This window comes from Hemiscyllium ocellatum, chromosome 12 (assembly GCF_020745735.1).
Source record: "Hemiscyllium ocellatum isolate sHemOce1 chromosome 12, sHemOce1.pat.X.cur, whole genome shotgun sequence".
NCBI lineage: Eukaryota > Metazoa > Chordata > Chondrichthyes > Orectolobiformes > Hemiscylliidae > Hemiscyllium > Hemiscyllium ocellatum.
Genome location: NC_083412.1, coordinates 19,766,169 through 19,892,010, shown reverse-complemented (window position 1 = coordinate 19,892,010; position 125,842 = coordinate 19,766,169). Strand labels below are relative to the sequence as shown.

Sequence of the window (125,842 nt, the reverse complement as noted above, 5' to 3'; positions counted from 1 at the left end):
GTCAAATGGCCTAATTGTGCACCTATATCTTAAAAAATTATACTAGAACATTTTCTACTCCCAATGTTGGTATGATGTCACAATACATGCTTACAGTTATTGTACAATGTTACTCTGCTGCACTTGTAAGTGGCTTTGTATGCTGAAAACAGAAATCAGGGTATCGAACCTCATTATATCAACTGCTTGCCATGATTCAACTATTCATCTATTTTGGCAATATGTATGCCACTGACATGAGGTAGAGTTAAGTTTGTGCCATCAAAATTTTCCAAAGCAAAGTACGTCCTATTTCATATCATTTTGAGTGTAAGCATTTAGACATGGGTCTGTTATCCTTTCAACTGATTCTAAACTGGCATTGTGTTTTCTATGCTACAGCATTCAATAAAACATTGGTGCCACGTGTTTATTTCAGGAGAAGTAAAAGAATGAAAGATTGCAAGACATGTTATCAAATTTAGATTGGTGAATTAATTTTAGGATGTTTGGGGAGTGGATTTGGGGTGTTCATGCTCTGATCTTCATTATGTTTGTTGTCTCTGTGCCCAGCTAGTTCCATTTCTTTTTATACTGGGGAGTGTAAGGTATACTGAACACCTGCTGCCTGGGAACTATCCTAGACAGACTACATCAAACCATTTTACTGTCGTCGCTTGCTCTTGACTGGCAGAGCAGAACAGCTAGCTACTAATTGTTGCTGCCGTGTTACACCCGTGCATGCTTCTGCCAGAGGTTGTTTTATTCTACTGCCTATTGATTTCTGACCATGAACGGGAGTTTTCAGTTTCTTTCCTTCAATATTTCCTGTAGCCAGTCATCCAAGCAAGTTGAAGGGTTTTGACCAAGATTTTGCACAGTTACAGTGCAAATATTATTTTGAGGAGCATAGAAAATAGGAGCTGGGGTAGGCCATTCAGCCCTTCGAGCCTGCACCACCATTCAATATGATCATGGCTGATCATGCAATTGCAGTATCCCACTCTCAATTTCTCTCCATAACCTCTTGATCCTTTTAGCCACAAGGGCCAAGTTCAGCTCCTCTTGAATGTCATAGAGTCATAGAGATGTACAGCATGGAAACAGACCCTATGATCCAACCCGGGCCATATCCCTCCAAACCCTTCCCATTCATATACCTATCCAAATGCCTCTTAAATGTTGCAATTGTACCAGCCCCCACCACTTCCTCTGGCAGCTCATTCTATACATGTACCACCCTCTGCATGAAACAGTTGACTCTTAGGTCACTTTTTTAATATCTTTCCCCTCTCACCCTCAACCTATGCCCTCTAGTTCTGGACTCTTGACCCCAGGGAAAAGACTTTGCCTATTTACCCTATCCATGCCCCTCATAATTTTGTAAACCTCTATAAGGTCACACCTCGGCCTCCGACTCTCCAGGGAAAACAGCCCCAGCCTGTTCAGCCTCTCCCTAAATCTCAATTCCTCCAACCCCGGCAACATCCTTGTAAATATTTTCTGAACCCTTTCAAGTTTCACAACATCTTTCCGATAGGAAGGAGGTGCAGAATTGCATGCAATATTCAAACAGTGGCCTAATCAATGTCATGTACAGCCACAACATGACCTCCCAACTTCAGTACTCAATACTCTGACCAATAAAAGAAAGCATACCAAACACCTTCACTATCCTATCTACCTGCGACTCCACTTTCAAGAAGCTATGAACCTGCATTCCAAGGTCTCTTTGTTCAGCAATAGTCCCTAGAACTTTACCATTAAGTGTATAAGACCTGCTAAGGTTTGCTTTCCCAAAATGCAGCACCTCTCATTTATCTGAATTAAATTCCATCTGCCACTTCACAGCCCATTGGCCCATCTGGTCCAGGTCCTGTTGTAATCCGAGGTAACCCTCTTCGCTGTCCACTACACCTCCAATTTTGGTGTCATCTGCAAACTTACTAACTGTACCTCTTATGCTCACATCCAAATCATTTATGTAAATGACAAAAAGTAGAGGACCCAGCACCGATCCTTGTGGCACTCCACTAACAGGCCCCAAAAACTTACTGTGGGAGAGATTTCCAGATTTTCACAATTGAAACAGAGACCTAAAATGGCTGCACTGGTCACCTGATTACAAATTGAGGCAAACTATGAGAAAACCATGTAGAATAAGCCAAACTGTAAAAAAAAATTATTATTTTTATTTAAAGGCATTGAATTCCGCAAGCAAGTTAGCACCAAGAAAATGTAATCTCCTGTTTTGATTGCAGCTGTATTTTCACATATTGGGAGATGAAAGGTTAGTCAGCTTGGAAAGACAGTGGAGCCAGACCCGGGAATATACATGGAGCTGTATTTTAGCAGCTGTTTTTGAGCAATAGGAAGAAGAGATGAATTTATAAGCAAGAACTAGAAGAGTTGCTTACTTTGTTTCTCTCCATCCTGGAAAGCAGCAGAAGTAAATTGGGGAATAACCGTTTTCTGAAAACTCAACATATCTATAAGCTTTACCAATGTAGAATATCCAAGTCAAACACTTTAAATATTTGTAGCCCCAAGTTAAAAATCATACACCTCAATAAATGCTGAGGATTTTTTAACTCCCTGTCTGTATCAGATAGTTTCCCTTTTAAACCTGTTACGAGTGTTTATGTCTCTCCATTTTGATGTCATGTTTTTTGTGTTTTCAAGTAAGACTTTTCTTTCTTTTCACTCAGGAAATCTTTGTAATTGGCTCTTTATTTAGATCAAGCTAATTGCATCTTTAGTTGACAAGTGATAGATGCCTGTTAAAGAGAAAAATATATTTTTTTATATAGATCCACAATGATTTCCCTGGAGATCAAAGTAGGTGTGACAAATGTGACATTTAAACCCCAAGTAGAGGGCTGTTAGAGAGAGAGGACATTACGACAGAGAAATGGATGGGACCATGTCTGGAAACTTTGATTCCTCTCCCCCTGCCCCAACACCCCAGCCTCCTCTATTAACGAGTTAAACATCATTCTGTGAGGAATGTTGTTTCCCATTTTTGTTCTATGTGTGATATCTGCATTGAATTTCATTTGCTGGAATTCTGTGACTGCCCCTCTTTTAGGGTGGTGGGGGGGCAATGGTAGTGTTCCTACCTTTTGGGTTTATGTCCCATCTGCTCCAGGTATGTGACATAACGTGTCTGAAAAGATTGATTAGAAGTAAGTATTTTTCTTGATTTAATTGTACCTGTTCTCCATTGTAAATCAGTTGTACATGCATTCAGTTGTGAATACAGGTCCATTTCATGAGTTAATTAACTGTAATCAAACAAGAACTTGACTGGGACGGCATGCCAGGGTCAGTAATTAGCACTGCTGTCTTACAGTGCCAGGGACCCAGGTTCGATTCCAACCTTGAGTGGAGTTTGCATGTTCTCCCCGTGTCTGCTTGGGTTTCCTCTGGGTGCTCCGGTTTCCTCCCACAGTCCAAAGATGTGCAGGTTGGGTGGATTGGCAATACTAAATTGTCCGTAATGTCTAGGATGTTGCAGTCGGGGCTTGGGAGGGATGCTTGTCAGAGGGACAGTGTGGACTGGATGGGCTGAATAGCTTCCTTCTGCACACTCAGGATTCCACGATGTATAGTACTGGACATATTTCCCCAGTGAAAATGAATACCTACTGTTCCCTCTGTCTTAACTAATTGAGTGTCTACCTTAATGTTTTAACAAGCATTCATGTGTCCAGTGTTTGCAGAGAATTCTTTTCACGTGGAACTTTAGATTAGATTAGACTTACAGTGTGGAAACAGGCCCTTCGGCCCAACAAGTCCACACCGACCCGCCGAAGCGAAACCCACCCATACCCCTACATTACCCCTTACCTAACACTACGGGCAATTTAGCATGGCCAATTCACCTAACCCGCACATCTTTGGACTGTGGGAGGAAACCGGAGCACCCGGAGGAAACCCACGCAGACACGGGGAGAACGTGCAAACTCCACACAGTCAGTCGCCTGAGTCGGGAATTGAACCCGGGTCTTCAGGTGCTGTGAGGCAGCAGTGCTAACCACTGTGCCACCGTGCCGCCCACCGACATATTTTTGAAGAACTACTGTAAAGTACCTAATTCTCAGGGCAGAAGGTGGCTTGACAACTCTGGTTAGTACCGTTGCATCACAGCACAAGGGACCCAGGTTTGATTCCAGCCTCGAGTGACTGTCTGTATGGAGTTAGCATGTTCTCTCTGGGGATTTCACTGGGTGTTCCAGTTTTTTTCCCTACTGTCCAGAGATTTGCAGGTTGATGCATTAGCCATGGTAAATGCAGAATTATAGGGATGGAGGGGGTGGGGAGTTGCTGTGTCTGCTCTTCGGAGAGTTGTGTGCATCTGAATGGCCTCTTTGCACACTGTAAGGATTCTTCGATTCAATTATTTAAGTCCTGGTTGTCTTCAGCTGCTTTATCAGTGATGTCTCTTCCAACATTTGGGTCAAACATGAAGTAGTTTGTACCCATGTGCAGCAAAGCCTGAGCTGATAAATTGCAAGTAATATTTGCATCTGCTGTTTCCAACAAGAGAGCCTAACCACTTCCCAATGACATGCAATCACATTACAATTCTCAACGTGATGGGGTCAGCATTGAGGAAGAGCTCAGCTGTAACAGATTCATGAAAGTTGTGGTTGCTAGAGCAGCTGGGAGGCTGTATATTCTGTAGCTCATTTTTCACCTTCAACAGGTCCCATCATACCAAGTCAACATTGTGGTGCAATACTGTCCACTTGCTTGAATGAATGGAGCTCCAGCAACATACAAACAATTTGATATAATCCATTTGAATAGCTTCCCACTTTAAACATCTCCCCTTCTTGCCTATGTAGTGGCATTTCTATGGTTTCATTGCAGCTGGATGGCCCAAATTTTATTTTCTGTGGGCTGTGGCAAGTTGCCATGGCTTCTTTGGAAGTCCAGCTTAAACCTGAAACCACCACCACTTAAAAGCAGTAGATCTACCAGGAGAATGGAAATGGCACAGTCACCAAGAGGCACCTTGGTATGACTTGGCGATATGTCTGCAGTCACTCACGGCTGGCTCAGATCCTAGAACTCCATTCCTAACCTCTGCGGTCTTCAATGTATGGGTTGATACACCTCAAGAACAATCTCCCCTCCAAGTCCCTCGCACACCATCCTGTCTTGGAAGTATACCATTGACCCAGCAACAATGAAGGGATAAAGTCCTGGAACTTCCTGCCTAACAGTGAGGGACCTCCAAGGATTGCAGCAGTTCAAGAGAGCAGCTCACCGCCACTTTCTCAGTCAGTTAGGGCTGGGCAGTGAATGCTAACTTCAAGTGATATCCGTGTCCGATGAACATGCCATCTGATCAGTTGGAAACAGGAGTAAACAATTTAACTCCCAAACCTGCCATGTCCTGTAGCAAGTTCATGGCTGATCTGATGTATAATTTCCAATCCTGCCCACCACTTCCAACCCTTGCTTACGAAGAAACTATCCCATTCTGTCTTAAAAATATTCAAAAATCTTTGAGTTAGAGAGGTCCAAAGACTTCCCATCCTCTGAAAGAAAACCATGCCTCATCTGACTAAAATTGGCTACCCCATATATTTAAACAGTGACTCTACTTGTAGATGCACTCCCAAGAGGAAACATCCTCTCCATTATTACCATTTCAAGATGACTCGTCTTTCAATCAAATCTTCTAAATTCCTATCACAACTTATTACATTCTACAGCTTTCCTAATTACTTGAACCTGCACATTAACCTTTTTCTCTTGTTTTTGTTTCATGTGCAAGGTCACCTAGCTCCTGCTGCACCTTGGAGCTTTGTAATCTCTCACCATTTATGGAATACACTTCTCCCTGCCAAAATTGATAGTTTCACATCTTGCCAATCTATAATCCACTTGCGAGATCTTTGTCCATTCATCTACATATCATTTTTTTTTGTAACCACCTATGTTCACTTCAAAACTTACTTTTCTATCTATCTTTGTCATCAGCAAATGTCATGATTTGGAGATGCCGGTTTTGGACTGGGGTGTACAAATTTAAAAATCACATAACACCAGGTCATCGTCCAACAGGTTTATTTGGAAGCACTAGCTTTCGAAGCGCTGCTCCTTCACAACCACCTGATGAAGGAGCAGCGCTTGGAAGCTAGTGCTTCCAATTAAACCTGTTGGACTATAACCTGATGTTGTGATTTCTTTAAAATCAGCAAATGTAGCTTTGGTCCCTTCTCTCAGTTCACTGAGAAATTGTACATATGTGAGGTGCCAGCACTGATCTCTTTCCAACCAGAGAAAATTATAAATTTATACTTACTGTGTTTCTTGGTAGCTAGCCAATCTTCTCTCCATGTCAGTATGTTACTCCCTACATCATGAGCCTTTATTTTTCCACATTATCCCTTTGTGACATCTTCTGAGATGCCTTATAGAAATCTAAATATGTACATTTACCAGCTCACCTGTATCCAAAGCTCATTTTTATTTAATTGAATTCAAATAAATTTGGCCTGCCTGATCACTTTGAAACTTCTGTAAGTGTAAAACTATAACTTTAAAAATACCTTAACGTCTTCCCTATGACAGATGTAAAGCTGACTGGGCGGTAGTTTCCTTCTCTGTGTCTCCTGTTTTGGATTAAGAGTTACATTTGCTATCTTCCAATTTAATGGACTATTGAACTATCTTCCCTGAGTCTAGGTAATGTTTGACAACTAAAACCAATGCATCTCATGTACCTCACTAGCCACGTCTTTTCAAACCCGAGGAGGAAGACTATCAAGACCTTCAACAATTTGCTGAGTACCACTTCACTGGTCATTATAATTGTCCTGCCTTCATCTCTCCCTTCCACTTCCTGATTAACAGCTATTTCTGGGATATTACTTGCATCTTCAATAGTGAAGACTGGTGCAAAGTACCTGTTCAATTTGCATACAATCCTTTTATTTTCCATTATTAGCTCCCCAGACTCATTTTCTACAGGACCAACAATGAGATATTAACTTGTTTCTTTTTATAGAAATTCTTCGTACCTGCTTTTATATTGCTAGATAGCTATCACTCTCTCATACTCTGAAATTTTCCCTCCTTACTAATTTCTTAGTCATTCTTTGCTGTTCTTTATATTATGTCCAATCTTTTGATGAGCCACCTACCTTTGTGCAATGATATGTTTTTTCTTTTAAGTTTGATGATATCTAACTACAGATACCCTTGAAGTTTTTTTAATGAAAAGCACCTATGTAAACTTGTCACAGTATAGCAGCACATTTATATGTCAGTGGTTCAAATGTAGTAGCTCCAATGTGGCACAGTGTGATTGCAGATTACATGGGCAATTTCTGAAATAAATGCACATGAATTTATAATGGGAAAAATTGACAGTAAGATTCGCACTTATAATGATTAGAGATCTAACTACTAAGGATCTCATTTTAATGCATATAAATTGTATATTGGTTTGCTTGAATGCTTGACTTCCTTTATAACTAAAATAAACTAAAAACTATTTCAATTGCAGAAAAGGGTTGTAGGGCTTAACCAGTATGTATGGAGCACATATTCATTGAAACAAAAAGCACATCATGTGGAACTGCCTGCTTTAACTTGTCCTAAACTATTGAGGCTGCTAATGATTTGGTCCTGGTGATTATATTTCCAAATCAGTACAGCAAAGGTCTTTTCTTTTCCTTGTCCATTTTGAGTTAGTGAAGGAACAATTTGCTCAAGTTTATTTGATGCTCTAGGTTGAAGTTGTTAAAAATCTAAGAAATTATAGCATAAACCCTTTTTCAAAGATTAAGCAGGTGGAACCAATAAAACTGCTCATGACAACCATACCTACTATTCAATTGCCTTATAAAGGCAAATCTCGCAAATTTAGGATGACATGTTACCGCCACTCAAGTCACTTCCTTCCTGTTAATGCAATCTTTGACATACTCTGCATATGTTCTCTTCTGACAGAAGAAAGTGAGGACTCTTTAAGACAGCCACAGAGGTTAAAAGAAACCACCCTACTTCGCTAAGGTAACAGTGAGAGTCGGACCTGTGTGTCTTGCTGTAAGAAATTTGCTTTTCTGTGCAAAAGAGTCAGAGTTGAGCTTTCACGTGCTGAAATTAAGCGGTCAATTTGATTTGAACATTTCAATGCCATAAGCATGTGATTATATATTGAAACGCAGGAAGCGTGTGGTGGGACTGTGGCAGTCAGGCTGTGCAAATGTAGTTTGCCGACTTAACAATGTCACTTTGAAATTCTTGAAAGGGGATCATTGAAAGTAGTAGGATGCAGTATTTGTTAACTAGTTTGCTCTTTCTGCAGTACAAATTTGGCATGTTCTGGCCACATTATGCACCTTTGTTAATATTTAGCAAAGTTACTCAGTATAGTATTGGATTACAGAATGTAACATGCAATTAATGCAGAGTTACATTCTGTTAATGCGCCTTCTTTTGCTTTTGGGTCTTTTATTAGATTTAAAAATAGTACTTTCTGATTGAAATAGTGTTATTTGAAAGTCAGTTTTGCTCACGTCTGTTTTAGGCCCAGGCTATCTAAATCACTGGGAATCCGCCAACTTATTTATTAGCAAAAATAAAAATTGTTACATGGAATCTGCCAGTAGCTGAAAGCTCATTTTGATGATTTTTAAAATTGTATTTTAAAGATTCTAGAAAGGGAAGTCTACATGCGATCTTTAAAATGCTGCAGAACCATTGTGATGCAATTCAAAATTTGTCTTCGAATTCTGTCATTAAGCTAAGGGTGGGTATTGGACCCCAGTGGGTTTTCTAAGATTTACCGGGATACAACTATTCCAACCCAGCCAATAATCAATTTTAACCCAATTGGGAATTCAGGTTTTAGCAATGAAATCACAGAAACAATCAAAGCTACAGATTGCACAGACAAGCTAAGCAAGGTACTTTATTAAATATCTCCTGTGTATTGTTTGAGTGATAGTTAGCATCATCATGAACTGATTCAGCAAGCAGAAGTAATGCTATTCTAGGGGAAGTTGGGAAACCGGGAAACCAAATATTAAGGAACTAAAAGTTACATGTTGCAAAATGTATGTCATACTATTTGAAGTTTGCTTCTGAGGAAAGTCTTGTAGATACATTATGAAAATATGGTCTGCCAGCTTCTCCCCTATTACTGTTGACAAATGTATAGAATGAGAGTAAAGGCAGAAAGTACCAGGGAATACTCAGCAGGTCTGGCACTGTCTGTGGATTTCAGATCTCCAGGATTTTGTTAAGGTGAGTAGCTACTGAGAATTGTAAATGGTATTGTGAGCAATTAGAAGTTTAGGTAGAGGACAGTGAATTGAAAATGTACAGATCCTGTTGGAAGTACAAGTTGGTTTAGGTAGCAACGTAGATAATGTAGTGAAGACAGCATTGCATGAGTATTTTTCACTTTCTCTGAAATCGTCTGAAGTGAATAGTCATTTCTAATTCTGTGGCTGCAATATAGTCAGGCGGGAATTGGGTGGGAATCGCTCATAAGCTTTGAAGGCCTTAATTAGCAGCCAGTGAGAAATGTATTTGAATGGCATAGATGGCTGATCCTCTGATATTTCCGACTTGGGATTTCCCCACAGCCTTATTATTGAAATTTGATATCAGAAATACGGGTCGAAACTCAAGTCCAACATTTCTTTGTCACTTGCTTCATAAATTGTGCCACTGTGCTGTTTTCACAATTATTGCTTGTGTTTCTGTAGTGCTTCTTGTAGCCTCCAAGTACTTTGAGCTGAGGAAGACAACATAGTGAATTACTGAGCAGTGAGGAAAAGGGAAAACTGAATGGGGTTGGGGCAGTGGATCAATGAGTACGGTTTTCTGGTTGTTTAAAGCCCTCGGCGTTTTTTTAAAAAAAAAGTTGCTGAGGGTGATTGTTGACGAACAGAAGCCAGTGTTCTACAATTCTAAACGGCAGGAGAGGATACTAGAACAGGGTGGGGCGTGGCGATGGAGGAAGAGCAAAAACTTCAACATCGACAGTACTGGTTAAGAAAGGCAGTGGAACATGGGTCCAGTAGGTATTATAGTGTGCTGGATTTGGTGTGGTCTTGATAGTGTGTGGGTGTGTGGGTGTGTGTGTGTGTAAGCCAGATTAAAAGTTCCTATATGAAGGGAGAGCACTGGGTAAGGTGGGAGCTAACTTTTAAAGCCAAGATGCATTTCAGAGGATATATAAAACAAGAAAAGCTTAATCAGTTAGTCCTTTTGAGAATCAAGAGGATTGAAGGTGGGATTCTTGAAGTGGGTGGCTGAAGGTGGTCTTAAAGACATGGAGACTGTTAATATGTCTGCACCCTTCAAAACCATGTCCACCCATCTGGGGCTGAGGAAATGACATGTCTGTGATAAGACAGTGTTAAGTGGGAGGCCTCATTCATGAGGCTGATGTTTAAAGGGCTCAAGGGAGGAAGTGGGGTAGATACAGGAGAAATATTGGTGAAAGTTCCATTGAGTAGATAACGTGAGGTTGAAGGGAAAGTTGAGAGAGCCAGACGAACGAGCAGCAGATATTTGAATGTCCGGTTTTTGATATGAGGTTCAACGCTCTTGCATATAGAGGGTGTGGTGAGAAGGGGAATGAGTGGGAGAGCTGAGGCAGGGGTCCAGTGAAGATGAGTTTGTGGTTATTTCTATTGCCCACAATATTTGAGGTATAGGAAATTGTTTCAACTAAAGGTAAAAAAGAGGGACTCACTTCAAAGTGCATCTGCCAGATGCTTTTGAGAATCGCATAATCGTGTAACTTGCACAGCAATAATTCATTTTTAACATTTAACTGCAATAAAACTTCATCACGTTTTTTTTGCTACTTTCCAATTTGGTATAACAAGTGGGAGTGAAATCTACTTGAAGTCCATGTCCTGTTTGTCAATATGAGTAGGTCTGAACTGTTTCTAAATTAGCCAGAATTGCCCCCAGCATGATGTTTCACCCAAAACTGGCTTGATTTCCCATCGTTCCCATTGATTCAAATTAAGTGTAAATGTAGTGTACAACTAATATGTGCAGATGCAAATTTGGAATTTAAAAACAGAATCATTTCTGTTCAACTTTCATACTTTGAAAACAGAAGCAGTGGTTGGGTTAAGGTGTGGGAGAATGACTGACTGCAAAAGATATTTGAACAGAAGGTGAAGCAGTGATTTTTTTCTTTCCCCTTTTTTGTCTCTCTCTCTCTCTCTCCTCTGTCACTCACTCTCCTTTAAACAGAGTTGTTTCGATTAGACAAAAACACCTTTGCGTTGTTGAATATTCATTTTTTGTTTAACACCGATTCCATTTTTGCACGTGATCAGCTTCCTTCTATGTGGTTTGCTTTCAAATACAGTGTAGGCTTATAAACTTTTACCTTCCTCCATACCCTGCAAAATTTTGCTTCCCATAAAATGAGAACCATTTTGTAATTTCTACAATGCATGACTGTGAATTGGTGTGATTAAAAGCTCAGCCATTCTATCTTGCTTTCTTAGGTTATCATATACTCAATATCACAAAATGAATCTTGAGACAAAATGGAACCTGTGCATTAGTCACTTCCTGTTCCTGCTTTGCTCTTAAGTGCTGACTTGAGAGAAACATCTTTTAACAACTCGTCAATTGAAATATAATCCAATAAATTATTTATAGTTCAATTTCAGACCAGTCTTTGGACTTGTTTAACAGCATGTATTGTATTTGCAAAAATGAATTTTAACAAGTGCTTTCCACCTTGTCGGAAATGCCTAAATCTGGAAATAACAAAACATCTTCCAAATAAGTATTGAACACTGAGTTTAGTTTCTGTATTGATACTAAATCTTTATTTTAAACTCTCACTTGGGCAGGAGTGGGGTAAGAATTGTCGGTTTGGGCTGACATTCAATGGTGAGAATAGCAATTTATCTAGTCCGTAACCCCTCAGGAAACTCCAAGATCATACACTAAGATATATAATTTAAAATGCAGTGTTTGAATAATGCCTGAGACACCCTCGATCTCTAAGTGCTTTTCTATGATAACTTTTTTCAATAAAAATATATTACTTTTACTTTACAAAAAAATTATAAAAATACAAAGTTACAGGAAAATAGAAATAATACAACATTATTATATTACAATAATATTAACAATAAACTACCTACTATTCTACAGGATACAATTGCCTCATACTTAGTTAACTCAAGTTAAATTAAAATGAAATGAAATGAAATTACGTTAAATTACAAACAAATTAAACTAAATTACATTACTCCACTCGCCGCACCTCCACTGAAGCTCCCGTCCATGCAAGCAACAGTAATTATACTGTATTTACTAGGCACCACCCCCCCACTGATCTCTAAGTGCTTTCCATAAATTGGATTACTTTCTGAAGTATAGTCCCTATCCTGACCTAGGAATTAGGTGTCAATCAGCATTGCCATTGACTTCTGGAGCAGTTTCAGTGTCAATCTGCGCCATCGTTGCTACTTCTGTGTGTGGCCCAGGTTTCTCACACCTTCTGTCATTTGGGAATTTTGTGCCTATTGGGTTTCCATACAATTATTTCCTTTCTGCTGAGAGTACACACAGAATTATCCAGTTGCTTAAATCTGTTGCTGTGTTCTGTACTTTGCCCTGACTAAATATAATTCCTTGGGTATGCTACCACTTTAAAAATACATCTTCAGGATATGCACATGACTGGCAATGCCCAAGTTCCTGAACATGGCTGCTTGTTGAACCAATTAGCGGTCATTATTGTTGGTACAGAATCAATGGACCGAAGGGGCTTTTCCATACTCTTTAACTGTTAGGATTTCAGATAAGAGCCAACCAGATTACTGAGAGTCTGGAGTTACATAAAGACCAACTGGGTAAGGACCGTAAACTTTTATCCTGCAAAGAGGTTAGAGAATGAAATGTGTTTTCTACAGTAGTTGTTATGACCACCATTCCTGAGAGCAGCTTTCTATTGCAAATTTTATTAATTGGATTAAATTCCACCAGCCGTTATGGCTGCAGTGAAATAAGTACAATGTCTTACTTCTCCCTGTGTAAGTTTCTCACTGTCTTCAACACAGCTGCTGCCTCGAAGCAGTTTACCTGTTCAAATTAATGGGGCCTGTTAATATCATACTGGCTTGTAGTCTATCTTTTTGTTCCTATTCAATCTGTTCTGGCATGATATTACATACCTCAGAAGCTGATGGAACTTGAACCTGGGGCTCCCAGTCCAGGGCTAGCGACATAACCACTGTGCCACAAGAGGACCTCTGGACTGTAGCCTAACATGTTCAGTAATTGATGCTGATCTGTTGTTAGAGTTTAAATATCTGAACCTCGTCATCTAATTATATTAGAGTGCAGTGATTGAAGAACCTTCGCCTTTATTAATAAGTTTGAAATATATGCAAAGACATCAGCTACACATTTGTTGATGGGCTGAAGCCTTATTCATGAGAGATGAGAACATAAATCAGGCTGACAGCATGGAGGGAACACTACGTATTGAAGGTGTCACCTTTTGGATAAGGCATTAGACAAAGGACCTACCTGCCCTCTTGAGTGCATCCAAGAGAGCCTACTGCCATTATTTTGAAGTAAAGAGGAATTTTCCTGAGCCAGCATTTTTTCCCTTGCCCAGCATGACAAAGCAGAAACAGATAACCTGGACAATCTGGCTTGTGGGTGCTTGCTGTGTATATTGATTGCCGCAGTCCCAACATCCCGTCACTACATTTCAGTACACCCCCAAGTATTTTGTCAGTTTTAAAGTGGCTTCGGACTTCGTGAGGTTGTGAAAAGTGCTTTGCAAATACAAACCCTTCCTTTTTATTGGTTTCTTAACTTGACTTAAAAGCTTTTTTGCCTTTTGAAAGCCCCTAAGTTGTTCAATAGTGCAATTTTGAGCTTTTAAAGTAAAAGAACACAAGGGGATTTTTACACTTTCAATTTGAGTAATGCTTATAATTTTAACTAAGCTTTATGGTTGATAAGAATGAATAGTATTTTCTGTGTACTATACGGATCATTGCAACCAAGTCAATATTATCTGCCAGTACTATGGAACTTTAATAACTTTTGAGTTATCATATTTGTCTACCCTTTAAAAGTATGTTATTTCATTCAAAAGATTGCTTTTTTTTTTGAAAACCTGACCAATGAATACATCCAATTTTATAGATGTGCGCTTCTCATTCAATACGTCTGGGTCTATATTCTGTACAGTGGAATCTGACAAATTATCTATTTAAATTTTAATAAATTGCTTTGAGTCTAATAGCAAGCAGCTGGGAGAAATAACTTCTGGCATCAATCTTTATGCAATTTCTGAACTCTGGAACAAAGCACCGATATGTAGCCAATTCATCTTTGTAACACCACTCACAGCTGATCAGGATTGCACCAAAGTGTGAAGGAGATGATGATTATGAATTGGTTCTGGATAATGTTGGCATCAGCCTCGTTTATGGGTTTAGAAATAGGATTGATATAATTTGTAATGCCTCATTATTCATTATGTACTCAACATGTCATTGAAAATTAAAGATAGACCTCCTCAAATAGTTTAAGAATAGTTTTGTTCAATTGCTAAGTCATGAGGGTTTTCTAACTACAGACTAAGGAGAGGGGATTACATAAAGCATTTTAATACTAACAGACCACAGGTAGGCATCATTGTCCCCTACATTTTGCAGGTTGGTCTTGTGAAAATATTCCTGAAGAAGGCTTATGTCCGAAACATTGAATCTCCTTGGATGCTGCCTGACCTGCTGCGTTTTTTCAGCAACACATTTTCAGCTTTGATCTCCAGCATCTATAGACCTCACTTTCTCCTTGTGAAAAAATTGTTCAACTGCACAAAATACACGGCCACTAGAGGAGAGGAAAGAAAAAATGATTAATTACAGTCAGAAATGCTGAGTGTACTTTGAAGTACTCGGCAACTTAAAGGCGCACAGAGATAGCCAGCTACTGTTAAAGCAGCAGCCGGTAATTTAAAAAGGCCACAGAAGCAATAGCCGCAACTAAGCCTTCAGTCGAAGTCAATACCACTAGGAGTAGTGAACAATACTGAAAATGCTTCTGAAGACCGTAGAGAATCTTAAAAGCCACAAGGGGATAAATCTGAATCATCAACCCAGAATAAATCAAGATATCAGACACCCAAAATAAGTTAAGTCCCTAAGAAGATGGATGAAGAGTCTTGCGTTAAAGAAATACTAGACCGAGAAGCTAAAAGCAGGTTTAAATTACTATATATTTTTCATATATGATCACTACATTCCAGCAAATCATGTTCTTTCCATTGTACGATTGATCCCCAAAGTGAAGTAATTGTCAAATGCTCTTATGATGTTCTCAAAAGATATCCATCTCTTCTCTTAACATCCTGTTGTTTTAAAACGTGGTGTGCAACAAGTCCTACAGAATAAAGAAAGGTGTTCACTTTTTTTACTTTTTGGATATTGTAAGTTTTTTTTAATTGCAGGGTAATGGAAATGATTGGTAGTAAAGCTTTTTTATTAGGCTGGTTGTTTTTTTTTAACACCAACCAGCCTAATGGGATAAAGTTTTTTTTCATTACCAATCATTTCCATTACCCTGCAATTTTTAAAAAAACTTACATTTGAAAATTACACTGTACTTCACTTTTGGGGATCAATCATACAATGGAGAGAACGTGATTTGCTGGAATAATATAGTTGTCATATGAGTCTGTTAATAACTTTATCAAAAATTTCTGTTTAATTTTCCCAGAACTAATTTGAGACAAAGTTGTTGAAATTTTTAATGTATTTTTTAAGATATGCTACAATTAGGAAAGGATCTCATCGGAGAAAGAGCCATGGTAGAAGCAGAAATCCAAAAATGGAAGCCAGACTAGCTCAAAAAGATCATCAGGCTTTGTCAACTTCCTACGGTACAAAAACAGTGCCTGAGTGACACTGTCTCCCTGCAGGTCAGTCTTAGTGGTAATGGCAGTGGCCAAGTAATTCTGAAATAAAAGCAAAATACTGCAACTGCTGGAAATCTGAAATAAAAACAGAAAGTGCTGGAGAAAGTCCAACAGGTCTATCTGTATCTGTCGAGAGAGAGTGAGTTTCAAGTCCACTGTTTGGGAAATGGGTTTTTTACGCTGTTGACAAGGGGGAAGGAAGAGTGATTGGAACAGATTGTTCAGTCTCCTCCCACTTACATTAGTAATTTTTCTGGTGCTTGACTTTGATTTCATGTTTTCCAGTTTTTTGACTCTAGCTGCCTCCTCTTCACTGTGGAATATACAATCCCTCCACATGTGCATCCCCCATCAGGAGTCTTTGAAGCCTTTCCATTTCCTTCTTGGATAAAGTGGCCTGAACAGTCCCAGACCTTTACCTGGCTGAGCATGTTCTCATTCTGACTCATTTTCTCCAAATCAAAGGTGTGAGTCCAGTTGTGCCTGTCTCTTTTGTAGGGTATGTGGAAATTCTTTGTTCCAGTCCTATTCAGGGCCCCCACCCACAACTCTTTCTCTGATATATTGATGGCATGATTGGTATTGCTTCCTGCTCTCATCCAGAATTAGAAAAATTAATCAGTTTTACTTCCAATTTCCATCCTTCTCTCTCCAACGCCAGGATCGTCTCTCCTCTTTCCCCTCATTGACTTCACTGCTCACGCTTCTGGCGATTACCCCATTACAAACCCATCAACTCCCACACTGCATTGCCTCACACCATACTTCCTGCAAGGATTCTATTCTGTTCTGTTTCTCAGTCTCTGCTGCATCTGTTTGGTGATGCCACCTTCCACTGGGGAGAGTCCAACATGCTTTTCTTTATCCTCCGCTTCGAGTTCAGTCCCCCACATAGATAGTCAGTACCCTCAACCGTGACCAATACATTTCCTACATTTCTATCCTAACCCACTCCCTGCTCTCCATAATGAGTTTTCCCAGATCCTCATATTTTCCATCCACCAGTCTCCACATTTAAAAGATCATCTTCTGTCATATCTAACATCTCCAGTAGGGTGCCACCAGCAAATGCAATGGTTGAATGGCTGAGCAGACCTGATGGACTGAATGGCCTAACTCTGGTCCTATGTTTTATGGTCTTTATGCATCTTCTCTTCCCCTACCCTGTCAGCATTCTGTCCCTCAGTGACAACTGAGTCAACTTCTCCAGCACACCTAATACAATCATGGCATCTTCCCACGCAGTCACTGAAGGTGTAGCACTTGCCTATTCACCTCCTCACTGCCCAAGTCCCATACACACCTTACAGATGAAGCAGTATTACTTGTATTTTTGATCTAGTCGAGGCTCTATTTACCAACGGCACTTCTGATTCTTGCCCAGTTGATGCCAGAATCATCATCCCTTTTTCATTCCTTTGAGACTTGTTCGTAGTTTGATGCAACTGAGTAGCTTGCTGGACCATTTCAGAGAGCAGTTGCAAGTCAACCACATTTGCTGTGGGTCTAGAGTCGCATGTAGGCCAGATGAGGTAAAGACAGCAGATGCCTTTCTTTAAAGGGCATCAGTGAACCAGACTGGTTTTTTTGACAGTCAACAATAGTTCCAGGACATCTTTTAATTTCAGAATTTTATTTTTGATGTCAAATTTCATTCATGTGTTGGGATTCGAACCTAGGTCTCCAGAACATTACCAGGGTTTCTGAATTATAAGTCCAGCGACAATAACACAACACCATCGCTAAGAATCGTCAGCATACTAAGTATGTTGTACTTGAGTTATGCAATAAAAAATTAAAGTAATTCTTCCAAGGAAAGCTTTCTAAGTTTGAACTTTGTTGCTCTATGGCATTACCTGATGCAGAAACAAAGTTTCTTCAATGTTGGACACTATTCCAAATATGATACGAATTCCTGTAGACTTCAAATTCTGAGCACGCTTCAAAATCCCTCACAACCTTCGGTTTGTCTGAGCTGAATCATAAAACAGCCGCTGGACTTTTTCAATTTGACTCATGGGCTGAGGACTTGTTAAAATAGGATGCAAAGTAGAAATTGCAGGCTTTTGTGAAACTCGTCTGCATTTGATAGGGTTTGCAATTTTCCGAGTCTCTGTCTTCGCACTGAACCAAAATCTGAGGTATTATCTCCCATCTATCAGTATGATGTAAATTCTAAGTAAGCCCTTTGCTAAAATAACTGGTTTCCACATTGGAGGTTACAACTGCATTTACAGCAGCTTTGAAGCTAAATGCTTAATGATTTAATGCTGCTGCCTCTAATCAAGTGAAAGATGCAATCCCTTGTTCCTCATCTCCAAAGCCCTGGAAGCTAAGCCTTTGACAACTCAGCAGTAATTTCATTAATATTGTGCCATTCCATTACTTTTTCTTTACAGCTGTTTTGAGGCATGCAGTTTCAGTTACATCTGAGTGAATTAAATGTGTTTCGAGAGTAACATATACAATGTGGCACTGGGATCTTTTCATCCCTCAAGTGTTTTGCTTGAATTCCAATAAACTGATTTTTTTAAAAAAAATACGGTTAATTATTTCTTACTCCAAGTAGTGGTTACATTTTAAGAATAATTTTATTATTTGCATATTCCACAACTCCTGAAATAGGGTGTTGATTTCACTGCAGTTACATCGTCTTGTCTTTGAATTAATTCATGTTATTTTGGTGGCAGTGATTAGGCCAGCATTTATTGACTGTCCTGAGCAGCCTTTGAGAAAATGGTGATGGACTGCTTTCTTGAACTTTTCTGATCATGTAGGGAAGGTGTTATTTACGCAGCTATTGGGGAAGGGCAACCAGGACTTTGACCCTGCAAGTGTGAAGAAATGACAATATGTTTCCAACTTGGGATGGTGTGTGCCTTGATATGGACTGTGCAGGTGGTGGTGTTCTACAAGACATTGCCTTTGTCCTTCTAGTTGGTAGCATTTGTAGATTTAGAAGGTGCTGCAAATCATATTGAAGGTAAATACACATTGCAACTAGAGCAGTGAAGGGTTTAGATCTTTAGACTAAGGGTGGTATTGTCAATGAAATGGACTGCTATGCCCCAGACAGTGGTGAGAGTCTTGAGTGCATCCACTGGACAATTGGAGGTTGTCCCATTTATAATTCTGTTTGTGGGTGGTGGAAAGTCTTGCTGCAGAATACCTGTTCTGGTAGCCCTGACATGTAGCTGGCTGGTCCAATTCATGTTCTGATTGGTAATGCCCTTGAATGGCAAAGGGAGATGGTTTGTTTCTCTATTCTTTAAAGAAACACTGGTTGGTGCTTGTGGCATTAATGCTATGTTTAAACACATGTATAGATGTTGGCTAGATATTTTTGCACATGGGTATGAATTTCTTCATCACCTGAGAATTATTGAACCAGGTGCAGTGAATGTGTTTAGGCTACAGTATTGCTCTGAGGAGTTCCTGCCGTAAGGTTGTAGGACTGTGATGGCTTCTCTTGCCCCTGATCATTATCAACTTGAATTTTACTAGAGTTCCTTGGCACCACAGTTGATCACGAGCTGTCATTAAGTCAAGGCGAGTCGAGTGTCTGTAATTTTCAAACAAACACAGTTGATTCAGGACAACAGATATTTACTTCAGCCAATGTAAGAGTGTCATAGAGTCATACAGCCGAGAAACAGACCTTTTAGTCTAACTCATCCATGCTGACCAGACATCCCAATCTGACCTCGTCCCATTTGCCACGCCGATATCCCTCTTAAACCCTTCCTATTCATATACCCATCCAGATGCCTTTTAAAATGTTATAATTATACCAACCTCCCCCACTTCCTGTGGCAGTTTGTTCCATGCGTTCGCCACCCTCTGTATGGAAAAGTTTACCCCTCTGGACCTTTTTCAATCTTTCCACACTCACCTTTTAAACTTATGCCCTCTGGTTTTGGACTTCCCCAACTGAAGAAAAAACCTTGGCTATTCATCTTACCAATGCTCCTCATGATTTTATAAACCTGTATAAGTTCACCCCTCAGCCTTCCGACACTCCAGGGAAAGAATCCCCAACCTATTCAGCATCTCTCTCAAACTCAAATCCTGAAATCTCAGCAACATCCTTGGAAATCTTTTCTCCGCAGTCTCAAATTGAACAATACTCTTCCAATAGGGCAACCAGAATTGTATACAGTATTCTAAAAGTGGCCTCACCAATGTCCTATACAGCCATATCATGTTCTAACGAATGAAGGCATGTGTGCCAAACGCCACCTTCACCACCCTGTCCACCTATGATACCACTTTCAAGGAACTATGAACCTACACCCGTTGGTCTCTTTGTTCGAAAACACTTTCCTTGACTGTGTGCAAGACCTGCCCAATTTGCCTTCCCAAAATGCAATACCTCACTTCTATCTAAGTTAAACTCTATTTGCCACTCCTCAGCCTATCGGCCCATTTGATCAAGGTCCCATTGTAGTCTGAGATAATCTTCTTCACTGACCACTACATCACCTATTTTGGTGTCATCTGCAAACTTACTAACCATACCTCCTATATTCACATCCAAATCACTTATGTAAATGATGAAAAGCAATGGTTATAATGACGCCTCAGGAGAGCCTTGTTACTATGGATGAATGTGTCATTATTAACTAATGACGTGTCTCCCTCGTGTGCATGATATGCTTAATGAAAAAAATACTCTTTATTTGGAGAGATTATCTCAGAATGGTTTCAGTGGGAGAGAGATTCAGTAGCAGTGAAGTGTAAAGAGGTCTGATGGATGCCAAGTATGTTTAGTGAGTATGTCTTAAAGGGGCACGTCTTTGAGTTCCTTCTGTGTTGCTGTTTCAGATTAGAAAGATTCAGATAGCTGCAGAGTGCTTAAAGAGAATTTAAACAAAGTTGTGTTTTTCTTCACTATTGGAAGGTGAGCATTAATGGCAGGGCTGGTCTCATTATTCATTTGTTGCCTGCTGTGGTGTGGAGTGAAGGATCTGTCTGTGCTGTGGTGAATTTCCCACCCCAGGGCAGAGAAGGAATCATGATATATTTCCAAGTCCAAATAGTGTGTGACCTGGTAAGGGAATTTTCCACGCAGTAGCATTCCTGACAGCCTGCTACTCTTGTCCTGATCAGTGATTGAGATGCTCCCAAATAAGACTGGGTGAATGTCTGCAGTGAATTGTGTAGTTGGTATACACTGCTGCAACTATACATCAGTGATGGGAAGGGAGTGAATGTTGAAGGCCGTTGATGGGGTGCTAATTAAACAGGCTACTTTGTGCTGGAAGATGCCAAGTTTCTGGAGCACTAGAGCTACGTTTATCCACAACACTCCAGACCTGTAAGTGACAGAAATTCTTTAGGAAATCAGGAGCTCATCCAGTCGCAGAATTCTTATTCTCTTGATCAGTGTCTGGTCCAGTTATGTGTCCAGCCATATGCGGTCCCCAAGACGTTGGCGGCCATGCTTTTACATGTGACTGTCATGGGGAGGTGGTTCAATTCTCTGTTGTTGGAACGGTCTTTGCCTGGTGTCTGTGTGGCACCAATGTTACTTGGCACATATCCTTTTTACCTCTAAATGCATACAGGAATGTTTTTGCATCTGAAGATGTAGAAATGGGACTGAATACTGCATAATCAGCAGGCGTCCCTACTTATGGCCCAATTGTGGAGGGAAGCTCATTGATGTAGCTACGTTAGTTAGCCGCACACTTCCCTGAGGAACTCCTGTAGTGCTATCCTAGTGCTGCAGCCATAACAGTCTTTCTTTGTGCTAGGTATAACTCCCAACTGGTAAAGAGTTTCTCCTGGATTCCCATTGACTTCAGGTTTACTCAGGTCTCTTGATGGCATGCTCTGTCAAACACTGTCTTGATATCAAAGGCAGTCCCCCTCACCTCACCCCTGAATTTAAAAAAAAAGCAATTGACTGGATAGGATTTGTCATGCTCTCAAAGGCACGACATAATCTTAACATTGGCATCTGTTCAGCAGTATTATCGCCGCACTGAAACAACTTGGCTAGGTATGTAACTGTCCGAGTAAAAAGTGAGGTCCGCAGATGGTGGAGATCAGAGCTGAAAATGTGTTGCTGGTTAAAGCACAGCAGGTTAGGCAGCATCCAAGGACAGGAAATTCGACGTTTCGGGCCAGAGCCTGATGAAGGGCTCTGGCCCGAAACGTCGAATTTCCTGTTCCTTGGATGCTGCCTAACCTGCTGTGCTTTAACCAGCAACACATTTTCAGCTAGGTATGTAACTGAGTCAGAAGCTGCAGTGTTGGTCCTCATAATCTGTGCTTTATCCAGTGTGCACAGCCATTTCTCGATATCCGGAGTGAACGGAGTTAGCTAAAGGCTGGTATCTGTGTGGCTGGGAATCTCTCACTATGTAAAAGTTGAGTCATCCATTGAGCTGTTCTGGCTGGAAATGGTTTCACCTTTGAATTTGGCACTCCCCATCACTGAGGTATTTCTTTTACTCTTGAGTCTCCTATTTACCCAAGCTGTATTGTGACTAAAACTGGCAAGGCTTTGATCTGATTTTGTGGCTTTGGAAACAATTTAGCTGTTTCTAAAGCATGTACCCTCGGTCGTTTCAACACATTGTTTTACAGCATTGGTACATTATCTTTAGGCGTACCTGCTGCTGATCCTGGCCTGCTCTTCTGTGCTCCATGTAGAACCAGGGTTGGCCCCCTGGTTTGATGATGATCATAGAATGAGGGCTTTGCCAGGCCGGATTGTGGTGGAATACAATTCTACTTCTGATGACCAATAGGGCTCTCATCCGTATCCAGTTTTGAGCTGCTTGGTCTTTTCTAAATCTATCCCATTTAAGACCGTGGTAGTATCACGCAACCTACTGTCTCTTCCTTCAGTGTGACTATAGGAACTGCTCTCCATAAAGACTGTACGGTTATCACTGCTACCAACCCAGTCATCATAAGTTTCATGAGTGACTGACAGTTAGGTCAGACAATCAGTTCCATTAAGGGTTTTCTGTCATGTTGCTTCTGTCACTACCTACTGTAAGCTTGGTGCGCCTTTGTCACATTTACTGCTTAGATTGATACTCGGTCTGTCTGTTTTGCTTTCCTTGCAATGCTGTTTCAACCACAGCTGTGGGTCTGTAGGTCAAACCAGAGGGGAAAGCAGATTGATTTCCAAAAAGGCATGAGGTAACTCAATGAGTTTTGACAATAATCCAGTGACTGTTACAAAGTAGCTTTTCTTTCTTATTCCAGGTTTATTTATTGAACTTACTTTAAATTTCCCAGGTGCTGTGGTAGGATTTGAACTCCCACCTTTGGATTAGCAATCCAATGACCAAGACACAAGATTCAGTAATGTAACTGTTGCTTTTGTATACGAATGCATGCATGTACACCCACGCACCTCTACAATTTAAGCTAAAGAAAGGGATCAGCAAGTTGGATATTAAAGAAGCATGTTCATTAGAGTAATTTGGATAAATTGCTCAAGTAGTAAAATGTATTAATAGGAAGACTAACAAGAATCTAAACATGTTGAAAAAAGAACACTAAGCTCATTTATCTTTGTGTGTTTCTATGTTTTATTTAAGGCTATCAGGTTAGCTCATTCAGTGCCTCTCATTATTCTTTTCATGGGATTGGATGTTGCTGGCAAGTCCAGCATTTGTTGTCCTTCCTGAATTGAACAAGTTCTCTGTCAACTTCAGCTCCCAATGCTGCCTGGCTCGCTGTGCTCTTCCACCTCCTGCCGGTCTGCCTTGGATTCCAGCATCTGCACTTTTATGTCTCCTCGCCAAGTTTGTACCACTCAGAAGTCTCTTCAAAGGAAGCCCACTTTGAAGAAGTTCTCTACCAGTCCTGAAGAAGGGTTACGCCCAAAATGTCGACTTCTCTACCTCCCAGTGCTGCCTGGCTTGCAGTGTTCTTCCAGCCTCCTGCCTGTTTTCCTTAGATTCCAGTATCTGCAGGTTTTTTTTGTCTCTATCCTGAATTGAGTGACTTACTAAGTCAGTTCAGATGGCAGTTAAGAGTCAACCACATTTCTGAGAGTCCAGAGTCAAGTTTAGGCCAGATCGGATAAGGACGGCAGATTTTCTTTCCTTGTCGTGGCTCTATTATCAGAGGTCATGACATCGAGTTCCTCTCTGGGATGTCAGCACATAATCTAGGTTGGCATTTTTAGTTCCACTGAGTGTGGTAGTTTTTGAGATGTAGTCTTGGAGGTGCAGAGCCAATAACTCTGCTGCCTGGTCAAGTGGATGTGAAAGAAGGAGAAACTGCAGTATCCAGGTCAATATTTATCCCCAACCAACAGCAGCTAAAACAGATGAACTAATCATTACCCTATAAACCTCAGATGGGGTGGAAGGTGTGTGCAAATTGTTACTATAGTGTCTTGGGGTGGCTGAGTTGTGTGGAGGGGGAACAGTTATAACATTCTTTTTACATCTGGATGGGTACATGAATAGGAAGGGTTTAGAGGGATATGGGCCAAATGCACGCAAATGACACTAGGTCAGATTGAGATGTCTGGTTGGCACAGATGAGTTGGACTGAAGGGTGTGTTTCCATGCAGTATGCCTGTATGACTAAGTGCTTTACTAGGTTCCTTGGTGCTGCTGTTACAGCCACCATGTTTTCTTTTGTGCTTTCAAATCACTGGTTAAAAGATTATGATACAGACTTACAGTAACATTAGCTAGCAGAAAGGGAAGCTTTGAATTTGTGTCAAATGCATCAGGATGATTGAACATAAAAGAAGTAGGAATGAGGATTGTTGAGGGTCGTTACATTTCTTTGACTGAGTATGAAGTTAATCCTGTCTCTTTGGTTACGTAGAACAGTCCATCTTACGTAGTTACACCAGCACCACTCTCCACCTTTTCCTCCTCTACATTGATGACTGCATTGGCGCCACCTTATGCTCCCGCGAGGGGGTTGAGCAATTCATCAACTTCACCAACACATTCCACCCTGACCTTAAATTTACCTGGACCATCTCTGACACCTCCCTCCCCTTCCTGGACCCCTCCATTTCCATTACTGACGTCTGACATTTTTTACAACCCACCAACTCCCTTAGCTACCTGGATTACACCTCTTCCCACCCTACCTCCTGCAAAAATGCCATCCCGTATTCCCAATTCCTCCGCCTCTGCTGTATCTGCCTCCAGGAGGACCAGTTCCACCACAGAACACATCAGATGGCCTCCTCCTTTAGAGACCGCAATTTCCCTTCCCACGTGGTTAAAGATGCCCTCCAACACATCTCGTCCACATCCCGCACCTCCGCCCTCAGACCCCACCCCTCCAACCGTAACAAGGACAGAAACCCCCTGGTGCTCACCTTCCACCCTACCAACCTTTGCGTAAACCAAATCATCCGACGACATTTCTGCCACCTCCAAACAGACCCCACCACCAGGGATATATTTCCCTCCCCACCCCTTTCCGCCTTCCGCAAAGACCATTCCCTCCGTGACTACCTGGTCAGGTCCATGCCCCCCAACAACCCACCCTCCCCTGCCACCGCAGGAATTGCAAAACCTGCGCCCACACCTCCTCCCTCGCGTCCATCCAAGACTCCAAAGGAGCTTCCACATCCATCAATGTTTTACCTGCACATCCACCAATATCCTTTATTGTATCCATTGCTCACGATGCGGTCTCCTCTACATTGAGGAGACTGGGCGCCTCCTAGCAGAGCACTTTAGGGAACATCTCTGGGACACCTGCACCAATCAACCCCACTGCGCTGTGGCCCAACATTTCAACTCCCCCTCCCACTCAGCTGAGGACGTGGAGGTCCTGGCCCTCCTTCGCTGCCACTCCCTCACCACCTGATGCCTGGAGGAAGAACGCCTCATTTTCCACCACGGAACACTTCAACCCCAGGGCATCAATGTGGACTTCACCAGTTTCCTTATTTCCCCTTCCCCACCTCACCCCAGTTCCAAACTTCCAGCTCAGCACTGTCCCCATGACTTGTCCTACCTGCCAATCTTCCTTTCCACCTATCCACTCCACCCTCCTCTCTGACCTATCACATTCATCCCCACCCCCATTCACCCATTGTACTCTATGCTACTTTCTCCGCACCCACCCTCCTCTCCTTTATCTCTCCACCCTACAGGCACTCTGCCTGTATTCCTGATGAAGGGCTTTTGCCTGAAATGTTGATTTTCCTGCTCCTCGGATGCTGCCTGAACTGCTGTGCTTTTTGAGCACTACTCTAACCCCCTATAAAGTTAATCAGTCAGGTTTTATTTTTGTTTGCAGGTTTGTGTGCTTCCATCTGACATTAAAAGAACATGGCAGAAACAGCACAGATCTCCACTGAAGAGTTGGAAGAACTTCAGGCAGCATTTTCAAAAATTGGTAAGTAACCATATTACCAAACCTTAGCAATAGTTACCCAGTGGAGGGGACAGTGGGAAAAACTGACAAACTGGCTAGAATGTACATCGATTGTACCTCCGGTTAAACCATATATGGTGGGAACAGGTCACTGGTATTCTCACTTTCAGTCTGAAACTGAGGCCCCCCTCTTGCTGCCACTGCCACTCCAATGTTAGAGTCATAGAGATGTACAGCACAGAAACAGACCCTTTGGTCAGCTTGGATGAGTTGGTCTAGATATCCCAACCCAATCTAGTCCTATTTGCCAACACTTGGCCCATATCCCTCTAAACCCTTCTTCCTATTCATATGCCCATCCAGATGACTTTTAAATGCTGTAATTGTGTCAGCCTCCACCACTTCCGCTGGCAGCTCATTCCATACTCTCACTACCCTCTGTGTGAAAAGGTTGTCCCTTAGGTCCCTTTTAAATCTTTTCCCTCTCACCCTAAACCTATGCCCCTTTGTTCTGGACTCCCCAGAATAGGCAGGGAAAAGACCTTACCTATTTATCCTCCTGCTAATTAAACTTCAGCTCTTGGAAGATTTGGCTGCTGTACAAATGTTACTCAGTGGGTCACTGAACAGTCTGCTGACCCTGTATTATTATTACCTGCCTGTCAGGTAACATCACCATAATCCACATGCCCATCTCAAAACGAAGCTAATGAAGACTGCTGAGGACGCATGGCTGAGGATTTCGCTGCAAGGACAATATCACTTCGGTAATACGCAAATAAATTTGAGCAGAAACTACCCACGAAACACACATTTGGCGCCCACAGCTTCGAATCTTGTAAAGCACAAACTTCACTGTCAGGTGTCTACAACTGGGGTAATCTAGAAACAGGCTTGGAGAGGGATAGTCCTAAACCGTTTGACTGTCTAACAGCTTTACTAACTTTTAATTTTCATCTTTCAGACACTGATAACTCCGGATACATTGATAACAATGAACTCCACAACCTCTTTCAACAAGCTAACCTACAATTACCAGGCTACAAAATTCGTGAAATAAGAGAAGAACTCGCGGCTGCTGGAGGTCAGAAGGACCAGATTAGTTTTGAAGACTTTGTTGGAGTAAGTTACAATGTGCATCTTTTTGGATGTTCTTTTGGGTGTGAAGATCAGGGTTCTTTGAATATTTCCTGCTCATTCTGTTTTAATTTAACAATCTATTCAGAAATGTTATTACACACCCCTTGAAGCAGGTGGGGCTTGAACCTGGGCGTCTTGGTTCACTAATCCAGAGCCACAAGAGGGCATATCTACCTGCAGCTGCTCCACCACCATTTGCACATAAATGATGGGCAGTACCATGAGCTCTCTTTGACAGGAACGTCTGGCCCAACCAAAACTGTTCAATTTTATCCCCATCACCCTTAGATTCCTGAGAATCCCAAATTGCTGCCTGCCACACTACTTTTAGAGTGCACTGAAAAGCATGATGTCGCTATTTCTGCATGGTGGATATGAAATAAACTTGCATTGGAAGGTTACAACTTGTCCGTCCTTTTAATACTGATGTGGTAATTACTGCCAAACAATGTCTTTGGCACTGCATCTTTAATTGACCATGCAATCCCATTCCTTTTAGATTTGAATTTGTTTCATTGTTACTTTTATCCAAAGTAATATTTTCCCCCCACTCTGTTTATTTCTCCTCCATGTCTGATTTGATATTGAGTTCACCTACTCTGGCTTGCAATTACTTATTCAAACCTTGCACCATTTAGTTCACGATCTTTTGATCTCGCTGGTTAAAGAGAGATCCAGTTGTTGACCTTGTTCACTCTGGTCCCAGCTACTCAATTTCCCTGGCTGATGTTAACAACTGATAACATCAACAGCTTGCTGCATAAGGACCATAAACCATAAAAAAAAGACCCTTTTTAAGTACCTAGTCCACTAAAATATACTCTGCAAATAGTCGTAGCAATGTACAGCATGCAAACAGACCCTTCGGTCCCATGTGACCTTGCCAACCAGATATCCTAAATTATTCTAGTCCCATTTGCCAGCATTTGGACCATATCCTTCTAAACCCTTCTTATTCCTGTACCCATCAGATGCCTTTTAAAAGTCGTAATTGTACCAGCCTCCACCACTTCCTCTGGCAGCTTATTCCATATGCGTACCACCCTCTGCATGGAAAGGTTGCCTTTAGTACCCTTTTATGTCTTTCCCCTCCCACCCTAAATCTATGCCCTCCAGTTCTCGACTCCCCCACCCCAGGTAAAAGACATTATCTTTTATCCTATCTATGCCCCTCATGATTTTATAAGCCTCTATATCGTCACCCCTCAGCCTCTGATGCTCCAGGGAAAACAGCCCCAGCCTATTTAGCCTCTCCTTATAGCTTAAACCCTCCAACCCTGGCAACATCCTTGTAAATCTTTTCTGAACCCTTTTCAAGTTTCACAACATCCTTCCAATAGGAGGGAGACCAGAATCTCTCAGAATATTCCAACAGTGGCCCAACCAATGTCCTGTACAGCTGCAAAATGACTTCCCAACTCCTGTACCCAGTGCTCTGACCAATAACGGAAAGTATACCAAATGCATTCTTCTTTATCCTATTTAGCTGCAACTCCACTTTCAAGGAACTATGAACCTGTACTCCCAGGTGCCTTTGTTCAGCAGCACTCACCAGGACCTTACCATTAATGTATAAGTCCTGCAAAGATTAGCCTTTCCAAAATGCAGCACCTCGCATTTATCTAAATTAAACTCCATCTGCCTCCTCAGCCCATTGAACCATCTGATCAAGATCCCATTGCACTCTGAAGTAACCTTCTTTGCTGTCCACTGCACCTGCACTTTTGGTGTCATCTGCAAACTTCCTAAGTATATCCAAATTATATATATATATAAATGACGAAAAACAGTGGACCCAGTACCTATCCTTGTGGCACACTAATGATCACAGGCCTCCAGTCTGAAAAGCACCCACCACCACCACATTCTGTCTTCTACTTTCAAGCCAGTTCTGTAGCTAAATGGCTAGTTCTCCCTGTATTCCATGCGATCTAACCTTGCTAACCAGCCTATCATGAGGAACCTTGTCAAATACCATACTGAAGTCCAGATAGATCACGTACACCGCTCTGCCCTCAACAATCCTCTTTGTTACTTCTTCAAAAATCTCAATCACGTTAGTGAGATATGATTTCCCACACAAAGCTGTTTTGACTATCCCTAATCAGTCCTTGCCTATCTAAATACATGTAAATCCTGTCCCTTAGGATTCCCTCCAACAATTTGCGCACCATTGATATTAGGCTCACCAATCTATAGTAAGGAAATACCAGAAAACTATCTTTCTTAAATAGTGGCACCACGTTATCCAACCTCCCATCTTCCGGCACTTCACCTGTGACTATCAGTGATACAAATATCTTAGCAATGGACCCAGCAATCACTTTCCTAGCTTCCCACAGAGTTCTATGGTACACCTGATCAGGTCCTGGGGATTTAGCCACCTTTTATGCATTTTTTTAAGACATCCAGCACCACCACCTTGTAATATGGGCATTTCTCAAGATGTCAGCATCTATTTCCCTACATTTTATATCTTCCAGGTTCTTCTCCACAGTAAATACTGATGCAAAATACTCATTTAGCTCCTGCAGTTCCACACACCGGCACACTTTAAGGGGCCCTATTCTCTCCCTAGTTACCCATTGTCCTGAAGTTATAAATTTCCTTTGGATTCTCCTTAACCCTATTTGCCAAAGCTATCTCATGTCTCTTTTTTTTTTGCCCTCCTGATTTCCTTCTTAAGTATACTCTGAGTCATAGAGATGTACAGCATGGAAACAGACCCTCTGGTCCAAATCGTCAATGCCAACCAGATATTCCAACCCAATCTAGTCCCATTTGCCAGCATTTGGCCAATATCCCACCAAACCCTTCCTATTCATATAACCATCTAGATGCCTCTTAAATGTTGCAATTGTACTAGCCTCTGCCAATTCCTCAATAGCCCCAGCCTATTCAACCTCTCCCTATCGCTCAAATCCTCCAACCCTCCTACTGCCTTTATACTCTTCTCAGGATTCACTCGATCTGTGTTGTCTCTACCTGACATATGCTTTCTTCTTTTTCTTAACCGAAACCACAATTTCTCCAGTCATCCAGCATTCCCTACATCTACCCAGGCTTGCCTTTACCCCAACAGGAACATTCTGTCTCTGGACTCTCATGTTTGAGAGCATTTTCATTCCAAAGGAATGAAAAATTCAGCAATGTAAACTAAACACCAGGAGTCCAGAAAATAGAATATCGTTGAGCAATGGAATGCTCTGTTTGAACATGTATGTTTTTGTGGACCAAAGGTTTGAATGAGATACCATTACATTTTTATAGAGAAGTCCAACTCACTGGAACTCTCTGATCCATGGAGTTTGTTCAGAAATTTATTCCAACGTGCCATTTTCTCCTGTATTCTAGCATGGGTATCAGGGAGAAATCTCTCTGGTGTTTGGAATCATACCTGGCACCTCGAAAGATGGTTGTGGTTGTTGGTAGGTCATCTCAGCTCCAGAGCATCTCTTCAGGAGCTCCTCAGGTAGTGTCCTAGGTCCAACCATCTTCAGCAGCTTCGTCAATTACCTCCTCTCTATCATAAGGTCAGAAGTGGGGATATGTGCTGATTGTACAATATTCAGCACTATTCATGATTCCTCAGATACTGAAGCAATCCTTGTTCAAATGCAACAAGATCTGGACGATGCCCAGGTTTGGGTTGACAAGTGGTAAGTAACATTCATGCCTTGTACCTTGCAAACGACAACACCAAATGAGAGAGAATCTAACCTTTGTCCCTTAATATTCAGTGGGATTGCCATCACTGAATCCCCCAGTATCAACATCCTGAAGTTTATCATTCTCCAGATGGAGAACTGGAGCAGCCACATAAACACAGTGGCTACAAGAGCAGGTCAAACACTGGGGATATTGTGGTGAGTAACTCACTTGATTCCCCAAAGCTTGTCAGTCACCAACAAGGCACAAGTCAGGAGTGTGATAGAATACTCCCCACTTGCCTGAATGGGTGCAGCTCCAACAGCACTCAAGAAACTTGACATCATCCAGGACAAAGCAGCCCCACTTGATTGGCACCACATCCACAAACATCCACTCCCTCCATCATTGATGCTCAATCGCAGCCAAGTGCACTATCTACAAGATATTCCATGGAAATTCACCAAAAATCCTCGGACAGCACCTTCCAAATCCACAACCACCTCTGTCTAGAAGGACGAGGGCAGCAGGTACATGGGGATGTCACCAACTGCAAGTTGCCCTCCAAGCCACTCATCATCCTGACTTGGAAATATATTGCCGTTCCCTCAGTGTCACTGGGTCAAAATCCTGGAATTCCTTCTCCCTCAGGACGTTGTGGGTAACCTAAGCCTTTTTCAGCAGTCAAGAAAGCTACTCCCCATTGCCTTTGCAAAGGCAGCTAAGGATGGGCAATAAATACTGGCACCCATGAATGAACAATTTTTAAAAAGGGCCATTATTCTGCTTGGAATTCAGGCAGGGATAGGGGTTAATTGTTTTCTGATATGGGTCAGAAAGCTGAGAGACTAATACAGCTTTTGCTGAGGAAATGCCGTTTGACAAAAGCTGAAACTTTGGTCCCATTGGATGTATAATTTGGATAACTGGGGGGAGGGGCAGGGGTGGGGGGCAGTGGCTTGCTCATTACATCTTGCCTCCCAGACATGGGCACCCCTTCCTGACAAACTGCTGGTCCTCCACTTAGCCAGGGATCACCTCAAACTGCCAACGTCAGGTTATCCCTGGCTTTCCCATCCCATTATTGGGGCCTCATTTCAACCTGTGAATGTCTGGATGGAAGCAACTTGATGGGCTGAATATCTTTCCAAGATCCTGATTTTCTTGTGCCACCAGAAGTCTGCAAAGCCCACTGATTTCCCAAATATCCAGTTTATAATTGAAGGAGATTTCAATGAAGCACAGGAATATTTAACAAACCACACTTTGGTCCCTTTTCACTTTACTTTGTTTTTGTCTGAAGCAGGCTGTAGTTTCTTAGAATATCATCATATCCTACACTCCTTGTTCCCATTTATATGTAAACAATTGCATCTGAACTACTTGACAATTTTTGCTCCAAATGTTGCTTCATTTCCAATAGTAATATCAATCAATAACAAAATCATCCAGTAAATCCTATGTTTTGTCTACCAACAAAATCTTCCTGCTTGGATAAAAATTCAGTAAGCTAGCCCTCCTATGAAAGTGTTAAAACTGTTCTTGTTTCTTTTTCTCGCCAGCTTCCTCTGACTTTTGCTCATTTTCCTCTTCTTCCTTGATGTTGATCCTTTCCAGATCTCTAGCACCCTCCAGAACTTTGCTCAAATACTCTCATGATTTAAATTTGAGTCTTCAAAGAGGATCACTGATGGATATTTATCCAATCAAGAGATGTCATCCCATGCCTTTGGAGCACATGGGACTTGAATCTAGGTCTCCTGGCTCAGAGGAGGGGACACTACCACTGTGCCACAAGTACCTTTGAGGGTCATAGTTTAACCTGAGTCTATTCTCATTCAGTCCGTGAGGAGATGATTCTGTAATGGATGAGGGATGACCCAAGAATCTGAGACTGAATTGGGTGCTCTAAGATGATGTGTCTCAGGACCAAGTATCACATGATTCTCATGCAAGGTGCATTTGCTAGAAATGCAAAAGCACTGAGCCTCGCTATAATGCTGGAAAACCTATTGCGAGCCTCCACTAAATCTGGCAATTGCTTTCGATTTGAACGAGAGAGCCACTCGCCATTTGGCAGGTCAGGACCTGTCACTCCGGGATGGAGCTATGGTTGTAAGCTCAAAAATCCCTGCCGTGCAGGTAAACTCTGTTACAGGGGTCAGTCACCATCACTGAAACAAGATACTATTTCCAAAATATATTCATACCTTTATTGAGACTTCAGATCAGCTTTTCTACAGCTTGACCTCCACAGCCATTCCTATGAGTTGTTACTCTGATTCTTTTGTTCTTAACAACTTCAAACAAACTTCTCATAGTTGAGTAATACAAGTTGTCTAGATCAATGTTTGTAGATTAAAATGATCAGCCTTGTTTTCTGATTGTTTACGAGGCCTTACGGTGTGCAGAATAGCATTTACAGAAACAACTCTTGGCTGTGAAGTGTTTTGTAACATCCTAAAGATAGGAAAGGTACAATTATAAGTTCTCTGAACATTTTTATGTTTAGTGGAGAGTTAATTGACAGTTTTGTTAAAGGAAGGTTCCTCTAATAAATTAATATTTTTTAAACCTAGAATTTTGGAGGGTTTATTTTCCCCCAGAAATCAGGTTGTTCAAATCCTAGCACCTTAGACCATAAGGCCGTAAGACATAGGAGTGGAAGCAAGGTCATTCGGCCCATTGAGTCCACTCTGACATTCAATCATGGCTAATGGGCATTTCAATTCCACTTATCCGCAGTCTCCCTGTAGCCCTTAATTTCTTGCAAGATCAAGAATTTATCAATCTCTGCCTTGAAGACACCTAACGTCCCGGCCTCCAATGCGCTCCATGGCAATGAATTCCACAGGCCCACCACTCTCTGGCTGAAGAAATGTCTCCTCATTTCCATTCTAAATTCCGTTCCGTTTAAGGACTGTACATACTGGTCCTAGTCTCCCCGCCTAACGGAATCAACTTCCCAGCGTCCACCCTTTCTTAGCTATGCATTATCTTGTAAGTTTCTATAAGATCTCCCCTCAACCTTCTAAACTCTAATGATTACTATGCTTACTATGATTGTAAGAATGAACTTAGGGGGATAGAATAGGCTTCATTGGAGGTGTGGGGTGAGCACAGAGCGGGAGATTACGAAACATTAACATGAATTTGAATAATTTGTTTATTGGTTGTGATAATGTTATTGAGAGCATGAAGTAAAACTAACCATAAATGATATGGGCGAAGTTCACAGCACAGAATCAGATAAGTTAATTGTTGTTTTAAGTCTGTCCAAGAGAAAGGCTGTATTAGTGAGTACAGTGTATTCTTTCTTGATTATATGTTTTTGGAGATAAGTCTCTTGATTAAACTTAAAATATAAGCCATAGCTATTAATTTAACCTGGTGCAGTGTATTGTGGAGGAATTAGACGGTGTTATTTTCTGGGTCTGTAGATTGTGAAGGAGCAAAAATGGCCTTTGCAGTGATATGTACTTCTTGTCAGATGTGGGAATTTAAAGAGAGTTTAAGGGTTATATCTGCCATAAATGCTGTTGGATGCAAATCTTATCAGATTGAGTGGATCGGTTGGAGAGACAAATAGAAGCAATGAGGAATTTGCAACAGCAACAGTATGTGATGGATGGCAGTTTATAGGAAGATGGGGGGGTGGGGGGAGTCTCAGATACAGTCAGATAGATGGGTTAACTCCAGAAAGGGTAAGAGAGGTAGGCAGCTGGTGCAGGAGTCTTTTGTGGAAATATACCCATTTCAAAGAGGTATGCTGTTTTGGAAAATGTTGGGGTTGATAGATTCTCAGGAGAGCATAGCACGAACAGCCAAATTTCTGGTGTGGAGACTGGCTCTAATGCAACAAGGGGTACGTCGGCTTCCAAGAGATCAATTGTGTTAGGGGATTCTGTAGTCAGAGGTACAGACAGACGTTTCTGTGGCCAGCAGAGAAAAAGCAGAATGGTGTGTTCTTTCCCTGATGATCAAGGATGTCTCAGAGAGGGTGCAGAATGCTCTCACGGGGGAGAGGGGCCAGCAGGAAGTCATTGTCCACATTGGAACCAACGACATTGGAAGGGAAAAGGTTGAGATTCTGAAGGGAGGTTATGGAGAATTCCGCAGAAATTTAAAAAGGAGGTCCTCAAGGGTAGTAATATCTGGATTACTCCGAGTGCTACGAGCTAGTGAGGGCAGGAATACGAGGATAGAGCAGATGAATGCATGGCTGAGGAGCTGGTGTATAGGAGAAGGATTCACATTTTTGGATCATTGGAATCTCTTTTGGGGTAGAAATTACCTGTACAAGAAGAACGGATTGCACCTAAATTGGAAGAGGACTAATATACTGGCAGGGAAATTTGCTAGAACTGCTTGGGAGGATTTAAACTAGTAAGGTGGCGGGGTGGGACCCAGGGAGATAGTGAGACGGGTACAGCTGAGAACAGAAGTGAGTCAAACAGTCAGAGCAGGCAGGGACAAGGTAGGACTAATAAATTAAACTGCATTGATTTCAGTGCGAGGGGCCTAACAGGGAAGGCAGATGAACTCAGGGCATAGTTAGGGACATGGGATTGGGATATCATAGCAGTTACAGAAACGTGGCTCAGGGATGGACAGGACTGGCAGCTTAATGTTCCAGGATACAAATGCTACAGAAAGGATAGAAAGGGAGGCAAGAGAGGAGGGGGAGTGGTATTTTTGATGAGGGATAGCATTACCGCTGTGCTGAGGGAGGATATTCCCAGAAATACATTCAGGTAAGTTATTTGGGTGGAACTGAGAAATAAGAAAGGGATGATCACCTTATTGGGATTGTATTATAGACCCCCCAATAGTCAGAGGGAAATTGAGAAACAAACTTATAAGGAAACCTCAGCTATCTGTAAGAAGAATAGGGTAGTTATGGTAGGGGATTTTAACTTTCCAAGCATTGACTGGGACTGCCATAGTGTTAAAGGTTTACATGGAGAGGAATTTCTTAAGTGTGTACAAGACAATTTTCTGATTCAGTATGTGGCTGTACCTACTAGAGAAGGTGCAAAACTTGACCTGCTCTTGGGAAATAAGGCAGGGCAGGTGACCTGAGGTGTCAGTGGGGGAGCACTGGAGGCCTTAACCAGTGGAGTGCCACAAGGATCGGTGCTGGATCCTCTACTTTTTGTCATTTACATAAATGATTTGGATGCGAGCATAAGAGGTACAGTTAGTAAGTTGGCAGATGACACCAAAATTGGAGGTGTAGTGGACAGCAAAGAGGGTTACCTTAGATTACAACAGATCTGGACCAGCTGGGCCAATGGGCTGTGAAGTGGCAGATGGAGTTTAATTCAGATAAATGGGAGGTGCTGCATTTTGGGAAAGCAACTCTTAGCAGGACTTATATACTTAATGGTAAAGTCCTAGGGAGTGTTGCTGAACAAAGAAACCTTGGAGTGCAGGTTCATAGATCCTTGAAAGTGAAGTCACAGGTAGATAGGATAATGAAGAAAGTGTTTGGTATGCTTTCCTTTATTGGTCAGAGTATTGAGTACCGGAGTTGGGAGGTCATGTTGCGGCTGTACAGGGCATTGGTTAGGCCACTGTTGGAATATTGTGTGCAATTCTGGTTTCCTTCCTATTGGAAAGATGTTGTGAAACTTGAAAGGGTTCAGAAAAGATTTACAAGGATGTTGCCAGGGTTGGAGGATCTGAACTACAGGGAGAGGCTGAACAGGCTGGGGCTGTTTTCCTAGAGCGTTGGAGGCTGAGGGGTGACAAAATTAGGTTTACAAAATTGAGGGACATGGATAGGAGAAATAGACAAAGTCTTTTCCCTGGGATTGGGGAGTCCAGAACTAGAGGGCATAGGTTTAGGGTGAGAGGGGAAACATATAAAAGAGACCTATGGGGCAACTTTTTCACACAGAGGGTAGTACGTGTATGGAATGAGCTGCCAGAGGATGTGGTGGGGGCTGGTACAATTGCAATACTTAAGAGGCATTTGGATGGGTATATGAATAGGAAGGGTTTGGAGGGATATGGACCAGGTGCTGGCAGGTGAGACTCGATTGGGTTGGGATATCTAGTTGGCATGGACAAGTTGGACCGAAGGGTCTGCTTCCATGTTTTACATCTCTGTGACTCTGTGACATTATTAGGTTGATTAGGGAAAACATCCTTCTATGGAAGCTGATTAGAATGTGACAGAATTTGTAAATTATTTTGAAAGTGAATTAACTGATTGATGGAATTAAAGTGTTTTGGGGCTTAGATTTCGTGGTTTGCAGATCACGAACACAAATTTTGTTATCCCTAATGACCTGTTTCTATGCTCGGAAAACTCGGATGATTTCATCTTGGCTTCCCTAACCCACTGTTGTCACTTGTAACTGCAGTAGACCAATTGCTACTTTCTTTTTGAAGTACCTTTGGTTATATGTTGTTGCACAATCATACTTTATTTCTGTAGTGGATGGCAGACAAATATATGGCTTTAAGATGGAAATTAAACACGAGTTTTCAGTGACACCCAATGATACATAGTTGCATAATTAATCATCCATCTGCATCATGTTGATTTTTTTTAATATGTGTACATCTAAGCTTCATTTCCAAAAGGTCCTTGATATTGCTACCTTTGAGGTTGCCCACTGAAATGTAGGAATAATCATCTCTTGTATTTTCACAGCTTTTCCATGGTCTGAAGAGCAGTGATGTTGCAAAGACATTCAGAAAGCAACTCCTGAAAAAGGAGGGAATCTGTGCTGTTCATGGAACTGAAAAGTCCAGTGAAGGAACTCAACATTCCTACTCAGGTAGGCTTGCTTGTAAAGCATAGGTCAAAGTAAGCCGCTGTCTAGTTTAGTACTGCAAAGTGGATTTGTAAGCTTTTTGTCAGATATACAGAGGGATCCGAAAGACACGGGCAGGGAGTATTTTGTTCAGATAATCAAATGCCGGATAACACAGTCTAGCCAAACATCGGGACCTTGCAACCTTGTTTGGATAATCCAAAATTCAGATAATCAACATTCGGGTAATCGAGATTCCTCTATATTTCAGGGAGAGCTGTATTGGCCTATAAGGGGAAAATATATAGAAAGATATCCTAATTGTGATGAGTGAAGAAGGGTGGGAGGAAGTTTGTGTTGGACCTAAACACCAGATGTGGACATTTGGGCTAAGTGTCTTTTTTTTCTGTGCTGTCTGTTGTATATGATTTAATGATAATTACCTTCGTCTAACTTAAGTTCTCAGAATGCAGATGTATAGGCACCATGATATAAGTAGTAATAGTGTCACTTGAATGCGATCTCCGAGTACACAGCAGTCTATTTTGTTGCTGCTGTTTAATCCAAAGGTGATGTTCTGGGGATTCATGGATTTGAATCCCAACATGGCAAATGGTGAAATCTGAATTTAAAAATATCTGGAACGAAGATCTCATCTAATGGTGACCAGATAATCAATATTGGTTATTGTAAAAACCGATCTAGTTCACTAATGTCCTCCTAGGGAAGAGAAATCTGCCATCGATACGTGGTCTGGCCTACACGTTAACTGAATTTAGTGGGTTGATAACTGTGCACTGTTCCACAACTTGTCCACAAATGTAACAGTAAATTGCAATGAGACAACTAAATGACCAATTTGATTTGGTTTGATTTACTGTTGTCACATGTACCTAAGTACAGTGAAAAGTTTTTTTTGTGAACAGTACAGTCAGATCATAACAAACAAGGACATAGAAGTCATAGTGTTTAGATCGAGGCATGCAACTTCACAGGAGGTGCACAAAGCAACTTACCTGACTGGCTGCTACCCATGATGAAAACAGTTCACACCAGGTTTTCTTCATTAAGTAACAATACTTTAACTTGAGCAAAAAACAAAAAGAAGAGATTTCTAGTCTATGCAACTTAACCTATACCCCTTGGAAAACCCCAAAAATTCCATCACAATGAAGACAGACAAAAAACAGAAATAATAGGTGAAACAAAAAGGATAAACAGAATTGCAAAGCATCAAAATTCCTGACCATGGGTTGGAAAGTACTCTTTTGTCACCAGTCTTTTTGATTCTTGCAATGGCAAGATGTTGTCACATGTACGTGGGTGACCAGCCCTTGATTCTCAGTGCAGTTCAGTCTCAAAATCTCCCTCTTTTTGTTTCCAAACAGCAACATTGCACCTGGTTGAGCTGTGCAATACAACACATGATTTTCAAGTTGCAAAACTTTCCTGTTTTTTTTTTCAGTTGTAACAGTCCAACTTCTATTTCAGTTTACAGTTCCAAAACATGGAAATTATATGGTCTCTTGCAATATGACTCCAGACCCACAGCAATGTGGTTGATTCTTAATTATCCTCTGAAATGGCCGAGATAAAAAAGCAGTTCGAAGGCAATAAGGAATAGGCAAGAGCTGCCAGTGATACCCACAACCCCATGCAAGAGTAAAGAAGGGAAACTTTTTTTTTAAAAAAAAGGTTTTCATAACATTCAATTAGGTTTAAGTCTGAAAGAAAGGTTGGAACATTGCTTAGGTTGGGACCAGTGTGGCAGGAGGTATACACTAAGCACAGACTCTGCTTTATTCTGGGCAATCTAGCTGTTTGTATCCACAATGCACATACGTACGTAGATTTCAGATGAAGGCATCTGTATCTGGACCCTAGAACAAAAAATTGAGAACACGGCTGAAGAAGATCTTCCAGACCAGGGCAATAGGAGCAGAAGCATAAATTCAGTCTGCAGAAGCCACGTGGTGTAGATATGTTTTTATTCTGGAAAGATATGTCTCCTTATTGGAGCTTTAAACAAATTTTTAAAAATGAAAATAATGTTAATAGACTTAGTGAACTTTTGGTGTTATTACCTTTAAACCTCACCCAATAATGTTTGCATTTCTGATTGTTGCATGCAGATTACGGTGCACATCCAAATCAGTTGGATGTGTAGTGAATTTTACAGACAACTATCCCTTGTGAGTTTTCAAATCCGTTTCATTCATACACCCATACCAGTGTGTAATTTTGCTTGCAGTGGTTTTCAGAAGTACTTTGAGAAATCAACATCATGTTGTTATGATGAGTGCTCCAGTCATGAGATGTGGCCCAAATGCCTGTTGGGAAAGTACTACCATTCTTTCAAACAAAATTACAGGAAATTATGCAACTACAAGTTGCCAACAAGGATTACCAAATTTCTGAGAAGAGGTACAAAGGGGAGGTGGTTTTGTGTAAAAAGCAATGGAAATTGATGATGCAACCCTCATTGAATGCAATGTCTTGCCCATGTGCTGGGCATTGTGGATTTCCTCATTCGTCAGCGAGTTGTTTAACTGGAGTTCATCTCCATGCCAATGATCGGGCACGAGGCTCAATTTTATGCTGGATTAATGTACCAGACTGAGCTGGTGGCATCCACTGATGTAAGGGTGTCTCTTCCACTCCTCCAAGAGCTGCTGGCCCATCGCAATCATGGGCTAGCTCTCCTGTCCGAGTGGCGCCACTGAGGGGAGTGGCCACTATTGGGACTTCAGGCCATCCCCGACGATATGGGTCAGACTTGATTCAAGCGGGCTGACTTCACTGGGACAGGCCCAGGTGTGGAAGTGGGGTCAATTGGGTATAATACCAGTAGGAGGGCACTCTTACGTGGGCACAAGTTAACCACGTAAGGGCCTTAGTTGGCCTAAGGGTTAGGTAAGTCACCCAAAACCAATCCTTCCACTGGTACGTTAGCCACAGAGTTGGAGAGATTATTGGGGTGGAGCAAGTGGGAGCTGGAGCAGGGCAGGGAGAGAAAATAGGAATGGTTGGAAGAGGGGGGAACAGTGTTTAGTGGGGGATTTGAGCTGAGGAGGGAAAGGTGCTGAATGTAAAATTCCATAGGGAGTCTATTTGGCTCACTGCTTTTATGCTAGCTCTGGGTAGTACAGACCAGTCTGTCCCATTCCTGATCTCCTGTAGTCTCTCTCCATCCATCCTTATCATCTTTCCATTTCCATAACTCACTACTCCCCCACCCACTCCCATAGCAGTTGATTTTCCTCGTATCCATCCAATTTCCTTTTATGATCATTTTTTAAAATCCACTTCCACCAGTAGTGCATTCGAAATCATTAGGAAGATATGCATAACAAACAAACATGCCTCCTTGTATTCCCTCCTGCTTTTCTTACCCTATAAGTGAATAATGTATATCCCATAATCGTCATACAATCAGTGATAAAACTAAAGCGTATTAACTGTAGGATCCCAGTGACAGTGTTGACCAACACATCCTTGCTGCTGTCCCTCTCTTTTTTTTTAAAAAAAGCACATGTATTTGGGATTCAAAAGTGGATCTTTGGTCAGTTTCAACTGTAGGAGTTTTGTGCTGTCTTCAGGTGTTGTGAGATATTGTTGACTGCATTGTACAATAAGAAGTCTAGAAACAAAACAGATAGTTTAGCTCCAGGAATCTTAAATATTCATGCTCCTGTATTTGTCGAACAACAAATGATCATTTGAGTCTGATCTTATTTATTGCAGAGGAAGAAAGGTATGCCTTTGTTAATTGGATCAACACCGCTTTGGAGAAGGATCCAGACTGTCAGCAACTGATTCCAATGGATGCCAACAGTGACACTGATCTCTTTGCTGCTGTTGGAAATGGCATTATCCTTTGGTGAGTTACTCCTGTCGGTCTAAAACAGCCCATCAGTCTTTACCTCCTATTGCACAAATTTGTCTCCAAGCACAGAACAGCTGACATCGACAAGCTCCCTGACTTCGCCAGTTGTGTTCCCTTTCCAACGGAATCACTAGAGGCAGCGGAAATAACGACAACAACTCTGTGTCCATCTTTTTTAGAAGACTAGACTTAAAAGGAAAGGCTAAGATAATCTTGTGATGCAGTGATAGTGTCCCTACCCCTGGGCCAGGAAGTCTGAGTTCAAGCCCCACCTGCTCCAGAGATGTCTCATAACATTCATAATAATCACCACAGATTTTATGTAGAACAAGGTGAGAATGATCTACAATTGATTAACAGCCCCAATCAGACAACTATATTCTGTGAAGTCCACCTCACTACATTTTCCACTAACTGTACAGTTATGACCATTTCTCTGGTTAAATAATATGTTCATATTGCTACAGAGCCAAAGAGGTGTACAGGTAAGAGAAAGCCCTTTGCTCTATTGATATATGTGCTGGTCAAATAACATCCCAACTATTCTAATCCCATTTTCCAGCACTTGGCTGATTAGGCTTGTGTGCTTTGGCATCGTATGTGCACATTGAAATATTTCTTAAATGTTATGAAGTTTCTACTTCTCCCACTCTAACAGGCAGTGAGTTCCCATTTCTGGGTGAAAAAGTTTTTCCTCACATCCCTTCTAAACCACCATGCTCCTTATTTTAAACCTATGTCCCCGGTCATTAATTCCTCCTTCAAAAGGAAAAGTTCCTTCTGGTCTACCCTAATAATGTCCCTTGTAATTTTATACACCTCAATCATATTCCCTCTTGATTGTCTCATTTTTAAGGAAAACGGCCCCACTCTATCCATTCTCTCTTTATAACCGCAACTCTCCATCCTGGTAAATCTCCTCTGCACTCTTTCCGGTGTTATCACATTCTTCCTATAATGTGGATTCCACAACTGCACACAATACTCGAGCTGTGGTAGAAGCAACCCTTGGTAAAGTTCCAGTATCACCTCCCTGCTCTTAAACACTATTCCTCACCTAATAAAGGCAGGTATCCCATATGCCGCCTTAGCCAGTTTATCCACCTGTCCCATGACCTTTCAGGATGGGTGACTTGCACATAAAGGTCTACTAATTCCCGGGATCCGACCATTTCATGTATAATTTTGATTGATTGTTGTGTGTTGCTGACAAGGCCAACAGTTATCGCCCACCCCTAGCTTCCCAAGGCCATCTGGGACTGGAGTGGAGTAGACATTAAGATTTTGGATGGCTGCTGACCAAGTTGATAATTTTGCTCTGGTTAGTGGGGAGTCTTTTACACGTTGGAACTGCTTACCCATCTAGATACTTAGAACATTCCATCACAATACTGGCCTCTGCCTTTGTAGGTGGTAGCCTTCTAGTTTGGGAAAGTCAGGAGATAAGCCACTCAAGGCAGAGTGGCTAACCTGTGACCTGGTGTAGGAACACTTGTGTTCCAGTTGGGTTTTTGGTCACAGGTAACTCCTAGGTTGCTGCCTGGTGAGGGTAATGTCATTGAATGTCAGGGGAGATGGTTAGTTAGCCACATCATGGTGAGTAAATGGTACTTGTGTAATCAAATGTTACTTGCCACTTATCAGCTCAATTAATGCATATAACATTAGGTTCCTTAAGCATTTGAGAACATGTGGTTCCTGGCTACCCCTACATTTTCTACATTTGTTTTAAGATTCGGGTGGGTCACTGGGCCCACTCAGTACATCCCTGTTGATTGGATGTGTCTCACCACTGGGTCAGCATTACACAGAGTCACATTTGTCCTTCTGTATTGTCTGGGTGCTATGTTAGATTAGATTAGATTTCCTACAGTGTGGAAACAGGCCCTTTGGCCCAACCAGTCCACACCAACCATCCGAAGAGTAACCCACCCAGACCCATTGCCCCTTAACTAATGCACCTAACACCCGAAGGAAATCCATGCAGACACAAGGAGAATGTCTGTGTGGAGTTTGCACAATCACCCGAGGTTGGAATTGAACTAGGAACCTTGGTGCTGTGAGGCATCACTATCCTGTGCTTAGAACATAGAGGCAAACAGTTGGTCATAGAGCTGTGCACTTCCACTCCCTCCCTCAGGGCCCTGGAAGGGTGTTACCAAGTTGGCATCGTCTCTAACTCTGGCACAGGAAATCCACGTTCAAGTCCCACCTGCTCCTGAGGTGTATTCCAAATCTCTGAACAGAATCGATCAGTAAACATTTAAAAGAGACAAAATGTTCCATTTTGGTGAATATTTTCACTCCCCGATTAATGCACAGAAGTCAGTAGAGCATTTTTAGTTCCACGATGATCTAGAGTTCATCTCACACAATGCCAAGTCAAATATCATGGTAGTGCCAACTCAACTGTTCCACTTCCAAATACAGGGCATAGTTGGCAAGTGTCAAGATTAGATTAGTGCTGGAAAAGCACAGCAGGTCAGGCAGTATCAGAGGAGCAGGAAAATTAACATTTCGGGCAAAATCCCTTCATCGGGCTTTTGCCCGAAACATCGATTTTCCTGCTCCACTGATGCTGCCTGACCTACTTTTCCAGCACTACTTTAATCTTGACTCTAACCTACAGCATCTGCAGTACCCACTTTTGCGTAGTTGGCATGTGAGTGAGCATAATTCTTTTAAAAATTTCATGTATTCTAATCAACCTGTACAAAGATGTTATTACACACCTCTGGAGCAAGTGGGATTTGAACTAAACCCTCCTGGTCAAGGTTAGGGACTGTACCACAAGTGAGTGAACATAATTCTTACCAATGCTCTGTTTCCCGATTTCCAGACTTTAGGGATGTGATGGTTTGCCCTTTCCTTCAGCTGGTGCCCCAAATTTGCATCAGTATTTGTGTCAACCATTAGTTCATCTGTGGGCAGGTTTCCATAAATGAATTTGTAATCCCCATCTCGCCTTCTCTCACTTCCTTTTTATGTTAATATGGTTTTAACATTTCTGTGAGAGTTCTGGAAACTCTCTTTAATTTCCCCCTTAGCCCTCCAGTTTGAGCTGTCAGGAGAGAGAGACAACATTCACCTTAAGTGTTCCCCCTCCACCAGTAGTACTGTGTCCAGATACCTTGGTTACATCAGCTCCAGAAACAGGAATGTGTATCTGAATAATTCTAAAACCCAGAAGGGGTTTGTGTGTTTGCTGTTCATAACTAAAGAATTCCTCACTGTGCAGTGGGAAAGGCAGAATCAGTAAAGTCTTGCTAATACATATCTGATTTTTGAAACGAGTTTGTTGCTTTATCTTAGTTGCCTCTGGAAAGAAAATCTCTCATAAGATTTGTTTGTTTCAATTTTTCATTTTGTTTGCTGACTACTGGATCTTTGAAGTCATGGATATTTATCATTTCTGATCGACTTCTGTTTTAATCTAGTAAAATGATCAATCTATCGGTACCTGACACCATTGATGAGAGGACGATTAACAAAAAGAAGCTCACCCCATTCACTATACAGGTAGCCAGTTCAACTTGCATAGGCTAAATGAATGAAAACCTATATACCGTTTTAACACTGCATTAACGTGCTCATCTTTGACAACCAGATGCCTGTACATTGCTAGCTGCCAGAAAGACTGCTTTTTCGTAACTATGACACATACAGATGTTCACCACTGCTTACAGCCTTTCCTTATTTTTGCAGGAGAATTTGAATCTGGCTTTGAATTCTGCCTCAGCAATTGGGTGCCATGTAGTTAACATTGGTGCTGAAGATCTCAAAGAGGGGAAGCCTCACCTTGTGTTGGGCCTGTTATGGCAGGTGATCAAAATTGGCCTGTTTGCAGATATCGAACTGAGCAGAAATGAAGGTAGGTGCTGGTGGTTCTTAATGAGCAGCTGTCTGATTTCCCCCAGTGATTTTAAGTTTGAGGTTGATTAAAGCTTTTAATAGAGAAGGGTTAAGGATTGTTCCAGTGGTAACAAGAGGCATATTCTAAGGGCAAGCTATTTCTTAAGCCTGTTCTGTCATTCAGCTAGATAATGGTTGATCTGTACCTTAACTTCTAACCTGCCTTAATTCCATAATAATTTTATACTTTTATTACCTAACAACAAAAATCTACCGATCTCAGTTTTACACTTTTTAAAAAATTGTTCTACAGCCTCAATAGGTTTTGAATGAGAGGGATCCAGATTTCCATGACTTTTGATGTGACAATGTTATCCCTCACCTTCACCCCTCACTGATCTAACTCTTTGACCAGAGGAAATAGGTTCCATTGACCTCATCGCCTCCTTTTGAAGTATCTTAAACAGTTTTGTCAGATGACCTTTTAGATTCAAAGGACTGCAAGTCTAGTCTATTGAACTCTTTTAGTCCTGGTACTGTTGTGGGCTGTACCCACTCTGTTGGTCCCTGATGACAAATTCTTGTGATTTCCACACATTGGATCTTGCCCAGTAAGGTCTTTAATTCCCCAGACTGTGATCTCACGCCGAGAATCGATATTGCAACATTTCTGTTTTAATTTCCCCCGGTCGTGGTCAAAATCGCGTGATAAAAATCTACCAGAAGATTTCCTTCATTCTTTTGGCTCGAGTGCAGCCAAGTACCTCAACCAATGTAACATTGGAAATGGACACCGTTTCGTGTGGAGTGAATCTGAGCTCGATGTAAGCCTGGGTCACCTGGCTCATAAGGGACTGTAGTAATGCGAAGGTGCAGATTTTGCAGAGTTGGCCAGTCAGTAATCCTTGTGCTTCCACTTGAGTTGGGATGACCAACATCAATTCAACAAATCTACCTCCAAATTGCTGATCATGTGATTGATTAAAACTCACCGCCATTCGGCAAAAGTGAGCTTTCATTGAAACAGCTGCAAATGTGTTGCTGGTCAAAGCACAGCAGGCCAGGCAGCATCTCAGGAATAGAGAATTCGACGTTTCGAGCACAAGCCCTTCATCAGGAATAAGAGAGAGAGAGCCAAGCAGGCCAAGACAAAAGGTAGGGAGGAGGGACTAGGGGGAGGGGTGATGGAGGTGGGATAGGTGGAAGGAGGTCAAGGTGAGGGTGATAGGCCGGAGTGGGGTGGGGGCGGTTTAATTGAAACAGTTGAGTTCTAACAGTGTTCCAGTCCGACATACTGTTTTGTAGGTATACTGTTTTATCAAACTGGGCCAATCAGTTGCTTCCTCCCATGGAGCTAGAATCCCTTGGAGCTGGAAATGTAATAGTTAATCATGAGCATATCTTCATTTGTTATTTTAATCAAGTTTCCACTCCAAGATGCTGGGTTTTTCTTCTTGAAGAGTTGTGAGGAAAGCCTTTGTTACTCATAAGCGGTGTTTGTTTTTCAGCACTAATTGCCCTACTCCAAGAGGGTGAGGATCTGGAGGACCTGATGAAACTATCCCCTGAGGAGCTGCTGCTACGTTGGGCAAACTACCACCTGGAAGGTGCTGGCTGCAAAAAAGTGAACAACTTCAGCAGTGATATCAAGGTACGAATGAGCCATTCAAGAGAGACCAGTTCAGCATTTTCTCGGCTCATGCACGGGAGGGTCACGATGGCAAAGCTGTATTTCTTGCCCGTTCCCCAAACTGCACTGAGATGATCGCAGTTATGTCTTAAATCCAGGGCAATGCTTGGGGCATTGGTGACCATGCAGTGGTGTCGGGTAGGACATTTGCCACCCTACTGTGTTACCTCCAAAGAGGCCCTTTGGGTGATTGCCCTATACCAGAACACCCATTCGTAGCCGTGTGAGCATCATTTCATTGTTCAGTGATAGGCCACATTGGCAGGAAGAACAAGATAGCTTTCTCTCCAAAGAGAAACAGAGTGGTGCGCCTGTGAAATTCTCTGCCACAGAAAGTGCACGGTGGCTCAGTGATTAGCACAGCTGCCTCTCAGCACCAGGAACCCACCTCTGGTGACTCTGTGTGGAGTTTGCACATGCTCCTTGTGTCTGCATGGGTTTCCTCCGGGTGCTCCGGTTTCCTCCCACAATCCAAAAATGTGCAGGTTAGGTGCATTGGCCTTGCTAAATTGCCCACAGTGCTAGGTGCATTAGTTAAAGGGAAATGGGTCTGGGTGGGATAGTTGGAACCTTTCGGAAGGTTGGTGTGGACCTGTTGGGCTGAAGGGCCTGTTTCCACACTGTAGATAATCTAATCTTTAAAAAAAATTTGTGGTTGAGGCCAAAACAATAAATGTTTTCATGGAGGACTTGGGGATAGTTCTCAGGGCGAAAGAGACCAAAGGATGTAGGGAAGAGTGCAGAAATGGGATACTAAATTGGGTGATCAGCCATTGAATGGTGGAACAGAATCAGAGGGCTGAATGGCTCACTCCTGCTCCTATTTTCTATGTTTCGTGGTTCTGCATTTAGCCAGACATTTTAAACACTGTGCTGTCACCGGTTGCTAAAAGTAAAGCAGTCAGTATGTTTTGATAGTGTCCACTCCCACTGAATCTGTGCTCTGATAATTTTGCAGTTCTTTTGATTAAACAACTTGGTTACTCTCTACTTTTGTTAATTACTTTCTCCTAAAGCCTTTAGAAAAGATAGAACTTGCATTTACACAGCAGCTTTTATGCTCTCAAATATCTATAAGCAATGTACTATTTTGTGGTGGAAGCAAACATCATGGTATTCGTACGTAGCAAGGCCCCTTACACATCACTTAAAGGGATGAACAGATGATCTGTTTTTGTGTGTCAGCTGTGGCATTTACCTGCCTCTTGTTCAAGAAGACCTATCACAACCACATCAAACCCATTGAAGTCTGAAATCCCCTGGAACAAGGTCTCCCCTTTTTGTGTTGAACTACTTTAATGCTTCAGAGCACTGCATCAGTTTCATGATGAAATTTTCTGAAATACTGTAGACAATATCTGTAAATGTAACACACCTCCTCCTATTTCTTTTTAAATCAGTCATCAGTAGAAGAAACTCAAGTAAGTCCATTCGCCGTAAACCTTACTGTCTCCCGTTCCCTATTATCTTACTCCTTAAATATTGTGTGAAGTTGTTCAAGGTGTATGTACATTTGACCAACCTAGTGCTACGTTTTGAAATGGTTTGTCATACGTAGCGTTATGTTGTAAGGGATGTGTTAGAACTCCTGGTATAGAGCCTTGTTCAATGGGTGTGCTGGTCAATGAGATAAGCACTTCTGATTGTACTCCCCTCCAAATCCCACCACCTTAGTTCTTCATCTTTGGAGAGCAAAGTGACCGTGAATTAAATTCCATGCTGGATTATCCAATCATGCACACTCTTCCCTGCTGTTGAGTGAGGCTCCACTCCAGGAGTTGTAGAATGTATGCAGGACCACTGTGCATTCACAACCAGAGGCACAAAAAAATTATCAAGTAGATATTAAGACCAACATCTTTGCTCCCTGGACAATTGAAGTAACTGTCAGCACATGGTAGTCAGAACCTAAGAATTACGAATGTATGAAAAGCAGTTTGATACTCAGGTGGGAGAGGTTCTGAAATGTTATGGGATGAATAGACACCTTTTCCCCTTTTTTTTGATGTGCTTATGCAAGCCTATTCTGAAAAGTAGCAAAACATCTGCACCCGGCTACACATAGACATTGGCTCAATGGCATATTTGATATAGCAACTCCAAAAAAGCAAAATTTGAATTTCTTTCATCAAATAAGGGATCAAATAAGGGAAATGGTATCAAGGGTCTATAATGTCTGGGTCTCCTGCACCATAAGCCCCTCAAGCCTGCTCTGCCATTCAATCGGATTGTGGCTAACCAGATATTCCTCATGTCCACTTTCCTGCCCTTTACCATAGCCATTGATTCCCAGAATGATGAAGAATCGTCTCTATCTCAGTCTTAAAAATACACAAGGACTCTGCCTCTACAGCTGTCTGTGACAAGGAGTTCCAAAGACTTTCAACTCTCTGGGAGAATAAATTCCTCCTCATCTCGGTCTTCAATTGGTGTCCCTTTGTACTGAGACTATGCTGTCGCGTCTTAGACACATACATGAGTGGAAACATTCTCTCAACACTTACTCTGTCAGGTCCCTTAAGAATACTATATGTTTCAATGAGATCACCTCTCATTCTTCTAAACACCAGTGAATGGTGTTCCAACCTATTTAACCTTTGTTTATAAGACAATCCCTCCATCCCAAGGATCATCTTAGTCAATCTTCTCTGAACTCCAGTGAAATAATATCTTTCCTTAAGAGGATCAAAACTGCTCACAGTACTCCACGTGTGGTCTCACCAGCACCTTGTACAATTGCAGTAAGACTTCCTTAGTCTTATAGGGTTGTCTTAGTCCCAATCCTTGAACTTAGCACCACCTTCCTAATCTTCTTCCTGACCTCTCCGCCTCCACCCCCACTCCAGCCTATCACCCTCATCTTAACCTCCTTCCACTGCCCAACGCCCCTCCCCCAAGACCGTCCTCCCTACCTTTTATCTTAGCCTGCTTGGCACACTTTCCTCATTCCTGAAGAAGGGCTCATGCCCAAAACGTCGATTCTCCTGCTCCTTGGATGCTGCCTGACCTGCTGCGCTTTTCCAGCAACACATTTTCAGCTCTGATCTCCAGCATCTACAGTCCTCACTTTTTTCTTAGTCTTATACTCCAACCAGCTTGAAATAAAAGCCAATACTGCATTAGTCTTCCTGATTATCTGCTTGTCCCTGTGCTCTAGCTTTCTGTGTTTCCCTTGGCCTCTTTGGCTGTAGGATTGGTCAGTCTAGCCAGTGGCAGGGTTATACCATTCCTGGCTGAGATGCGGAGGTCAGATTCAGATCCTTCCCTTTCAACTGGTATGAATCCTGACATGCTGTCTGACTCTGGAGCTCAATATCCCAAAGGGATGCCAGAAACTGAGCCTGGCATGCCTGCCATGGTTAGATCTACCTGTTGACTGAAATATGAAAAGGGCTAGATAAATCTACCACTTAAATATTCAGAAAATGCTGGCAAAACTCAGCAGGTCTGGCAGCATCTGTGGATAAAGAGACAGAGTCTATGTTTCCATCCAAAGGTGACTCCTCAAAGGACTGAGTTCTGAAGAAGAGGCTTTAGACTCAAATTATTAATTCTGATTCTCTTCGCACATATGCTGAGTTTCTCAAACACTTTGTTTTCATTTCAAAGATTTCCAACATCCATAGTATTTTGCTTTTATTTGCCGAGTTTGAAACACCACATGGGGGAAAGAGCAGAGGAGATGTCTTGCATTCCATGCAGTGAATTTAATATCCACGGGACATCCCAGATCAAGGGCCCACACTCTCAGGTGGGAGAGGTTCTGAAGTTTTATGGAATGGTAGGCACCTTTTCCCCCAGAGTTGCTGTGCATTCAGTGAATATTTTTCTTTGAGCAAAATGCAACTTCTTTCTGCACAGCAAGATCCCCTAAATAGCTGCTGGGGTGAGCGGCCACTTGAGCCGGATTTCAATACTGTCGGAGGAGTGAGACTTGTTGGCCAGGCTGCTGACTGCTTTTCAAGTGGTGCCGTGGGAGTTCATTCCACCAGCTGATCCCTGTTTTGTGCTTGTTCTGAAAGGCAGCACTTTGAGTGGTGCAGCATCCCCTCAACGCAGGGTGGATCCAGCCTGGATTACTGACTGGAACACCGCTTGCTGCTTCAGACTGCAGAGGCAAGATTGCTACAGGCAAGCCATGCTTACCCTTGACCAATACTTTTCTTTTTTGATTTTGCATGTGCAATTAAAATGGAGAAAAATACATTACTAATATAAAGGGCATTCTAGCAAAAAAAAAGTAGCCTGTTAAAGCCCATAAAAACATGTTTTAAAACTTTATTTTCCTTTTATTTATTCTCAAAAAGTGGGCATCGTGACAAGAACAGTTTCTGTCGCCTGTACACCGTTGCACTGAGAGTGTGGGCCCTTGATTTTTTTTTAACATAACAGAATGGTTCACTGCATCCACTTCCCAGGGCACTTAATAATGAGTCAGACTGGGGTCATATGTAGGTCGCAGTGGGTATTGACAGTCAGTGCCCTACCCTCTGTTAAATTGAGATTTTAACACACGTCAGCTTTATGGTCCTTTTTACTGACACCAGCTTTTGACCCGATCTTTAAAACTGATATTAAGCTGTCAGTCGGCCTTGAGGGAATAAATATATATTCTCTGGAGTATTAGTTCAGTGACATCACCATACCTTATGAAGCTTCATTTAAGTACAAATACGCAGCATTCCCAAGTAGCATCTAGATGAAAAGGTGATTGCAACATAATTGGAAGCATATTTACCGTGTCTTTGGTGTTGTGCAATAATGGTCCCTTGAATGTCTTTTCACCCTTGTTGTGTCTCCCTTGAATGTTAAATTCTGTACCGTTTTACTTTCCTCTACTCTTTGTTTGTTTGAATTCTTAATGCTGCCCTTTGGATGTCTCGTCTTTCTGGACTGTTGTCATGTGGGTGAACTCAAAAAGCTGACTGACTTCTGTAACTTGATGAAGGTATCTGTTCAAACCCTTTTTCATGCTTTGGATTAAGGTGGGTTTACCGTGCTTGGAGATCACTTGTTTGCTCTACCAGTCTACTGTTTTGCATGCAGAATTTAGTCTTTTGGAATTAATTAGAAGCCTCCAGTAACAGCGACATCCTTTTGGTGTGCTTGAGCTATTTTTGTATGGTATGTGCCAGTTTCTAAGTCCTTTCCTCTAATCTTGCAGGATTCAAAGGCTTACTTCCATCTTCTCAATCAAATTGCACCAAAAGGTGATGAAGAGGGCCAGGCTCCAATTCCAGTCGATATGTCCGGTATTAATGTAAGTATTAAAACCTGCAGTCTTCCCTTAGCGTATCTGTACACCTAGCATCTGGTTACCGTTCTCTGGGATAGTGAAAAATAGTATTCAGTTGGCAGCAAGATTGGTCAAATGGTTAAAAATAAAGATAAACAGGAACTTCGGCGCTTCTGTCAATAGGTTTAGATGTTTTCTAATTAACCTGGTCAGAGATGTAGTCAATGTGTGTCATCTAAGCTGCTGGTCAAGGGTTAAACACCACCTGTATAACTTGCTGGTTAACCAGTTTAACTTAATTTATAGACATTTTCTAATCAACTTGTTCAGGTATGTATAACACGCCAATTGAGTAGGTAGACTTGAATCTGAGGTAGGTATGCGGCCACTGCATCAGATTAACTTTACTTGCATAACATATGAATAAACTAATTTAACATTTTTAAAAAAAATTGTATTATCTAATCAACTTGTTCAGAGGTGTTATACAACTCTGGAGGAAGTGGGACTTGCTCCAGGGCCTCCTGGCCCAGAGATGGGGGTCACCATGCCTCATCACAGCTTATTGACAAAGTGAGTTTAATTCCTGGGCAATAGAGTTAGTGAAAGGGGAAATTGATCAGATATTCACATTTCTTCTTCTGTGTAATGGTGATTATATGTTTAACTTTGCTTCTGTAACACATTGGTTAATGGGTATTGTTATCTTGTTGTTAGTTAACTGATTAATTTCTCTTAGTAGTTCATGATTTAAAATTCTTGTTTTTACTGTCTTTTAAAAAAAATATACAAATGAATTTACAATTGCATTGATTTCAATGAATTAATGACTGCATCAAAATAGAATGGATAGGAGCTTAAAAATGAAATAATTAACCAAGGTGCTGAATTCCTGCTGGGATTGGGAGGTCAGGGTGAGTCTACTCCAGACAATGAGCTGAATTTTGGTGGACAAAGGAAAGATTGGCAAAATAATGCAGGCAAACAGGAGAATCCTTTCTAGGAATTCACCTCCATGGTGGTGATGGGTATCAGCACTGTATCGTAATTCTCAGGAGAGCTGCCAGCAAGGACGCAGAGAACGAGGTGGGTTTTGGGTTCTGAGGAGTGTAGGACAGAACACGTTGTTTGCAGGTGAAATCACACGTGCTTTCAATTGCGTGCGCAGGAGAGTGACGATCTGAAGCGAGCAGAGTGCATGCTGCAGCAAGCTGACAGGCTTGGCTGCAGACAGTTTGTCACCGCAACAGACGTGGTCCGAGGAAACCCCAAGCTCAATTTGGCGTTTGTCGCCAACTTGTTCAACAAGTATCCAGCTCTTCGGAAACCTGAGAACCAAGACATAGACTGGAGTCTCCTCGAGGGTAAGCTCCTGAAAACTCTAGAATGCCTCAGTGTGAAAAATCTCTCCAGCTACCAATGGTCCCTGCCAAGATCCCATGAATCAAGTCTGCTCCTCCCCTAATATGAGCTACAGCCCTTTGTTGCAGGATTAATTGACTAATTCTGATACGAGTTACGCGTGCGCGCGCACACACACACACACACACACACACACACACACACACACACACACACACACACACACACACACACACACCCCCAACGTAGGATTAGCTAACTAATTCTGATAGGAATTACATCCCCCCCCCCCCTGCCGTTTTAGGATTGACGAATTAATTCTGATGAGTTGTTACCTTAATTGTTGGATCAATTTACTAATTCTGTGTCCCAGCACTTAAAGGATTTCCTGCACTGAAATCCAGGCCTACAATGGCTGAATTCTGGTCACTGACCTCTGTACCCTTTTGATTGGGGTTGTTTGCTTCAAGTAAGCTTATCAGTAAACTTACCTGCTAACTCAGCAATCAAGGAGCCAGACAGTCAGGTTAAAATCTAGCAATGATATTACCATCCTGGTCAACCAGGGGAGCACTTATTGCAAAAGGGTTTCTTGATCTGTGCTGTTGAACTATTGCCCACAAAAATATATTTTTGTTGCCATTGGAGTACACTACACCAATTTTATTGGAATAGTTCGGAAGTCCTGAGAAACATACAACCAAGATATAAGAGGACTGTTTCCAGAAATACATGCAGAATCATAGAATCCCTTTAGTCCAGAAAGAAGCCGTTCAGCCCTCGAGTCAAGAAAGACAGACTTGAGCAAATAGAGAACTAAGGAAATTCATAATAACACCATCTATTGCAATTTATCCCTACTCACTTGGTCCCTGTTCCTTTTATAAATTCCATTTTATGTCTCCAGACTTGAGTATCCTCTGCAAATTTGCAATACAACTCTTGTTTTCTTCATCCAATTTGTTAACATATATATCTAGTGAAGAGGCCCCAGAGCAGATCTTTAAGAGATCAATCCTCACCATATACCCTCAATCAACCTATCCATGTTGAGTGGTGGAGCAGGCTGTATAGACTATGTAGTCACCTCCTGCCTCTATACCTTTGTAGAGTCATAGAGGTCAACAGCATGGAAACAGGCCCTTCAGCCAATTATTCCATGCTGCCTAGTTTTCACAATTGATCTAGTCCTATTTGCCTGCATTTGGTCCATATCCCTCATACCCATGTACCTGTCCAAACGTTTCCTAAATAGTAAAATTGTACTCCCTTCACCATTGCCTCTGGCAGCCTGTTCTGGACACTCTCTCACCTTCTGTGTGAAACAATTGCCCCTCTGGACTTCTTTGTATCTTTCCCCTCTCATCGTTTAAACCTATGCCATCTAGATTTAGATTCCCCTGCCATGGGGGAAAAGCTGTTGGCCATCTACCTTAACGACACCTCTCATGATTTTATAGACCTCTGAGATCATCCCTCATCTCCTAAACTCCAGGGGAGAAAAAAGTCCCAGCCTATCCAACCTCCCCTAATAACTAAAACCTTTCCATGAAATCTTTTTTTGCACTCTTTTTAGTTTAATAATATCCTTTCTTTAGTAGGGTGACCATAACTGCATAAAGGACTCCAAATGTGGCCTCACCAATGTCTTGCATATCTGCAAAAAGATGTTCTGATTCTTGATTTGGAGATGCCGGTGTTGGACTGGGGTGGACTAAGTTAAAAATCACACAACACTAGGTTATAGTTCAACAGGTTTATTTGGAACCACTAGCTTTCGGAGCGCTGCTCCTTCATCAGGTGGTTGTGGAGTATAAGATTGTAAGACACAGAATTTATAGCAAAAGTTTACAGTGTGATGTAACTGAAATTATATATTGAAAAAGATCTGGATTGTTTGTTAAATCTCTCATCTTTTAGAATGGGCGTGTTGGTTTCAGTTCTTTCATATGTAAATCTGGGCCGACATGACACCAATTGTTAAAGTTCACTTGAGAATGTAACTTTTAAATGTTCTGCAATTTACATATGAAAGAACTGAAACCAATATGTTCATTCTAAAAGATGAGAGACTTAACAAACAATCCAGGTTGTTCTCAGCATATAGTTTCAGTTACATCACACTGCAAACCTTTGCTATAAATTCTGTATCATACGACCTTATACTCCACAGCCACCTGATGAAGGAGCAATGCTCCGAAAGCTAGTGCTTCCACGTAAACCTGTTGGACTATAACCTGGTGTTGTGATTTTTAACTTTGTTCTGATTCTTGTACTCAATGCTGTGACTAATGAAAGCAAGCATGCTGAAAGCCACCTTCACCACCCTGATCAGCTGTGATTTAACTGTCAAGGAACTATAAACCTGTACCCATGGATCTCTTTTTGTTCTATAACACTCTCCAACCCCTATCATTTGACTGTGTAAGTCCTGGCCTGGTTTGACCTACCAAATTGTAACTCCTTGCATTTCTCTAAATTAATCTCCATCTGTCATTCCTCAGCTCACTGCCCCAGTAGATCAAGATCTCTCAGATAACCTCCTTCAGCGCCCATTGTACCTCTAATCTTGGTGTCATCCACAAACATACTAACCTTGCCTCCTAGATTCTCATTCAAATCATCTAAATGAATGACAAGTAGCAGTGGACCCAGCACATATCCTTATGCCACACCGCTGACCTACAGTTTGGAAAAACAACCCTCTACCACTACCATTTGTCTTCACTCTACAAGCCAATTTTGTATCCAAATGAATCACCATAGAATTCCTACAGTGTGGAAACAGGCCCTACGGCTCAACGAGTCCATACTGACCCTCCGAAGAGTTACCTATTCTTCCACCATATTATCCTATATTTATCCTATATTTATCCTATATTTATCCAAACTAATGCGCCTAATGTACACACCCTTGAACACTATGGGCAATTTAGCATGTCCAGTTCACCTAATCTGCACACCTTTGGGTGGCACAGTGGTTAGCACTGCTGCCTCACAGCACCAGGGACCTGGGTTCAATTACCCCCTCGGCCGACTGTCTATATGAAGTTTGTACGTTCTCCCCATGTCTGCGTGGGTTTCCTCTGGGTGTTCCGGTCTCCATCCACACTCTAAAGATGTGCAGGTCAGGTGAATAGGCCGTACAAAATTGCCCATAGTGTAAGGTGCAGTAGTCCGGGGTAAATACAGAGTAAAGGAATTGGCCTGGGTGGAGTACAGTTTGGAGATTCGGTGTGAACTTGTTGGGCGGAAGGGCCTGTTTTCATACTGTAAGGAATCTAATCTAATCTTTGGATTGTGTGAGGAAATCCATGCAGACACTGGGAGAATGTGACAGACAGTCACTCGAGGCTGGAATTGAACTGGGGTCCCTGGCACTGTGAGGCAGCAGTGTTAACCACTGAGCTACCATGCCGTTCTCCTTGGATCCTGTGAGATTCAACCTTATTCAACAACCGACCATGCAGTGATGTTTTTAGTATGTAAACTTTCGTCTCTACACCCTCTCTCCCAAACTTTATCACAAGATTACTTCCAATTTCATCTGCTTTCGTCTTGGTTAATGATATCTTGTGTGGAGCCTTGTCAAAAGACTGATCATGTAAACAGTGTCCATAGACGCACCCTTATCTACTGTCTGTCTTTAACTAATGTTGTTGACTTTGATTGTGGCTGCTGTATTCCCCATCTAAGAATGGATAAATTAATTACTTTCCCTCAGGATGGACATTTCTAACTCCTAGAATGGAGGGATTGTCTTAGGAGAACAGATTAAATAAACTGGGCCTACATCAGCATCAATTGTGATTTCTGATCTCCAGCATCTGCAGTCCTCACTTTCTCTCAGGATAGATGTTGAGAGCATGTTTTCTGAGAGAATCTCAGGATCTCTCTTTTATGAGAGAATCTAGAATCAGGGATCCCTGTTTACAAAATCAGGGTCACCCTCTTAAAACAAAGTCGTAGAGATGTACAACATGGAACAGATCTTTTGGCCCAACTCATCCATACCAGCTGAACTCTCCTTTGCCTGCATTTAGCCCTTATCCCTGTGAATCTTTCCCATCTGATTAGGCTTTTTGTTTTCCCCCTCTCTCTGAGAGCTGAGAGTCTTTAGCACTCTGCTTCCAGCATCCTTTTAGGAAGAGACGAGTATTTGAATATTTTGGAGGCAGATATAGATTGATGCTTGTTGAGCAAGACTTATTGGGCAAATGTGGATTTGAAGATACCATCAGCTCATCCAAGGTCTTATTGAAGGGTAGAGCAGACTTGAGGGGCTGAAAGGCCTATTGTTTTCGATTTTTACATTTATTCCTATCCCCTTGGATGGCAGAGCAGGTGTGAAAGGCCTGATGGCCAACACCTGCTCCCTTTCTCATGTTCTTACATATTTCTGCATCTCTATAACAAATTCTATTTCCTATCTTTTTGGATGACTTTGTGAACCATCTATCTTTATTTTAAACATTGTAGGTGAAACGAGAGAGGAAAGGACTTTCAGAAACTGGATGAACTCACTTGGTGTGACTCCTCGCGTGAACCATTTGTACAGGTGAGGGAAACCAATGGAATAAGATTAAGTTCAAGGTTATGCAAGGATCCAGTTGCTGCAATCTATAGGATTAATCATACATTAACAATCTGAATTCAGAGTCACAGAAATTGTATAGTCAGTCTACACACAGAACTTTGTCTGTTACCTTGGGTCTTTTAACAATTGATTGCACCTTGTTTCAAGGTGAACTTTAGAGTGAGTGTCTTTGTAGCACTTTCTCTGTCCACTCGAGAGTAATGGACATTTTGAGAGTTAGCTAAGCAGAATTTGGTGGAATATTCAGACAGCATTGCCAATCCACTGAAGTTGGTTTTGCAAGGGGTTTAACTGAGTTCTTGTAGTGATGGAATCAAGAATGACACGAGCATTTATTCAACAGTTCTTCCATTGAATCTGGAGAAGCGTAGTGACAACACCTGGTCTGGACACTGGGACTTTCATTGACTGCAGAGATATTTGTTATCAAGCACTCATTGCAGTAGTTTAGAATGTTGAGTTGGCATAGTCGACCCCGGTGTTCGATCTCCTCATCAGTGGTGGCTTTAGGAGAGAGGTGACTGTCAAAGTTAGGAGGTACTCAGCATTTTCCAGTGTATCTCATAAGACTAGGAGAAAGTGAGGACTGCAGATGCTGGAGATCAGAGCTGAAAATGTGTTGCTGGAAAAGCTCAGCAGGTCAGGCAGCATCCAAGAAGCAGGAGATTCGACGTTTCGGACATGAGTCCTGAAGAAGGGCTCATGCCCGAAACTTCAAATCTCCTGTTCCTTGGATGCTGCCTGACTTGCTGCACTTTTCCAGTATCTCATAAGACTATAAGATATAAAGTCCAGAAATCTGCTCTGCCATTCAATTATGGCTGATAAGTTTCTCAGCCCAATTCTCCTGCTTTCTCCCTGTAATCCTTGATCCCCTTGATACTCAAGAACCTACCTATCTTAGTCTTAATTATACTTAATGACCTGGCCTCCACAGCCTTCTGTGGCAATGAATTCCATAGATTCACCTCAGTCTGGCTAAAAGAAGTTTCTCCTTATCTCTGTTTTAAAAGGTCTTCCCTTTACTCTAACACTGTGCCTTTGGGTCCTAGTCTCTCTACCAATGGAAACATCTATACAACATCCACTCTGTCCAGGCCATTGAGTATTCTGTATGTTTCAATTAGATCCCCCCCCCCCACCTCATTCATCCAAACTCGCAAGTACAGATCCAGAGTCCTCAAATGTTCCTTGTATGTCAAGCTTTTCATTTCTGGCACCATTCTCCTGAACCTCCTCTGAACATTCCCAGTACATCCTTCCTGAGATATGGGGTCCAAAACTGCACGCAGTACTCCAAATGTGGCCTGACAGACCCTCCTAGAGCTTCGCAAGTACATACCTGCTTTTATATCCAAGTCCTTTCGAAATAAATACCATAATTGCATTTGCCTTCCTGACTACTGACTCAACCTGCACATTTACCTTGAGAGAATCTTGGACTAGAACTCCCAAGTCTCTCTGCACTTCAGACTTCTGAATTTTCTCCCCATTTAGGAAATAGTCAATGCTTTTATTTTTAGTACCAAAGTGCATGACTTCACACTTATCCATGTTGTACTCCATCTGCCATTTCTTTGCCCATTCTCCTAACCTGTTCCTAACCTTTCCTAACACATGTCAAGACTTTTCCTGCATTAATCAAGAATAAAATACCTCAGTCTTTCACACGCCATGATGTACGTCCCTTCTTGAAGGTAGTTATAATTGTCACATTCCTAAAAACTTGGAAAGGGGTGGGGAGAGAAGAGAGAGTGAGTTATTTATCTTCTCAAATCCATAGGATGAGTAAATGATGTTTTGAAAAGCCTATCTGTGTTGAAGTGCTCAGATGGAATGCCATTGGAGCTGCAGAACTTTGTTTTCTTTCATGTGTTTGAATGTTTGTTGCACTTCTCACATCACTTGTGGATTACTTGTGGAGTCTGCCTCACCAGGGATAGCAAGCAGAGCCCCAGTTGTCCCAGTGAATTCATACTCCTGAGTTGAAGATGTTCTTTCCAATGCTGACGGATAATATTGTCCTCCTTAAGCAGACAAAGCTTAACCTTGGTGTGTATATGGTCCCGGTGGCTTCCAATTTTATAAAAAAAGCTTTTGCATGCTCCGATAGTCAGCAAATTGTTGGATCTTTCTTTTTTGACTACATGTCCTAGAACTTTCAGATTTTTCTTTGGACGTCAGCGTTGAGCTGTTCCAGCAGCATGTTTTAAAAACCTAGTCACTGTCGCAATGTAGGAATTTCAGCAACTAAATAGCTAGGATATGAGTTCCTGGAATCTGCTCCATGATCTCTTTGGTATCTGCTTCCCAGTCACTGGATGGTGGGCAGAGGCAGGTGCAGCAAAAAATCCAGAAGATAAACCATGTGTTTCTTTTTATCATAGGAAGATTACAGTACAGGAGCAAAGATTGCATTTGCAGAGAACAATGGTAAAGCCACACTTTGGACATTGTGAGCAATTCTGGGCCCCTTGACTCGGGAAGGATACACAGTCCGTAGAGGGAAACCAGTAGAGGTTCATGAATGGTGGGGGCTGTCTTATAGAGTCATACAGCATAGAAATAGGTCCCAATGACATTAGTATATTTTTTTTAAAAAAGGATGAAGTCCATAAGAGCTAAATATGAGGACTTGAGAAGTAAATTGAAAAGTAGGACCTCCAAACTTTTGAGGAATGGTTGAGGAGACTGGTCTCCTGTTCTGGGACTTTAGAAAAGTAAGTCACAATCTCATAGAAACAGCAAAATTTGTAAAGGGATGCACAGAGGAAGTAGAGAAAGGATGTTTCTCCTGACTGTTCAGTCCAGAACCAGAGTTTGCAGCCTCAGAATAAAAGGCAAGTCATTTAGACCATAAGATATAAGGGCACGATTGAGGATTGACTTAGGACTGAGATGAGGAGGAACCTCTTCACTCGGAAGTGGTGAATCTTTGCAATTCCCTATCCGAGAAAGCTATGGAAATTCAGTCAAGCAAGTTTGAGTGAGAAATTGATGACACCCAGGGATATGGTGGCACAGTGGTTAGCACTGCTGCCTCACAGCGCCAGGGACCTGGGTTCAATTCCCGACTCAGGCGACTGACTGTGTGGAGTTTGCACGTTCTCCCCGTGTCTGCGTGGGTTTCCTCCGGGTGCTCCGGTTTCCTCCCACAGTCCAAAGATGTGCGGGTTAGGTGAATTGGCCATGCTAAATTGCCCGTAGTGTTAGGTAAGGGGTATATGTAGGGGAATGGGTGGGTTGCGCTTCGGCGGGTCGGTGTGGACTTGTTGGGCCGAAGGGCCTGTTTCCACACTGTAAGTAATCTAATAATAATCTAATAAAATCTAATAAAGCATGCATGTAGTGATGAGGTATATGGTTAGAATCGCAGGGCTGACCGGAGGGGCTGAATAGCCTACTCCTACTTTTGTGTTCCTATAAAACAAAACAAACTGTGCCTTGTCTTGTCGATTGACAATTCCCCTGCTCGCCTTCAGAGTAGTGCTGTAGGAACTTTTACATTCACCTGAAAGAAAAACAAACTTCAGTTTAACATCGCCGCTTGTGAGGACAACACTTTCAAGCATGCGGTGCTCCTTCACGATCCCTATGTTATGTGCTCAAATCACTATTTTAGGGACTTGAACCCAGATGGTGTGTGTGTGTGAGTGAGAGAGAGAGAGAGACCTGGGCCACATTTGACACCTAAATCAGTTGCTGGGAGTTTTTCATGAGAAACTCTTACCTTTACTTTCTTTATTAAAAGTTCAGCTGATCTATGTGGATCATTCTCCTCTGGATTCACGCCCAATTTTTAGTCAGGTGATAAACCTGTTTATTTGAAGGATGTGTGAGTTAATCTCTGGCTAACAACATTGCTTTTAATATTATTATTGTTTGAAATTTCCTGAGGCCTTAATAAAGCCTTCGAGTAAAAAATGAGGTCTGCAGATGCTGGAGATCACAGCTGCAAATGTGTTGCTGGTCAAAGCACAGCAGGTTAGGCAGCATCTCAGGAATAGAGAATTCGACGTTTCGAGGCCTTAATAAGTCAAGGAGGCAGCATAGTTAATAAATCTATTTTGTCTTGACACTGTACTACTTCTGCACTGGCATTAGATGGTGCCAGTATGCTGTTTCAATCCAATTCTTCCCCTCCATGGTTACAGTTGTTAAAATAGTTCCAGTCAGAGCTATGAATTTGGTTTCAAGCTATATTCTAAATTTTACACAGCCAAATAGAAAACAAAAGTGCACTGAAAACATCTGTATTATAAAAGGTAGATGGTAAACTGTTTTATCCAAAAACACTGATCTATTCATGAATACTGGGGCAAACAGTGAGCAAATTTCAAACACATGTGTAAGGTTTGCCAAATCAGTAAAAAACGTAGCAGATTTTGAGCATTAAAATACTGATCCACCAGTCCAGTCTGCATTTTAAGACTATAAGACAAAGGAGCAGAAGTTAGGCCATTCAGCCCATCGTGTCTGCTCTGCCATTCAATCATGGTTGATAAGTTTCTCAACCCAATTGTCCCAGTAACCCTTGATCCCCTTGACAATTAAACCATATCTATCTCTGTCTTAAATATACTTAATGACCTGGCCTCCACAGCCTTTATGTAGCAATGAATTCCACAGATTCACCACTATGGGGTTGAAGGAGTTTCTCCTTATCTCTGTTTTAAAAGGTCTTACCTTTGCTCTAATGCTGTGCCCTGGGGTCCTAGTCTCTCCTACCAATGGAAACATCTTCCCAGCATCTACTCTGTCCAGGCCATTCAGTATTCTGTATGTCCTGATTAGATCCCCTCCCCTCATCCATCTAAACTCCATTGAGTATAAACACAGAGTTCTCAAATGTTAAGCTTTTTATTCCTGGGTCCATCCTCTAGCTTTCTAGAAGGCAGATGTCATTTGACTATTATAAAAGTTGAATTTTTTTTTCATTATCAGGATTACTGATTAAAAGAGAACTTTTACATTGGTTTTGAGTCCTGGGAAAGGTATTACCTTGACTTGCTGCCTCTGTGATCGTACCTGCCATTTCTCTTACAATGAGTTAATGTCTTTTTTGTCCTCCTAAAAACAAAGAAATGGCAGAAGAATTGAATTGGTACTTCAGATCTGTGTTCACTGGGGAAGACACAAGCAATCTCCCTGAGGTAACAGTGGCTGAAGGACCTGAACTTAAGGGAATTTATATTTGCCAGGGATTGGTGTTGGAAAGACTGTTAGGACTGAAGGTTGATAAGTCCCTGGGGCCTGATGGACTACATCCCAGGGTACTGAAGGAGGTGGCTCGAGAAATCGTGGATGCGTTGGTGATTATTTTCCAGAGTTCAATAGATTCTGGATCAGTTCCTGAGGATTGGAGGGTGGCTAATGTTGTACCACTTTTTAAGAAAGGTGGGAGAGAGAAAGCAGGAAATTATAGACCAGTTAGTCTGACCTCAGTGGTGGGAAAGATGCTGGAGTCTATTATAAAGGATGAAATTACCACACATCTGGATGATAGTAACAGGATAGGTCAGAGTCAGCATGGATTTATGAAGGGGAAATCATGCTTGACTAATCTTCTGGAATTTTGTTTGAGGATGTAACTCTGAAGATAGACGAGGGAGATCCAGTGGATGTAGTGTACCTGGACTTTCAGAAAGCTTTTGATAAAGTCCCACATAGGAGGTTAGTGAGCAAAGTTAGGGCGCATGGTTCTGGGGGCAAAGTACTAACTTGGATTGAAAGTTGGTTGGTTGACAGGAAACAAAGAGTAGTGATAAACGGCTCCATTTCGGAATGGCAGGCAGTGAGGTACCAGTGGGGTACCGCAGGGACTGCAGCTTTTTACAATATATGTTATGATATAGAAGCTGGTATTAATAGTAACATTAGCAGATTTGCTGACGATACTAAGCTGGATGGCAGGGTGAAATGTGAGGAGGATATTAGGAGATTACAGGGTGACTTGGACAGGTTAGGTGAGTGGTCAGATGCAAGGCAGATGCAGTTTAATGTGGATAAATGTATGGTTATCCACTTTGGTGGCAAGAACAGGAAGGCAGATTACTACCTCAATGGAATCAATTTCTGTAAAGGGGCAGTACAGAGAGATCTGGGTGTTCTTGTACACCAGTCAATGAAGGTAAGCATGCAGGTACAGCAGGTAGTGAAGAAGGCGAATAGCATGCTGGCCTTAATAACGAGAGGGATTGAGTATAGAAGCAAAGAGGTTCTTCTGCAGCTATACAGGACCCTGGTGAGACCACACCTGGAGTACTGTGTGCAGTTCTAGTCTCCAAATTTGAGGAAAGACATTCTGGCTATTGAGGGAGTGCAGCGTAGGTTCACGAGGTCAATTCCTGGAATGGCGGGGTTACCTTACACTGAAAGACTGGAGCGACTGGGCTTGTATACCCTTGAGTTTAGAAGACTGAGAGGGGATCTGATTGAGACATATAAGATTATTAAAGGATTGGACACTCTGGAGGCAGGAAACATGTTTCCGCTGAGGGGTGAGTGCCAAACCAGAGGACACAGCTTAAAAATACGGGGTAGACTATTTAGGACAGAGATGAGGAGAGACTTCTTCACCCAGAGAGTGGTGGCTGTGTGGAATGCTCTGCTCCAGAGGGCAGTGGAGGCTCAGTCTCTGGATTCATTTAAGAAAGTGTTGGATAGACCTCTCCAGGATAGTGGAATCAAGGGTTATGGAGATAAGGCAGGAACAGGATACTGATTAAGGATGATCAGCCATAATCATATTGAATGGTGGTGCAGGCTCGAAGGGCAGAATGGTCTATTCCATATCTATTGTCTATTCTGATATCAGTCGACCTGCACCAGTCTCTGGGTTTGAGAATTCTGACTGGATCAGTATCCTGAACTGCATCTCGACTCTGAGCAGTTCTGAATGCACAATCCTATTCTCCATACTGTGAAGATGATTTATAATCTGTCTTGTTACAGTGACCTGGAAGATGCCTTGGTAATTCTGCAGCTGTATGAAAAGATCAAAGTTCCAGTGGACTGGAGTCGGGTGAACAAGCCACCTTATCCTAAGCTGGGAGCCAACATGAAGAAGGTAAGTTTTTCTCAATGGAAGGCCAAAACCACTTGGCAGGTCAGGATCAGAGTTTTCTGCAGTCTAACTGTGCGGTCAGCAACCTGCCTTGATGTCTCTGATCTTGCCCCCTTTGTGATCCTGAGATTCCTCCTGTTTATTCAAATGGAAACAGACTTTAGATATTAATGTGTTTTTAAAACCAAAATTAAAGGACTTTAGCCAATTTATAAGTAGACAACTGTTGAAAATGCATAACTTGAAAAGGCACTCATTAAAAATAAAGTTATGGAGATCCAAGATGGCGGCGACTCAGCAAGTCTGAGTCTACAGAGCCCTTCCCAAAACCTGGGTAAAGTGGGTTTCCTGTCCCCACCACACTTGCCAAACCACCCAAAAAATTTCTTTAATCTTAATTAGCTGCTGAATATTATATTTAAATAGTCTAATACTGAGTGGATAATGAGTAAATCAAAGGGACCCCGCAGCTCTCAGAAAACAAAGACCCCTCCCCCACCCTCCTCTCCTCTGGCTGCAGCTGATGTAAAAACAGGCCTTATAGAGATGATTGCTAGACTGGAATCGACACTCGTCAATTTCATCGCAGAATCCAGACAGAGATGGAATGCATTCGAAGAAAAGCTGCAGAAACAGAATCAAACCATGGAAGAGCTGCAGGGCCGAGTGGAGGGGATGGAACTAAAGGCCACGACCTCCGAGGCTGCAGCTCAAACAGCTGCAGAACAGGTGAGAGCTCTGGAGCAGAGAGTCAGGGCCTTTGAAATTTACATCGATGATATTGACAACAGAAATCGGAGAAAGAATATTCGATTGCTGGGCCTTCAAGAGCAAGAAGGGAAAGAACAGTTAGTAGCATTTCTGGAGCGATGGCTGCCGCAGATTTTAAACCTGGGGGCTGAAACTGACCGGGTAAGGGTGGAGTGGGCCTACCGGGTCGCAGTACGCGGATCTGGCCCAAACCAGCGCCCACGCCCGGTCCTGTTCCGGCTGCAGAGTTATAGGGAGAGGCAGATACTCCTGGATGCCTCCAGAAAGCTTGGAAAGGATCCTAAAGCTATGATTCATGAAGGATCCAAGATTATGTTATTTCAGGACTTCTCCCCGGCTTTGGCACGAAGAAGGAAGGCGTTTGATGAGGTGAAGAAATGTTTAAGGGACTTAGATATTCAATACACCTTACGCTACCCAGCGACGTTATGCTTTACCCACGAAGGATCCGAGTATAATTTTAGATCATCGGAAGAGGCCAAGAAACTTTTAGACTCGGTTAAATAAATCGTAAGAGACAATTTATGTTGGCTTGCCTCTCCCACACTCCGTGGGGAGAAATGGTTACTTTATTCTACTTTACTTTTGCCTCTGGGAGCGGGGTTGTCTTCCTTGCTATGTTATTATACTTAACTGTAATCTGTTGGAGTTGTAATTTTATAGTTATGTGTGTTTGTACGTGGCATTGATGCTATTAGATATACTCAGGTATGGGTGGGGTGGGGTGGGGGTGCGGCGCTCACTGTTAACTCTAGCTCGGTATTATATCTAAATCCTATTAAGGAGCGCCCGGGTCGAGGGTGGGACACTGTTTGGGAGAGGATATGGTGGAACGTTGGAAAGGTAGTAAGGCCCCCTGAGAACAAGGGGGAAGATCTCCATTCAAACATGTTTAATTTTTTTTTGTTTGTTCTTATTGTTTGGAAATAGCTTCCTTTTAATCATACTGTTATGAGTGTATTAGAGAACATTTTCTCTTATTTGAAGGATGTAAGCGACTCAACTATACACTCTGGATGATTGTGGATTAGTTGAATTTTGATGATTATATATTTAAGATCTATTTTTATATTAATGTTTGTTCTTGAAAATTCTGCTTATTTTTGTAAATTTGTCAAAATGTTAAATTCCCAATAAAAATATCTATAAAAAAAAATATATTAATAAACCAAAACCTGAAACCCAAAAAAAAAATAAAGTTATAGAGTTGGGGGAATGGGACTGACTGGATTGCTCAATGGAGAGATAGCATAGATTTGATGGACTGCATGGCTGCCTCCTGTACTGTAGTAAAAACTTTATTTTAATATCACTTAATTTTAATAATTTAGTCAAAATTCTGCTTCAACATCCCAGAATAGACACTAACAGGGCTGCAATGTAGGCTTTGAGTACACATGTATTTAGAAAAAGCTAGTTTAAAGTAAATCACTCCTTTGTTTTACCTGGTGAGTAATGGCCAGACTTTTGCAGCACTGTAGCTTAATGGGTACCACTGCTGCACCAGGGACCTGGATTGGATTCCATCTTTGGGTGACTGTCTGCATGTTTTCCCCATGTCTACATGGGTTTCCTCTGGGTGCCCTGGTTTCATCCCACAGTCCAAGTATTTGCAGCTTAGTGGGCTGGCCATGCTAAATTGCCCAAAGAGTCCAGGAATGAGTAGGCTAGGTCCATTAGCCATGGGAAATACAGCATTACACGATTAGGGTAGGGGAATGGGTCTGATGGTATGATCTTTGGACGACAGGTTTGGACTTGATAGGCAAATAGCCTACATCGACACTGTAGGGATTCTGATTCTTGTTGGCCAGTCTCAGTCCCTGAGTTTGACCATTACATTAAAATTCTTATCTGCCAATCTAATAATCATACTTGACCACCCAGTTTCCCAGAATGTAAGGCAACAGCCTCTTGGTTCTAGGTGCACTAATTTTGGGTGGGCTCCTGTCTAGCCATCCTCAAAAGTGTACTTTTTACAACCTTCCTAGTACTTCCTCAGTGTTTGAAATGAAAAATTAATTCCAGACATATTCACAACTTTCTTGAACAATGAATGGCAGGCATGTACTGTTGATATCACCTACACACTCCCCCATCAGTAAGGGCAAGATTTCAACTGAAGACCAAACCTCCTTCCAAATTTGGGCAGAATCACCTTCCCATAAATGTAACAATCCAAATTGTTGTTAAGGTATAAGTAGTCATTGAAGGTGTATGTTATTTTACCTCTACTATTTGATAAATACAGCATAACAGCAGACCATTCAGCCTTTCAAGATTATAGTAGTCCCTTTACATCATTTGAACCCCCCTGTCTAATCCTACTTTCATGTCCACTCTTAGTTCTTTACATTTCCTCCTTTCTCAAGCAACTATTTATTTTTGTCCTCTGTTAAAGGATTTAAAAAATCAGCTTTTCCTGTCCGATTTCAGCCAAACCAGGTGTTTAGAGTCATGGGATCAGAGGGCACGAAAGGAGAGCTTTTTAATAATTGTGCCTGTACTAGCCCTTTAACCAATCCCACTCCACTACCCCCCCCCAACCCGGACCCCATAGCCCTGTGAAGATTCTTTTTGCTCTTCAAGGATATTATCTAATTTCCCTTTAAAAGTCAGTGGTGACTCTGTACCCACTGTTCTTATTATCATTCGTAACCTCTCATTTAATGCTTAAAAATAAACCCACGTCTGTTAAGTATTACTAAGGTGGGAGACTCCTCAGAATCAGAGTGTGACTTTCTCTGGTTCTAGTTAAACTCCGTTTTGGAACGGGTCCCACAGTATTGTGGTTCCACTTGTGGAGTCCTCCAGCATAAGGCTCTTGACAGAATTGTTTTGAGGCCTCCTAATCTGCCAATACCACCATCAAGATGGCTTTCTGTAGGTGGGTGAGAAGGTTGAGCCACTTCTGCCCAACCCAGCCGACCTGTATCTCTGAAATGTACAGAAGCCCAAATCTGAGCATCATGGGAGAGGGGAGACATCAGCGATTTTCAATTCAAGGAGGCAAATCCACTATTCAGTTCTTGAATAGCTTCATTCTAGTGAATTATGGCTCAACAACTGTTGCATACTGCTGCTGAGACCTGTTCATTGAATTGAAATGAAATGAAGTGAGCGCAGACAGTAGTAAGACTGAGATTGAAAGTCAAGTTTTGGGAAGCTCCACAACCAATCACCGACAGTTACTTGGTTCTTTTTTGATTCAGCTAATTGACCATTTTAAAAAATTAATAAGACTGTGTTTTCTGCAAATGAATCAAACCAGAGGGTTGCTAACATTTAACCTTTGTTACCCCAAAGCTGGAAAACTGTAACTATGCTGTTGAACTGGGAAAGAATAAAGCAAAGTTTTCACTCGTTGGGATTGCAGGACAAGATCTGAATGAAGGCAAACACATGCCAACTTTAGCCTTGCTATGGCAGTTAATGAGGAGGTGAGTGCGTTTAACTTACACGATAGAGCCAGAGATTGATGGTACTACAATGAGGTCTACCTGGAAATTGGGACGTGTTTGGTTCTGCTTCACTAATGCTGAACAAAGTAATCTAGATTTTGAATCCTGCTGGAAAGGCAGAGATGGTGATGAAGCTTTTTGTCTTGCATCCATCAGAACAAATGCAAGAATTTTTTTGTTCCCAATCAAAATCAGAAGTGTTGCAGTGCTGAAGTAGCTCATTTGGCACATCATGTCCAGGGTAGGGCTTGCACATTTAATGGCAGGGTCCAAGGAACTGCTGCCAAACAAAGGGACCTATGGGTGCAGGCGAATGGTTCCTTGACGGTGGAGTTAGCAAGTAGACATAGTAGTGAAGAAGGCGATTGGTACACTTTCCTTTATCAGTCATTGCATTGAGTATAGTAGTTGAGATACCATGTTGTGGCTGTACAAGACATTGGTGAGACTACTTTTGGAATAGTGCGTTCAATTGCAGCCTCCCTGTGTCAGAAAAGATGCAAAACTTGGAAAAGGTTCAGAAAAGAGTTACAAGGATGTTGCTGGGATTGGAGGGTTTGAGCTTTCAGGAGAGGCTGTAAAGTTTTGGACTATTTTCCCTAGAGTGTCGGAGGCTAAGGAGTGACGTTATAGAAGATAATAAAATCCTGATAAGCTTAGATAGGGTGAATAGCCATTGTCTTTTTCTCAGGATAGGGGAGTCCAAAACTAGAGGGTTAAGGTTTAAAGTAAGAGGGGAAAGATTTAAAAGGGGCCTGAGGTGCATTATTTTTCATGCAAAGGGTGGTTGCGTGTATGGAATGAGCTGGCACAGGAAATGCAATTACAGCATTTAAAAGGCATCTAAATGGATATATGAATAGGAAGGGTTGAGAGGGATATGGGCCAAATGCTGGCAAGTGGGACTAGATCATTTTAGGACATCTGGTTGGCATGGACGTGTTGGACCTAAAGGTCTGTTCTGTGCTGTATGATTCTATGACTCTACTTCCAAATTTCAAATGATCATGATAATCAATATACCACAGTGGGAGGGAAAGGATTATTGATTGGTCTACAGGTAACCTCTGATTAATTGAGACTCTTTGATACAGGGAACAATTAAGTTTTTAAACAGTATGCTAGTACAGATATTATTCTCTTAACTCCTGATGTTGTACTGATGGTGGTGACATCTGCATTCAGAGATCAAAGACTGTTTCCTTTGTCCCTAGATACACATTAAACATGCTGGAAGACATTGGTGATGGAGAGAAGGTCAATGATGATATCATTGTAAACTGGGTGAATCAGACTTTAGCCGAGTCAGGAAAAAGTTCCTCCATTTCAAGCTTTAAGGTAATCTCCTGGAGTTTTGCTGTAAAACAGATTTTGTTTTTACTTAAAGCTGGTTCCCTGAATAAATAGCATTTCTCTCACCCACTTCCTGTAAATGATGAAACAATAAACAATAGTCAGAAATAAAACAGATTAATGAGAAACATGATGGAAAAGTTTGCTTGATGTGATAAACAAGATTATATCCTCACTTGCAAGACTCTGTGCGCGGTTTTCGAAATTCACTTGTGGATCTTGCCTATCCCTCCGAGCTATGGGATATGTTGCTAGTTGTGTCTGTTGAAGATGGCGGAACCCACCTACCTGGGATTGTTCATGGCTCCATGTGCAAGACTCCCAGAACAGTTTGCACAGGGCTTTTCTGACATGTCCTCCAATTCTTACTCAATACACAGGACAAAGAAATTAGCTCCAGTATACCAGTATTGGATCTGATTGATGCCATTCAGCAAGGATCAGTCCGATATGACCTGGTGAAGACTGGAGACCTGACTGATGAAGAAAAACTTGAAAATGCCAAGTGAGTAGCTTTTATCAGTACCATTTGAAGGAAAAGGTAACTATGGGAAAAGGAATAAAAGGGCATATTGATAGCTTTAAGCATGAGGAAAATAGCTTGTTTCTGTCACTGCAATTCAATGTAATTCTCCATATTGTTAGAAAATGTAGGAATAAATTTCACTTCCTTTTTATTAAATTGGTAAATTGAATGATGTTCCAGGATATGGTTGTAAACTAATTTGGACCAAACTTTAGGTTAAGCATATCCAAGACTGACAGCACCTTTTGACATATTCCAAGTCTGAGTGACCTATCACCCCTTGGCTGTCACTTCCTCACTGCTTCAATGTTCTGATTCTCATTCTGGATTTCCGATTTTCTCCTTGGCTTGGCCCATTGCTTGCTCTATAACCTCTCAGCCTTTGTCCCTGTGTTTCTTCAATTCTGACTTCCAACACATTGCTGAATTTCTTGTCCCAACATTGGTCTTGCATTGAGCTGCAACAGGCCCCAATCTCTGGACCCCCACCCCACCCCCCAAAAACGTCTCTGCCATTGCACTCCTCTCTCTCTCCTCTGAGATGCTCCTGAAAATTTATCTGTTTGATCAAGTTTTGGTTATTCTCATTTTCTTCTTTACCTCAGACTCAAAATCTTTTTTACTACTGACTTCACTCTTGTGAATGTATCTTGGGTACTTTCCTGTGTTAAATACACAAAATACGTTTTACACTGGTTGGCATTAGTTTTAAGCTTCTCTTTCATTGTTTCAATGTCAGCTATAAATGTAAATCTTTTAAAAGACAGAGAATGTAGTTAACTCTCTCTGAATTTATAGTCGTGTTGAACAGTGCAGAGATCACTCCATTTGCCGGAAAGACTGAAACACTCCCCAACGCCGTGTCCTGGAACAGAGAAAGTGAGCAAAAATTGGAGTGTCAACATAGAAGGCAGGAGGGGGGGTTTGCCTCCTGGGACCATGGGTGGTTTTACAGCTAGGTTGGCAATGATTCATTTGCAGGGATGAGACAAAAGGTGGTCCCTCAATATCTAGAGCCCCCTTTCCAAATCACTTTGTGAAAGACTAACCCGAGATAATGGGCTTGAGGCACCAATTGGCAACAATTTAACTAAATGGTGAAACAGATTTTGAGTGACTGAACCCACCCTCGTTCCTATAAAGTTTAGTGTCTTTAATGTATATTACTCCAAATTTATTGGAATGTGCTATCCTTTAGCACTGGGGAAATTGTCTGCGTAAGAATATCAATTTGATCATATTCAAGATCAGGAAACGTCCTTTTCTTTAAATGATCTCAACCTCACCTCTCGGTCCCCCTTTCCATGTCCCTCAATTCCTTTGCTGTCAGCAGAAACACATCCTTAGTCTATTTGCCTTATGTTAAACTAAACGTAAGAAATGGAACCTGTTGCCCTCAAACCTCTTTCAAATATGTGAAGTGTTCACCCTGCATACCTCTAAAGTGCCTCCAGCACTCCCAATTCATTCCATAGAACATTGGCAACTCTGCCTTCAGTTCCTTCAGCCTTGAGCCCTGGAACTCCCCCGACAAGCCTGCTTATCCCTCCACCTCTCTTCCCCCTTGACATTACTCCTTAAAACCTGCCTCTTTGACTGAACCTTCGGTGACCTGTCCTTACTGCTCTGTGTGGTCCAGTTTTAGTCTGACTTGGCCAAGATGAGCACAGGAAGTGCTGGAGAAACTCAGGAGGTCTTTTAGCAGAGAAACCGAGTTAGTGTTTCAAAGAAGGGTCGCTGGACCCGAAATGTTAACTCTGATTTCTCTCCACTGACGCTGAGATTTTCCAACAATTAATGATTTTGTTAACTTTTAAGTCTGATATGAAACTCCCTGTTTCTGTCCATGAACAACACCACTGAGTTTGAGTTTCTCCAGCACTTTCTGTTCTTATGTCAGATTTCCGACATCTGTAGTATTTTGCTTTTATGCTCCCATGAAATGTTTTGCACCATTTTAAGATAGTAAGAATGCTACATAACTTCGTTTTTTTTTGTCTGAAGATCTGACAAAACAGAGAATGAGAAAAAAAATTGAAAAAAGGTGGTCAGAAGCCTACAGTTTATTTTATATGTTGCACTGCTTCTCCCACTGAGTTGATAAATCTGTTTTCTGAGACCTTCTAGTGAATTGTACCGTTGGTAGCCTATTCCTATAGTCAAACAGCTAGTCTTTCTTACTCCACACTCATGATGTTTCTGCAGCCTTCCTGAACTACACACACAGCACAGGAGCTGGAGCAAATCTACCAGCATTATTTTACGTTGCACAGCATGTTTCTTTCACATAGCTGGAACCACGAGGTTGGTTTTATTTATGAACTTGGTGCCTGACCCCAACATGTTTTTGTTGACTTCCCTCAGGTATGCTATATCAATGGCAAGGAAAATTGGAACTCGAGTCTATGCCCTTCCAGAGGATCTTGTCGAAGTGAAACCGAAAATGGTTATGACTGTTTTTGCATGTCTGATGGGGAAAGGAATGAAGAAAGTCTGAAGTATCTGAGCCAAGTTGAATTGATTTGTTTTCTTCTCCATAGCCTGGGTGCAACTTTCATATGTAGGACATTTGCTTAGATATGCTCCTTTTGTTCGTTTTTTTTTCTCTTTTACCACAACCATTTTAACTGGCTTTGCTACTGCTGAAATAATTGCATTAGATCGAAGTACCACATTCCCCCAGTTGTCATAAAACACAAACAAAAACTTTAATCTTCCTGCACTAACCCAGAGAGGTTTTGTAGCCCAACATGCATTCTAATGTTTAGAGTGTGCAATCAGCATACTTACTTACTCCCCAAACAATTTACCGATATCAGCAAATATGATTTGAGTTGTCGAAGAAAGTGTGTTTCAGAGGCATATTTTGTCAGTACTTGTTCTACTTGACCATGGAGAACTCATGTGCAGCAGCGAAAGAGGTTTCTGAAGATATGCCCTTCTGGTAAACTCGTCCAGGATTTTCTGGAACACTGCATTTCGATGCACCGGTAATCGGACTTGTTTGTGCATGTTTACAATTAACATGTGTCACCTACACAATTTCTGGAAGTGTGTGCCAATTAGACGAATTGAGGGCAGCGGGCCTTCTGGAACCTTGGGTGAACAACAAGCCAAAGTAGCAATCTCCTTAACCACAATGATTAAAGTATTGGGAAATTCGCAGTGCAGGACTGAGACATGAGAAAATTCAATATCCCATCCTCTACAGAAAGAGGGAAAGAAATTTTTTTAAAAAGTAAGGAAAAGGGTGTTGGATTGCGAGATTGCGAAAAAGACTAAGCAAACTGTGAGGATACAACAATAATCAAAATCTGATGTTTCGATATCTGTTAGAACACTTTCAAAGAGGAAGGAATGCGATTCTGTATTGTCACTAGTTCAATTTCTGGAATGGCTACCAATAACAATTATCACATTAAAATGATCATTATATGATTAATGTCCAGGCTTGGCTATCTGACAAGTTCAGTGGACATTTTATTGTCCAAATGCAGCAACTCTTCAGACATCCGCAGAGATTATGTGCAATATGCATTCTTGTGAACCAGCTGTAGAGCAACACAAGTTAGCTAAAAACTAATGGCGATTTGTAATTGATGGAAATCCTTTCCCTTCCTGCAAGTTTTGTGGATACTTTGCAGATTAATAAACCAGATGCGCCATTCAGGTAGCCATCTTTTCTTGCAGAAAAATCTGGCTGTTAACTTTTGTCAACATTTGCTATTTTGTTGATTGTAGGAAGCCAGCATTTTCTGATACAGCTACCTTGAGACCTAAGATTACAGCTAGCCTGCTCTTACACTTAGCATCTCAAATGTGTTTCTCCATAAATCGAAGGAGGTTTGAATAGTTGTTTGTGTAGCCCCTATACCTTATCCCAGAAGCTGTGATTAACCATGAGGAATGGACAATTACCCATTCCTGCAACAAACCTTTTGGTCTGTTTATTTTACCTGGGTTAATATTGCTATGATGGTACAATTTTGTGCAAATGAGTTGAGTGTTTATCCAGTTAATCTGTCAATAGCGCACCCTGAGATATATCCTCTAAATAACTACTGGAAATTAGTCCCACTTGTGTTTGTAAAGGATGTCTCTTTGGTCATTCCTTCCCTGAATTTGTGAAACAGTTTATCAATACTCAATGTAAACTAACCAAAAAGGCCCTCCATATTGTGCCTCATGTACCACCTGTAGTGCTAGAGAATCAAAATTACTTCAGTTTCATAACTTACTAACTTTTCTACCCAAAGAGTTTGTTTTTTATATTTTGGTTTTGTAAAATTCCTGGGAAATGCTAGCTTTAAGCGTAAGATGCTGTTTATTTAAGATACTTGCCAGCCAGAAATTCATGCCATCGTATAAATATGCAGATGAAATAAAAATAAATAAAGATGGTTTGACATCTTGCAAGTAAAGGATGTGACAGAATTATATTCCTACATGATGTGACTTCCTTTTCTCCACAAATGGGAACTTTGGTTGAACTGAGATTTTTTTTTGTTGACCCCAGATACAACCGCTAAGTATAGTACATTCTCTCACTGTGTTGTCCTAACTGTTAACGGTTAATATAGAGCAGAAATTAGTGACATTCTGTGATTCAGCTGTAACACTCACACCTGGTTGTGGACCTGGATTCCATTAACCTGAACGTAGCCAGGCTTGCACTTCAGAGACTACTCGATTACAGCCTTGACTATTAACTGAGGAAAATGTACAAGGTCTCATGGCACTCAAAAGATTGTTTCCCCTCAGCGAAATACCAAAATACTGGTTGTTTATTTCCTTCTGTTTGCTAAGCTTTGTGGCAAAGCTCTAACAGAGCCTATCATCCAAGGTAATGAACTGACTGGCAAGTGCTCTGTCCATCATTCTGAATGAAGGTGTTTTACAGACTTGACCGTCTACATGGATAAGGACCACAGTACACATGCCTTCAAAATCAGGATTCAATCCAGAGGAAGGAAGTGGTGTCATGGAAATGTCACGGGGCCAGTAACCCAGAGCCCCAGACTAACATGAGAAGATATGGGCTCAAATTTACTGTGTACAGTTTTGGTCTCCTTACTTGAGAAATTACGTACTCTCACTGGAGGAGGTTCACTGGATTGATTCTGGAGTTGAGGGCTGGTTTATGAGGAGAGACTGAGTAGACTGGGATTATATTCTTTGGAATTCAGAAGAATGAGGGAGAATCTTGTAGAAACACAAAACTTTGAAGGGAATGGATAAGATAGAAGCAGGCAAGGTTGTTTCCACTGCTAAGTAAAACTAGAACTAGTGAGTTGAGGAGAAACTTCTTCACCCAAAGGGTCGTGAATCTGTGGAATTCACAGCCCAGTGAAGCAGTTGGGGCTACCTCGTTGCATGTTTTTAAGGACAAGATAGATTGTTGAACAATAAAGGAATTAAGGGTTATGGTGAGCAGGTGGGTATGCGGAGCTGAGGCCACGGAAAAGATCAGCGATGATCTTATTGAATGGCGGAGCGGGCTTGACGGGTCACGTGACAGACTCTTCCTATTTCATATGTTCGTATGAATCTCACCATGGCAACTAGTGAATATCTGAAATTGAAAGCCAGCCATCAGTAACGGTGACCACAATAGGTTTTCTAACCATCTGGTTCATCGATGTCCTTTAGGGAAAGAAGTCAGCCTGGTCTGACCTATATATAATACTGACGTGAGTGATTGACTCTTACTACGTTATTTCAGAAGGTAATTAAGTTGTTCAGTTTAAGGGCATTTAGGGACTGCAATGGATGCTGCAGCGCTTCCCACTGATGGTGAACTGTGATAGAGCAGAAGCCTCTGCAGGGGCCTTTGAGTTAAGTGTGTGGAGTATGTGTTTGTATGATGGAAGCTCCCACACGTTTGGCACGGCAGAGTACATGGAATAGTGAAGAACTTTACAGCATTGAAACAGCCCATTTGTCCACCAGCTACACACAAAACCCTCGCCACCCTATTTCATATCACTTCCGTTTCCTTCACCATGGATACCTGCTGTCAGCTCAAAGAGATTGGAACTGTGAAATCCGCTTGCTTTCCCATGGCATAAAACATCCTCAGGACAAGAACTAACACACTCCAAAGAACATAGTGTGGCTGTGATACAGTAATGGTGATACAACGTGAGACCAGCTCTGTTGCTTCCTTATTGTAGAATAGCTGTTCAAGTGTTAGCCTTCACTTGAACAAAATACACACATGTCTCAGTGTAAGTGACAGAGTTATATTGCTTATGCCCTGTGCCTAATTGGATTGAGCCCAAACAAGATTCTATATACAATGGAGTTCTTAAGGGGACCCAGGGATTCATTTTTGATTCTTTTAATGGTCTGATTTTTGTTTGGGTGTAACTTTTAAAACTTTGAGACAAATTTTTCAATTAGTGAGATTAACGTTGCTGAATATTGTCTGCTAATTTATTGGAGAGCTGATTGTAGTCCACACAAATTGAAGGCTTCAGTCAAACAGGGAGGGCTATATAAATCGAGATCATATAATAGAAGCTGACAAACTTATCCCTGGACCAGCTGCCCCACATTGAGAGAGCTGAAGGAAGGAAGAAGAAGAAAGAAAGAAGAAGGAGAAGCTGACAAACTAAGAGTGTGACTCCATTGTTGGGTGTAGACTGCCAACTAGTGGACTGGATACAGAGAAACAAATGTGCCTGTAAATTATTGCAAGATGTAAACATCGTAGAGTAGTTGTAATGTGGTCTTTACCTGAATGGAGAATGGGACAAATGTCATGCAAGTGGCAGAGAAGGGTAAATGTACCTGAATTGTGAACGGGAGAAGTTTTCTACAGCTGTATGAGTCCAGTCCAATTAGAAAGGGTGCGTTGTTAGACCTGGTTCTTGGGAATGAGGTGGGCCAAATAGTTTGAGTATGAATGGGGAAACAATTAGGACACTGATCTGTGTATGGTAAGGTTTAGGGTGGTGATAGAAAAGGACAATTGGCGATTCGGAGCAAAAATAATTAATTGCAGAACAGCTGAGTGAAATAGGGTGAAACAGTAGGACTTAAACTGGGGAAGGGGGGAGAAAGAGTGTGTTGGGGAAATGAATGGAATTGGAACCAGAAGGTTGACAAGAAAATCTATATTAGAGTGGTGCTGGAAAAGCACAGCAGGTCAGGCAGCATCTAAGGAGCAGGGTTTTTGCCCGAAACATCGATTTTCCTGCTCTTCGGATGCTGCCTGATCTGTGCTTTTCCAGCACCACTCTAATCTTGGCTCTAATCTCCAGCATCTGCCGTACCCACTTCTGTCTAGAAAAATTTATAATTTTTGCAATGGATTACCGTCAGAGAAGAAATGTTTCAGGCGCAGTCGAGGTATACTCTCTCAAAAGGGAAAGGGAGGGCAAACAAATTCAGAGTTCCCTCTGTGAAAAGGGAGATTGAAGAAGGCTTATGACTGGTGCTAGGTAGGAAATAAATTGAGAACCAAGAGGAATACAGGAAGTGGAAATAAAAAACAGATTGGAGTGACCAAGTGGATTCATGAGAAAAGGCTAGCAGCCAACAAAAGTCCCAAAGTTTTCTGTCATGAAGGGTGGTCAAAGGAGAAATAGGGTTGATTAGGCTGAGAGGGAGACTTGCAAGGGGAAGCATGAGAATGGCTGAAATTGTCAATTAATACTTTGTAACTGTCTTTACTGATGAAGTAGAAGCTATTCAGACCATGGTGACAGAGTTGATAAAAATAAAGTATTGGATGGAATGTCGGGACTTAAAGTTGACAAGGTGCCAAGACTAGATGAGATCCACCTAAGGATTTTGAAGCATGTGAGTGTGGAAATTGCAAGGGCACTGACCATAGTCTTTCCCTAGTGTTGAGGGGAAATACCAGCAAACTGAAGAATTGTAAACGTTATGCTCTTGTTCAAAAAAAAGTTTAAGGATAATCCAGCAATTGCAAAGCAGTTAAACATAATTGGTAGGGAAGCTTTGAGAAACAGGTATTTGTGATAAAGTAAATAATTTTATAGGTAAAGGTGGGTTAATTAGGAAGAACCAACATGGATTTCTAAGGGAAATATTGGCTAAGGAACTTGCTGGAGTTCCTTTTCTTACTTTTGCATCATCAGTAGCCACGGGTGAGGTCCCGGAAGACTGGAAAGTAGCAAATATGGGAGAAAGTGAGGACTGCAGATGCTGGAGATCAGAGCTGAAAATGTGTTGCTGGAAAAGCGCAGCAGATCAGGCAGCATTCAAGGAGCAGGAGAGTCGACGTTTCAGGCCTTATCAAGATGGGGTGCGAAGGAAATCCTGGGGTTGGAGGGTTTGAGCAATAGAAAAGGTTGAATAGGCTGGAGCTGTTTTCCCTGGAGTGTCGGAGGCTGAGGTGTGATCTTATAGAGGTTTATAAAATCACGAGGGGCATGGATGGGATAAATAGGTAAAAACAATGACTGCAGATGCTGGAAACCAGATTCTGGATTAGTGGTGCTTGAAAAGCACAGCAGTTCAGGCAGTATCCGAGGAGCAGTAAAATCGACGTTTCGGGCAAAAGTCCTTCATCAGCAATACAGACAAAGTGCCTGAAGGGTGGAGAGATAAATGTGAGGAAGGTGGGGGTGGGGAGAAAGTAGCATAGAGTACAATAGGTGAGTGGGGGAGGGGAGGAAGGTGATTGGTCAGGGAGGAGGGTGGAGTGGATAGGTGGAAAAGAAGATAGGCAGGTAGGACAAGTCATGGGGACAGTGCTGAGCTGGATGTTTGGAACTGGGGTGAGGTGGGGGGGAGGAAGGGGAAATGAGGAAACCGTTGAAGTCCACATTGATACCCTGGGGTTGAAGTGTTCCGAGTCGGTTGATGAGGCGTTCTTCCTCCAGACGTTGAGTGGTGATGGAGCGGCAGTGAAGGAGGCCCAGGACAAAGTCTTTTCCCTAAGTTTGGGGAGTCCAGAGCTTAAGGGCATAGGTTTAGGGTGAGGGGGGAAAGATTTAAAAGGAACCTAGGGGACAATGTTTTCACACGGAGGGTGGTACATGTGTGGAATGAGCTGCCAGAGAACGTGGTGGAGGCTGGTACAATTGCAACATTTAAAAGGTATCCAGATGGGTACGTAAATGGGAAGGGTTTAGTGGGATATGGGCCAAATGCTGGCAAATGGGACTAGAATAATTCAGCATATCTAGTTGGCATGGACAAGTTGGACCAAAGGATTTGTTTCTGTGCTGTGTATCTCAATGACTCTAAAGACCAGTAAGCATAATATCTGTGGCAGGTAAGTTACTTGTGAAGACTCTGGGAGATAAGATATACATGCATTTGGAAAGACAGGGTTTGATTAGAAGTAGTCAGCATGGTTTTATACCTCACAAATTTGTTAGTGTTCTTTGAAGTGACCAGGAAAGGTGACAAGGGCAGAATGATAGATGTAGTCAATATGGATTTCAGTAAGGCCTTTGATAAGGTTCCACATGGTAGGATATTCTAAAAGATTAGATTGCATGGAATCCAGGGGAAGCTGGCAAATTGGATACACAATTGGCTTGATGGTAGGAAGCAGAGGGTAATAATGGAAGGATGCTTGTTGGACTGCAGGCCTGTGCTAGTGGAGTGCCTCAGGGGTTAGTGCTGGGCCCATTGCTATTTGAATTGGATGAGAACGTACCAAGGCATGATTAGTAAGTTTGCAGATGACACCAAAATGGGTGGTATCGTGGAAAGTGAGGAAGGTTATCAGACATTGCAGCAGGACGTTGATCAGCTGGGGAAGTGGGCCAAAAAATGGTAAATGGAGTTTAATATAGATTAGTGAGAGATCTTGCATCTTGGAATGTCAAATCAAGGTAGGAGTTTAATGGTGAATGGTAGGGACCTTGGTGTTCAGGTTCACAGAAACTGGAGTCACACGTAGACAGGGCAGTGAAGAAGGCTCTTGGCACACCGGCCTTCATCAGTCAGGGCACTGATATTAGATTACATTACATACAGTGTGGAAACAGGCCCTTCGGCCCAACAAGTCCACACTGCCCCGCCGAAGCGCAACCCACCCATTCCCCTACATTTACCCCTTTACCTAACACTACAGGCAATTTAGCATGGCCAACTCACCTGACCTGCACATCTTTGGACTGTGGGAGGAAACCGGAGCACCCGGCGGGAACCCATGCAGACACGGGGAGAATGTGCAAACTCCACACAGTCAGTCGCCTGAGGCAGGAATTGAACCCAGATCTCTGGCGTTGTGAGGCAGCAGTGCTAACCACTGTGCCACCGGGCCGCCCACCCAGAAGTTGGGAAGTTATGTTGCAGTTGTACAGGACATTGGTGAGGCCGGAATTGGAGTATTGTGCTCAGTTCTAGTCACCTCGCCAGAGGAAAGATTTATTAAACTGGAAAGAGTGCAGAAGAAATTTGCTGCAAATGTGTTGCTGGTCAAAGCACAGCAGGTTAGGCAGCATCTCAGGAATAGAGAATTCGACGTTTCGAGCATAAGCCCTTCATCAGGAATAAGAGAGAGAGAGCCAAGCCGGCTTGGCTCTCTCTCTCTTATTCCTGATGAAGGGCTTATGCTCGAAACGTCGAATTCTCTATTCCTGAGATGCTGCCTAACCTGCTGTGCTTTGACCAGCAACACATTTGCAGCTGTGATCTCCAGCATCTGCAGACCTCATTTTTTACTCGAAGATTTTAACCTACTGCGAATCCTCTTACAAGGATGCCTTCCTTGAAGAAGCTCTCTTCCTCCCTCTACAAGGATTTCAGTGAGTCCCTCTCTCACTGCACCCCCCAGGTCATCTCCTCTGCACAGAAGCTACCTCTCCGCCCCCACCCCACTCCGGCCTATCACCCTCACCTTGACCTCCTTCCACCTATCCCACCTCCATCGCCCCTCCCCCTAGTCCCTCCTCCCTACCTTTTATCTCAGCCGGCTTGGCTCTCTCTCTCTTATTCCTGATGAAGGGCTTATGCTCGAAACGTCGAATTCTCTATTCCTGAGATGCTGCCTAACCTGCTGTGCTTTGACCAGCAACACATTTGCAGCTGTGATCTCCAGCATCTGCAGACCTCATTTTTTACCAGAAGAAATTTGCAACAATATTGCCGGGACTCAATGGTTTGTGTTATATGGAGAGGTTGGACAAGCTAGGACTTCTTTCTTTAGAGCATCGGAGACCAAGGGGAGAAGCATGGGTAGGGTGAATGCACTGTCTTTTTCCTAGGGTTGCAGATTTGAGGGCTAGAGGGCATCAGTTTAAGGTTAGAGGGTAAAGAATAAAAGGGAACCTGAGGGGCAACCTTTTTACACAGAGGGTGGCATGCATAAGGAATGAGCTGCCACTGGTTGAGGTGGGTACATTACCAACATTTAAAAGGCATTTTACAAATCGATGGATAGGAAAGCTTTAGAAGGATATGGGCCAAGTGCAGGGAAATGAGGTTAGTGTAGTTGGACATTTTGGTCGGCATGGACCAGTTTGGGCCAAAGGGCCTGTCTCCGTGCTGTAGTGTTCGATGACTCCATGGCTCTGATTGTAAGAGTAACTGGATGTTGTTTTTAAGTAGGCGTATAGAGTAGAAGAGCAAGCAGGTTATGCTGAATTGTACAAGACAATTGTTTACCTAAGCTGGAGTATTGTGTGCAGTTTTAGGACCCACTTCACAGGAAGGATATGAATGCTTTAGAGAAAGTGCAGAAGAAGTTTACAAAAATGATTCCAGGAATGAGAAACTTCAACAGAGAGGATGCTTTGAAAAAGTTGGGACTGTTCTTATTGGAACGTAGAAGACTAAGTGGAGGCTGGGGCTGTTTTGCCTGGAGTGTCAGAGGCTGAGGAGTGACCTTTATAGAGGTTTACAAAATTATGAGGGGCATGGATAGGGTAAATAGGCAAAGTCTTTTCCCTGGGGTCAGGCAGTCCAGAACTAGAGGACATAGGTTTAGGGTGAGAGGGGAAAGATATAAAAGAGACCTAAGGGGCAATTTTTTCACATAGAGGGTGGTACGTATATGGAATGAGCTGCCAGAAGAAGTGGTGGAGGCTGGTACAATTGCAACATTTAAAAGGCATCTAGATGGGTATATGAATAGGAAGGGTTTGGAGGGATATGGGACGGGTGCTGGTAGGTAGCTCTAGATTGGGTTGGGATATCTGGTCGGCATGGATGGGTTGGACCAAAGGGTCTATTTCTGTGCTGTATATCTCTATGACTCTATCTGTTCAAAGATTTCGAACTCATGAAAGATGTCGAGATAGAGACAAACTATCCCAATTTGTAAAAAGTTCAAAAACAAGGGACCACAGATTAAAAATGATTAGGTTCCTGATAGTGTGGAAACAGACCAGTTAGCACAACAAATCCACACCCTTCCAAAGAGTAACCTATTAATGCAATGGGAAATTTGGCATGGCCAATTCACCTAATCTACACATCTTTGGAATGTGGGAGGAAACCCACGCAGACATGGGGAGAATGTGCAAACTCCGCACAGTCACCCAAGGTGGGAATCAAACCTGGGTCCCTAACGATGTGAGGTTGCAGTGCTAACCACTGAGAGACCATGTCACCCTTAAGTGATGCTTAAGTGAAGCAGCTGTGTTGTGAGAAATATATCTTTCACACACACACTGGCTCAAGTCTGAAATACTCTGCCTGGAGATGTGGTGAAGGCAGGTCCAAATGAGGCAGTCAAGAGGGTATTGGAAGGTCATTTAGATAGAAAGAAAATGTGCAAGGGCATAGAGCCAGACCAGGAGAACAGCAGAGTTGCTCACTTGGAAATTCAGTGCAGACATAATGGGCCAAATGGACTCCTGAGATACTGTGAAGTTTGAATTCCCCTATACAGGGCAAATTGAGCAGATTGGACTGCCTGAAACTAAGGGCATGATTGGTGGTGCTAAATTATCCTCCTCTGCTCTGTAAGTGACAAGTGACAAGACTTCTAACTAGTAAGGGATATGGTTTTCTACCTGTACTGACAGTGGGCCAGGCTCAGGATCCTGGATATTCAAGATCCATCATGGACTATCCAATCTTCCGTTAAAAGCGTTTGCCAGCTCATTCGTACATGTGGAAAGAACTGGGAAAAAATAATTGGTCCATGAAATCTATTCTACATTCACCCCTTCTCTTATCGAGCCAGTTGTCTATTTTTAAAAAAAAATTCTCCTTTTTACCCCCACACTACCGCCTAACTGCAGTAGTGCTTATTTTGTTCCCCAGCACCCATGGTGTGTGTGTGTGTGCAGGTGTGAGACACAGTGAAAGACACAAGGTGCACAAGTTGTTATTCAATTTCCACCACCAGGAAGAAAGGAAACACCCGAGTGGCCTGTGACAAGCAGTGCCCTTCACATCAAGGGGCAATGCTGTGTGATGAAACAGTGAAGGGGAGGGCAGGGACTAAATCAAAATAGAATTGGAGGGAGAAATAATGCACTCACTCCTGTGGCACCCACCTCTCCCTGAACAACTCCAGGGTGTCGGTGAACACAGTGGGCTCATTCTCCAGAGACACCCGGGCTCTAGCCAATTGCCTGTCCTCCAATGTGGTTGAATCTTATTTGCCCTCTAGATAATTAGGGATTGGCAATAAATGCTGGCTTGACCGATCACACCCACATCCCATGAATGAATAGTAAAAAAGAAAATCACCTGCTTCTCCCCATTCATTAAGCAAGCTTCTGGTAAACATTTTGGTAAGAAGAACAAAATGTAAATCAATTTAGGAAATATCTATGCAATTTTTCACCAGCACTTTGTGGATAGAAACATAAAAACATAGAAAGTAAGTGCAAGAAGAGGCCATTCAGCCCTTCGAGCCTCCACCACCATTCAATACGATCACGGCTGATCATGTAATCTCAGTAACCCACTCCCACTTTCTATCCATACCCCTTGATCCTTTAGCTGCAAGGACCACGTCCAGCTCCCTCTTGAATATATCTAATGAACTGGCCCCAGCAGCTTCCTGTAAGTGGGAATTCCATAGGTTCATAACTCACTGATTGAGTAAATACTTCCTCATCTCATTCCTGAATGGCTTACCCTTTATTCTGCAACTGTAACCCCTAGTTCAGGATTTCCTCAAAATCAGTCCCATCAGGATTTTATATGTTTCTATGAGATCCCCTTCCATTCTTCAAAATTCCACTTGATCCAGACTTTCCTCATATGTTAGTCCCGCCATCCCGGGAATCAGTCCAGTGAAACTTCACTGGAATCTCTCAATAGCAAGAATGTCCTTCCTCGGACTAAAACTGCACACTATACTCAAGGTGTGGCCTCACCAAGGCCCTGTATAACTGCAGTAAGACATCCCTACACCTATTATCAAATTCTCTTGCTATGAAGGCCAACATGCCAGCGGGTGCTTCTGCATGCTCACCTTTGGCAACTGTTCCACTATGACACCCAGGACTCCCAGCACCTCACCTATTCCTAATAGTGATGTTTATGTTACGCTGATAACCTGTGTACAAATATTTGTAAGTGAAGAAGTGTCACAGTAACTAAAGAGTTAAAGAGGCTCACTCAATGTTAGCAAGCAAACAGCTTCAGGATAGTGGATCGCAGAGCCTGAGATCCTCCAGTACAACAATGTGCAGGTCACAATCCTGTAAGTAAATTGATGAATTTTTCTCTCTCATTTGACTTGTTGGGCTGTGGGGATTCTATACTGGCTTTCAATGGCAAGTCAAGACTTCAATCACAGGATGAAGGAATGGGCCCACGCTGAAGGATGAGACAAGGAAACCTTAGAAGAGTCCAAAAACAGGCAACACTCTGGACAGTACAATCACAGAATATGAATACCTCTGATTGCAAGAAAGGCAAAGTCAGTCAGGCTTGGTAGTGCATTGGGATGGCAGCTCTGATAGAGACCTCAACACTTGATAACATGGAAGGGCCACAATGGTACAACAACAGAAGTGGGAGCTCTGGAAGTTGCAGTTTCAACATTACAGAACAGCTTCAGTCTTCAAGAGAAGGGCAGAGCCATCAAGTTAGTCTAATTTTGATATGCTGTGGATCCAATATCTGATGATGTTCTGGGAAGACGAAGTAGAGAAGGAATGACTACTGAATATTAGATGTTGATTGAAGTATTTGACACATACTTTAGCCGCAAAAGAAATGTAGTGGTAGAATGAGATTTAATCAGCATTCTCAACATTTGGGAGAATCGATGGAAGACTTTGGAAATGATTTTATATTGTTCAGCAGATTGTAGTTGGGGCTGAGATTTGAAGAATAGATTAATTAGAGACCATATAGTAGTAAAGGGTGAGAAGTTATCAGATTCCCTTCAATCCAAAGAATATTTAGAGCTGGCAGTTCACATCACTGTGCAGGGAGAAATCAAGGTCCAGAACTGGGGATTCTTCTGTCAATTCAGATGGGTGGTCCCAAGGTGGCATTGTTACTCCTGGAAAGCTTGTCAACATATCCATACTGCAGATATCAATGTCATTGAACCTATTAGGTTGGACAAGATGCAACTCCAAACTGAATCGCAGGCATAACAAATATCCAGTGGGGGAGCTGAGTGCTGTACATGTGTCTAACAAGCTAGAACCCCAGACCAATGTTCTTGGAACTTGGGTTCAAATCCCACTATGGCAGATGTTGAAATTTGAATTCAATGCAGTCTAGAATATATGATGAAACCACTGTGGACTGTTGTAAAATCTCAATTGGTTCACTAATGTCTTATAGGGAAGGAAACAGTCTGACTTACAGTACATATGACTTCAGTCCAACTGTAACGTAGTTGACCTTTAACTGCCCTCCGGGCATTTCAGGATACGTCCTGTGATCAGAACTTATGGTCATCAGAGGAAATGGTTCAATTGAGGTGACTTTCCCCACCCCCTCCAAGGGACATGCTCAATACAAGAAGTGAGTCACAGAACAAGTGGCTGCAATATCTTTACTGCATCAGACAGTGTGCCATGTGGTACAATGATTCCACTCACTGGACAATCACCACAGTATTGGGCCCAGGCAAACAAAGCTGGGTACATTGCAAAACCTAATGACCTTCATAAGGCTGAGTACAAACTTTAAAGTGATAAGGGGTCAGACAGAAGGAAGATCCTAAACCCACAAGAGATTGGTTTCTATGGCTAATGAAGAGATGAAAGAAAACATCTGCAGAGCCCAGATGTTTTATTTTGATTCAGGAGAGGTGACATATTTGTGAAATCAATCAACGACTGTGGAATTTAACAAAAGGAGAAAACATTGTAACAAAATGTGACAATTAAGACCATAAATTGCCATGCTGACTTTGCACTGGGAAGAGATTTTGGTCAAGTCTGCTAAGAAGGTCTCCCAACGTTTGGTTGTTTAATAAAGTTTGTAATAGCTGATTCAGCACTCCTAACTGTCCTCTGAAGTCACCATCAAAGGCAGTTAAGAGTGGGCAAGTGACTAGCTTTGCTCAGTAACTATATCCAATGAAAGAATTAATAGTTGTTTGGCAGTACAGAATTTGAGCATTTCTGGAAAAAATTGCTGGAAGAATAGATGGATAGATATTTTCTAAACAGAAAAAGCTTTTTAAAAATCTAAAGCACAAAGGAACTTGAGAGTCCTGGTTCAGATTGCTCTGGGAGTTAATATGCAGGTTCAGTTGACAGTTTCAAGAGGGCTAGAATATAAGAGCAGAGATGTCCTGCTGAGGTTGTATAAGGTTTTTATCAGATCACATTTGGAATATTCTGAGCAATATCTGGCCCTGTATCTAAGGAAGGATGCATTAACATTGGAGGGGGTCCAGAGGGGGCTTATAAGAATGATCCCAGGGATGAAGGCCTTGTTATATGAGGAGAGGTTGAGGACCTTGGGTCTGTACTCGATGGAGTTTAAAAGGACAAGGGAGAATCTGATTGAAACTTACAGAGTACTGAGAGGCCTGGATAGATTAATCATGAAGAAGATGTTTCCACTAGCAGGAGAGACTAGGACCCAAGTGCACAGCCTCAGAATGAAGAGATTGTCCTTTAGAACTGAGATGAGGAAAGATGTCTTTAGCCAGAGAATCTGTGGAACACATTGCTACAGAGGACTGTAGAGGCTAAATCATTGAGTGTATGTAAGACAGTGATAGATAGGTTCTTGATTAGTAAAGGGATCAAAGGCTGTGGGGAGAAGGCAGGAGAATGGGATTGAGAAACATACCAGTCACAATCAAATGACCATACTCAATGGGCCAATTGGCCTAATTCTGCTTCCTGTCAGACAATTAAATTGAGGAATTTTGTGTACTTTCATAAAGTGTTTAAGTTTTGTGACAACTTCAGGAATAATTGGAGGTGAGGTGGGGGTCTTGATTTCCAGCGCAATGTTCCAGTGAAGTGTGACCCACTCTTCATACAGTAAAACTCTTAGCTTCTGCCAATCCTGGTAACAGTTGTGTCTTTTGTTTGGCAATTTATCCTGCAAGTGTAAAACCACTCATGGCTCTGCTACTCCACGGGCCCATTTTTAACCCGGTTAAAATGAGGACCTTTGTGCCTTCTTCCATCAACACCCCCAACAGCCTTGTTTGTAAACTGGATTCCAGTCAGTATAAACTTTAACTAGAGTACAAATACTACGGGTCCTATAAATCAATAGTCCAGGTCAAGGGATAAGACACACAAAGTCTTTTCACGTTGTGTATTTCCAGTGCCATTGAAGATGGCATTTCATATTTTAGCATGTTTGTTATGTACCTTCACCGAAGTGATAATTGCCTCTTCACCGAGACAAGTCAGGTAACTCTGCGGATCTTATTCAAATTCCAAACTGTACCAGGGTAATTTGCATGTTATCAATTGTGACGATACTTAAGTGTCCTCTCGATTAAGCTGGAATAACAGCTAAAAAGCGAGGCTGACTGTTCTTTTTATTCCTGCGCATTGCTCTTTCACAATGGAAATCAGAACAGCTTACATCTATCCACTCTGACTTCAGCCATGATCCTGCACCTGCAGCAATAAACACTTATGTGGATCAAACACATATTTGAAGCATTTGATCAATAGTCACCTTCAAATATGCAGTAAGCGCGTGTGAGATCGCCTGTTTAGAAATGGTTCAAAATTCTCTTCATAATCCATCACTAACTCAGTCTCGCATTGTTTGCTTCTTAGAGACCAGGTTTTAGTTATTAAGCCGCAGTCGGATGAACAGATTCAACTTATCAAACAAATATTCGACCAATATGAGGTGATGGTTCATTTTTCTTATTTGGGCATTGGTTAATGTTTTCTTACAGTTCATTAATCTTACCTTTTGCTGAACAAATTGCTTTGTTTTGTAATTTAGGAATCCTTGTACAATTTTCTTTAGAATTCCATGTGTTGGAGCAGTGTTCAAACATAACAGTTTCGACCAGATGTCATCCCAGTCCCTTTTAACCAAGATGCAGTGCCTTTCTTCCATTGTCCAGCCTGGGGAATTACACTTGCTCAGTTCCACTCTATCTGATTGAAGCCAGAGCACATGCAATAAAATTGTATTTAGTTTTTTTTTGTCCTAGATTTATTTTCCTTGACAAGCAACAAACATTCCGCCATTTTGTGTTTACCAATCGGCCACTATTTATCCCTTGACCAAAATCATTACTGTTTCTATCTTTACATAATCAGTTACCTCATCAGTTAAGCCAGTTAATTTGGTACCCATGTTTATTTTCACACTCCGTGCTATCAGAATTTGATTTATTGTTGTCACATGTACTGAGGTGCAATGAGAAGTGTTGCCTTATGTGCTTTACAGACAGATTGTACTATACAGGTATATCAAGGTAATGGAACAGAGTGCAGGATACAATATTACAGCTGCCTAGAAGGTGCAGAGAGAGAGATCAACATTAACATTAAACAGTTCCATTCAAAAGTCTGATAACAGTGGGGAAGAAGCCACTCCTGAATCCATTTGTATGTGTATACAAAATATTATATCCTCTGCCCGATGGAAGCGGGTGGAAGAGAGTTGACCAGGGTGGGAGGGTCTTTGATTATGTTGGGCAGCAAGAAGTGTAGATGGAGTCACTGGATGGAAAGTTGGCTTGCATGATGGACTGGGCTGTGTTCACAACTCTCTGGAATTTCTTACGGTCCTGGACAGAGCAGTTGCCACACCAAGCCATGATGCATCCAGATAAATACTTTCTGCGATGCACCTATAAAAATTGGTAAGGGTCTTTCTGGACATGCTGAATCCCCTTAGCTTCCTGAGGAAGTGGAGGCATTGCTATGCTTTCTTAACCGTAGTGTCAATGTGGGTGGGCCAGGACAGATTGTTGGTGATTGTCACTCCCAGGAGCTTGACGCTCTTCATCATCTCTACCTCAGCACCACTGGTGGAAACAAGGATGTGCTCTCCACTCCGACCCCTGAAGGCAATGACCAGCTCCTTCATTTTGCTGATGTTAATGGAGAGATTGTTGTCTTTACCCCATGCTGTTAAACTGTTATCTCCTTCCTGTATGCTGTCTCATCATTGTTTGAGATCTAACCGACAACGATGATGTCATTTCCCACCAAACTGGTAAATGGAGTTGGTGCAAGATTTGGTCACACAGTCGTGTGTGTACAAGGAGTTTAGTAAGGGGCAGAGTACGCAGTGTTAAGGATTATGGTGGAGGAGGTGTTGTCGCCTGTCCTTACCAACTACAGTCTGTGAGTCAGAGAGTGCAGAATCCAGTTATAGAGTGGGGAGTAGAGACCTAGGTCCCAGAGTTTGAAGATGAGTTTGTTTGGAATGATGGTGTTGAAGTGAAGCTGTAGTCAATAAGTAGGAGCCTGATGCGAGTATTCTTGTGATCCAGATGTTCCAGGGATGAGTGTAGGAGCAGGGAAATGGTGTCTGCTCTGGACCAGTTGTGTCAGTAGATGAATTGCAAGGGATCAAGGCAATCTGGGAGGGTGGAGTTGATGCGAGCCATGAGTAACCTCTCAAAGCACTTCATAGTGATGGATGTCAGAGCTACCAGATGGTAGTCATTGAGGCACGCTGCATGAGTTTTGGTTTGGCACTGGGATGGTGATGGTTTCTTGAAGCAGGTGTGGACTTCAGCTGGTGGTAGGAAAAGGTTAAAGATGTCAACAAATTCTCCAGTTGGCTCGTCCACACAGAGTGCACGGCCAGGGACACCATATGTGCCAGTCGTTTCCCGTGGGTTCACTCTCAATGAGGCTGATCTGTGGCAATGATTGAGGGTACAGGTGCACCTAAGGCTGATGGGATAGGTGACATCATTTCATCGACCTTCTGTTCAAACTGAGCATAGAATGCATTGAGCTCACTAGGTAGGGATGTACTGTTGCCTGCAATTCTGTTCAACTTTGCTTTGTAATTCTGAATGCTTACAGACTTGTTTGATCTGAGGAGAACTGAGTACAATTGTAGGTGAGTTATCCTTCAGTTGTGCAGGACATTGGTGAGATTACATCCGGAGAATCATGAAAATTGTTAGTCGCATTGTTTAAGGAAGGCATTAAATCTCTGAAACAGTTCAGAGAAGGTTGACCAGACAAATGCCTGGAATGAATGGGTTGCCTTATGAGAAAGTGCTAGGTTTGTATCCACTGGAGTTTAGAAGATGAAGAGATGATTTGATTGAAACATTACAGATCCTGGGGGACATTGACAGGGTGTGGAAAGGAACTAGAGAGCCACTGTTTTGAAGTAAGAGGCTGCCTGTTTAAGACAGAGGTAAGAATTGCTTTTCTCACAAAGAATTGAGAGTGTTTAAGGCAGAGATAGATAGATTCCTAATAATCAAGGAGGTGAAAGGTAATTGGTTGTGGGTGGGACTATGGAGTAATGTTATAAATGGCGGAGCTGACTTGCAGGGCTGAGTGGCCTACTCCTGCTATATTGTATGTTTGTATAAATCTGTCTCCTCTGGCTACCAAGCTTCCTGGCTGTGGAAACCATTTCTCTTTGTCTAACCTATCGAATCCCTTCATAATTTTGATTTCTTCTATCAAATTTCCTCTTCATCTTCTCTGCTCTGAGAAATCCCAAAATCTCCAATTTCTCCGCAAGTTAAAGGCTCTGATCTCTGGTACCTCCTTGGTCACATCTCCATTATTATCTGGTACTTTTACACAGACTATTCCTCGTTTAAGTGAAGGATAGTAAGTGTGTAGGACGGAAATTTGCCTTGTGTTTGGGTTCATTCTGATTCCAGTTCAGGACTCCTTTGCTTTTTTCGGGGGGGCATTACTTTTTGAACAATGAATAGGTGTTCCCTGAAAATTGGCGATCATTGACTTGAGAGATAAATCTCTCAGTCCAAAGACTGACCTGAGCAGTAGAAGCTATGGATCAAGGAAGTGGGAACATTTGAATTCACTAATACATTGCTTGTCACAAACCCCGTCCCGTTGAATGGCAGGCTTTGAGCTATCTCAGTGAGAGTGGCCTTACCAATCAGCTTCAGGAGCAGCCATAGCTGAGACTTGAGTATAAAGCCCTTACCTACTTATGGAGAGACATAAAGAATGTTGCAAGTTACTGATGAGTGACCCTTCTCCAGACTAGTTGGCAGGCTAATCCACTTTAAACTCAGAAAATGAGGAAGGTATTATTGAGTTTTGAGGTTCTGCATCCACTTGACACGAAGGGTCATTATAATTGTGATGGCTCCTAATGTTACACGTGATGTTGTTTCACACAGGCACTGAAATAACGTCACTTCTGGAATCTTTCTGGTCTCTATCAGCAAGTAAGAAGACTGGACGGCATAGGCCATTCAGCCCATCGAATCTGCCCTACTGTCCAATAAGATCACACCTGATAATCCTCAACTCCACTTTCCTGCCTTTTTCCTTATTGATTAAAAACCTGTTTATCTGAGTCTTGAATATACTTAACCATCCAGCCTCAACAGCCCTTTGCAGTGAACAATTCCACAACTTCATTACCCTCTTGAGAGAAGAAATGCCTCTTCACTCCTCTGTCTCAAATGTGTGACCCCCTTACTCTGAGATTTGTAGGCAGAATCATGCAGCAACGTTTTGAAGAGAGCGTTTGGTGCACTGTGTTGGCATCTCCTCTTTGAAAGTGCTTGGCAATCTTCCCTCATTGCTGTTCTTTCCTCACAGCCCTGCAAGCATTTTGTCCTGACTGTATTTTCCATAAATCAGACAGTGGAATACTGGACGACCCAATGTTCGGTGTGTTTTAATCATTGGTGCTGTGTTACTGTTTTAGTGAGGGGACATGAGACCTCTTAGGGTGGCAAGGTGGCTCACAGCACCAGGGACCTGGGTTCAATTCCCACCTCGGATGACTGTTTGCACATTCTCCTGTGTCTCTGTGGGTTTCCTCCCACAATCCAAAGATGTGCAGGTCAGGTGAATCGGCCGTGCTAAATTGCCGATAGTGATATGTGCATTAGTCAGGGGGGAATAGGTCTGTTGGGTTGCTCTTCGGAGGGTCGGTGTGGACTTGTTGGGCCAAATGGGCTGTTTGCACACTGTAGGGAATCTAATCTAATCCTTAACTTAGTATGGTGCATGAGCTGGGGACAATCCCTTTAAAACCAATTAGCAGGCAGACCCACTGAAAGGAGTCTTATTTACCTGGAAGACTGATTAAATGTTATATTTTTCTTAGCAGCAGCTGAAATCTTTCCTGAAAGACAAATTCATTTGAATGTAGTTATGTGGAGAATAAATTTGTTAATGTGATACAAGAAGCTAATACCTGATTTCATCACCTGCAGGCTGATCTGTGGCAACCAAGCTCAATTGATAATGTCAAAATCAACAAAGAAATCCACCTTTACTTCAATATATCCAATGTTGAAGAGGTGAAAACTCAGCTAGCTACATCAAGCATTGCATATAGGTATGCCAAATACATTTTTTAAATATGTTATGATACAGATAGATAGAATGCAGAACTAAAAATGTTGCAAACCCCTCTGGTCTTGAAGTTGAACCTGACATATGTGGATAGGCAGTGATAGCAGTCAGCCAAGCCTGACTTTTATACTCACCTAACATTCACATACCTTCCAGCAGGGGGCAGTGGATAGCAATTTGCACCGATTGGAACCTTGAAGTGTTCCTCCTATTCCCTAAACCAGTGGGGCTAAGTGCTAATTGTCGCACTCCCACTGCTGCAGCAAATAGTCTTTTGGAAGCCAGAAGGAGCATGGGGCAGGCCAAAAGCTGGAAGGGGCGTTGGGGCAAGCTGTCCTAGAGTGGCTAGAAGGTGGGAGGGACGGGTGGCTTGTTTGGGGGGGTCTGTATTTTTAATGCATTTTATTTTATGTAATTGGACTGTCTTATATGTATTTGTTACTGTTTTGTGATGACTTAAACTGGGATTTGTGGTTTGTCCTCATTTGCCTGAAAACTGGTTGAATGGTAGGGTTTGGGGCCCAGCTTTGCTGCTCCTCTCCCTCGTAAAATTGCTGTTACTCTATATACAGCTGTTAATGTTAATTGTTTTGTAAATTGTGTATTGTTTAATAAAAGTATAACCAGGAAAAGAAAAATAGTCTATTGGACTCACACTGATCCCCTGGGAGGGGGTTCAAATTGCAACACTGTTAGCCACTGATATTTACCTCTTCTGTGTCCTTTGTTTGGTTGATCACTTACTTTCCTGTAAGCTCAGAATGTGTATCATTTTCAGGGTGTTAGTTGAGGATGTTCAACAACTCATAAAGAAACAAAAACACACAAATGTGGCTCTTACGCCCCGTGGTACTTCTTTGTATTATGAGATGTATCATCCACTAGAAGAGGTAAGCACTTGTTAAATGTTTTCATTTCTTGTTTATGTAAATGTGTTAAGGGAAAGTGAGTGGTGGAATATATGGTAAACTACAAATTCGCTGATTTAAGATACTTTTCTGGGAAGTTACTACAGGGATTTGCGATGGTAGGTCATATCTGCTAATCTAGTTGAGTTTTTTTGCACTTTCAGGATATATTTAATAAGGTTCCATGTGAGAGATTATTGAAAGTGCACAGACTTGCAGGTATCTTTGTGAAATTGGTTACAAGACAAGGGAGGCGCGGTGGTAGTTTGGCGCACTGACCTTTATACCACTGAGGCCAAGCGCCAGCTCGCGGATGCCTCCTCTTATCGCCCCCTTGACCACGACCCCACCTCCCACCACCAAACCATCATCTCCCAGACCATCCAGGACCTCATCACCTCAGGGGATCTCCCATCCACCGCCTCCAACCTCATAGTCCCACAACCCCGCACCGCCCGTTTCTACCTCCTGCCCAAAATCCACAAACCTGCCTGCCCCGGCCGACCCATTGTCTCAGCCTGCTCCTGCCCCACCGAACTCATCTCCCAATAGCTCGACACGGTCCTGTCCCCTTTAGTTCAAGAACTCCCCACCTACGTTCGGGACACCACCCATGCCCTCCACCTCCTCCAGGATTTTCGCTTCCCCGGTCCCCAACGCCTTATTTTCACTATGGACATCCAGTCCCTGTACACCTCCATCCCCCATCACGAAGGACTCAAAGCCCTCCGCTTCTTCCTTTCCCGCCGCACCAACCAGTACCCTTCCACTGACACCCTCCTTCGACTGACTGAACTGGTCCTCACCCTGAATAACTTCTCTTTTTAATCCTCCCACTTCCTCCAAACTAAAGGAGTTGCCATGGGCACCCGCATGGGCCCCAGCTATGCCTGCCTCTTCGTAGGATATGTGGAACAGTCCATCTTCCGCAACTACACTGGCACCACCCCCCACCTTTTCCTCCGCTACATCGATGACTGTATCGGCGCTGCCTCGTGCTCCCACAAGGAGGTTGAACAGTTCATCAACTTTACTAACACCTTCCATCCCGACCTGAAATTCACCTGGACTGTCTCAGACTCCTCCCTCCCCTTCCTAGACCTTTCCATCTCTATCTCGGGCGACCGACTCAACACAGACATCTACTATAAACCGACTGACTCCCACAGCTACCTGGACTACACCTCCTCCCACCCTGCCCCCTGCAAAAACTCCATCCCATATTCCCAATTCCTTCATCTCCGCCGCATCTGCTCCCAGGAGGACCAGTTCCAACACCGCACAGCCCAGATGGCCTCCTTCTTCAAGGACCGCAGATTCCCCCCAGACGTGATCGACGATGCCCTCCACCGCATCTCCTCCACTTCCCGCTCCTCTGCCCTTGAGCCCCGCTCCTCCAACCGCCACAAGACAGAACCCCACTGGTTCTCACCTACCACCCCACCAACCTCCGCATACAACGTATCATCCGCCGTCATTTCCGCCACCTCCAAACGGACCCCACCACCAAGGATATATTTCCCTCCCCTCCCCTATCAGCGTTCCGCAAGGACCACTCCCTTCGTGACTCCCTTGTCAGATCCACACCCCCCACCAACCCAACCTCCACCCCCGGCACCTTCCCCTGCAACCGCAGGAAATGTAAAACTTGCACCCACACCTCCACACTCACTTCCCTCCAAGGCCCCAAGGGATCCTTCCATATCCGCCACAAGTTCACCTGTACCTCCACACACATCATCTATTGCATCCGCTGCACCCGATGTGGCCTCCTCTATATTGGGGAGACAGGCCGCTTACTTGCGGAACGCTTCAGAGAACACCTCTGGGCCGCCCGGACCAACCAACCCAACCACCCCGTGGCTTAACACTTTAACTCTCCCTCCCACTCCACCGAGGACATGCAGGTCCTTGGACTCCTCCACCGGCAGAACATAACAACACGACGGCTGGAGGAGGAGCGCCTCATCTTCCGCCTGGGAACCCTCCAACCACAAGGTATGAATTCAGATTTCTCCAGTTTCCTCATTTCCCCTCCCCCCACCTTGTCTCAGTCGGGTCCCTCAACTCAGCACCGCCCTCCTAACCTGCAATCCTCTTCCTGACCTCTCCGCCCCCACCCCACTCCGGCCTATCACCCTCACCTTGACCTCCTTCCACCTATCCCACCTCCATCGCCCCTCCCCCAAGTCCCTCCTCCCTACCTTTTATCTTAGCCTGCTTGGCTACTCTCTCTCATTCCTGATGAAGGGCTTATGCTCGAAACGTCGAATTCCCTATTCCTGAGATGCTGCCTGGCCTGCTGTGCTTTGACCAGCAACACATTTTCAGCTACAAGATAGAAAGCAGAGAATTAGGATGCAGGTGATATTTTCTGATAGGTCAAATGTTATAATAAGTAGTGTTTATTGAGAGTTCAAATTTTAACAATTACAAAACATATTAACAAAAACTTATATTTTCAAATTTGAGGACGACAATACATTAATATCTACCCCCTCCCCTCCCCACCCCACCTTCCACTGTCAGCCTTCTGCAGGGACTGCTCACTCCTCCATCACTCCAACGCTTTCTCACTGCACCCATGGCAACCACAGAAGGCGTAACACTTGCCCATTTCACCTCCTCCCTGTTCAAGGTTTCACACACATCTTCCAGGTGAAGTAGCGCTTTATTTGTATTTCGTTGAATCTATTCAGCTTTTTTTCTCGGCTCACAGAGTGGCCCCCTCTGCCTCAGTGGGACCGAATGTGGAAATGGGTGACCACTTTGTGGACCACCTCTGCTCTGTCAGTAGGAAATGACCCAGCCCTCCCAGTCGCTTGCCATTTTAGTAAACCACCATGCTCTCCCACTAAAGTTTCATTCCAGGTCTCACTGCAGTGTTCCAACAAAATACAAATCCAGCTCAAGATTTTCCTATCAGCACTTCAAGGCCTCTCAGACTCAATTCCGCGACTTCAGAGCCGGACTTTTTGGCCTTTTGTCCTCCATTTTCTTACATCCTCTTTCTCCTCCAGCTCTTTCCTCCTATCTGTTCCTCCATTTGGAGCATTCTGGGTAACTCTCTCTTCTGGGCAACCCAAGCCCCTCCAGGCAGGAAGAGCTGTACCTTTAGTGGTGTTTTCATTTGTTCCAAGTTACAGATTTTAACGCAGAAATGTTCCACTGACAATTTGTTTCTTAAATATCGGCCCTGGCAGAAAACTAAGCCTCATTTGCGTCACAGAAGGTGGGTGCATTGTAAATGTTGGTTTATGAGCTTATTTCAGCAGCTTTTTAACTGCGACGGGAAAAATAACTGGAGGGATTTGCTCCCCATCAACAGGTTTAAGCATGATCCTCACGACAGCAAGTTTTTTTTTAGATTAGGTTAGATTACTTACAGTGTGGAAACAGGCCCTTCGGCCCAACAAGTCCACACCGACCCGCCGAAGCGCAACCCACCCATACCCCTACATTTACCCCATTACCTAACACTAGGGGCAATTTAGCATGGCCAATTCACCTGACCTGCACACCTTTGGACTGTGGGAGGAAACCGGAGCACCCGGAGGAAACCCACGCAGACACGGGGAGAAAGTGCAAACTCCACACAGTCAGTCGCCTGAGTCGGGAACTGAACCCGGGTCTCAGGCGCTGTGAGACAGCAGTGCTAACCACTGTGCCAAGTAGCAATGATGATGTTGTCTGTAAAGTATTTTTTTAGGTAAAGTTCCAAATTGGGAGGGAGGGGAGGTTGGAGTTAAGGGGAATGATGTAGCAGTCTTTGGAATTTGTGTAGGGTTAAATTTCAAACTCAATCTCACCAACATTATGTCCCACTACATTCCTAACTTTTTTTTCTCAGCAAGCCTGGCCTTTCCCTCTGTAGGCAAAAGTGGGCACTGCAGATGCTGGAGATCAGAGTCTAGATTAGAGTGGTGCTGGAGAAGCACAGCAGGTCAGGCACCATCCGAGGAGCAGGAAAATCGACATTTTGGGCAAAAGCCCTTCATCAGGAATCCTGTTAGGCTTTTGCCCAAAACATCAATTTTCCTGCTCCTCGGATGTTGTCTTTCCCTCTGTCGACCTTTCAACCATTCATGCAGTTCCAACATTTTTGCCTCAAGGTCAGTTCCACCCAGGAAGATACCTCTCATCCACATTTTTAGCCTCTGCAGAAGCAAATCTCGCTTTCTTAACAGGAGGTTGGCATCGTTGGCTGGGCCAACATTGGTTGCACATCCGTAACTGCCCTCAAGAAGGCGGTAATGAGCTACCTGTTTGAATCACTGCTCTCCATGTCTTGGTAAGTACATCCACAGAGAGCTTTCAGGGGGCATTATCCAGCACCTTCAAGCAGCTCTCGATAGCACATGGAGTGAATCTGAGTGGTTAAAGATTGGCATCTGTGATGCTGGGGAACTCAAGATGGATCGTCCACTCAGCGGTTGAAGATTGCTTCAGCCTTATCTTTTGCACTGGTGTATTGGGCACCCCCACCCCCCATCGTTGAGGATGGGGATATTTATGGAGCCTCCTCCTCCAGTGAACTGTTTAATTGTCCATCACCATTCACAACTGGATTAGGCAGATCTGATCCATTGGGTTATGGAATCGCTTAGCTCTGACTATCACTTGCTTCTCCCACTGTTTGGCACATGCAAGCAGTCAGTCCTGTGTTGCCATACTATTTTCTTGTTAGGTGGGATTGGAAAAGCACAGCAGGTCAGGCAGCATCCGAGGAGCTGGGGAATTGACGTTTCTGGCATAATTCCTGATGAAGGGCTTATGCCCGAAACGTCGATTCTCCTGCTCCTCAGATGCTGCCTGACCTGCTGTGCTTTTCCAGCACCAACTCCCGACTCTAATCTCCAGCATCTGCAGTCCTCACTTTCTCCAGTTTTCCTGGTATGACAGATGCTGCACCTTACATGCTGTTTCACAATTTTCATTGAACCAGGGTCGATCCCTGTGGGTTATGGTAGAATGAGGGATATGCCAGGCCTTGTAGTTACAGATTGTGATGTTGGGAAGTTTCATTCAGATGTCAGTAATATTAGTGTACCGTTTAACTTTAGTAACTTACTACATCAGATATTGCCAAGGATAACGTGAATCAAGTTTAACAAGATAAATTCACCAATCTTGTACTTTCTGATCTCCCTGCTGTAGGAAAGATGTTAGATTAGATTAGACTTACAGTGTGGAAACAGGCCCTTCGGCCCAACAAGTCCACACCGACCCGCCGAAGCGAAACCCACCCATACCCCTACATTACCCCTTACCTAACACTACGGGCAATTTAGCATGGCCAATTCACCTGACCCGCACATCTTTGGACTGTGGGAGGAAACCGGAGCACCCGGAGGAAACCCATGTTGTTAAACTTGAAAAAGTTCAGAAAAGGTTTACAAGGATGTTGCCAGGGTTGGGTTATAGGGAGAGGCTGAATAGGCTGGGGCTGTTTTCCCTGGAGTGTCAGAGGTTGAGGGGTGACATTATAGAGGTTAAGGAAATCATGAGGGGCATGGATAGCCAAAGACTTTGCCACAGAGTAGGGAAATCTAAAACTAGAAGGCTTAAGGTTTAAGGTGAGAGGAAAGGGATCAAAAGGGTCCTAAGGGGTAACTTTTTCATGCAGAGGGTGGTGCATGTCTGGCCTGAGCTGCCAGAGGAAGTGGTGGAGGCACAATTGCAGCTTTTAAAAGGCATCTAGATGGATAAATGAATACGAAGAGTTTAGAGGGATATGGGCCAAATGCTGGCAAATGGGACGAGGTCAGATCAGGATGTCTGTTCAACATGGACTGAAGGGTCTGTTTCCGTGCCGTAAAACTCACTTTTCAGCCTTTATATTTTATGTTTTGTTTCATTTTCCTGTCTTTTAAGATGGCCCCTGAGAGTGGTGACACTAGACAACACATTTCACTTTTTTTGTATCAAGATACATGTGACAAAAAATGAATCAAATAAAAAAAATACTGAGTGCATCATCAGTGAATTAACTTTGAAATATTCAAAATGTAAATTGTCATGTAAATTTGTACAAAGTGACAACTTTAATACTGTACCTCCTTAACTCAAAACCTTATTTGAAAATGTCTACACTTCTTTAATCAGTAAAGGCCTGGCTGGTGAAAAGCTGATGCCCTTTCAGTTCCAACTCGATTTACGTTCTGGCCAACAACTAACATGCTGTAATTCTGAAATTTGAAAATGGAATCTCATCACTCCTCAGTAAAGTGTTTGACAGAGCCAGGTTCACCTGCAATCAGTAAAATACAGATTGCTGGAATAGGTCAAAGGATCAGGTAGTTGGAGTGAACTGATGCGTGGCTGTGGCAGCACTAAGTGCTAATGGATGATGATACTGACCCCGGTGCCAGACAGTCTTGGGATAGAGCATACCTCAGGGGCTGGTGAACCTTCTGCCAGGATGTATTTATGAACAGCAGAATCAGCCATCAAAGGCCAAGAGTTGGTGGATTTCGGACTCAGACCCCAACTGATGCTGTAAATTAGTTTCAACTCAAAAACTTGGCTTGGTAATATGCAGATGATACCAAAGAAGGAAACAGATTTCTGTACAGTTACTCAGAGTCTTGAGCTCTCTGTGGAAAATACTCAAGTGAAGTCATTACTTCCCAGCGTATGTTAAAACAGTGCTTCAGGAAAGTGGGAGCTGGCTGGTTATTTTAAATTACCAGGCACAGTTTAGAGTTTAAGTGACGCCTTTGGATCAGATAGTGGTCTTGACCATTTGTCTGTTAGAGGTATCTGCCCAAACTAAACAGTGACACAAGGTGGTTTTGGTTTCCACACACATAGACTTGAAAACATCATTTCTTGATGGAGCTGTATTTGATGAGCAGAGTGCATTTGGCTGGATCTTCCTGCGAATTGGGCCAGTGTTGATTTCGGAGAGGTCCACACAGGGTTTTCTTCTGTGAGTCCTCGTGATATTCCTCACGCAGTTTTACACTGCTCCCTTAATTCAGTATCCACCCCCAGTCCTGAACGGCGCCACTCATGATCATAGAATAGAATCATAGAATCCCACAGTGTGGAAGCAGGCCATTCAGCCCATCGAGTCCATGCCAATCCTCTGAACAGCATTCCCACTCAGACATACCCCCTACCCTATATCTGTAACCCTGCATCTCCCATGGCTAATCCACCTAGCCTGCACATTCCTAGACAACTTACCTTGTGTTCAAGAACAATGAAGCTGGTGCCAGGATCTTGGGAATTTCACATCGCAGGCTCCATGTTTAAACCGCAGCTACACTCTACGTGCCACACCATCAGCCTGGTCTGAAATAGCCTCCAGGGTTGGTGCCCCGCCCATGGTCTGAAGAAATGCACAGCAATGCACCCTCCCTATTCTGTCATGGTGCGTTCTGCAATCTTCTCTCTGCTCCCTCACAGTAACTCCAATTCTGCCATGGCACCCACCTCCCATCAAGTCTCATGGGGTACCACTCTCACTATTGCATGTAGCATCTCCCCTCAAGCCCGGAGGAAGATGCTTCCTGTTCTAATGCTTTGAGATGGGTTTCAGTCTCTGCACACAAAGTAGCCTGGCAGTAATGCTGCAAAGTCAGGAATTGGTGATCCAAAGTGTGATGTTGAAGTGCTGAAGTGTATTATAACTGAATCTCAAGTGTGCCACAATGAAGTGGAGCATGAAATTCAAGGACAGTCTTCCCAAACACAAAACATTAACTCTGTTTTCTCTCCACAGATACTGCCAGATCTGCTGAGTTTCTCCACCTCTTTCTGTTTTTAGCTCAGAATCTCAGCAAAAATATTTTGCTTTTATTTTAGTTCATGTGAATGAGGTAAAATTAGGTAGCATTGAGATGTTAATGACTACAAACATTAGTAGTCTCACAGCTGGGATTCTCATCTGCCTGATAGGACCTTGGATGGAAAATTGGACATTTTCTTCTCAATGATGAGAACCTCACTTTTCCAATCTCCCTGTATTTTCCACCAATGCCCAGGTGTTCAGCAGCTAGAAAAAGAACCTATCCTTTTCCCTCTAGTCCATTCATCTCCTGAATGGCATATAATTTAAGACAGAAGTTAGTTATGAGCATATCTCAACCAGCTTACAGGACATATCATCTACAAATCCTGTTCGGCAATATCATTGAGTTCTCTTTTTTCACAAAAGCCATCTTAGTTCAGCTGTCTAAAATGAACCTCTGGTCCTCCATTTTGATATGTCCAATTGTTTCATAAATGATTCGAGGATTTTCACCTCCATCACTTCATCTGAGAGTCCTTCCATGTGTCGATCGCTTTGAATGAAGGAATGATGTCCTGCGATCTTACCTTTACCTTTTAATAGATTGGGACCATATCCTTTGGTCTCACTGATGTTTACCTTCACCACAACCCTGACTATCCAGCATCTCTCCGAGTAAACATCTCTTTCAGGCTGAAAAGACCAGTTTATTGCTAGCTGCTATTTCCCTTTGAATGCTCAATTGTTCCCTTTTGTTTTGGTGCCTACAATTCTGTACAGTTTGTCCATCAGTTTCTCTAAGCTATATTCGAATCTCCCCACTTCTTAACTTCCCTCCATCAGAAGTGAGCGTGCTCACCAATGATTACAAAATGTTTGACACAATTTGCAAATCTTTAGGTACTGAAGCAGTCCATGTTCAAATGCAACAGGATCTCGACAACATCCAGGCTTGGTTTACTGGGTAACATTTGCGTCACACAAATGCCAGGCAATGATCTTCTCCAATAAGATACAATCTAACCACCACTCCTTGACATTCAATGATGTTACCATCACTGAATCCCCCATTATCAACATCCTGGGGGTTACCATTGACCAGTAACTCAACTGGACTGGCCAGAAAAATACAACTTTTGGATTACTGTGTTCAATTCGGGTCTTCCTGCTATAGGAAGGATATTGTGAAACTCAAAAGGGTTCAGAAAAGATTTACAAGGATGTTGCCAGGGTTGGACGGTCTTAGTGGTTAAAGCACAGCAGGTTAGGCAGCATCCAAGGAACAGGAAATTCGACGTTTCGGGCCAGAGCCCCTGATGAAGGGCTCTGGCCCGAAACATCGAATTTCCTGTTCCTTGGATGCTGCCTAACCTGCTGTGCTTTAACCAGCAACACATTTTCAGCTCTGATCTCCAGCATCTGCAAACCTCACTTTTTACTTGGACGGTCTTAGTTACAGGGAGAGGTTGAACAGGCTGGGACTGTTTTGCCTGGAGCGTCGGAGGCTGAGGGGTGACCTTGTAGAGGTTTATAAAATCATGAGGGGCATGGATAGGGTAAATAGACAAAGTCTTTTCCCTGGATTGGGGGAGTCCAGAACTAGGGCACATAGGTTTAGGGTGAGAGGGGAAAGATATAAAAGGGACCTAAAGGGCAATTTTTTCACACAGAGGGTGGTACGTGTATGGAATGAGCTGCCAGAGGAAGTGGTGGAGGCTGGTACAATTGCAACATTTAAAAGGTGTCTGGATGGGTATATGAATAGGAAGGATTTAGAGGGATATGGGTGAAGTGCTGGCACATGGGACTAGATTGGGTTGGGATATTTGGTCAGCATGGACGAGTTGGACCGTAGGGTCTGTTTCCATCTCTGTGACATTGGAAAAAGATTAACATTACCAATGCATTCAGGAAGTGAATACCACTCACTCTTATCAATGTCCAACATCTCATTTACCTAAGCCCCGTGTGATTATATTAATTCCTTGCCTTTCCATTTTGATATTTTTTTCCAGATTTATTTGTGGATGTCACAAATTACGAAAGCGTACCCATCTGTCATTGAAAAAATACTTATTGGATCTTCATCTGAGAAGCGACTAATTTATGTGCTAAAGGTAAAGGCTTTCTTCTATTTTGTTTGTGCCCCTTTTTTCCCACCTGAAAGAATGGCCATACCCTTATCTCGTTGCTGCGCTTCTGTGCCCAGGTTTTCAATGGGACCACCTCACCCAGGGGTGCATTGTGGATTGATTGTGGCATCCATGCCCGTGAATGGATATCGCCTGCCTTCTGCCAGTGGTTCATACATTACGTGAGTTTAATCAATCGCAGATTATACATTTTTAATGAATGCGTTCAAACGTATTACAACATACGTCTAGAGCAGGAGGGACTTGAACCCACACAGAGGGAAAAATCCAGTTTGAAAAAAACAGTAATATTTGGAATTGAACGTACTGGTTGTACTGGATTACTGGTGTACAAACGACAGTCCTACAGCATGGAAATAGACCCTTCGGCCCAACTCATCCATGCTGTGTTCCAAATTAAACTAGTCCACTTTGCCTGCATTTGGCCCATATCCCTCTAAACCTTCCCCATTATTTACCCGTCCAAATGTCTTCTAAATGCCATAACTGTACCTGCATCCATCACTTCTTCTGCCAGTTCATTCCATATATGCACCACCCTCTGCATGAAAATGTTGCCCTTCAGGTCTCTCTTAAATCTTTCTCCTCTCACCTTAAACTTATGCCCTCTAGTTTTGAACTCCCCCCACTCTGGGGAAAAGATCTTTGCTATTCAGCTTATCCCTCATGATTTTATAAACCTCGATAAGGTAACCCGTCAACCTCCTACACTCCAGGGAAAAAGGTCCCAGCCTACCTAACCTTTCCTTATAATTCAAACTCTCCAGTCCCAGTAACATCCTTGTAAATCTTTTCTGCATCCTTTCCAATTTAAGAATAACCTTTCTATAGCAGGGTGACCAGAATTGTACACAGTACTCCATAAGTGGCCTCATGAATATCCTGTACAGCCACAACATGATGTCTCAATTCCTATATTCAGTGCTCTGACCAATGAAGGCAAATGTGCAAAATGCCTTCTTCACTACCCTGTCTACCTGCGATTCCACTTTTAAGGAACTACGGACCTGAACCCCCAGGTCTCTCTATTCGACAACATTCCCCAGTGCACTATCATTAACTGGGTAAGTCTTGCCCTGATTGGCCTTACCAAAATGCAACACCTTGCATCTATCTCAATTAAACTTCATCTGCTACTCCTCAGCCCATTGGCCCATCTGATCAAAACCCCGTTGTACTCTTAGACAGCCTAATTCGCGGGTCGGTATACCACCAATTTTGGTGTCATCCACAAACTTACTAACCACACCTACTTTATTCACATCCAAATTGTTTATGTAAATGAAAAACAGCAGTGGACCCACCACCGATCCCTGCGAAACATCGCTGGTAGAAGGACCCCAGCCCAAAAAAAAACTCTCCACCTGTCTCCTACCTTCAAGCCAATTTTGTATCCAATTGACTAGCTCTTCCTGAATCCTACGTGATCTAATTTAATAATCAGTTGACCGTGCAGAAAGTCAGGCCAGAATGCTTCATTCACAATGTTTTTCCTTCTGGCCCTATAGTGGAAGAGCCCTAATAGCTGAGGGGTGACCTTATAGAGGTTTATAAAATCACGAGGGACATGGATAGGATAAATAGACAAAGACTTTGCCCTGATGTGGGGAGTGCAGAACTAGAGGGTATAGGTTTAGGGTGAGAGGGGAAAGATATAAAAGAGACCTAAGGGGCAACTTTTTCACACAGAGGGTGGTACGTGTATGGAATGAGCTGCCAGAGGATGTGGTGGAGGCTGGTACAATTACAACATTTGACAGGCATCTGAATGGGTACATGAATAGGAAGGGTTTAGAGGGATATGGACCAAGTGCTGGCAAGTGGGACTAGATTGGGTTGGAATATCTGGTCAGCATGGACGGGTCTGTTTCCGTTGGGTACATCTCTATGGCTCTACGACTCTATAATAAACAGATTATATGCAAAAACAAAAATGGCTTTCAGATTATATACAAACCCAGGCCTGTTATTCCCCCACCAAAACATAGTAAAGACCAAGTCTCTATGAATTAGAAATTATCTCCAGACAACTGCTGTCAGAAACCCTGGGGAAAGCCCATGAAGAATTGAGATTTGTTTTGAAAAAAAAAGTGGTGAATACTTTTGTTTACTGTTGATAGAAATAATGATGCTTTGCTCAAAAGCCTATTTGCCTGGCAGCACGGGAAAAAAATCAAGCATGGAGTCATAGAGTCATTGAGATGTACAGCATAGAAACAGACCCTTCGGTCCAAGTTGACCAGATATCCTAACCTAATCTGGTCCCATTTGCCAACACTTGACCCATATCCCTTCAAACCCTTCCTATTCATATACCCATCCAGATGCCTTTTAAATGTTGCAATTGTGCCAGCCTCCACCACATCCTCTGGCAGCTCATTCCATACACGCACCACCCTCTGTGTGAAAAAGGTGCCCCTTAGTTCCCTTTTATATCTTTCCCCTGTCTTGAACCTATGCCCTGTAGTTCTGGACTCCCCCACTCCAAGGAAAAGCCCTTGTCTGAAGAGTTTGTTTCCTTTCCATTCAGCATGGAAAGGAGATGTGTCACTATCAATGGGAAAAATGTGGAGATAGGGCAATTAGAGGCAAGAGGTCAGGAGATACAGTAGCTCGGTGGTTAGCACTGCTGCCTCACAGCACCAGGGCCCTAGGTTCAACTCCACCTCGGACGACTGTCTGTGTGGAGTTTGCACATTCTCCCCGTGTCTGTGTGGGTTTCCTCCGGGTGCTCTGGTTTCCTCCCACAGTCCAAAGATGTGCAGGTCAGGTGAATTGGCCGTGCTAAATTGCCTGTAGTGTTAGGTGCATCAGTCAGAGGGAAATAGCTCTGCGCAGGTTACTCTTCGGATGGTTGGTGTGGACTGGTTGGGCCGTAGGGCCTGTTTCCACACTGTAGGGAATCTAATCTAAACACTACCCTCAGGAATATATCCCACTGGAAGAGGAAACCCTACAATTTACAGAAGGATCTTGATTATCCGAATGTCATGGGCATGAAATAGTTTGTTTGGATAAACAAATGTTTGGATATCGAATGCCAGATAACACAGTTTAGCCAAGCATCGGGACCTTGCGATCTTGTTCAGATAATCTGAAGTTCGGATAATCAAGGTTCCTCTGTACTGAGCACACAGTGAAGCCAGTAACACAGTGGCAGTCACTGGTCACATTCCTGATTGTTCTTGAGACGCCAGTGAATCCTCCAATGTAAGTATAAACAATTCAAGGTTCCTTAAGATCCCACAATTTGTTGAAATTATGCAGCTGAAGAAACAATCTTCGTGGGGAGAGAATCTTGGGTGGCATTTGCTATGGGGTGGTACAGTGGCTCAGTGGTTAGCACTGCTGCCTCATCGCACCAAGGACCCAGGTTTGATTCCAGCCTCGGGCAACTGTCTGTGTGGAGTTTGCACTTTCTCCCTGTGTCTGCGTGGGTTTCCTCTGGGTGCTCCGGTTTTCCTCCCACAATCCAAAGGATGTGCAGGTCAGGTGAATTGGCCATGCTAAATTGCCCCATAGTGTTCAGGGATGCCTAGGTTTGGCAGGGGTAAGGGAATTTGGCAGGGGTAAATATAGGATAATGGGGTAGGGAAATGGGTCTGGGTGGGTTGCTCTTCGGAGGGTCGGTGTGGACTTGTTGGGCCAAAGGGCCTGTTTCCACACTGTAGGGATTCTATTCTGTGATATAGGGCCCACTTTGTCTCATGCATATACAAAGTGCTCAGCTGTAAGGTGAGAAACAATATTGTTGGGAACCAGCAGATCTTCCCTGAGCAGTCGGTGCAGATATTTATTAGTTTCATCTGATCAATCTATAATCTCTTAGAGTTCTCCCTCTTTCTAAGGTACAGTCTTCCCAAACTCCAACCAACAGGTTAGTTCAGTGATCTAGAGTTATAAAGCATGGAAACAGGCCCTTTAGCCTTATTCCTGATGAAGAGCTTTTGCCTGAATCATTGACTCTCCTGCTCCTTGGATGCTGCCTGACCTGCTGCGCTTTTCCAGCACCACACTCTTTACTCTAATCTCCAACATCTGCAGTCCTCACTTTCGCCTTTGGCCTAACTAGTCCATGCTGACCACATTTCCTAAACTGAACTAATCCCATTTCCCTGTGATTGGCCCATACTTCTCCAAACCTTTCCTCCACATGTGCCTGTCCAAATGTCATTTAAATGTTGTAATTGTACCCACTTTAACACTTCCTGTGTCAGCTAGCTCCATATACACACTGCCTTCTGTATGAAGAAGTTGTCCCTCAGGTCCCTTTTAAATCTTGTCCCTCTCACCTTAGACCTATGCCCTTTTGTTTTGGACTCCCTTACCCTGGGAAAAAGGCTATTCACCTTATCTATGCCCGTTATGATTTTATAAACCTCTATAAAGGTCACCCCTCAGTTTCCAGGGGAAACATTAAACATTTGGGAGGCCTAGACAGATAGATTCATGACTATCTATCCCCAAGCCCTAACATTAACTGTATTAGTCGTGCCTTGATTTGCCTCACCAAAATGCAACGCTTCACATTTATCTAAATTAAACAGCATCTGCCGTACTTTGGCTATGAGTGTTGAATGGGTGAGTAGAACCCACTTTTGACATCCCCTCCCGCCCCAATCCTGCTTTGCAAAGCTCCTCAGATTTGTTAAAAATAAATGCAAAACTATTTTTCCACACAAAACGTTTTGAGAATGTGGAATACACTATCTCAGAAGATCACAGATGTGAAGCTAAAGAGATATTCTAAGAAACAAATACTTACCTGTAAATATGAGATATTGATGTGGAATTAAAACAAGCTTCTACCGTTAGTAAATTGGTTAAACAAGTCGAATAGTTTGCACAATTCTATCGCAGCCTCTATTCCTTGCACATCCTAAATAGATTCGAGCCGTTTATACCTGTCTCTGGTTTCAGTTAATGGTCTTTTGGGAGGGTAACAAATGTTAAAGCATTGGATCTGTCATGTTTTAGCTGGTCACTGCACAGAACAGGGTCCTCACTAACATCCTGAAATCGTTCGAAATATATGTTCTCCCCGTCTGGAACGTCGATGGCTATGAGTATTCATGGACAACTGTAAGTATTTGAGTTCATTGTTAACTTTAGATTTAGTGTGATAACTGCATTCGGAGTAAATCTATGGAGAGAAACTCATGATTAAGTGAATGTTTTTCTCATAATTGTCTCATCTTAAAACCACATGCAGTTCTGATAAGGGTAAGGGGAGTGTTTAAAAAGGCCTACCAGTGAAGGGTGTTTCTACCAGATGTGGAGGAGGTCACAGCTCCCCCACTTTTTTAACCCCTTCTCAGTCAGTTGCAACTTTTTTTTTAACATGTGGCCTTCAGACTTCAATTAAACTTAGTCATCCAGATCAAACACGGAGAAAATCCAATTCCAAGGTTTTCTTGAGTGAAAGAAATAATTATTGTAATGATTGAATCCTACAATCTCTTTTTTTTTTGATTCTTTTAAGTCAAAAATAATTTGAAGCAAATAGAACTCTGTTCAGTGAGCCACTTAACAAAAGGTCATTGGCCCTTTGACATTAGCTCTGTTTCTCTCTCTACAGATGCAACCTGATCTGCATCATTTTATAGTATTACTTCACCATCTACAGCATTTTACTTTGTCAAAGAAAACTGCTCAGGGTTAGTTTTCCTATGGAAAACATATATATAAAAGGAACTTAACTGGTAATATCTTTGCAAGGCCTTTGGTGTTGTGATTGAATTCATACGGATTCATCATTAGAGAAGGATACCTTCTCAAGTTTAACGACATCCTTTGTTTGCCTATGTTTACCAGGTCAACATAGTCATGCTCCATTTTCTTAATGGAACCATGGGATGTGGGCATCACTAGCTAAACCAGCATTTATCTAGCTAAACCAGCATTAACCTCCCTCCCATTTATCTCTCAGCCCCGACCCGCAAGCCTCGTTCCTGATTAAGGGATTTTGCCCGAAACTTAGATTTTCCTGCTTCACAGATGCGGCCTGACCTGTTGTGCTTTTCCAGCACCACACAATCTCAACTCTGATCTCCAGTATCTGCAGTACTCACTTCCTCCTTTGTTGTCCAGAGGACAGTTAAGAGGGAATCACATTACTGTGAGTCTGGACTCACTTATATGCCTGTCCAGAAAAAGACAGCAGATGGGAAGGTGATGGCCTCGTGGCATTACCACTGGACTATTAATTCAGAAACCATGGTAATGTTCTGGGAACCTGGGTTCAAATCCTGCCATGGCAGATAATGGGTTTTGAATTCAACAAATATCTGGAATTAGGAATCTAATGAAGACTATGAAATGACTGTTGGAAAAACCCATCTGGTTCACCAGAACAGGAAACTGCCATCCTTACCTGGTCTAGCCTACATGTGACTCCAGACCCAGAGCAATGTGGTTGACTCTTAACTGCCCTCTGGGAAATTAGGGATGGGCCATAAATGCTGACCTGGGCAGTGACGCCCATGCCCTTGAGTGAATTATTTTTAAAATTTCCTTGCTTCAAGAGACATTAGTGAACCAGACATGTTTTTACAACAATGGTGCCATTACACTGGGTTTTAGTTCCAGACTTCTACTCAGATTTCATCATTAGGCAGGGTGGGAACCCATTTGATACCATATCCCCAGAACATGCACCTGGGTTTCTGAATTACCAATCCAGTGACATTACCATGACACCACTGCCTCCACTGAGGCTATGTTAAAACAAAATCCCCTATCTTGGACTTGGATGTTGGTGAGGCCTTTTGGAGTACTGAGCACAGTCCTGGCCACCCTGCTATAGGAAGGATATTAAATTGGAGAGGGTGCTGAATAGATTTACCAGGACCTGGGATTGGAAGGTTTGAGTTATGGGGAAGAGGCTGGGACTTTTTTCACTGGAGTGTAGGGGATTGAAGGGTGACCTTGTGGCGGTTTCTAAAATCATGAGGGATATTGATAAGTTGAAGAGCAAAGCTCTTTTCCCTAGGATTGGAGAGTTCAAAACTAGAGGGTGAGAAGGTGAGAAGGGAAAGATTTGAAAGGGACCTGAGGGGCAACCTTTTCACACAGAAGGTCGTTCTTATGTGGAATGAACAGCCAGAGGAAGGTCAATGCAGGTTTGGTACAACATTTAAAAGACATTTTGAGAGGTATATGAATAGGCAAGTTTTAGAGGGACATCCGCCAAACGCTGGCAAATGGGATCAGTTTAGCTTGGGACATTTGGTTGGCATGGACGAGTTGGACCGAAGAGTCTGTTTCTGTGCTGTATGACTCTACGACAAAACAAAATGTTGTGAATTGAATGTTTCAGACCCGCTTCTGGAGGAAGAACCGCTCCAAATATAATGGGGATCAATGTGTAGGAACGGATCTGAACCGGAACTGGGATGCGAGCTGGTGTGGTGAGCTATCTAAAGATTTCAAAGCACAAAGCTTCATCCAAGTATTGCTTCTCACGTTTACTTTGAGTAATTTGTTTCCACCTTAGTAAGAATTAAAGTGACATTGCCAGGAAGTCTGTGTAACCAGTTTCAGGTGTGTGCGCAGTCTGCTGTTGTAGTGGTAAGTGAAACTACTCTCTGTGTTCCGACAACAAGTCGGAAGGAGACAATCTTTCACCCAGTCAGGTATGATTGAAACCAGGTTAAACACGCCAAAGCAACAGATTTTATTAATGAAATGCAGTAGACAAAGAATTGGCAATCAATAAAAACACCCAGGAAGTTTCAAATTCACTGTACACGAGGCTGACTTTACTATTTACTACTGACTTTACTAAGGGGTGGCAAGGTGGCTCAGTGGTTAGCACTGCTGCCTCACAGTGCCAGGGATCCTGGTTCAATTCCTGCCTTGGGCGACTGTCTGTGTGGAGTTTGTACATTCTCCCCATGTCTGCGTGGGTTTCCTCCCATAATCCAAAGATGTGAGGGTTAGCTGAATTAGTCAGGGGTAAATGTAGGGGAATGGGTGTGGGTGGGTTATTCTTTGGAGGGTCAGTGTGGACTTGTTGGGCTGAAGGGCTTGTTTCCACACTGCTGGGACTGTTTCTATATTGTCGGGAATCTAATCTAATCAATTGGCGAGAATTGAAAGAAGCAGTTCCCAATCTCTGGAACAATTGTCACTTCTGATGTAGAGCAGCAGGAAATGGAGCCATGAATCGTGACTGTACAGTGCAAATAGCGAACCTTTTTTTGAGAAAACATTTGCTAGAGAATAAAAATGACTTCATCATATAAAGGAGGGGAAGCACTTGTTACAGAAGATGATGCTTAATTGGCCGCTATGATGTCATTGGTAATTGATGATTGCACTGGCCAGAATATTGAACATGGGGTTAAAAAGATTAGGGTTAAGTAACAGTCAAAATAAAGCTGTATTTTATCCAAAACTCTCAGGACTGAGCAAGAAATTTCTGGTTCTTATCTATGCAATCCCTCAAGTGGCTTTGTTGGGTTTCAAACGAACATACGAACCAGGAGCAGGGGTAGGCCGTCTGGTCCTTCGAGCCTGCTCCGCCCATTCAATAAGATCATGGCTGATCTTTTTGTGGACTCAGATCCACTCACCCCACCTGCTCACTGTATCCCTTAATTCCTTTACTGTTTAAAAAATTATCTATCTTAGCTGTAAAAGCGTTTACTGAAGTAGCATTAACTACTTCACTGGGCAGGGAATTCCATCGATGTACAACCCTGTGGGTGAAGAAGGTCCTTCTCAATTCAGTCCTAAATCTGCTCCCTCTAATCTTGAGGCTTTACCCTCTTGTTCTAGTTTCACCTGCTGGTGGAAACATCCTCTCTACTTCTATCTTATCTATTCTCTTCATCATTTTATATATTTCTATAAGGTCTCCCCTTATTCTTCTAAATTCTAATGAATATAATCCCAGTCTACTCAGTCTCTCCTCATAAGTCAACCCCCTCAACACCTCCTGTGCACCCGCTCTAGTGCCAGTACATCCTTTCTCAAATAAGGAGTCCAAAAATGTATACAGTACACCAGCACCCTGTACAGCTGCAACATAACCTCCCTGCTTTTAAACTGAATCCCTTTAGCAATGAAGGACAAAGGTCCATTTGCCTTCTTAGTTACCCAGTGTTCCTACAGAGCAACGTTTGGTGATTCATTGCCATTGACTTTGTGCTAATGATGATTTGGAGATGCCGGTGTGTACAAAGTTAAAAATCACAGAACACCAGGTTATAGTCCAACAGGTTTAATGGAAGCACTAGCTTTCGGAGCCTGATGAAGGAGGGTGCTCTGAAAGCTTTGCTTCCATTTAAACCTGTTGGACTATAACCTGGTGTTGTGTGATTTTTAACTTTGTGCTAATGAGTCAGTGACCCAAAAGCTCATGTTCAAATCTATTAATATATCACTGATCAGGTCCAACAGTTTAGTTGATCAGGATACATATATGAACAGAGACATTAATAAGTGATTAGTTTATGCCAGCCCAGTCTGTTGTGCCCGTGGGTGTAGAGAACATACCTCAAGGCCCTGAAGCAGTACCACCAACGCTGCCTGCATGAGATCCTGCAAGTCTGCTGGGAAGAAAGACGCACCAACATCAGTGTCCACGCCCTGGCCAACGTCGCCAGCATCGAGGCAATGACCACCCTAGTCAGCAATGGGCTAGGCACATCGTCCCCGTGACCAACACGAGACTCCCCAAGCAGGTGCTCCGCTCCCAGCCCTGAAGCTGCAGGCAAGCCCCAGGTGGACAGAGGAAGTGCTTCAAGGATATCCTCAAGGCCTCACTGTGGAAGTGCAGCATTCCCACAGACACCTGGGAATCACTGGCCCAAGACCATCTAAAATGGAGGAGGAGCATCTGGGAAGGCATCCAGCACCTCGAGACTTGCCATTGGGAAAAAGCAGAAGCCAGATGCAAATAGTGAAAGGAGCGCGCTACCACACCAATGCCCATCCCTTCCCATGATCACCTTCTGCCCCAAGTGTAATAGGGCCTACGGTTGCCTCGTTTGTCTGTACAGACACCCTGAGAGTGGAAGGGAATCGTCCTCGTCCATGAGGAACCACCGTTGAATGGACTGATAAAACTCTGAACGACAAAGACAAGAAATGACAGAAATAAATAGCAAAGAGAATATTGGGAGAGAAGATCTGAAAGAGAGAATGTGTAGTACTGAGAGAAATAATGACACAAAATATAATACAGGAAGTTATAACAGAATTACTTACTGGAAAAAGAAAGAAATAATCAGAAAATCAAAAGGAACACAAATAAGTACTGAGAGAAAATAATCAAATTTTTCCTTTAGCCAACAGTTGCTATTCCAGTATAGATTGTGTTTCTTTTTATACATTTATGGGATGTGGGTGTCACTGGCTGGGCCCAGCGTTTATTGCCCATCCCTAGTTGCCCCTTGAGAAGGTGGGGGTGAGCTGCCTTCTTGAACCGCTGCAGTTCACGTGCTGTAGGTTTACCCACAATCCCCTGAGGGAGGGAATTCCAAACTTTTGATCCAGCGACAGTGAAGGAAAGGCTTTACGTTTCCATCTCAGGACGGTGGGTGACTTGGAGGGAACTCGCAGATTATGTCACACATTCAGAGAAAATCCCTCAGGAAATTGAATGTTTCTGTGGGCAGTTTCACTTTGCATGGAACCTACTGAAAGTCTGCAAAAAAAATTGGACACTTTGGATGATTCTGACAGGATTAAGTAAAATAATTACACGGTCAATAAAGTATTAGGTACACAGTCTACCTCCCAAATAACTATTAAACTGACCCAATATTTACTTCACACACTGCTAAACACAACTCCTCCAGGCCCATTACATGTCCCAGACCCTGACCTGACACTTCTGGGATTATAATTCCCTCCTGGGGATTGGCTATCCATTCCTTGCCACAGGACGCGACATCCCTTGCTCCCAGGATCCTACATTCCACCAGCCTATCCCACCCTCAACACATCCAGAACCCTGAACCACACAACTTATAGCAGACCCCCATATTCCCCCCTCAAATTGGCTTTCATTGCTGGAGAAACCCAGCAGGTCTGGCACATCTGTCGGAGGGAGAAACAGAGCTAATGTTTCCAGTCAGTGACCCTTCTTCAGAAGTGAAAAATCCAAAACCTGTTGGTTATGAAGAAAGTTCACTGACCAGCAAATCCACAGGAGAACATCTGGCATATGATCATTTGTTTGTGTGTCAAATTCACACTCCTAAAACATTCAGCGTCACTTAGTAGAGTTCATTCCTCTGATTATTGAGAGCACATGGTACCATAAAATGCTGAGCAATCTGTATTACTAGGAGAATCGACTCATGAAAATTGATACAATATTTTCATAAAACAACAAATATTTCATACAAGAATTTTCTAATTACTCTACATGTTAAACAGCAAATGTCTGCAACTGATTTAAGATGGCGCAGGAATCTCTATACACTGTCCTTCATTTATTAGCATTTTTAACATTAATGGGAATTCTATGGTTAGTCTGCATCCTATGCTCATTTTGGCTATTTTCATGTCCAGGCCCTGGAGCATCAAATGACCCATGCAGTGATACATATTGTGGACGTTATCCCGAGTCTGAACCAGAGGTGAAAGCTGTAGCTGCCTTCATCAGGAAGAGATTAGATCACATCATAAGCTACATTTCAATACATTCATACTCTCAAATGGTTATGTTTCCATATTCCTACAAATTTTCTAAATCTAAGGATCATGATGAATTGGTAAGTGATTTACTCAAATATCCACATGATGTTGTATGCACGTGGGTGCACGTGAAATGGCAGCCTAATTGTGTAAAACTGTGTGGGTGAACTAACATCCAGAATCTCTCTGTTCTCCAGAATTATGTGGCATGGAAGGCAGTCACTGCCGTCAGGTCAGTACATGGCACCAGCTACAGTTTTGGAAACTCAGCAAAAACGATCTGTGAGTATGGCTGTTCGATTTTTAAAATTAGGGAGATTGAGGAAATCAGTTCGCAAGGCAGATATTATGGCAGTCGGGCGACTAAAAGTTCTTGAAGATAAAAATTGGTTTCCACTCAGAATGATATAGCACAGAGAGACAGTCTGTTAGGCCCAGCGTGATGGCTCTTTGGAGCAGTTAACCAGTTAGTCCCACTCCCCTAGCGCAATACCCATAGCCATGTAAATGTTAGCACTAACCCAGGTTCAAATATCTCTTCTGGATGCTTGCACCACTCTTAAGTTGCTTCACAACACACTGTATAAAAACTTTCCCTCATGTTGACCCTGGGATCTTTCGCCAGTTGCCTTAAACACATGGGGGTAGAAATTCATCTCAAATAGGTGGCACAAAACAGACCCTATTAGACCAGCCAACCATTGTATGTAGCTGCTGCTTTTCAGTGAATGTCAGGTGCTGTGCAGAAAATGCTGACTGAGAAAGACATTTTCAACCTTTTACATAAAGCAAAGAACTGTGGACGCTGGAGATCTTTGTTCTTCAGCTGTAGCCTTTTACATGGACTTTCTTGCTTGCTTTCCCATCTGCAAACCTGCCTTCCAAATTGCTCAAACAAATCTCCTCTCTTTAAAAGATTCCTGATGAAGGGCTTATGCCCGAAACGTCGAATTTCCTATTCCTTGGATGCTGCCTAACCTGCTGTGCTTTAACCAGCAACGCATTTTCAGCTGGAGATCTTTGGCCAGTTTAAGAGTTTTGGCATTTCTTTTAAAAGTGACACTAACTGTGCGCAAGGAAACATAGCGGGAAAGCTGTTTAAAATCTCTAACAGAATGGACCTTTCCAGAGTAAATCTCTGTCTTAAGAGAATGGATAACTTATTGGTACTGAGCATTTGATTAATGTCTGAACTCTATCATTACTTTATCGCAGAGGGAACAGAAAATCAGATCAAAATTATTGATCATTTAAATGATGCAAGACAGAAGAAATCCAGATTTACAATCATTAAATCTGTCAATAACCTTAGAAAACCAAAGTTTGCAAAGATTTAATTGATGACTATCAATCAAAATAACATTGTGACTATTTATTACTTGAGGTGGCTGTAATGTATTTTTGCTTTCAAGAGAGAAACATTAGATTTAAGTGCAAGTCCAACAGAAGCTGGCAAGTTTTCTAATGGAAAAATAAATCTGCCAGATTCCAACTTTTCCAATTAAGTTGGTCGACACTGAGGCAGTGTCTATCTGGTCTTGCCAGAGAATCTGTGTTCATCCTGCTCTCAGTGACACCACCCCATCCCACCCAAGGATCTATCCTTGGCCCCCATCCTATTTCTCATTTACTTGCTGCTCCTCAGGGACAGCAACTGTAAACATTACATCAGGTGACACATTTCCACTGACAACATCCTAATCGACCTCTCCCTGATCTCTTCATTGTCTAATTTCTCAAATGGCCAGTTCCAATCTTCCCTTTCTGGTTGAGCAGGAATTTCCTCTGACTACATATGACTGAGGCTGAAGTCATTCTCTTTGATCAGTGCCACAAACTCTGTTCCCTAGCCCATCAAGTCTTCCCACCAAACCCCCACCACAGCAATTATCTTTGCTCCTTCTAGGTTTGACTATTCCAACATATTCCTGGCTACATAAACTTGTGTTTGTCTATTACCTGTATCCCAACTCACTCCAGAGTTGGTATTGATGTATGTGGTTAGTAAGAGTCAGAGGTGATGTATGTAATTAGTTCCAGTGTCAGTGTTGATATCTGTGTAGTTAGTTACGGAGTTGCTCCGAAAGCTAGTGTGCTTCCAATTAAACCTGTTGGACTATAACCTGGTATTGTGTGATTTTTAACGTTGACGTATTTAGTTAGTTATAGAGTCAGTGGTGATCTGTGCAGTTAGTTGTCTGGTGCATGAGTATATCACAACCATCAATGATTCATAAAGCTAGTTGTATTTTGCCCTTTGACTTGACCTATCAATGTCTCTTTGGTTTGTGCTTCCATCTATATTAATTACTATACTACAAATCATCATGTCAGACAAACAAGGATATATGACTCTTTATTTTATTATCTATAAACACAGTAAAGATCATTCTGTGACACCACGAGTCACTTTATGAGTAAGTATGCATTGTCCCTATTCCATGTTTTCTACTGCCTAACCAATCTACTAAACCTATATTTTGCCATTGATTCCATGTGCCTTTTGTTCACAATTGTTTACTTGTTACTTTTTTGAATGCCTTCAGATGTCAATACAAACCACAACCTTCAATGTGCTCATCTGCTAATTTAGCAGCATCCTCAAAAAATTAATTTGGTTTGTTAGACATGACAGAGGGAGTCACAGACAAGTCAAATATTGACTTCACTTTCATACACCTGCACTTCTATGGGCAGGCAAGCAGGAACTAGAATATAAACCAGCCTTTCCAGCTCTTGAACAACAGAAAAGGTCAATCATAAGGTCTTCATTGGTGCTGTGGCTGAGCTTGGTTAACTCAACCCAGGCGTGGAGCTGAAATTGGAATCTGTATGGCTCAACGACTCTGGATTAATTTATCGACCTGTCACATGATCCTATATTTTGGGATAGTGTTTAAGTAACAATGGCTAGCAAATTAAAATAGATTTCTAAATCTCCCTCTCATCATTGTAACAGATTTATCCAGTGGATGTTCAGATGACTGGGCGTATGACTTGGGCATCAAATATTCATTTACCTTTGAACTTCGCGACACTGGGACATATGGCTTTTTACTTCCAGCTTCCTTCATAAAACCAACTTGTGAAGAAGCTACAGCTGCTGTGAGCGAGATTCTACACTATATTGTCCAAACGATTTGAATAAACTCATCTCTTCTCAAGAGTATCAATAGAAATGTTTAGTTACAACTACTCTGATGTTCTATGTATATTACTAGCTCCCCATTTGCATAGGGTAGCTTATAATCAACACCCTATAATTCCAAGTGTTATTGCCCTCATTAAAATTGAATTATTCAATTATTTGAACTTAGCACACATATACATGTGGAATTTAGTACTTACAATTTGAATTCAGTAATTTTCAATTCAGAGTTTATTGTATATCTAATTTGGAACATTTTTGAAATCTTGAATTGACTTATACATATGAAAATATGTTTATGTTTTAAAAACAGCAGAGATTATGCCATGTGGAAGAGGACAAATCTAAAATTCACACCTAGAGTGTATTATATTAGGAAATGGTAAAATTGCCATGGTATTTCCAGACCATCAAGCTGTTCTCTCATTAGAGACATTGCTGAGGGCCTCTTTTGGAATATTGTGTCTAGTTCTGGTCACCCTGTTATATGAAAGATATCATTAAGCTGGGAGAGGGCTTAGAAGAGACTTATCAGGATGTTGCTGGGAATAGAGGGTTTGAGTTATCGGGAGAAGCTGGGACATTTTTCACTGGAGCACTGTACATTATAGAGGTTTATTAAACCATGAGAGGTATAGATAAGGTGAGTGGCAGGTGTCTTTTCCCTCGGGTGGGAGATTACAAGACGAGGGGCATATTTTTAAGGTGAGAGATTAAACAGGGCAGTTTTTTTTTACACATTTGTTTGAGTGTGGAATAAACTTCTGGTGGAAGGCAAATACAGTTACGACATTTAAAAGACATTTGGATAAGTACATGAGTAGGAAATGGGCCAAGTACAGGCAGTAGCACTAGTTTATTTTGGGGCTATGTTTGGCATGGACTGGTTGGCCCAAAGGGTTTGTTTCCATGCTATATGACTCCATGACTCAAGACCGAGATGAGTCAGAGTAGTTTAACCTGAGGGTCGCCACATTTCAGGTGAGGGGAAAGGTTGAGAGAGAAAGTCCTTCATGGTCACCTCAGCTGCTGCAGGAATTGATCCCACACTGTTGGCATCACAAACCAGCCTCCCAGCCAATGAAGCTCATCAACCTACCCCAGAATAGATGATTCATGGAAGCCTAATTGATGTTTTTGCATGGGATCCTGTCAAGAAGTGTCACCAAGCAGTTGCCGTTTAATTAACACGCAATTAACACGGGGTGTTGGGAGGGTTTGGAGGGTGGGACCCAAGGAGGTAGTGAGGAAAGAGATCAATTTGAGACAGGTACAGTTGAGAACAGAAAAGAGTCAAACAGTCAAGCCAGGAAGGAACAAAGCAGAGAACAAGGTAAGACTGATAAATTAAACTGTGTTTATTTCAATGCAAGAGGCCTAACAGGGAAGGCAGATGAACTCACAGCATGGTTAGAAAAATGGTTCAGGGATATCATAGCAATTACAGAAATGTGGCTCTGGGATGGGCATGACTGGCAGCGTAATGTTCCAGGATAGAAATGCTACAGGGAGGACAGAAAGGGAGGCAAGAGAGGAGGTAGAGAGGCATTTTTGTTAAGGGATAGCATTACAGCTATACTGAGGGAGGATATTCCTGGAAATACATCCAGGGAAGTTATTTGGGTGGAACTGAGAAATAAGAAAGGGATGATAACCTTATTGTGATTGTATTATAGATCCCCTAATAGTCAGAGAGAAATTGAGAAACAAATTTCTAAAGAGATTTCAGTTATCTGTAAGAATAATAGGGTGGTTATGGTAGGGGATTTTAACTTTCCAAACATAGACTGGGACTGCCATAGTGTTAAGGGTTTAGATGGAGAGGAAGTTGTTAAGTGTGTACAAAAACATTTTCTGATTCAGTATGTGGATGTACCTACTAGAGAAGATGCAAAACTTGACCTACTCTTGGGAAATAAGGCAGGGCAGGTGACTGAGGTGTCAGTGGGGGAGCACTTTGGGGCCAGCGATCATAATTCTATTTGTTTTAAAATAGTTTTGGAAAAGGATAGACCAGATCTAAAAGTTGAAGTTCTAAATTAGAGAAAGGCTAATTTTAATGGTATTAGGCAAGAACTTTCAAAAGCTGATTGGGGGCAGATGTTTGCAGGTAAAGGGACGGCTGGAAAATGGAAAGCCTTCAGAAATGAGATAACGAGAGTGCAGAGACAGTATATTCCTGTTAGGGTGAAAGGAAAGGATAATAAAGGTGTAGGGAATGTTGAGGTTTTGGTTAAGAAAAAGAAGGAAGCATATGTAAGGTATAAAGTTAAAAATCACACAACACCAGGTTATAGTCCAACAGGTTTAATTGGAAGCACACTAGCTTTCGGAGCGACGCTCCTTCATCAGGTGGTAGTGGAGGGCTCAATCCTAACGCACAGAATTTATAACAAAAATTTGTAGTGTGATGTAACTGAAATTATACATTGAAAAATTGATTGTCTGTTAAGCCTTTCATCTGTTAGAATACTGTGATAGTTTCACTTCTTTCATGTGTAAATCACAAAACCTTTTTTTAAAAGTTGCATTCTCAGGTTAGCTGCTAACAATGGTGATAGCTAGATAATATGTTGAAGGTGTTAGCCCTGTGTGTTCTCTGTCTATGACCTGAAGTTTAGATTGATTCTAATCTAATAAGTGAGATAACAGAGTTTTACATAAATTCCTACAGTTTTTGAGCTCAGAGTTCTACATGAATGTATGCAGTTTTTGAGCAACGTGCAATGTAACTCTGCAATACAAATTCACTACACAAAATATATGTGTGCATGTGGGTCTTTGTCTGTGCGTGTGTGTGTGTCAGTCTGTCTGGGGTGGGGGTTGTGAGTGTGAGAAAGTGTGTGTGTGTGTGTAGTAGGTCTGCGAGGGGGTGCATGTGTGAGCGTGGGAGTGTGTGTGTGGGTGTCTGTGTGCACGTCTGTGTGTACCTGTGTCTGTGTGTATGTGAGAGTGTGTGTGTGTAGTGCAATGGTGATCACCTCAATGTGACATGAACCCAAGGTCCCGGTTGAGGCCCTCTCTATGGGTACCGAACTTAGCTATCAGCCTCTGCTCGGCCACTTTTCTCTGCTGCCTGTCCTGAAGTCCACCTTGGAGGATGGTCACCCGAAGGTCCGAGGCTGAATGTCCTGGACCACTGAAGTGTTCCCCAACTGGGAGGGAACCCTCCTGACTGTTGATTGTTGTGCGGTGCCCATTCATCCATTTTCGTAGCCTTTGCTCTATCTTATATGTTGCAGACAAGGATGCCCAGAGGCATGGTACACTGGGGAAACCGAGCAAAGGCTACGACAACGGATGAATGGACACTGCACAACAATCAACAGCCAGGAGGGTTCCCTCCCAGTTGGGGAACATTTCAGTGGTCCAGGACATTCAGCCTCGGACCTTCGGGTGACCATTCTCCAAGGTGGACTTCGGGACAGGCAGCAGAGGAAAGTGGCCGAGCAGAGGCTGATAGCTAAGTTCGGTACCCATAGGGAGGGCCTCAACCGGGACCTTGGGTTCATGTCACATTACAGGTGACCATCACTGCACTATATACACACACATACAGATATTCCTACACACACACACACACGCTCACATACACACAGACACAGGTATACACAGACACCCACACACACCCTTATAGACACACACACTCCCACGCTCACACATGCACCCCCTCGCAAACTTAAGACACTCTGCACCCACTACACACACACACACACACACACGCACACATATATTTTGTGCAGTGAATTTTTATTGCACAGTTACATTGTACTTTGCTCAAAAACTGCAGGAATTTATGTAAAACACTGTTATCTCACTTATTAGATTAAAATCAGTCTAAACATCAGGTCATAGACAGAGAACACAGGGGGCAAACAACTTCAACATATTGTCTAGCTATCACCATTGTTAACAGCTAACCCAAGAATGCAACTTTAAAAAAAAGGTTTTGTGATTTACACATGAAAGAAGTGAGACTATCACTGTATTCTAACAGATGAAAGGTTTAACAGACAATCAATTTTTCAATGTATAATTTCAGTTACATCACACTGCAAATTTTTGCTATAAATTCTGTGTTACGATTGAGCCCTCCACAATCACCTGATGAAGGAGCGTTGCTCCAAAAGCTAGTGTGCTTTCAGTTAAATCTGTTGGACTATAACAAGGTGTTGTGTGATTTTTAACTTTGTACACCCCAGTCCAACACTGGCATCTCCAAATTAGGTAAGGTATAGACTGGATAGATCGAGTAAATCCTTAGAAGAGTGTAAAGGCAGCAAGAGTATACTTAAGAGGAAAATCAGGAGAGTAAAAAGGGGACATAAGATAGCTTTGGCAAATACGGTTAAGGAGAATCCAAAGGGTTTTTACAAATACATTAAGGACAAAAGGGTAACTAGAAAGAGAATAGAGCCCCTCAAAGATCAAGAGTGTGGTGCTGGAAAAGCACAGCAGGGCAGGCAGCATCAGAGGAGCAGGAAAATTGATGTTTCAGGCAAAAGCCCTTCCACCTCCACACTCTTAGCTCTGATCTCCAGCAACTGCAGTACTCACTTGCCCTTCTCAAAGATCAAGAAGGGCTTCCTGAATCCCTTCCTGAATCTCTTCCTGAAGAAGGGCTTATGCCCGAAACGTCAAATCTCCTGTTCCTTGGATGCTGCCTGACCTGCTGCGCTTTTCCAGCAACACATTTTTAGCTCCTCAAAGATCAGCAAGGCGGCCTTTATGTGGGACTGCAGGAGGATGGAGGTGATACTAAACGAATATTTTGCATCAGTGTTTACTGTGGAGAAGCACATGGAAGATATAGAATGTAGGGAAATAGATGGTAACATCTTGGAAAATGTTCATATTACTGAGGAATAAGTGGTGGACATCTTGAAATGCATAAAAGTGGATAAATCCCCAGGACCTGATCGGGTGTACCCTAGATCAGCAAGGCTGCCTACATGTGGAACCACAGGAGATGGGAGAGATGCTAAATGATTATTTTGCATCAATGTTTACTGTGGAGAAAAATATGGAAAATATAGAACGTGGTGAAATAAATAGCAATGTCTTGAAAAATGTCCGTATTACAAAGGAGGAGGTGCTGGAAGTCCTAAAATGCATAAAGGTAGATAAGGTATACCCTAGACCTTTGTGGGAAGCTAGGGAAGTGATTGCTGGGCTACACACACACACACATACTTACTCACACAGACCCTCTCTCATACACAAGCTCTCTCTTCTACATACACACATACACCCCTCCACACTCACACACATGCACACCCTCTCACAGGCTTATACCTCATCACAGTCACACACATACTTTACCAAGCTTGCACACACACAAGCATACACTCTCTCACATGCTCTCACACTAACACACACATACTCATTCTGGCTCTCTCTCCTGCATGCACACACACATAGGTTTATGGGGTGAATTTGCATTTGCAGAATCATATTTGCAAGTACGTTCTATTTTGCTCAAAAAATGCATAACCTACAGGCAGTCAATCCATGTAATATTTTGTAAATTCCACTTTAGAAATAGAACCAGTCTGACTCATGATTGGGACACAGACAGACTTTAACCTTGCACCTTTAATGCATTGTCTGAGCTGAGATGGTACCTTTTGTTATAAAACCTTAAAGTATCTTGAGAATGTGACTTAAAAGAAGTTCTGAGTTTACATATCAAAGAACTGAAACTAGCAAACCCATTCTAGAAGATGAAAGACTTAATCTAGGTTTGTTCAATCTATCATTTCAGCTGCATGA

At 42.5% G+C, this 125,842-nt stretch overlaps 2 protein-coding genes across 3 annotated transcripts; both read left to right on the top strand.

Moving 5' to 3' along the window:
• The first annotated feature begins 7,908 nt into the window (after nucleotides 1-7,908).
• LOC132820959 (plastin-2-like) lies at nucleotides 7,909-75,059 on the top strand. Of its 2 annotated transcripts, none has more exons than XM_060833359.1 (16): nucleotides 7,909-8,013; nucleotides 26,189-26,287; nucleotides 27,231-27,388; nucleotides 37,719-37,845; nucleotides 41,566-41,701; nucleotides 45,145-45,226; nucleotides 45,413-45,578; nucleotides 47,068-47,210; nucleotides 52,414-52,509; nucleotides 53,654-53,849; nucleotides 58,327-58,405; nucleotides 65,399-65,513; nucleotides 69,588-69,721; nucleotides 70,957-71,080; nucleotides 71,476-71,600; nucleotides 73,986-75,059. In XM_060833359.1, the coding sequence occupies exons 2-16, from the start codon at nucleotides 26,221-26,223 to the stop codon at nucleotides 74,116-74,118; spliced, it is 1,881 nt and encodes a 626-aa protein (XP_060689342.1). In that variant the 5' UTR covers nucleotides 7,909-8,013; nucleotides 26,189-26,220; the 3' UTR covers nucleotides 74,119-75,059. The 2 variants fall into 2 exon arrangements, with proteins under 2 accessions (XP_060689342.1, XP_060689343.1); XM_060833360.1 differs by lacking the exon at nucleotides 7,909-8,013 and adding an exon at nucleotides 9,082-9,249.
• Nucleotides 75,060-95,232: 20,173 nt separating this feature from the next.
• LOC132820896 (carboxypeptidase B2-like) lies at nucleotides 95,233-120,066 on the top strand. The gene is made up of 8 exons (XM_060833253.1): nucleotides 95,233-95,361; nucleotides 105,133-105,234; nucleotides 105,327-105,431; nucleotides 110,248-110,352; nucleotides 112,589-112,679; nucleotides 116,797-116,999; nucleotides 117,120-117,204; nucleotides 119,882-120,066. The coding sequence occupies exons 1-8, from the start codon at nucleotides 95,233-95,235 to the stop codon at nucleotides 120,064-120,066; spliced, it is 1,005 nt and encodes a 334-aa protein (XP_060689236.1).
• Nucleotides 120,067-125,842: the final 5,776 nt, after the last annotated feature.

Coding starts and splice junctions, on each gene's coding strand:
- LOC132820959 (XM_060833359.1), top strand. CDS start 26,221: ATGGCAGAAACAGCACAGATCTCCACTGAAGAGTTGGAAGAACTTCAG. Junction 41,702..45,144: donor GGAAATGGCATTATCCTTTG/GTGAGTTACTCC, acceptor GTTTTAATCTAG/TAAAATGATCAATCTATCGG. Junction 52,510..53,653: donor TCGATATGTCCGGTATTAAT/GTAAGTATTAAA, acceptor TTGCGTGCGCAG/GAGAGTGACGATCTGAAGCG.
- LOC132820896 (XM_060833253.1), top strand. CDS start 95,233: ATGTGTATCATTTTCAGGGTGTTAGTTGAGGATGTTCAACAACTCATA. Junction 95,362..105,132: donor TGTATCATCCACTAGAAGAG/GTAAGCACTTGT, acceptor ATTTTTTTCCAG/ATTTATTTGTGGATGTCACA. Junction 117,000..117,119: donor CTAAGGATCATGATGAATTG/GTAAGTGATTTA, acceptor TCTGTTCTCCAG/AATTATGTGGCATGGAAGGC.